This window comes from Cibotium barometz, chromosome 27, assembly GCF_041138505.1.
Source record: "Cibotium barometz isolate CiBa-2024 chromosome 27, ASM4113850v1, whole genome shotgun sequence".
Classification (NCBI taxonomy): Eukaryota; Viridiplantae; Streptophyta; class Polypodiopsida; order Cyatheales; family Cibotiaceae; genus Cibotium; species Cibotium barometz.
Window position 1 is genome coordinate 11,053,013 of NC_141072.1, and position 144,179 is coordinate 11,197,191.

Below are 144,179 nucleotides of genomic sequence, written 5' to 3' on the forward strand. Positions count from 1 at the left end.
AGCACTCCAAAATGCATTTTCATAATCTTCAGATTGCTTTAAACACTATACAATTCTACATTGCTCTTATTTAACATAGGTCTTTGCCTACATGATGGTTCTTTTGTGCCACGATCGTTTGACATTCTGGCCACAAGTTTCGAGCTCATTTGGTGGGTATTTTCAATGCTAGATTCACAAGCTTGTGAGCTTTCCCTCGGATTGGAGTTTTCATTTCGACTTCAAAGCTACTATTACACCGGCTTTAGGAGCCCATGATGTGTACCATGCCTATCCATTTGATCCTTAAGGATAACCAGCTAGCCATTTAATCCAGATTGTTATGGAGCCATTGTCTTGGAGCCTACATGCGTCGGATTTCCTTTTGGATCGAGGTGGGAGCATAGTTAGCCTCATCATCGATATTGGTTCTCTGCATTTTCCATTTGACCCAGGAGGTTGGAGAGCCATTACCTTGGATTTTGCTTGGCTCGGATTTCCTTTCGCTCCAGGTGATTGCATCCTTAGTCTTGTCTTCAACAGCATACCACCTTCCTTCATCACATGCGACTCTTTTTTATGTGATTTCGCGAGTCATGCAACTTTGGTGTCGACATCGCATGACTCATGTTTTTGGCATCCATTTGCTTCGACATCGACACCCAGTTATGGTCGACTTTTGGCTCTTTGTATATAGCCTATTATCATTATACATGTTTTGTTTATGCCCGTCCACCCTTTAATTTTGAGAAAATCGTTGGAGGGGATGGTTTAACAAAAAGGATTATAGGATGTGCATGCACATGGGAGATGCACCTAGGCACATGAAACTCAGGGACATTTACACGTGTTAGGGCATGTGGGCCTTGGGACTATAAAAGACACCAAACCTATTGTACCTTTTGTGACCTTTTGATCATTTGATATATACTTTCTTGGAGCTCATGCTTCTATGGCTGGGAGTTGACTCATGATCCCTTGTGTGGATTAACATAGGGCTTTTCATGTATATGGCTTAGATCCATTCCCAAATCTCAGCTTGGCTTTGTTGCTATATATGCACATGGTGTTGACCTAAGTACCACATCAAACAAACAACCTTGATTGTAGATATTACGTCTTGGCATTTATGAGGTATTTTATTGAGGAGAAACTAATGAATAAGAGCCCTAAGAAATGGGTAATGTTATACTCTTGTTTCTTTAACTTGTATTGTCATGTTCTTTGGAAGCATAATTTTCTAACTCTCTTTTGTCTTTGCATAGCTTTTGAAGTGTTGGTTTACTCAAGAAGACATTTTGAAGATCAAGAAAGATCTCAACCGTTTTGCAAAGAGAATTGACAACATAATGACCTTTTGTGGAGAATATTCGCTTTTTATTTTCATGTATACCAAATGTCTATTATGGCAAATTTCTTGTGTGTTGTTTGTCTCTCTTGCATATCGTATGTCTCTCTTTGCGCTTATATGTCTAACTTTGGTCTTATTTATATGGGGCTAGTTTTATTTAAGAAAACTATAAGAATGACACTAGATTCAAGCATAAAAACTATAAAGTTGAATCACTACAAAAACAAAACCAAGGCTCCATTCAAACTTGCATATTGGATATTGACAAGTCCAAGATTTTTCAATGGAGGGACAGCTTTGAATTATGATATTAATAAGACAACATGGACTAATAAAATAAACTCAGATTGAAATTGTAAACTTGGCTGATCCAAGTTTAATTTCACCATTTGAGAGTTAGGAATGGAGCAACCTCTTCAAAGTAAACTAGAGTGTGATAGTAAACTCAAATTTACCTTGGTCCAAGTTTACAATTAAAGACCATGGAAATGGAATTGCCTCTAGAAGGCAATGTAGATTCGTAATGTGAAATCAAATTTAAAGACCATGGCGTGAAATAGTTTCTAGTCAGCAAAGTAAATCCCAACTATGAAGGGAAACAAACACTATCATCGTTAACGACCATGGGAATGGACCTGTGACAGTAAACTCGAACTGTGGTGGTCTGAGTTTTTCGAGAGTCCGAGATTACTATCACCTTTAAAGACCATGGAAATAGAATAGCCTCTCGTCAGCAAAGTAAATCCAAATTGCAAAAGTAAACTTAAACCATTCAAATTTACTTTCAAAGCCTGCATTTACTATCACAGTTAAAGACCATGGGAATGGAATATCACAATTAAAGACCTTGGGAATGGAATAGTCTTGGAACTGCCATAGTAAACTCAGCCTGTGAAGTAACTCGGATCACTGGAGTTTACTTTCACAGTCCAAGTTTTGAGTAGACTTTCACACTCCAAGTTTACTATCACATGAGGTCCAAGGCTTGGCAATTGATTGTACAGTAAGGTAGCTCATATGACTACGGTTGTGACTACATCACACGAGGTACATATGGTCCTATGTCTCATTCTAATGCTACCTAGCGTGCACACAAGAATAACTTGTACAGTGTTGAGCAACATTAATCCGTTAGTGTTTCATAATATTAATGGATCTCATGAGATGTGCTGTTTCGTGTCTTTGTTCGGTGTTTATTTATTTACACACCTTGTTATTCTTAGAAGAAGCGTGAACGCCAGACGCTTATCAACCAAAAAAAAAAACTTTTCACAAATTGTATGGAGCTCCTACAAAGAGGCATCCCTTCTAGCTCAGCATTCAATTCGTTTTATGTAACTACAAGTACTGAAGATTGCTTACATGACATCGATTTGCAGACATACATATCTTGGCCCAACATTAAAATTTTTTCACTTTTTTCTAAAACATGCTCTGTTAGTTATTATACAATTACTTTATATGAAGTATTGTACTATTTGGAGATATTATCATTGTGACTGGTACGTGAAAAGTAATTCTTTCAGACGGTACACTAATTTCTACTTCATATGCTAACTGTTACAATCACCTGGATGGCTATTAATCCCTACAACAAGATTCTACAAGAAGCTGCATGAATTCAAAGGCACAGCCTTCAACTCCAAATGCCGCCATGTATTGAGTTCAGTGAATTATGAAACCATGAGGCAAGCATTCGATAAAGCCTCGAAAAATGCAGCCCGTAGTCATACCTTAATCCCGTGTTCAAGGGCGCTACAATCCTTTATAGATATACCTGCCCACCAGAAAGTTGTCAAAAGTCTTGATAGTGGCAGGCAAGCTCACCTGAGTTTTCCTTGCTTCTTATATCTGAAAAGGCCCTAAGAGTAGACAGGTCTTCTGCTTCCAGAGCCCTGTACTTTGGCAGTCCAAGCATTGAAGCTGGAATGCAAACACAAATTAAGAGGGTGCCTTGTTTGTACCGGACGTATTATCATTACAGAAGGGGGCAGCCCCCTACCAGCAGTCATGGGCAAGACCAGCCACAAATCCAAAGCATCCATGTATCGCAACGGCATTTTAATTCAGTCAATCTGAAGCTTACTTTTTAAAAAAATGCTGTATAAACAATGGGCATCGGTGCTCGCAGTGGTAATATCCAAGAGGCCGGCCGCTCTGCATGCATCTGTATCTTTTGCACCCCACCCATAGATTATCAAGAATATATTTCATGAACGTGCCCAGTGTTATCTATTATCAAATCAAGGTAGTATAAAGACAACCCTAACACCTAGCTTGATTAGCTGGGGTTTAGCTTCAATGCTTTCCCTATAGAATCGTCATGGTTCCCTTCTGTTGATAAAATAGACGGTGCATGTGCTGTTGTACAATTAAAACTATTTGGAAGACCGGAAGTGTTGAGGGGGAGTTCTTTTGAGCTTGTCTCATTCTTGTACTCTTCAATTGCACTCCTTGCAGCAAGCTTCTCATCTGAAGAATCTAATCCCCTGCGCCTCGACTCAGAAGGTATGTCACCTTTGCAATATCTAAGCCATAGCTTTCTGTAAGCTCCCTCCAGTTTTTGAACAAAATCGTTACCATTGCAAAGGTGAGACTTAAGCATGCATTCTCGAAGACTCGTTCTTGTATTAGCCAGCATGGGTATATCAGATGCAAGATCTAGTGCTTTGCTCACATATTCATCTTCGGTTCTAGCAATCAGCTTCTCCAACCCTATCAAAAAGTCATCAACCCTTAGATCATTGAGACATGGGATGGGAAAAGATCATGTGTTATGAAATTCACCCATACTCGACCAGAGACATTGATGCATTACCAACTTGATGCAGAAGTGTCACTCCGACATTGTTGGCATGAACTGACCCTGCCATTGTAACACACGGTACTCCCATGTACAAAGATTCACATGTTGTTGTTGTGCCAGCATATGGGAACGTGTCCAAGCTGCATGGAGTTTCTCACCAAAAATTCAAAGGGATAAGCAAAAGCACAAAATAGAAGATGGAAAAAAGAACAAAACCAGAGACAGCACCAAAAACCTTCACTGTACATACAGCCACTTGGAAAAAGACAAACTTTTAAAAGTTTGACTATGACGATATGGTCCCCAAGGCATCAGCTTACCCCTCATCATGTGGAGGTCCTGGGTCCAAATCTTGGGGACCACCACTCCCCCTTTGTAGAGGGGGTTTATATGCCCTGTTGTGTGTATCATTTAGGTGGGCATGATGACCACCATAAACATATAACCATATAAAGGACATTGGCACGCACTCCATATAAAGGACATTGGTTGCTATTTCAACACTGGCCAACATTTACTCTCTTGCACTACATCTCACAAACACTTGTAAGACACACTCTCTCACCCCCATACCACTATCACCAGACTGTGAGCTGTTCTCACCTAGCACACTTCACTCCACGAGTAAGCTAGTTGATTAGAAAATATCAGCCATCTTTATTGCACTAACCTTGAGTCCCAAGGGGCACGCACACACACACTCTACTATCACATAGTGTGACTTGTTCTCACATAGCGCACCTCCATAAGGAATTAGTTAAATGATAAATAAAAGGCAGTCAATCATCTTTGTTGCACTAACCTAACGTCCATCAGGGAGTACGCCTGCATGTGGTCATGATTCAAAAGAATCAATGGTAGAAGATCAACTCGAAGCGGTTCCACCCCAAGATCCTCTAACTTTGCAAGAAAGGTCTCCCTCACACTTTCACAACAAAATGGTTTACATTTCACTATCAACCTTGAGGTTGGAATAGCACAAAGTATTCTTGCCCAGACACGAAGAACCCGAGAAGTAATCTGCCAGAAGACGCCAGCTAGCATCATTTGGAGAAAATCAGAGATGTTTGTGTGCAGTTATCAAAGTGCAAACATCAGATAAGGATCATATCAGAATGTTTAGAACCTTGGCAAGATTGTTAAAACTCCCAAATGTAATGAATCCATTGATGAGAGCCGGTGCCTGCACCACTGGTCCTGCTTCTGGTGATGGTGTATAGCAGAGAAAACAGTCTGGTAGCCTGACAAGCTCTTCAACATGTCTGCACTTCAATGTCAAAGAAGGAACAGTTTCCAATCACCTCCTCATAGAGGATTAGACCTCCTAAACTTCTATCAAATTAGCCTAAACTGCTATCAAATTCAAATTACCTTTGTCTTGTCATTGGAGGATCAGCCAGCGCATCTGTGAAACGGTAGTCTATGGTTGGAAGCCCAGTTGTGTTTGGATAGCCAATCCAAGTAGCCTGTGAAGAATCACCCAAGCTCAAAAATAAATGCCACGCTCATTCTTCATTGACTGAGACAAACTCTCAACAGTATCAGGGTTGCAGGGGACCTGAACAGGTGCAGGATGGCATGCTAATACACCAAGTTTATTATTTGCTGTGTGTCCTGTCAATTCAATTAAAATGTCGACTTGATCTTCTCTCACAAGGTTGGCTACAACTTTCTCGTCGATTCCGTAAATGTCTCTCCAAGCACCACCTTTTTTTATGACTGTATCCTTTAACCGCAACGTTTTTGCATCAGCCTGGCACCATCAGAGTATACAAGCCACTGGATAAGACCTACGTCTCATGCCATCTGGAGGCTACTGTAGGCATATGCTCACTTATGGTAGTGCTATGTGTGAACAGGGCTTAACCAAGGGCACTTTTTGGGCTTAACCAAGGCACTTTTTCCCATGTGGTTTTTCCCCTTGGACATCAAGTGTGAAAGGACACTCTTAACATATAATATTTTGTACTTCTATATTATATGGATGTGGCACACATGCACGGGTTGACTTGCATTTTGTGGATACCACACTTTTGGCTCTCTCTCTCTCTCTCTCTCTCTCTCTCTCTCTCTCATTTCTGTGTGTGAGCTTCTCTACCCTGCACCTAACCCTAATGTGCAGGTTTGTGTGTGTGAGTGTGTGAGTCCAACACCCAACAGCTACAGTAGACTGAGTCTCTTATTAGCACATATACATGCACCTACATACCCCAGTTCACAATATTTCCAACAAAACAAGATGGCATTTATCATACCTTCACAACTGCAGAATACACCACTACTCTGTAGTTTGAGTAGTTATGGTACACAAGTGGTGCCTCCACAAAGTAGGAAACAGAGTGTGTAAAGTAGTCTGGTGAAATATAGCCAATTACTAAAGAACGATCAGGTTCCTTTTTGTTGTTCCATGTTGTGAACTCTGGGTAAAGATGGCTAAACTGTTTACCCCAATCCCTGTAAGATTTCACAACGAAGAGTTAATTCTACCACCAAATTTGTTTTCACCTTCAACCAAGAGAACTGACAGCAGTTGATATCACATCCAATGGTTTCCCTCAAAAGAGCAATGCAGTCAAATCCATGGTAATATGATGCGCTTTAATTTTATGTAGCAATCAAGCAAGTGCTGGACTTCATTAAGGTGAACTAAGGGTCTTTACTACAGACATGACTCCTGTTCGATAGAAGGGGAGATCTTAACCACCCATCACACATGGGCAGGGTATCCCCCTGTCCAACCCCTGTGGGCAGGAAGATGTCTGTAAAGGCCCTAATGATTGATTCAATCAGTAAAGACATCAAAAGCCCTTAATACTATCAAACCCGCCATGCATGGCCCAAACTACATGCTACAGTAAGCCTCCTTGTGGTGTCAGCATTTCAAGATCAATTCCATACATGAGTACATACACGAACATATGTCAACCTTTCTATCTCAAGAGCATACATGGATGCATGTCCACTAAAGAAGGCCAGCATTGAAATGCAATGAACTTATCAGTTTTGAAATGCAATGAAATTACAGTAAGCCTCCTTGTGGTGTCAGCTTTTCAAGATCAATTCCATACATTGAGCACATACACGAACGTATGTCCACCTTTAAAACCAAGTAGAGGACAGTGACAACCTGTGGGCATTAAACAGCAAGTCATCCTCACCCTCATAAATATAGTTCATAGCCAGCAGACGGTTCTGCAAATAGATTCATAATGCTTCAAAAACTCATCTTACTGTTTTGATCTTAACAGAAACTCATCTTATTATTAACGAGCATCATGAACTAAGATATCAGACCTGACCGGCATTGCGTGAGTCGGGGTCGATTTGAAGGCATTGCTCGTAGGCTTCTATGGCAAGAGAAATGTTGCCAGCATCTCTATGCAAAACACCTGTCCAACAAAGCATTTGCCGTCAAAAACTAATCAAGATTAGCAGAAAAGGAGAGCTGTGCCAAACACAGAGCAAGGCTGACGCATGGACAAGCCCATCACTTCACCAGCATTCAAGTTTATAATATACCTCAAACAAAACCCAATACAATTGAAAAGACTTGAGGGTAGTATCAATTAAATGCCCTAAAATGTCATATGTGTGATAGCTAATCCTCTGAAGGCTGATGAAGAGCTCACCTAAATTGTTGTAAGCCTCAGCATAAGAAGGATTTGCCATTATAGCCTCCTGAATCATGCTAGCAGCAGCATCCATCTTACCCTGCATGCAGATTTCAAAAAGATGACCTTTTGAAGTGATTATTAACACTTGTTAGGAACGGACTTGCAAGAAGCCACGGTATATTCAAAACACACCTGGACCGTATAAACCACCCCAAGGTTATTGAGTGACTGAGAGAAGTTTGGCTTGATGGTTAAAGCCATCTGCAAATCAACCAAGTACTTCACGCTTTCAGATGTCCCATCTCTCTGGCCTTTGCATTAAATAGCACTAAGTACCAAATTTAAGCCACGTGGAATAACAAGTGATGTACAATCAACTAGTGCACAATCCATGAGACCAAACCCTGTACGTTCCTAAACATAGGGCTCTCTCTCTCTCACACACACACACCAAGAAGGAGAAGATCAAGGTTTTGCAACAATCCAAGGCACTCCAAGGCACCAAGCTGTGGCTAGCAGACGAGCTTACACCTATGCAGCTCAAAAACAAAAGTGCAGAACTTGCTAAAATTCGAGAAGCCCGCCAAGCTGGAAAGTGGGCTGTCTACCACGAAGGAAGAGCAATAATTGAAGACTTCTGGAAGCCTAAACCCCACTAACTAGCTCTCTCCTACGTACCCCAGGCATTCATATTACACATGGTAGTTGATCCTCAGCTTTTTATTTTTATTTTCAATGTTCGCGCTTATGCACACTTGCGCCTAAGTGCACCCCGAAGTGGATTGTAATGATTGTGATGTCATGTCTTTTGGTCAAGGCATTCCGCCATAGTCACAAGGGATGGAGGGGACGGACCCTTGGAATGGGGGGACGCCATCTCAAGAACACTGTGGAACGGGGACGGACGGACGTCCCCAGCTGGGCGTCCCTCACAAGGGACGGCATTCCGAGGAAAGATCCAGGAGGGGACGCTTGTGGGGGACGGCTGCATGGGAACGCCGCAGGTCACTGTTTGGGCAATGGTCACATTTTTTACCTTTTTTTTGGCCGTTTGGGAGGGGCTTTTCATGGGCCTTTAGCCTTGGCCCATAGGCCTTGAGCCTTTGAGGCTTTGGGCCTTGGCCTCTCTCTTGCCTCCCTCCCTATAAGAAGACACACACACACACACACACTCTCTCCCTCAAGCAGCAAGCCTCAAGGGCCAAGGTCTCAAGTTTCAAGCTCTCACACAAGTAAGCTGTAGCCTCTCAAGACACACTCTCTCTCCCTCACACACACACACACTATTAATGTTTGAACTTTGCTTTCAGGTGAATGTCGACAAGTTCAAGTTGACAGTGGACACTCTTAAGAGTGTCCACAAGGAGCGAGATCCAGATGAGGAAGCCATATATGCCGATTTCTATAGGGAGCTAGAGGAGATTGATAGTTGTGTTTCTCGTACTGGTAGAGGTCGCGCAACTAGAAGTGGCACTCGAGTAGGAGACTGCGATGGACTCTCCGGCGCCCTACTTCAACCCCAGTGGCTACACATGTGAGGCGTGACTCCAGCTCAACTTCGAGGAGCACTTTAGCACCTATTGTTAAAGAAGACGATAGTCCTATTGCAGGCGTCAGAGAGCCCGAGTACGATAACAAGGACAATGTCCTTAGCAAGGGCAATTTTGGGTTGGCCTCTAATGATGGGAGTACCTCTAGCAAGGACATTCCTTCCCCTAGTGATTTCTCTAAGGAGGAGAACCAGAGTCTAGAGTCTAGACTCTGGACATTTTTGTACTTAGTGTTGTGACTAGTCACAACACACTTTTTTGTATTTCCTATTGTAAGTCGTGGACCACGACTCTTATTTATGGCACGTTCAGTGTTCATTGTTCATGACTCTTGAGTTTTTGTACTGGTGTTTTAACTTTTTTCAAGTTTATGACAAATTACAACTTCTCTGGACTTTGCATCTCTAAATGTGTAGAAATATCTTTTTTTCATGTGTTTTTTAAGTGGATCGTACCTCAATCAAACTTATTTTTCAAAATTTAAAAGTCCCGTACCGGCACCATTTTTTCGTACCTTCATTTCGTACCTGACAACTATGGTCATGTCTGACATCTATACCGAATGGGATTAGTCCCTCAAAACATATCCTGTGAGCCATTTTTGAAGTCTCTACTGAATTCAGCCAATGGTTGTGCTGAATTTTCAGCAAATACTACAACTATACTTTCAAAAATGCTCTCGGTGTGGGGATTGTAGAGATAGTATCCTTTGCTGCCACTGTTATAGCCCACAAATATGTATTTTACAGCCTTCTCATCCAATTTGCCTCGTAACTACGGAGGCACATGTTCATGTGCAAGGCATCCAAATGACCTGAGGTATTCAACCTTAGATTTTCAATCATACCAAGCCTCAATGGTTTGTAAGGCTTTTGTAGGGCACCTGTTCAAAACATGTGTGGTGTGCACATGATTGCCTCCATCCAAAACTTGCCTCGCCCACCGACTCGCTTCCATCTTCGCCTCCTCCCATCCCCGCTCCTGTTTCGGCAGCGGCTCCCTCTCCAACCCCCCTCGCCCCCCCCTCCTTCCCGGGAGGCCCTGGCAGTCCCCTGGCGCTCACCTGCAGTCCGGAGGGCGCTCAGCACCGACCTCGCTCGAGCACCGCAGAGGAGACCTACCATGCCGATTCGGGCTTCACGGATATCATCTATCCGCAGTCGGCTGAGTCGCCTCGGCATTAGACAGCGCTCGGAGGCTTTTGATTACGCCTTCACACGGCTTTTTGGAGCAGAGGACCCCCATGAGCCAGCACCCATCCGAGTTCATGTAGTGATACCTCCGGCCCGCGGGGAGGAGGCACTTGATTCAGCGGTGGCCTTCTCGTTCCCTCTATGTGGCCCTTGCGACCAGGAGTGGACTCTAGAGCTCGCTCTTAGCACTTTTAAGACTCAGGCAGTTGAGTTTTCTCATCATGTGAGCGATCTAGAGGTGACAGATGTGATAGGCCGACTATGGGAGTTGGCTCATTTTTTCTTGGATCCCGGGAGTGTGGATGCCTCAGGGATTCGGCATTTGGTCGTTCGCATAGTGGCAGACCTTGCACGCGACCCTGGATATGTATGTATACACGAGGTTGCTCTGTCAGAGCGGGAGGCAGTCGCCATGGGCCACAGCCACTAGCGCCTGATCCGTGATTCTTGCAGTACACCGGGTGGGCAGATTCGCAGCCGCTCGGATGAGGACTACTCTCCATCCAAACCGCTTGCGAAGGCCCGCCGTACGGCTGAGACAGCCTCCACCTCAGCAGGTCATCCATGAGGATCATCTCATGGAATGTACAGGGCCTTGGCGGAGCACATTTTATACGCTATCGTGGTTGCTTGAGGCAGGAGCTTCAGAGATGCCTGGTTGGTGGCAGCATTGATATTTTGATGATGCAGGAGCATCACTTGGGTGAGAGCACGATCCGGAGATATGGTTCGGTGATGCCTGGTAGATGGGGCACCTTTTGGTCTGCAGGGTTTGGTCCTTTGGATGGACAGGGAGGAGTATGCATGGTCATAGCAGATGTATGGCGGCAGGCCATTATGGATCGAGGGATCATTGTGCCTGGTAGAGCACAGTATGTCATTCTGAGGATGCATGATGAGCTATTGGGCGTGCTCAACGTCTATGCGCCCAATCATGCTAGTGCCAGAGCAGAGTTTTGGACCCAAGTTACGCATGCATTGCCAGAGGCCGCACATTGGTGTGTCGGGGGAGACTTCAACATGCTTGAGGACCCGGCCGATAGGGTGGGAGGCAGTCATGTTACAGTGCACGGCACGGAGCTTGCAGCTTGGGATCGGTTTTGCATGTCACTGAGGATCACTGATGCATGGCCGCATGGGGCCTTCTCCCGCTCTCAGGACAGTCTTAGTTTCTCTCAGCTGAGCCAGGCACGCCAGGAGGTTAGAGAGGCAGAGGAGCAGAGACATGAGTTTTACTATCGTCGCCAGGCCTCTCAGTGGACGCAGCTTGGTGATAGAATGACTGGGGAGTTTTTTGAGATCACTGGACCTCGCCATGCTCGAGCAGGAGTCCGTCAGCTTGGTAGACTGGATGGATCGGTCGCTACTGAGCCCGAGGAGATCAGAGCCATTGCCACTGCATTCTATAGAGACCTGCTTTCAGCAGAGCCAGCCACTGAGGATCGAGATGCTTGCAGACAGACTGTGTGGGCCCATGTGCAGAGGAGGGTCACAGATCGTATGCGTACAGTTCTTGGTGCGCCTCTTTCAGAGATTGAGCTTGCCGAGGCCTTGAGGGTCCTGCCGCGACATAGTGGCCCAGGGGAGGACGGACTGTCGCCGGCCTTTTTTATGCGCTATTGGGACCTTTTGGGGCCAGGCCCCCGCAGGGGCTTTCAGTATGTTTTGGACACTAGGGTGATGCCACAGAGCTTTTCAGAGGGCTTGATCTTTCTTATCCCCAAGGGGGAGGGAGTATCAGATGATATTCGGCATTGGAGGCCTATTACGATCCTCAATACTGTCTACAAGGTCTTAGCAAAGGCCTTGAGTTTGAGGATCCAGCCCTTCCTGGGGGAGTTGATTCATGCTACCCAGACAGGATTCGTCAAGGAGCGCAGTATCCTTGACAACATCTTTACTTTCTGGGAGGCGACAGCCCGAGCTAGATTTCTTGGCGAGGACTTGGTCGTGATGCTTCTCGATTTTGAGAAGGCATACGATAGAGTTGATTGGGGTTTCTTAGAGGGCACTATGCTTCGCCTAGGCTTTGAGCCAGGATGGATCAGAGGGGTGGCGGCTCTGTATTCCACAGCTCGTAGCCAGGTTTTGATTGCAGGAGGACGGGGGCCGAGTTTTGAGCTGACCAGATCAGTCCGTCTCAGGGGTGTCCCCTCGCCCCTTTTCTTTTTCTCTTCTTTGTGGAGGCTATGAGCATGTATTTGACAGCAGAGGAGGTTGGTTTGAGAGAACTCCAGCTCCCAGTCCGGGGGAAGGACCTGCTCGATGCTGAGTTTGCAGACGACACGGGCTTATTTTTGCATGGCCAAGAGGCCAATCTTCTTCGGGCAGAGCAGTCGCTCCAGGTTTTTAGTGCAGCTTCGGGAGCATTGATCAATTGGCGCAAGACAGTGGCCTTTTGGATCAGTAGTGCTCCCACTCCGGCATGGAGCCCGGACCCCGGTTTTAGATGGATTCCTCCTGGCACAACAGTGCGGTATTTGGGATGCCAGATTGGACTAGATTTGTCACCTGAGCAGCAGATTGCCCCGCTTCTTCTGAGCATTCGGAAGAAGCTTTTGTATTGGAGTACAGCTCGACTATCCTTGGCTGGGAGGGTGGTGGTGGCAAATCAGGTGCTGTTAGCGACCATGTGGTACATTACGTCTTGCTGGATCTTCTCGAGCTCTTGCATCAACCAGGTACAGAGGCTGATCAGGAACTTTCTTTGGTCTGGGCGGGACGGTCAGCCAGCCCGGGCAAAGGTTGCATGGGCAGTTATTACACTTCCGCTGGCTCAGGGAGGCTTGGGCATTATAGATCCAGTCGATCAAAGTAGAGCCTTATTGGGGAAGCTTATTGTTCGGGGGCTGCTTCCAGGCGCTGAGCCTTGGAAAGAGCTTCTCTTGCAACGGCTGCAGGCTCGGGCTCCCCCAGCAGGGGGTACCTGGGCACCAGAGATTCGCTGGATCTTCATAGAGATGAGGACAGGCCTCAGTAGAGGAAGGGAGGACAAATTTGCTTTGAGCATCCTGAGAGCTTGGGAGCTGCTGAGACCGGGGCTCTCTCAGCGACCTCCTTCTTGTGTTGAGGAGCGGGCCAGACAGTCGCTCATCTGGAGCCCAGCGGTTCGCACAGAGCAGGGTCATATGCTGGGTTCTCGGCCTCGTCTAGCCTGGGGACCGTTAGTGGCAGGCCCAGCACGTAGTTTTGGAGACTGGCAGGCCTTCTGCAGTCTCCCAGAGGAGATCCAGGTGGAGAGGCTGAGTCACCTGAGAGGGGGGTTGATTATGAGGGATGATATTCAGGAGGCCCTCACAGAGGAGTGGTTCACGCCTTTCGAGCCAGTGACCCCACGGTGGATGGGAGCCTTTACACAGTTGGAGATCCTGATTGCTGTCAGAGCTTGCACTGAGGATGGCAGATGCCTCTACTATGAGATTCAGGATGAGGGCAGACTTCAGAGAGTGGAGATGGAGTCACCTTTGGTTGCAGAGTGCACCTTTCAGAGGATACGGGTTGTGGCCGCCGCTTCTCGGAAGTGGCATATTGACCCCGACCCTGCTGATGTGCTCCCGGATTGGCACATATGGGCATATGCAACGCGCCCCTTGGCCCGGCTACAGTGGGACCCTGGGGAGTACGAGTGGCATGATCCTTATGCATCCCTTGAGGCCACAGAGATCACCTTTTTCCAGTATACTGTTCGGCTGGGGCGGCATATTTTGACGGCAAGGAGGATGGTCTCTCCAGCTGCACAGCGGGGCATTGGCAGCTACAGGGACTCTCACAGGAGTTCCTGGAGGATTTTTGGGCTCGGCTCTAGGCTAGTCGACAGGCCCGCAGGATCTCGACTTTCCAGTGGTTGGTCGCCCACAGGGGCTCAGCAGTTGGCACCTGGCTTGTTCACAGCGGTCTTTCGGCGGCCTGCGTCCGATGCGGCCACCCTATGGAGACACAGAGACATTGCCTTTGGGATTGCCCTCAGGCGCAGCAGATTTGGCTACAGATGCTGCGTATTCTGGCCCCCCTCTCTCCAGAGGGTATGTTTACATGGGGTGCCGCTGCTTGGTCGACTTCGTCAGGGCCTGGGCTATGAGATGGAGCAGGACAGTCGGGCCATCGGATTCATTAGGGGCCAGCCTCGCCTGGTTCCGGCACCGGATTTCTCGTCCGCCAGCTGGACACAGGAGAGGGATTTATGATGGGAGCTCCTCAGTAGCCTCACCATCTGGTTCACTTGGAGGGCCCGGTGTTTCACGGCCTTTGAGGGGAGACTGGAGCCACCAGCAGACTGTACGGGGGATTTGGCAGGAGTTGATACACACCCTGCAAGGACAGTATGACCGCATCCGGGGCGGCTCGCATGAGGCGATCTTGCGGCGCCAGGCTTTTCACACCACCTAGCGCAGAGGCCCCTTCTACACCTTACACACGGGATCCCCCCGTTGGCATTACAGGCCACCTGTTTGGCTCCCCCCCCCCCCCCCCCCCCTATTGTATGATTTAGCCTTCAGTCCTCTGTACTGATGCTTGTATTTTGCAGCACCTAGGGAGAGTCTCCCAGACTGCCTTGCTGTATTCACTGCTCTGTTTCTCTCATGAGCAGGAGAGATCTTTTGTAGCCCTACGGGCGTTTTTTATTTAACTAACTAAAGGATCTTTTCTCGAAAAAAAAAAAACAACAAATTCTTCTTTATGCTTGGTAGATAGAGTACATCTGTAAAGCATATATATGAACCATCTGTGGTGGCGGTGAGCTTGATCTCACCAATCCTTTTGACGAGATAAAAAGAATTCAGAGTACATATGACCTTCTTTCCTTCTGAGGCAGCCCTCAAAGACTTGAACAAATTCCTCATAGAGGTAATATGTTAATATGTCTGGAGGCTCCACTGTCAAAATACCAAATGACCTGTTTCTCATTCACATTGAGAGACACATCCTCTTGTGATGCATCATAACTACAAACCAAAAAAAGTCCAATCATCCTGCACAAAATTAGCTGAATCATCAGCTTTGCTTGTAGAGCATTAGAAGAGTCCACTCCCAACCAGATTCCTTCTTCTTCTCTTTGGCATGTCTCTTCTTGCACTCAATGAAGAAGTGCCATAACTTTTTGCAATAATGACACTTGCCTTTCCTCTTGGGGTGATTTGCATCATTCTTTGCTTTGCTTGACCGCTGTCAAGAATCAGCCTTAGACTTATCCCTTTGCCTTGCCCTTGTCTTTGTCATTCACAGCAAAGGTCTTGGTCACTGTGCAGTCGGCCACGCATGATGGAAGATTTATTCTTCCTAGTCTGCTCCTCCTGTAATAACAAACCAACCAACTCCACAAACTGTAGAGGCTCTGGGTTACCCTTCCTAGTCTGCTCCTCCTGTAATAACAAACCCACCAACTCCACAAACTGTAGAGGCTCCGAGTTACCCTTCAAAGACAAAGTAAGAGAAGTGTGGAAATTCAAGTAGGATTCTAGTAGCGACTGCAATGTCCTAGATACAAGTTAATGACCTCATCAATATTAAGCAGCTTCTCCCGAAGCTCCTGGATCTTAATAAGATGATCGGCCATACTCTCACCTTCATGCATATCCAAGTTCTCAAGTTCTTTCTTGAGATATGCAACTCTCGCCTCATTCTTTGCCTGATACATAGTTTCTAGTACATCCCATGCATCCCTGCTGGGGCCACCCCGCTCACCCCTTTGATGTGCGGCAGGTGCAAACAAGTTAGCAACATCAGTGTAACGGGCATCATCACCGTTTACAAAACCCCACAAACCCTTGGCCACCAACAAATTTCTGACCATAAAACTCCCTAAATAGTAATTGCTCCCATCTAATTTGTCCTCTTGGGACAAAACACCAAATAAATCTGCTGCATTCTGTGCCATTTTACAAAATACACAAGTGTATGCAACCCAAATACGCACTAATGTGCACTGCCAAGCACAATGAGCACAAACTGCCACCAAATGCAGCAACCTCTACTTATCTTGCGCAAACCCATTGCAAGATTCCAAAGGAAAGAGTGGAAAAAGCCTCGATTTTGCACTTCCAAATGTATTTTTTGACATCGTGATAGTGTTGTGTGTGAATAGCCAATGCCGGGAAGCTCGAGAATCCCAAAATCAGAAAAGCCCCAAATTAATTTTATGTAGCAATTGCAAGTACAGCCAATACAGTCACACAAGCAGATAGTAAGGATCGACCATGTGCTTGTCACATGAGGTAGTATAGGCCAGCAAGTACAATCGCACAAGCAGATAGTAAGGATCGACCATGTGCATGTCACATGAGGACGTATAGGCCAGCCAGTACAATCGCACAAGCAGATAGTAAGAATCGACCGTGCGGATGTCGCACGAGAAAGTATGGAAAGGTATAGGACTCTGTGAGGATGTACGGACGGGTGCCAGTCACGTGTGTGTGCAAACTGTACGGCGGGCGATAGTGGTTGTACAGACAAGCAAAAAATTAAATGCTCAAGGCAGAGTTAACCCAAGGCTCTAATACCAAATGTTAGCATACAGGTGTTAGGGTTAGGGTTTGGACAGCAATAGAAGCTCTCTCTCTCTCTCTCTCTCTCTCTCTCTCACACACACACACAGGAAGCAAGCAAGAGAGAGCTAGAGTGGGAGAAGTTCTTGTGCATATATTCACACAACGACGATAAGAGACAAGTACAAGTGATAATAATAAAACCTAGTCTTCTAGGTGTCCTTTCACACCAAATGTCCAAGGGGAAAAACCCATAGGACAAAAGTTCCCCTGCAGGGAGTTAGTGCCTGTTCACATGCAGCACTACATATTAGCATATGCCTTTATCTTTCGCCATGAGCTTGATCATGTATATGACCACCACTTCTCTTGTCAAATCCCCACCGAGATCTATCACTACCTCTCACAAACATCACGGCCAACTCTCCTCTATCATCCATGTCTATAGAACACTTGTGCCTATGCGCTAGGCTTTTCAAGAGATAGGAAGAAAGTGTGGCGGAAAAACACATACAGAACACTCAAGAGTCCTAAACTACGGCTCTGTATTATATACAAGAAAGAAATAATACAACTGAAATTCAAGTGCAGGATGTGGCTGAAAATAAAGATGTCAAATCACAACCACATGACCTATTGTACATTCCTGGGTAGCACTTTGCCTACAGAGAAACGCTCTATGAAATCCAACACTGAAGAGTGTGGGAAAGAAGATAAAAGACTGGGAAGAAGTGTGAGAAAAAAGAAAAGAGTGTCAAAAGGAGTGTGAATGGACAAGGGAAAACCTGAAGGTTTAATGAAGTAGGCCCTCTTTTTTTTTAACTCAAAGAAATTTTAACTTCTTCTCCTCCTTCAAGCTGGTGGTGGCCAAGGCTAATGAGCTGAGAGTTCTCTTCTCCTCACGTCTGCTTCCTCTCATTGGCGGGGCCAGCTGTTAAATGAGCCGAGAGCTCGATTATGCTACTCCATGTTGTCGTGATGTGTTGAGCCTTAGGCCAAAAAAAGGCGATGAAGCTTTTTTTAGTTGAAGTTTGACGATTGTGTAACTAAGAACTTCATATCTACAAAAATGGCAGCCGCTTTGGGTATTGAGAAACAAGACATGGGTTCTCAAATTGAACCAAGGACTCCCTTTGTTGGTAAAGAAGTGCAAGTTACGCCAATCATTGGCAAGTTGCGCATACACATTCAAGATAGAGAAGAAGAGGTCGAAGTACGGTATGTGTTAAAAAAGCTTGTTGTTTTTTCTGTGCATGCTGCAGTTTTCAGTTTTGTATGTGTTTTTCCTTCATCAAAGAACCCCATGTTGATGGGAGATGGTAGGTTAAATTGGGTTGATTGCTTTTGCAAAGAAGAGGCCTTGTGTGCAGTCGCATAACTTGCAGGGAGAGAAAACAGAAAAAAGAAAAAAAAAAGCATGATGCTTTTCGTTTCTTTTCGTTGAACGAACGAGAGAGAGAGTGAGAGAGAGAGCGTGCGAATCGTTTGCTGTCCTGCTGGTTACGTGCGTTCGCCGGGTCTTGTTTGATGCTGCAGGCTATAGTGGGCGTAATGGTATGGGCGGCCAGGACCCGTAGGCTGGCAGGCGCCTAGACTTGCGTGGCCAGGCCTGCCAAGCCAGGCGGCCAGGCTAGCGCAGCCAGCCAGGCCTACGCAGGCCCCTCAGCCAGGCCTACGCAGCCTAGCGCAGGCGGCCCAAGCCAGGCCAGCGATGCAGGCGCCTAGGCCTACGTGGCTTTGTGGCCACGCCTACTCGGGCTGGCACAGGCGTAGGCTGGCGCAAAGGTATTGGCCGACGCAGCTGACAACAGCATCCGCCGACAGCATGAAAGCACCGGTGACGGCAGCAGCACGCCGATGGGCGAATCCAGGAGGTTGAAAAAAAAAAAACACAAGGAAAGCTCGTTTTTTTTTTTAGCTTTCGTTTTTTTTTTTAAAGTTTAAAATTTCAAAGTTTTAAAAAGACCTCCATGGTTCAAAAGGTTTCCAAGGTTTTATTTTTTTTAAGACTTTAGAATATATATATCCATATATATATATATATTAAAATATATATATATTTATTCAAGAAAAAAAAAACACAAAAAACACAAAAGCTAAAGTAAAAGCTAAGCATAGCTTTTCGAGATTTTTTGGCTTTTGGGAAACCTTTATAAACCCCCTCACGTGGGCTTCTTGCCACACCTCTCTCGAGTTCTCAAGTCTTCAAGCTCTCAAGCTCTCGAGTTCGCTCGCACTTTTGTTGTGCAAAGACCAAATTTTCTCTCCACGTACCCTCTTCACGATGTCGACCCAACAATCAGAGTTGGAGCCCCTCGTGGAACGCGAAGGCTTGCCGGCTACGGAAGGCACTGATGCCGATCTTTTTGACGAGTTTGTGTCAAAATCAGATTTCCAAGAGTTCAAAGTAGCTCTCGAAGCTTCTTCGACGGAACGTCAGGCACAAATCGCAGCCCAGATGCAGGCTTTGCAAAACTCCATCGCTCTCTTGACCACTACCCTCTCTACTTTCTCGGGAATGGATACCTTGGCTTCTGCTTTAGGCCCCAATATTACTCCGGAACCGTTCGGGGGCGAGCAAAAGCAGAGAACCAAGGAGATCGTGGACACTTGGCTACATAAGTGGCAAGTTCACTTTCAGTTTCATCCATATGATGATGGAAAGAAGATACAGTTAGCAGCAGGTTTCTTGTCCGGCAAAGCTTTGCTTTGGTGGAAGGAACTGAACCCAAAGCCAACGACTTGGGCACAATTCGAAGACATTTTCAAGAAAGAATTCCTCAAGAAAGAGGATGACTACGATGTTGTTGCCCGGTTTTCAGCTTTGACCATGACCTCGCAGCACCTCACTTATGAGGTCTACCTCCAGAAGTTTCGTGACTTGCAGATGAAGGCTACAAAGATGGATCCCACTACTCTTTTGGGGTTTTTCGTAGCTGGTTTACCCGACTCGTACCGATTACAGGTTAAAAATAACAAATGTAAAACATTGGACGAGGCCATTCATTCAGCTCGTATCTATGATGATACGATGGTCTCTTCCAAGTCAAAACCCGTTACCGAGCAGGGGAACAAGCATAAAAGAAAGTTCTCCGCACCTATGGCTAACACGACTGAAGGCAAGTCTTCGGACCAACCTTCGAAGAATTCAAGTTCGACACCAGCGAAGAAGAAACGACTCCTTAGAGCTTTGAAGCTCAAGAAGGAAGGACGTTGTTTTATCTGCGAAGAAAAAGGACATATGCGTAACGAGTGCCCAAAGAAAAAGGGTACCAAGTCAAACGCAGGACCCAAGCCAAAGACAGCTAACCAGTTGTCTTTGACAGGTACGTCAATTACTGTACTCTCGCCCTAGTACTTGTTCTGATTGTCTGTTCAATTCTAAGGTATTTGGCATACATGATCTTCTCCGAGTTTATGGAGAAGTGAATGGCCATAAAATTCACATTCTTTTAGACCCTGGCAGTTCGCATAACTTTGTTAACTACAAGCTTGTGCAGAAATTGAGTCTTGACACGACACTCAGCGACCATACCTATGAGGTACGTCTACCTGCGGGAAGACAAGTTTGGGATCGCAAGGTCGAGATGCTTTCAATCCAGATTCAGGACTACAAAGATACTCTGGAATGCTATGTCATGCATCTGGAAAATGTAGACTTGTTATTAGGGATTGAGTGGTTTAAGACTCTTGATGTCCAGATAGATTGGTCTAGTCATATTTTTTCTTTTCAGCATAGGGACACCAAGTATAGTATTTTAGGTGATTGTATCCATCCCTCTCAGGGACCTCTTGTAAATACAATTGATTTTGGAAATATAATGAATTCTTCTTTGTACACCGCTTTCCATTGTGTATTGATTCCACTTTCTTCTTTTCTCATCCCTTCCATGGATGTGAATGAATTAAGTGTGTTTGAAAGCAAAGAATTACAGAAGATACTTGATTCATTTCAAGATGTATTTCCTAAGGAATTGCCATCGGGTTTACCACCTGAACGGGCAGTAGATCATCGTATTGACTTGATCCCTGGTGCTCATCCTGTGAGTATTCCACCTTATAGGATGAGCCAAGCTGAGGAAGATGAGTTGGCTAAACAACTCGCAGATTATTTGAGGATGGGCCAGATCCGTCCAAGTAAATCACCTTGGGGTGCACCTGTGTTGCTTAGAAGAAAGAAGGACAATACTTGGAGAATGTGTATAGATTACAAAAGATTGAACAAGTTGACTATTAAGAACCGTTATCCTCTCCCTAGATCAGATGACCTAATTAACCGGTTAGCAGGAGCGAAATATTTCACGAAGATAGATTTACGTACTGGCTATCACCAGATACGTATTCATGAAAGGCATGTCGAAAGAACCGCCTTTCGGACTAGGTATGGTCATTACGAGTTTCTCGTATTACCTTTTGGGTTAACCAATGCTCCAGCCACTTTCCAGCAAATGATGAACGATCTTTTTCGTGAACATTTGGGAAAATTTGTGGTGGTGTTCCTGGATGATATTTTGATTTATAGTCGTACTCTTGAGGATCATGTCAGACACCTCACGATTGTCTTAGCTATTTTAAGACAGAATCGACTATATGCCAAGATGAGTAAATGTGAGTTCTTTATGACCGACATCATTTACTTGGGACACAAGATCACTAGAGATGGATTGAGCATTGACTATGACCGAGTTCAGAAGGTTTTGGACTGGCCTATACCGCGAACAGTGAAACAACTTCGTTCTTTTCTCGGTTTTGTTGTTTTTCTTAGGAAATCTGTACGGGAGTACTCTCAGCTCACACTACCGATGACCGACTTATTGAAAGGTCGTGGACGTAAGTCCAATCAGCCTATCACTTGGAATAACGATTTGGATATGGCCTTCAGACTTTTGAAAGATAAAGTCAAGGAAGCACCTATCTTAGCATTGCCTGATCCTAGTCGGCCTTATGTTCTTGAAACTGATGCCAGTGACTATGCTATCGGGGCTGCTTTATTTCAAGATGGTAGACCGGTTTCTTTTGAAAGTAAAAAGCTAGACGACACTCAATCTCGTTGGCCAACCCTTGAGAAGGAGCTTTATGCTGTGATTCATGCTCTCAAGGTTTGGAGACATTATTTATATGGCTCCAAGTTTGTGGTATTGACTGATCATCAGTCAATCAAGTATGTGTGTGATGCGGATGATTTGAGAGGCAGGAAAGCTCGTTGGGCAGAGTTAATGCAAGATTTTGATTTTGAGATCCGTTATCGGAAAGGGTCCATGAATAATATTGCAGATGCGCTTAGTCGGATTAGAGAGGTGAATACTTTGTCGTTCACCGAGATTTCTACTGACTTATTTCAGTCATTGAGAGGGCTTTGCAGGACTAATAGTTATTTTGGTCCATTTTGGCAGAAGATCCAGGACGGTGGGTATCTACCGTGTGCTATACGCATGCAAGACTAGTTTCGAGGCTTGGGGAAGCTTGGAAATAGGCAGGCTGATTGACGAGCTGAGTTAGGGATATACTAACGGGCGGGCACCCAAGTATGGACGGGCGGGCGGCCAAGTGTGGACGCCCGATGACCGGCCAAGAGCCTATAAAAGGGTGGCCAAGGTTAGTTATTGGACATAGAGAGTCTCGCGAGTTTGTGAGAGCTCTATGGTCTTGGAGTCTGGATCTAGTGCAGACGTGCACCTGCTTTGTGCAGCCGAGGCCGGCAGCGATCTCAAGGCCCGCGAGGGCAGCTTCGTGGCGGTATGGGACGTCGCGAGGAGGAGATTGGTCGGTACGTCAACCTAGTTAGCTCAGCTCGTGGCTTGGTGGGGACAGCCAAGATTGTGGGCTTGCCCACGGCTGTCATGGTTGGGAGGTGAGTCAGGCCTGCACCCCCTTGCTTGTTTGTTGTTCGTTTGTTTGCAGGATTCGAGTTCGAACCAAGATCGATCACGAGGGAAGATCCGTGGGGATTTGACACTAGGTCACATGGCAATTGGTCAAGCAAGTTTCAAGAGAAATTTCTCCATATTGGACGATATATGCACCCTACGCTCTCACAAAGGATGAGAGGGAGAGGGAGAGGGAGCACGAGACACGCCAGACTTCCCTCCATCTCACGGAGACGATGGTTGCCACCTTTACCAAAGCACGTATGGGACTCAGAGGTAGTTGAATGGTTTCATGCACATGGAGTACAGATGGATCATCTCCCAACATTTTAGTACAACCTAGACTCCCTGCACCTCGGCCTCTCATGACAGCACATCAACCAGATCATTCGGTTGGATCTACTTGGCCTACACATACACTTGACTTGGGTGTCATTATCAGAAATAGGGACGAAACGTGAGTTCTACAGAAAGCTCTTTTTTTGAAGTCACTGGGGATGGATTCTTTGAGATACCAAGGTACATGCAGATCCACATGTAACATGCTATGCACATCGCGATTGGTCAGCATCCTCCGACTGCCTCCAAAGTAGAGACTAGGAGAGCCAAGAACATCCCACAAGGAGCGGATATGCAGAGTATGTACCATAGGCAAGGTAGAGGACGAGACCCACTATATGTTCAAACTCCCAGCGTATTAAGAGATACAGGGGAGATTTCACTGCCTCTTCTAGGAGAGGGCACGGGTGATGCAAGAAGATGGTCTCGGGATGTACCTGATAGAGCACGGACAACATAGGGACAGACTATTGAGAGGACATGTTGAGAGACAAGGTCAGCCCATACAAGACGTTGCCCAGAGACGCATCACTGATTTCTTCATGGCACGTCAACCACCCATGCCGACACTGCCGCATCAACATCAGCTCATACCATCAATACAAAGGCCATATCCGCGTCCCAAGACAGAGGAGTCCTAAGTGGGCGGCCTACTCCATCCTACATGACAGGCACCCCCAACCTAGAGCACCAAGGATCTGCACCACACACAGACAGATCCATTAGATTATCTGACAAAGTGGCATGCCCTCACCATAGCCACATTTGCCATCATGAGGCTTATAGAGTCATGTTTCAGTTTTCAGTTTTCACATTCTTTGTACTATGCATTATATGAGCAGGTTTTTGGGCGAGTCAGATGTCCAGGAGGTATGTCCGAGACTATTGCTAGCACCATTGGTGTGAAGCAAGGATGCCCACTTTCCCATACGCTATTTGGGTTATACATTGATGAGGTGGCTGACTTCATTACACGGGGAGGCGGAGATGGAGTTGATTTAGCAGGTACCTCAGTACATATTATGCTCTATGCTGATGATATTGTATTAGTGTCTGAGTCCCCAGGTGGTCTACAGCAGCATCTACATGCACTCGATGATTTCTGCACACCGAGGGGTCTTACTGTGAACCTTGGGAAAACCAAGGTTATGGTCTTTCATACATCGAGAGAGGGCAGGAGTCAGCTGACATTCACTCTCGCAGGATGCCAGGTGGAGGTGGTGACATCATACGTGTACCTAGGGGTTACCTTCTCTGCAACAGCCACACGCTTCACCATGGGTTCAGCAGCCAGAGCTAGATTGACACGGGGATATGCAGCATTGGCTATGCTAGAGAGACAGTGCCACCAGGCGCATTTTCAGGAGCCCCGGACGAAGGGGTGGCTATTTGACACATTAGTCACACAGGCATTGATGTATGGAGCAGCAGTATGGGCGCCAGGCCTTGCTGCCCATTGGTGGACACAGATAGAGAGACCACAGGCCCTCATGATGGCACGCATGATACGCAGCAAACCGTCAGTACCTCATGACATTATCCGAGCAGAGTTTGCTGCGCCTCCTATGATGGTAGAAGCCATATTCCAGACTATATGCCTGCTAGACAGATTCAGAGAGATGCCACAGGACCGATTATCATACAGAGCTTTTCAGGCATCTAGCCAGTTGGCTGAGGCAGGAGACAGAGGATCATGGTATGCACGGGTCACACATTGGTTCTCACAGCATGGCCTAGACATGGATCATCTACCACCATTCCAGTATGACAAGGATGCACCACATATCCGTCTCTCTCATAGTGAGAGGAACAAAGTATTGAGACAGGATCTATGGCAGCTCTATACACAAGAGACATGTATATCGCCTACACAGCGTCTTCCACCGAAGATGCTATACTACAGAGATCACTTCATGAGTATCACTGATGATGGATTTATAGAGAGGCCTAGATACATGGAGGGCTTTTTACCACACGGCTCCCGAGTGGCTATTGGTCAGCTCAGAGTTTCATCACACCGATTGGAGATTGAGACTGGCAGAGCAGCACGGATCCCCCGAGAGGAGAGGGTATGCAGATTGTGCAGAGAGGAGGTGGAGAGTGAGGAGCATTATGTATGCAAATGCAGAGCATATACAGCCATCAGAGAGAGATATCCCATTTTATTCAGAGAGCCACATTCCCTACGCCAGATCTTTGAGGCAGCAGACCAGCGCATACTGGGGAGATACATTCTAGACATACAGCGCCACAGAGAGACATTATTACAAGCTCAGACAGCTCCAGAGGGGGGGCGACAGACACAGATTACTACATTTTTTCAGAGATCCATACCCCTCCCAGCCCCTACACGGCAGGGAATTACTCTCCAGAGAGCAGAGACACTTAGAGCCCGCAGGAGACAGAGGACACCTGGCTTTCGAACACCACGCCTATACCAGAGAGAGATGACAGAGATCAGAGCTCAGTTTCACAGAGAGGGTGCGGAGCGACTGGCTCGCTTCAGAGCACACCCAGGCATGTTCTTCAGGGAGCTGTGGACACCCCCTTCACTGATGTATACCATTTTATACCCCCAGTATGGTACAGGATGGAGCTAGCTAGGTTGCATATCATGATTGTATACTCCATGCATATAGCTTTGCATTCTCCTAGTAGCAGAGCTCCATCCCCTCCACACCCAGATTCAGCTTTTTTTATTCAGTACTTTTTCATTTTGTTGGGATGACAGAGGATACCCCATACAGGTACTCCGATTTGTCTCATAGGCCGAGTTCGGTCTTTTGGAAGACGTTAATAAAATCTTTCTCTCTCTCTCTCTCTCTCTCTCTCTCTCTCTCTCTCTCTCTCTCTCGTGTGTGTGTGTGTGTGTGTGTGTGTGAGAGAGAGAGAGAGAGAGAGAGAGAAATCGATTGATGCAAAACTACACTCGGTCACACCTGGTAGCATTCAACTGCCTTATCAAGGTTGTCTCTGTCCTTGTAAATGACTCCAAGGTTGTTGCATGCCTCTGCACAATGTGGATTGAAGTGTAGAGCGAGTTCATACATTACGATAGCCTGCAATCAAGAGCTCTACGCTTAAAACAAAGATGATACAGGTGATTGCATGCAACCATACCCAAGTCCACTAACTTTGAAATTTGTAGGTTACAAGCATGATAACCTTGTAAAAAGGGGGGCGATTGAAATCTCACCATGTCAAACTTGAGCATTTCTCCATAGGCAACCCCCAAGTTGTACAGAGAATCTGCATAGTGCCAGTTGTACAGAAGAGCTTTCTTGTAATAAGCGACCCCCTGATGTATATCTCCTTCAAGCTTTACCTGCATAGCATATGGCAAAGCCTGTCAAAACTAAGTGCGACATCCTTCCTGCCATAGATTGGACGGAGATTAGGGAAGAAAGGAGATGTTATGTACAATTTGATGTTATGTCCCCAAAAGACATAACAAGACTCCCAATACTGATCAGCTAGTGTAAAGTGGCCTTAAAGTTAAGGGCACCTGTGGTTATATAAGTGAGAATTAGGCACATTGATGGGCATTCCAAGATTATGAAGAACCTTGGAATCAGAATGCCGCTGTGTTCAGGTTCAAGCCTTACACCTAAACAGCGGGTCATGACGGCACAGGACTCCAGGGCTTAGATGAGTGGTCAGACACAGTGTTGGTCTGGCTTGCGCTCTGGAATGCACTAGAGAGCGGCTATGGCTAGATGGTAAGCTAGTGAGTCCGTCCAAGAAGGTCCATTGAGCTTATGTATATTTAAGATTTGCAAGACATATGGACCTATAAGTATGTTGGTCTATCTGGGTTTACTTTTTGAAGTATGGTGTTGCCTTTGGCCCTTGTTTGTAATTTGTTTTTCCTACAATGGGCATATGCAATATACTAAAATTACTTCCAAAAAAAAAGGACTAGCAAGATAAAACTGGTTCAGAGATCCTTCGTATGCAAGCTGAAAGCCCTAATCTTTCATATGAAGTTTCAAAAGATAAATTTGTTATTTCTAGACAGTGACAACAACAAGCAAACCACATAAAATAGGCAAAAAAAACTAAGCTTCATGCCAGAAGTTGAGATTTCATTGCAAAGCATACCTTAGTACCCAAGTCTGTGAGTGCTATGGCCATATTGTTCTTTGCAATCTCAAAGTTCGGAGAGACAGCCAAACACCTGCCCAAATATAAAACACTCTCACTTGGCCTGTCTACAAGAATCGTATCTTTTAAAAAATTAAGACCACAGCATAACCTCTTAGAGCAAGCAATACCTCTCATAGCAAGCAACAGCTGCATCCAAGTCTCCACGATTTTTGTAGATAACCCCCATGTTGCAATATGCTTCAGCATACATGGGCCTATGATGGGCTGCTTTCTCATAGCACTGGAGAGCTAGATCATACTGCATCATCTCCGAATAGACTACCCCTAGGTTGTAATAAGCAGGCTGCCACAAAAGAAAATTCCGTAGACAACATCACATATGCAAAATCTTCTCTGAAAAATCAGTTCAGAAGGAAAACAAGTGACACTTTTACGTTATGCTATGACTCATGGGAATTCAGATGACTTACAGCATATCCACCGTCTGCTTTCAAGGCTTCATAATATTTTTGAAGTCCTTCTTGAACATTTCCTGCCAGCTTCAGGCTTGTCCCCAAATCCGTTAAAGCCATTGCAAGGTTCTCGGAGGCTGGCTTATAGCCTGGATCAGCAAGTAAAGCCTTGTGGCAAGCCTGTGCCAACAAAAGTAGAGCTTGAAATCTGACAATACTGGTACTATTTTGATTGAATGTTGAAGTGTCAACTTGAGATCACAAACAACTAATGCAGCTATTTCTGCTTTTGAAAGTAAAGTACCGAACAGACTTTTAAAAGCTTCAAGGCTGCTAGACCTTAGACCTGTAGCAACATGGCCATACCTGGCCCTTTACATGTAAGGAGGCTGGCTGACCAGCAGCTGCTCCTCAGCTTGCCTTCCCACGAGGCATCAACCCTAAACCTAGTGCCCAGTAGTAATGCTGTAGTTCAGGGGCAGCCCATTAGTTCAACAATTTAATAAATCACTGATCCCTCCACTGCTCAACGCCTTCAACCAATTCCCAGCATTCATCCTCCTAAAATGGCAGAGAGTAATGGTTCATTGAAGGAGCATTGACAACAACATTGAGCAATCCATGTCCAACCAAGCCACCTGGCGGTTCTGGGCCAAAAGCATGTAATGCAGAGTTCTTTTCTGCTCTCATTGTGCATGCTTTTCTCAAACAAAGACAGTGCATCATTGTAACAACATGTGCTAACAGCGGACGACTTAAACGATGATTAATGCAAGCAAAAACACGGATTAATGCCAATCAAGACAGCAAACGCATATCAGACAAGACATGAGAGATCTAAACTACTTTATATTGGATATATACAATGATAAATGTAAATTTGAGACATAGCTCTGAATTGTTCATGCTATGCAAACCTAGCTGCATGCATAGCAAAAGGCTGCAGTACTGATTCACTTGTACTCTTGAGAAAACGCTCAAAGAACTCCAATCGGATGAACCAGATATCAGGCTGCTGCCTGGAAGATACACCTCTAGACTATCACTTCCGCCTCTGCTGCACCCAGCTCCGAGATCAGACTTCCAGCAGTTGCAGAGCTTCTTTCATGATAACTGCAAGGTGGGCACTTCTTGGAGGGTCTTCTTAGCAAGGCACAGCCAGCTCACTAGGAGTGGAGGAAGGGTTTACCAGTAGTTCAAATCAGCATCTTGTTCACATAGAGGGGTGGCAGCCGGCGAACTTAAGTGCTGCACAGGCAGAATTTGGCGCTGCAGGCGCAGGGAGACTACGGCACCTTAGAGGGCACTACATAGAGGCGGCTTACAGGTCACAATGCATCGACAAAAAGAGTGCTCTTGCAAATCATCAGGTATATTTTTGATACAGTGCATTTGGCGGGAGGCTCAGACACAGATGTGGGATCGTGTCAACGCCAGGGTCCGTTCGTTTATCTTTCTCAACTGCACACCACAGGTAATCAATCATGTAAAGCATATGACGCTGGCCAGAGGTATATGGCAGCATTTGGCCTCGCTTTACAACAGGGTATCGCCCATGAAGAGGATTTCCTTGGAAGTACAGATGCGGGTTATGAACCCTGCAAAGTCGTCGACGATGCGGGAGCATATTAACAAGCTGCAGGCTCTTCAGCAGGAAGTTCTTCAAGCTGGGAAGGAGATATCGTCAGAGGACATGGCCATCACGTTGCTGTCACACTTGCCCTCTTCGTACTCAGCATTTTACTCGTCTTTGATTACCAGTGGCAGGCTCAGCACCATCACGTGGGAGGAGCTTGTGCCCATGGTCCTGGACCAGGAGGAACGATTCACGAACCCTCCTCAGGGTGGAGGTTCGGAGGCCTTAACTGGCCAACGATCGAAAGGCCGTAACTCGGGCAAAGGGAAGGCTTCATCGGAGAAGTCTTCTGAGAAGAAGTCCGATGCTGACCGCGAGAAACTGAAGGCAGAGAGGACCTGTAATGATTGTGGCGAGAAAGGCCACTATTGGAGGCAGTGTCCCAAGCGGAAGACCGAGAAGGGTGAAGATTCCTCAGTAGCAATCATGAAGACTCCAGCTTTTGTGCACCTGGAGGTGGTGGACACCGATGTTTCATTTTCTTCAGGCAGGGAGGAGATTGGAGGACTCTCCGCAACGGATACTCGGGAGTGGATTCTCGATAGTGGTGCTTCCAGGCACATGACTCCTTCCCGTTCCGGCTTACAGGATCTCTACAGGGTTTCTGGTCACATACTTACTGGGGATACGTCCACTATCCCAGTTCACAGTGAGGGCAGGATGGAGATAGTTCCCGATGGCAGAGGGAGGAAGCATTCCTCCCAGGTGTTGTATGTTCCGGCACTTGGTTTTCATCTGTTGTTAGTGCATCAGGTTTGCAAGAGTGGCGTACGGGTGGAGTTTGATGAGCACTTTGTTGCTCTCCGGGACAAAGCAACAGGCCAAGTGGTTTGGGAACGTGGAGTGGAGAATGGAGTTTACAAGCTTTCAGCACTCTCTCTCCCAGGTCCTCAGGTTTGTGATGAGTGGCAGTCTGGTAATGGCCACTTAAGTGTGGATACGCTGCAGGTACAGGCTTTCCGGGACCAGATGGTGGATAGGTTGCCAGTAGATGGCAGCAGGTGGCAGGAACTTTCCAGTACTGATGTTGGTGGTTCTTGTGTTCGTGAGTCAGAGGAAACTCAACAGGTCACTTATGCTCTGATGTCTCGTCGTGTTCGGGACAAAGAACCTCCAGTAGATGAGGATGTTCTTTCCACGGGGACCTTTCGGAAAGCCAGGCAGAGGTGGTTGACAGGTTTCATCAGGTTTCCAGGACTTGTTTGTGCACCATAACAGGTGTTGATCCTTGTGAGCAGTGTGATGTCTCTGTGACTCAGAAGCTGTATGGTTCATTGATCTGGTTGATGGACACCAGATTGGACGGGGGCTTCCTGATGAGGCAGTTGAGCTCATGGTTGCGGATGACTCTTTGGGAGGCAGGATTGCGTTTCCTGTCGTTTCTGCGGCATGCGAAGGATCAGGGACTTTTGTACACAGGAGGGGGATTGTTGGATGGAGTCCGACTCCACGGTTGGAGTGACTTGGCTAGGGGAGGAGATCCGGACACGAGGAGATCTACTTCAGGCCCAGGAGCAGTTTTATGGAGCAGTAAGAAGCAGTCATCTTTTGCCTTGTCGAGCACAGAGGCAGAGTACCGGGCTGCTTGTGATGCTGCTTGTGAGGTCGTGAGGATGCAGAGGTTGCATTGCAGGTTTGGGCTTCCACTGGAGGAACCCATGGTCATCCAAAGGCACTTTGTTCATGAACAGATCGTTGCTAATGACATCTTGCTAGAGTTATGTTCGACGGAGGACAGTACGGTGGACCTCTTCACGAAGTCGCTCTCTCAGGATTTGCTCAGGCGGCACCCCAGCTCCCTGTTGTTGGTTTCACAGCCAGGAGCTGAGAGGGGGTGTTAGAAGTCATCTCCTGTCTAGATTTATACACTAGGGCCTTTGTTGTGGGTGTGCCCGCCCTTATGAGGTGTTTTATCATTTTTCCCCACTCTCCGTATTTTTTCCCTTATTTTTTCCATTTTTTTGTGGCTTGGGAGGCAGCCCATTTGCTGGCCGACTGCTGAACTGGTCCACGACTCCATGCCAGAGCTGGCCGACTGCTGATGATTTGGCCGACTGGATGTGATGCTGGTCGTGGAGTTTTCAGGGCCAGTCGGCTGCCTACAGCAGGCCGACTGCTGCTATGGGGGCATATAAATAGGCCCCCACCCCCATACCACTCATTGTACTGAATAAAAAAGCTGAATCTGGGTGTGTAGGGGATGGCAGAGGATACCCCATACATGTACTCCGATTTGTCTCATAGGCCGAGTTCGGTCTTTTGGAAGACGTTAATAAAATCTTTCTTTCTTTCTTTCTTTCTCTCTCTCTTATGCTGTAATTTTTCTGCATGCGTTTTTGCTCTCATGTTCCCAGATCTGGTCATCATCTCCGCTGCGTATTCTGACACAAGCAGCACAGGCGGAGTTTGGCGCTGCAAGCGCAGTCAGAGAGTACGGCACCTTATAGGTAGCTCATGGGCACTACATAGAGGTGGATTGCAGGTCATGGTGCATCGACAAAAAGAGTGCTCTTGTAAATCATCTGGTATATTTTTGATATAGTGCATTTGAGCTTTTGTACTAAAAGTTTAGTACTCTTGCCAGCACACAAATCCGTGTTGGAGATTCTTACTCTAGCACTTTTGTTTGCAGTGGAGCAATGGGCTATTTGCATCAATGATGAGCAGTGTGGCACAAGCACAGGATGTATTTGGAAATTGGTGTGCTAACCCAAGAGGATAAGTTGGGGAACCAACTACATTTTATGATTCATAATGTGTTGGTAGCCAAATGGCTTTGGGATATCGTGTCCGGTGATGACACACGCCCACCGACACTTCCGCTAGCTACACCTCAGAGAACAGCTGAACAAAGGGTTGCAGATGTACAATTTGCAGATCCTCCTTCCCCTACATAGGAGCAAAGGAGGTGGGATTCTCGTGATGCATAGGCTATGTCATTGATTGCCTTATCATTGAAAAGATCTATCATACCTCATATATGGTCATGTAGATCAACAAAACAAGCATGGGACACACTAGATAGCATGTATTGAACAAGGAATGAGGCACGGGTTGCCTATCTCAAGAGTTTACACACCTATCTCTCTGTGTTTCTTGTGATGTTTATTTTCTGCAGTCTACTTGCTCTTGTCTACCCAAGTTTGGTTATCATTTCCGCTACATATTCTGACATAATATCAGAGCCCTAGGCTCTAGGAGATCTTGGGCGTTTTTTCAGAGCAAGAGGGGGAGCAACAGGTTGCTGATTGGTGGACTGTTTCGGGCTGAACGAGAAGAGAAGGTGCAAGAGGAAGGCGGGCAAAGGTGCTGGACAGCCACTTGCAGATTTGCAGATTTTTTTTCCCACCCACCCACCCTTTCAGGTTACTCTCTGCGATGGCAGATTTACTAGAGATGGCTGAGAAGCACGTGAAGATTCCGACTCTCCCCACGTTCCCAGTGGATCGTCAATTGGACGGGTCCAATTACGGCATCTGGAAGCTCATGATGGAGTCAGTTCTGGAGTCATATGACCTTGCTGATTTTATTATCATCGGGGTGCCACGGCCGGAAGCTGAGGAAGGGGAGTTATTATCAACGAGAAAGGACCGAGAGGCACAGGCACACATGTGGGATCGTGTCAACGCCAGGGTCCGGTCATTTATTTTCCTCAATTGCACACCACAAGTGATCAATCATGTGAAGCACATGACGCTGGCGAGAGGCATATGGGAGCACTTGGCTTCTTTGTATAACAGGGTGTCACCCATGAAGAGGATATCCTTGGAAGTGCAGATGCGGGTTATGAACCCTGCAAAGTCTTCGACGATGCCGGAACACATCAACAAGCTGCAGGCCCTTCAGCAGGAAGTCCTACAAGCTGGGAAAGAGATATCATCCGAAGATATGGCCATCACGTTACTTTCCCACTTGCCTGGTCAGTATTCTGCTTTCTATTCCTCGTTGATCACGAGTGGCAGGCTCAGCACCATTACTTGGGAGGAGCTTGTGCCAATGGTCTTGGACCAGGAGGAACGTTTCACGAACCCTCCTCACGGCGGAGGTTCGGAGGCCTTAACTGGCCAACGGTCGAAAGGCCGTAATACCAACAAGGGCAAAGGGAAGGCTTCACCGGAGAAGTCTTCTGAGAAGAAGCCTGATCCAGAACGAGAGAAGCTGAAGGCCGAAAGATCTTGTAATGATTGTGGCGAGAAAGGCCACTACTAGAGGAAGTGCCCTAAGCGGACAGGGAAGAGTGCTGATTCCTCAACCTCAGCTGCGAAGACTCCGGCATTTGTGCACTTAGAGATGGTGGACTCCGATGCTTCATCATCTTCGAACGAGGACGCAGTTGGCTTCACCGTGAAGGATACCCGGGAATGGATTCTCGATAGTGGTGCTTCTAGGCACATGACTCCATCTCGTGACTTCTTTCTGGATCTGAAACGGCAGTCAGGTCGTATCTTTAATGGCGATAACTCCACTATTCCGATACATAGTGAGGGCCGGATGGAGATTATTCCCGACGGCAAGGGGGGCAAGCATGCTTCCCGTGTTCTTTATGTCCCTGCTCTAGGTTTTCATCTTCTGTCAGTGCATGAGGTATGCAAGACTGGGTTTCGGGTGGAATTTGAGGAGCATTCAGTTGCTCTAAGGGACCGTGAGACAGGCAAAGTTGTTTGGGAAGGCGGTGTGGAGAATGGCATCTACAAACTCTCTGCACTCTCCTCACTGACAGGCTCTCAGGTCGGAGATTTGTGGCACTTTCGTTTTGGCCACTTAAATGTGGATGCTTTGTGGCGCGCCTTCCGGGACCAGATGGTGGTTGGCTTGCCAGATGTTGGTAGTAGGCAAGGACGCTGCAGTTCTTGCATACGTGGTAAGCAGCACAGGGAATCCTTTCCGAAGCAGGCTTCCAGGCGGGCTTCGAAACCATTGGAGTTGATTCACACTGACTTGTGTGGACCACAGCAGATTCCATCCTTGGGAGGATCTCTCTACTTCATGCTGCTTGTTGATGATTGTACCAGATTCACGTGGATCTACTTTCTTTCCCAGAAGGACCAGGCTTTTGCTCGGTTCAAGGATTGGCACGTGATGGTGGAGAAAGAGTCTGGATATCAAGTTAAGACTCTCAAGGCTGATAAAGGAGGTGAATTCTCCTCGACTGTATTTTTTAGGTTTTGTGCAGACCATGGCATCAAAAGGGAATTGGCCAATACTGGATCGCCTTCGGAGAATGGAGTTGTTGAACGTAAGAACAGGACTGTGGTGGAGATGGCGAGGACCATGCGGAGCATCATGATCTTCCTCGTCCACTTTGAGGTGAGGCTATGGCAACCGCTATCCATACCATTAACCGCTCTCCGACGACTTCTGTACCCCATATGACTCCATTTGAGGCATATTTTGGCAGGAAACCCGATGTCTCGCACTTCCGTGTCTTTGGGAGTGACGCGTATGTACATGTTCCGAAGAAGCAGAGGGGGAAGCTTGACTCCAAGTCTCGCAAGCTGGTATTTGTGGGGTATAACTCTCTTTCCAAGGGATACAGGTTGTATGATCCAGAGAGGAACGAGATTGTTGTCAGCCGGGATGTGGTCTTTCACGAGCATGTTCCAGCATCCATTGTCGAGGGGCCGCCACTTCTTGGAGATCCAAAGGAGTCTGATGATGATTCCCAGTCTATCACTCCAGTTGATCCACCTCAGTCATCACAAGAGGTTGAGCCCGCAGCTGGAGTTGAGCCCCCGCGATCACAGGAGGCCCCACGATCTGTTCGAGTACCTAGGTGGTTGTTAGACACCCTTCGGGAGTCGGGTGTCACGGAGCTACCCTCCAAGTGGACCACAGAGGACGGCCCTCATAGATCACATCGAGTCCGAGATAAAAGCAACACGGCGGAGCTTCTTCAGGTGAACTATGCTTTGATGTCTCGTATCATGCGCGACAAAGAGCCCACTTCCGTAAAGGAAGCCCTTTCACGGGATACTTGGAGGAAAGCCATGCAGGTGGAACTTGATGCCATCGAGAAGAACAACACTTGGGAGTTGGTACCGAGGCCGTCAAAGCGGTCAGTCATTGGTGTCAAATGGGTCTTTAAGACCAAATACGCGTCTGATGGGTCGGTGGACAAACACAAAGCCAGGCTTGTGGCTAAAGGTTATGCTCAGCGGCCAGGCATCGACTACGAGGATACCTTTGCACCGACAGCGCGGATGACCACGATTCGGACCGTTCTTGCCCTTGCTTCTTCTCAGAGATGGCTCGTGTACCAAATGGATGTAAAATCTGCGTTCCTTAATGGTGACCTGCAGGAGGAGGTGTACATTGAGCAGTCTCCACGCTTTATTGTTCCAAGATCGGAAGGGATGGTTTACAGGTTACGTAAGGCCTTGTATGGTCTTAAGCAGGCTCCCAGGGCTTGGAATCAGAAGATTGATTCCTTCTTTATTCAGACTGGATTTCAGAGATCGGTTGCAGATCCGAACCTGTATCTCTTTCGGGAACGCGGCATGGTCACACTTATCATCCTTTATGTGGATGATCTCATTCTCACCGGCGGTCATGTGGAGCACATTGGAGCGACGAAGGCTGCCTTGTCAAAGGAGTTTGAGATGACCGACTTAGGCTTACTCCACTTCTTCTTGGGATTGGAGATCTGGTAGACCCAGAGGGGGTTTTTCGTCTCTCAGTAGCGATATGTTCATGAGTTGCTTGAGGCCTTTGGGATGGAGAACTGCAAGCCTATTACTTCGCCGATGGACCCGAACACAAAGTTAACCGTTACAGATCCTTGTGAGCCAGTTGATGCCTCGCAGTACCGGAAGTTGGTTGGTTCATTGATCTGGTTGCTGAACACCAGATTGGACTTGAGCTTCTCTGTGGGGCTGTTGAGCTCTTTTATGCAGACGCCATTGAAGACTCATTGGGACGCAGGATTGCGGATCTTGCGGTATCTGCAGAGTATGAAGGATCTGGGACTCTTTTACACAGGAGGGAATGGAGTCAAGCTCCAAGGTTGGAGTGACTCAGATTGGGGAGGAGATCCAGACACGAGGAGATGTACTTCAGGATACAGTTTTACCCTCGGCTCAGGAGCAGTTTCTTGGAGCAGCAAGAGGCAGCCAACTATTGCCCTTTCTTCGACAGAGGCAGAGTATCGGGCTGCTTGTGGTGCTACTTGTGAGGTTGTATGGCTGCGGAGGCTGCTAGGCGAGATTGGGTTTCCACAGAGGGAGCCCACAGTCATCCAGTGCGATAACCAGAGTTGTATAGCTATTGCTCGGAACCCGGTTTTCCATGCCCGGACCAAGCATATAGAGATACAGTATCACTTTGTACGTGAGAAGATCTTGGCTGGTGACATCTTGCTACTTTATTGTTCGACGGAGAACAATGCGGCGGACCTCTTCACGAAGTCTCTACCTCAGGCTACGCTCAGGCGGCACTCCAGCTCCCTTGGGTTGGTTTCACAGCTAGGAGCTGAGAGGGGGTGTTAGAAGTCATCTCCTGTCTATTTGTATACACCAAGGCCTTTGTTGTGGGTGTGCCCGCCCTTATGAGGTGTTTTATCATTTTTCCACACTCCCCGTATTTTTTCCCTATTTTTTCCCATTTTTCCTAGTGGTAGGAGGGCTGCCAGATGATGCCAGGAGCACCCCAGTGCTGGCCGACTGGATGTTCATCAGTCGTGGACTTCAGGGCTGCTGGCCGACTGGTTTTGATCAATCGTGGGCATCTGTATGCTGGCCGACTGCATTTATGCAGTCGTGGGATTTTTTCTCCAGTCGTGGGCACTCTTACTGCTGGCCGACTGCCCTCTATGGGATGTATATATAGCCCCTCAGCCCCCACCACTTTCTCATTCAGTTTTTCCGGGATCTTGTGTATAGAGAAGAGTTTACACACCTATCTCTCTGTGTTTCTTGTGATGTTTATTTTCTGCAGTCTACTTGCTCTTGTCTACCCAAGTTTGGTTATCATTTCCACTGCATATTCTGACACCATTGTACCTGTTGTACCAACCACTATACTTGCCAGCCCAAGTTATTGCTTTACCGGCTCAATGGAGAGCTGAACCAGCGGTCCAGCTCTATTGCTTGAAGACCCATGGTTTTTGGGGAAGAATCAATACCCACACGGAGGTATATGGATTATATTGTTGGCTTGGCATTTCTAGAGCCTGTGTACCAGCTGAATTTTATGGTTGCCTCGTGTTGGGCTGTGTTATGGCATTTGTATATGGATAATCCGGCATCTCCCGTAAGGAGTATAAGGTCCTCAAAGTTCTGCCTCCAAGAAGTTCAGATGTGAACTAAGCTGATCACGGGCACTTTTTACCCTGGGCTGGCATGGGTTTTTTCCCCATGAGAACACACCCTTAGTGTGTTATCAGCCACGTCAACCCTAGTGCTAGGGCTACTAGAGTTGTACTCAACTCACTCATTATCTTATTTTGAGTACATTCTAGCTATTGTCATCGCTCTATCACTCTTTGAGCTCGTGTGCATGTTTTGTTTGTGAGTCTATGCAGAGCATCTTCTTTCACATCCAACATCGGTATCAAAGGCTTGTTGTTCTATTGTCACTCTTGCTAATCTTCATCTCATTGGTGCCGCCGCTCGTTCTGGATAAAATCTTACTCTGTGCACTTTCAATTAGATCTAGGGTTTTGCTTCTTTTGTACATTGGCCTTATTTTTGTTAATACTACCATACATTCAAGGCTCAACCTTGCACTAGCTCTTCACTCAGCTTTCAACAGAGGTTTTCAGTTGGTTCTACTCTTGTTGCGGCTCTTCAATCATTCAGCTTTCTTTTGACATTGGACTTCTGCGTTCATCAACTTTGAACTATCCGCCTCTCAACATTCCTCTGTTAGAAGTCATCTCCTGTCTTAATCAGACACCAGGGCCTCTGTTGTGGGTGTGCTCGCCCTGTATAGGTGTTTTATCATTTTTCCTCGCTCCCCGTATTTTTTTCCCATTTTTCCTTGGAGTGGGTGGATGCCACATGCTGGCAAGAGCCTCTGATGCTGACCGACTTGATCATCAGAGGAGGTCGTGGTGTTTTTCTGCTGGCCGACTGGCTTTGCCCAGTCGTGGAGGGCTGGTGGCACTTCATGCGCTAGCCGACTGCATCGATGGGGCCATATAAATAGGCCCCATGATCCCCACTTTGTACTCATTCAGTTTTTCTCGGGATCTTGTGTATAGAGAAGAGTTTACACGCCTATCTCTCTGTCTTTCTTGTGCTGTCTATTTTCTGCACTTTACTTGCTCTTGTGGTCTCAAGTTTGGTTATCATTTCCGCTGCGTATTTTGACATGGTATCAGAGCCCTAGGCTCTTGATAGATCTTGGGAGTTTTCTGAGCAAGAGGGGGATAGTTAAGTTGCTGATTGGTGGACTGTTTTGGACTATTCGGGAAGAGAAGTTGCAAGAGGAAGGCGGGCTAAGGTGCTGGACAGCCACTTGCAGGTTTAGTTTAGTTTTTTTTTCCCCCTCACCCACCCACCCTTTTTCAGTTACATCCCTGCGATGGCAGATTTGTTAGAGATGGCTGAGAAGCACGTGAAGATCCCGACTCTCCCCATGTTCCCAGTGGACCGTCAGTTGGACGGGAACAATTACGGCATCTGGAAGGTTATGATGGAGTCTGTGCTGGAGTCGTATGACCTTGCTGATTTCATCGACATCGGGGTTCCACGGCCGGAAGCAGAGGAAGGGGAGTTACTGTCGATGAAGAAGGACCGAGAGGCACAGGCACAGATGTGGGATCGTGTCAACGCCACGGTCCGGTCATTTATTTTCCTCAATTGCACACCACAAGTGATCAATCACGTAAAGCACATGACGCTGGCCAAAGGCATATGGCAGCACTTGGCTTCTCTTTATAACAGGGTATCACCCATGAAGAGGATCTCCTTGGAAGTGCAGATGCGGGTTATGAACCCTGCAAAGTCATCGACGATGCGGCAGCACATTAACAAGCAGTAGGAAGTCCTCCAGGCTGGGAAGGAGATATCATCTGAAGACATGGCCATTACTTTGCTGTCCCACTTGCCTGCTCAGTATTCTGCTTTCTACTCCTCTTTGATTTACGAGTGGCAGGCTCAACACCATTACCTGGTAGAAGCTTGTGCCAATGGTCTTGGACCAGGAGGAACGTTTCAGGAACCCTCCTCACAGCGGAGGTTCGGAGGCCTTAACTGGCCAACGGTCGAAAGGCCGGAATAACAACAAGGGCAAAGGGAAGGCTTCACCGGAGAAGTCTTCTAAGAAGAAGCCCAACTCAGAACGCGAGAAGCTAAAGGCCGAACGATCCTGCAATGATTGTGGCGAGAAAGGCCACTATTGGAGAAAGTGTCCTAAGCGGACTGGGAAGAGTGCTGATTCTTCAGCCTCAGCTGCAAAGACTCCTGCATTTGTGCACTTAGAGGTGATGGACTCCGATGCTTCATCGTCTTCGAGCGAGGAGGCAGTTGGCTTCACCGCGAAGGATACCCGGGAGTGGATTCTTGACAGTGGTGCTTCCAGGCACATGACTCCATCCCGTTGAGCATCGGGGCAACAGCCCTCTGTGCTCCTCTCCACCCCTCAGGTATTGCAGTACCCTTGTCAACAGAGCTTGCACCACTTGCACCACTCGGGACGGCAACCCTCTCAGCTCCTCACTACCACTCACGTATTGCAGCATCCTCGTCACCAGAGCCTGCACCACTCGGCCCTCGGGACAACCCTCCTCTCTGCTCTTCATCACCCCTCAGGTACCACAACACCCTTGTCACTAGAGCCTGCACCACTTCACCTTCCGCTGCCCACTACCACCTCGGAGTGCCTCTGCATCCACCGATGCAAGCCTTCGACACCGAACACCTCTCAAAGTGCCTTTGCCTCACATCGCGCGAGCCTTCGTCACCGACCGTGCTTCAGCTCCAACATCGTCTTTACTTGTGCACCGGTCTTCTTCTTCACAAAGTCTCCTCACATCAGAGGACCTCTTGTACATATTCACTCACTGTCCCCAACTCTTGTGTTAGCATCTCCAACATTCACTGTATGGCTGTAAAGCATTGGAAGCATGCATTTCATTGTCCCCAGCTCTTGTGTTAGCATCTCCAACATTCACTGTTGTGACCGCTCCCAACAGGAGACCTACATATCGGAAGACAATATACACATATTTAGAACACTTAACTTGACTGATATTAAACAATGGAAACAACATCAGCAACAAAAATACCGGAAATACTGAAAATACAAATGGCACCAGCACTGGGGCCGGAAGGGCCCCCCCCCCCCCCCCCCCCCATTTGCATCACCATATGCAAGTAGATCAACATCACCAAGTGTACACAAGCGAGGAGCAGCAAGACTAAAACTGAATTTGTATGGGCAGCAGGTACAATTGATGTTAGGCAGCAGGTACTGTACAGTCAGCAAGTACAATGGGTACTACTGGTACAGTCAGTACAGCAGATCCAGTAGACGGGTACTGCTGGTACAGGTCTATGCAGCCCTGCAGGCAGGTACAGATGCAGGTACAACAGGCGGGTGCTGCCCTGCAGACAAGTACAGCTGCAAGTACAATAGAGGCAGCAGGTTCAGTTGGCAGGTACAATAGGGCAGCCGGTTCAGTTTGCAGGTACAATAGGGCAGCCAGTTCAGTTTGCAAGTGCTGTAGGTACCATAGGGGCAGCCGGCGTGTACCAAGGAGGAGGAAGAGAACCAGGCGATCAAAGCAAGAGGGCAGCCAGCAGGCAATGGAGAGAAGAGAACCCACCAACCACACACGTGGGAAATTACTAAAGATGTTCCATTCAAAGCCTTTTTTCAACGGTTATAAAACCTTAAAATCAATTTAATACTTTGGGCACCCTCAAAAGCAAATGTCCAGCCCCTTTTTAAAATGGGTGTGAACACATTACCTTATAAATATTAAGGTTTACCATTGTCACGTGCATCCCGCACTTGGATGCCACGTAGACATTTCTGTACAGAAGGTGCAGGACCTGGGATGGTGAACTGGTCCCATGTGAGCCCAGTCCGGGACGAGTCAGCCAGGGATCCATCTCAGTCGTCCGAGGTCAGGTGTGCATTGTCCTGCACATGAGTCCAAGGTCAAGTGTGCACTGTCCTGCACATGAAACAGTGCCAGTCCGCGCTGTGAGTCTCCCTCTGGAATGATGTCAGATGTTCTGTGTATCTAGTTTGCAACCGGATGCCAGACTTCTGTGGGCATGTAGGTTTGCATATAGAGATGGGGCCAGCCCATAGGGCTACCCCAGTGCGAAGATTTGCACCCTTAGTGTGGGCATGGAGGAGATGTAGAACCACCCCCAAGGGGCCAGGAGGGCCCAGGCTGTGCCCACCAGCTATGGCATGGGCTGGAAGGGCTGTCGGCCAGCCCTAGTGCTTCTGGACAGGCAGCCGACAGGGCTAAAAACCCTACCCAGCAGGTCGGCCAGGTGTAGGGGGGCAGTCCCACACCCATGCACAGGGCTGCCCAGCAGCCTGGCACTGTCCCAGCAGGCATGCGCAGAGTGGCCAGCAGCTTGCATAATGTGAAAGCATTTTATTGCTAAAGACCTAGTCGTGAGGCTTTTATAAAGCTGGCCGACTGGATGATAAGGGGAGTATAAATACTCCAGCCAAGAAACAATGAAGGCATCTCATAATTCACCAAGTGCTCAAGCAAACAAGGGCCAGGACAGCCAAGAAGTTGCTAACGCAAAGGGGTGAAGGACTGAAGGTCAAGGGCAGGATATTCCAGCCAAGAAAAGGTCAAGTTTTCTGTATTTGTTTTCAGATTTACATCATTCTAATAAAGCAAATACACCATCCGTGGTGGGGGCCCTACAGAGGGTAATTGGGACCCAATACTGTGTCCTCTCCATCTCCCCCTTCTCTCTCTATTTTTCTGCACATCTCCTTTCAGTTTGTGCGTTAATTCCGTCGCGAAAAGAGTGCTGATTTCTGAGTTTTGAAGTACCGATCCTTCTCCGAAGCTTCCGCATATTACAGTGGTATCAGAGCTCACTTCAAGGACAAAGATTCAGCAAAGAAAACCAGAAAATTTTTTCGCTCGTGTGGTTTGTTTTTAGACGCCGGTGGACTACCCCTTTCGGAGTGACTCCTGTCCCTCGAAGGACGGTTGGTTTTTAGCCTCCGGAAGTCTCCCACACAGATAGTGGATGGTCAGATTGCATTCCGGAAAGGAATTGCATTTTCCCGCTATGGCGAGTTTCGGCGACGAGAGAGAACCAGAACCATGGGACCAGAGTGCACCAGGCAGCCCAGCTAGGGCACCCGGCTTGAGTGTCACAGACATGTTCCAGCAGATGATGCGAGCAATCGCAGACCAGACAACCAAGTTGGATGAGCAGAAGGCGCGGATTTTGGCTCTGGAGGAGCGTTTTCGCTCTCCAGCGTCGCGTTTTCCATCTCCTCCTCCCTCTCCTTCCGTATCCCAGATATCGGATCCTCATCACAGGGACCCTCTCGCGGGGTCACAGCCGCAGCCAAGCTCCTTGCTTGAGATGCAGATGCGTGCATTGGAGATTCGACAACGAGAAGACGACGCCATGCGACGAGTGGAACACGAGCGTTACCTCAGAGCTTTGGACGCCAGATTGACACCGGCGGCGCCCTCGAATCATTTTCCCGAGAAAATGAATTTCAGTAAGTATAATGGTAAACTCGATCCCACTACTCTTTATTCATGGTTACATCAATTTGAAGCTTAGCCGCAGTTAGGAAAACAGATACTAACAAAGTGATCTTAGCTAGTTGGTACTTGGAAGGTGAGGCCATTCCTTGGTGGACTCAGTGGGCTCATGCCCACACCAAAGCAGGTATGGCAGCTTATGTGTGGGACGAGTTCGTCCGCGACCTTAAGCAACGGTTTCTACCGCCCCACTACCTTGAGCGACTCGAAGACGAGTTCAGGGGAGCGCGTCAGAATGCGCAACCAGTCCTTCAGTTTGCCAATAAAATTTCGACCTTGTGTCTACAATTAGGCTTATCTGATTCGGACAAGAAAGGGCAATTTTTGTATGGCCTAGACACGCAAATCCAATGGGAGGTGCGTATGTTTAGGCCAGCCACCTTTGAGGACGCACTCTCGCTTGCGCAGAGTGCAGAAATGAAACACAATGGTGGCAAGCCCAAGACTTCCCAGCCGGCTTCTCCCAAGGCTAACGCCTCGGGGGGCAAAAGCCAGAACCAGACAGGGTCTTCCCCAGGACAGAGCCCGGGAGCCTCTGGCTCCAAGAACTCGAACAATGCGTCTAAGTTTACTCCAGACCAGAAAGCGGAGGCAGGCAAGACAGGTGGTAAGTTGAGTGCTGAGGAGCTTTCTCAGTACAAGAAGGAGGGTAGATGTTTCTTTTGTCACACAAAAGGACATACTTCTTGGGATTGTCCGAAGAAGCCTCCAAAGGCCGCCGCCGCCTCCACAGCTTCCGTGGTGAGCACGGCTCCCACACAGACCCCAGCGGCTATCCCTAGTTCTTCAACCCCCGGTGCTTCAGTTGGAGCAATTATTAGCCGGGAGCTCGAAGATAAGCAGAAGGGCGCCCATGACCAGGAGTATGAGCGCAACGAATTGCTCACGTCCTTTGGCTACATAGGTGGCCAGAGAGTCGTCTTGTTTGACAGCGGCAACACGGAGGATGTGGTCACAGAACAGGCCGCTAGGCGTGCCCAGTTCGAGCTGATTCCAGTGGACAAACAGGTTGAGGGTTTTAGCACAGGTATGACAACGAGCGTCAAGTATGAAGCTCTAGGTGCTAAGTTAGTGATTCAGGGCATAGAGTTTGTGCGTGACTTTATGGTTGCCCCTCTTGTAGGAGGGGCAGACATAATTTTGGGTATCCAGTGGTTTCACAAGTTTCTTCCTGATGTCAAGTGGGACAAGCACACGTTCCAGATCGATCGGAATGTGTCAAACACCCCGGTGACCATTAAGTGTGAGCCAGGTATTCCAAACTCTCCGCTCATAAGCGAGCAGTCAGGAAAGGCGCACAATGTGCGATGATTTACATCCAGACAGCCCAGACGGTGGCCAGTGCTTCCGAGAAGTACTCGGTTCTCCATGAAAAGTTCCAGAAGATTTTTCTTCGGGACAGTCTCTGTAACTTGGTTGAACACAATGCTAATCAATACACTTAAATACACTAAGATTTGAAGGACACTTGCTCAAATACAAGAAGTAAATTGCTGAATTGACAAGAGGCACACAATGAGCCGGAACGGCCGACCCCTCCCTTGAGTAAATTGTATTACTATTGGAGAAATTCAATACATAGCTTCACGGGCATCCATTGCCAAATCCTCCATGCCAATGCATATGAAATTCAGCATTTAGAAAACAATGGTATGTCGATGTAGATCACCAAGGAGCTGCCTTGATGCCCGGCCCGACTTCAGTGCCCATATTCTCTACCATTGGCTCTATGTTCTACCAAGCAAGGTAGCAACATCTTCAAGAGCACATAGGACAAGAGAAATACTACACAGGGCGGCTAAACAAGGAGTCCTGCCCTTCTACTGAGTAAGTAATGACAACACATTGTCCAATTAGCTTACCAGTCTTCATAGAAGTTGTTGCAAGCGGAAGCCTTCGCGTTGGAAGCTTTAGAAGTGTTGATATCTTCGATTTGCCGCAATCCTTCGCGACAAAAGTCTTCAAGAGGATGAAGGGAACCTTGGGAAAGCTTCCCCTATGGTTCAACTTGAGAAAGGAAGGCTGAAATTAGGGTTTTCAGCAAAAAGACCAGAAATTACAGCAAAAATGAGAGCTGTTTTGCTGAATTTCAGTCATTGGGAGTGAGTAGGAGAGTGATTAGCACTTGGAAACACTCTTGGAAGCTTGGAAAACACCCTAGCAAGTTGGGTATGGCTATGGAAAGCTTGGAAATGGAGAGAAATGGTGGAAAAACAGAGTTTTCAGCCTCCAAAAATCCTCATGAAGAGAAAACACGAATTTCTCTTAATAAGTAAGTGAATTGGGGTCCAATCAGGTGAAGGGACATGGGGAGATGCCCATTTATGAGTAAAAAGGGAGGATCAGGTCCTGGACATTGAGTCTTGTCCGCCTCGGGACTTCAGTGAGTGTGAACTTGGAAGCGGTCATAATTTATAAGTGACTTTTGGGCGCCCAAACTTTAATGAAATGGGAACGCACTCACTTATAAATATTGGCTAAGTCCTAAGGGCTATTTGAGCCTAGATTGGGTAATACTTACCACCTGTTCACATGCCACACAACCATGTCAGCAGACAGTTTCACACGCACGGTTCACGGGCGGGCGTCCCCTAGCCCGGAACTACACATAGGTCATGCAGGCATGAAAACAGCATGCAATTTCATTTGCAGGCAAGCACATAAAGATGCTATGCAATGCAGCATTGGCATGAGCAATTCCCGTTCATGAAACCATATAAGACCAGGCGTTTCCAGGCAAGTATATGCGATACCAGACCCAGTGGAAAGCCAATCCTCCAGGCGTTTCCGGGCATGTACACAAAGGCACAAGTCCCAGCGGAAAGCCAAGTCCTCCAGGCGTTTCCGGGCATGTACACAAAGGCACAAGTCCCAGCGGAAAGCCAAGTCCTCCAGATATTCCGGGCATGATAACATCAAGTCCCAGCGGAATATCATATCCAACTATACAGCATGACACGTGTCAATCACCTGCATAGGCATATTCCATAAGCCATGGACACCAATCCAATATGTACATAGTGTGAAAGCAAGAGTGAACCATTTGGGTGGCCAAATGGTGACATTCCCCCCCGCTTCTAAACAGTTGTCCGCAACTGAAATGCATCCAAATATGTCTGAAGCACATGCGGGCAATCTTTGAAGAACTCTTCATCTACCCATTTAGCATCAATGGGAAGATAGTTCTTAAACTTCACAAGGTAACGCCTCACAACTTTGCCTGCAGCAAGCTTGCGTTCCTTGTGATACACAATCTGCTCTGGCTGCAAGATCTCTTCAAGCTCATCCACTTCTGGTGGATCCTCAATGACCATTTCACTGGGCTCCGGCCCTACATACTTGCGAAGGAGACTCACATGAAAAGCATTGTGTATGTGCCAATGACTAGGTAATGCCAATCTGAAAGCCACTTCATTGATCTTCTCGATCACTCGAAAAGGTCCATAGTACCTGGTTGCAAGCTTAGGATATGCACCCTCTTTGCCAGGCCTCTTTGCAAGTCTTGCTTTCTCAAATTTCAGCAATACCCAATCATTCTCTTTAACATCCAATTGCCTTCTATGCTTGTCGGCAGCCTTTTTATGCTTGTCTTGTGACCTTGCAATGGCTGTCCGCACTTGAGCAAAAGCAATATCCAAGTCTCTTACATACTCATCAGCTGCAAATATCTCATCCTTTGTGCGAAGGATGGGTGGCAAAACCACCTTACCATAAACAATCTCAAACGGGGCCTTTCCCGTAGATGCATGCACCGTGTTGTTGTATGCAAATTCCACAAGCGGTAAGTACTTCTCCCAAGAAGACTTCTGATCCGCCACATAACATTTCAAGAGATCCAACACGGCTGAATTTGCAGCCTCACTTTGCCCATCCGTTTGAGGGTGATAAGCTGATGAGAAGTCCAATTTGGTGTCCATATTATCAAATAATGCCCGCCAAAAGAGACTTGTAGTCCTGGGATCTCTATCCCCCACAATGGACTTCGGCATTCCATGATGTTTGAACACTTGTGCAAGATATATTTTAACCATATGCTCAGCTTTGATGGTCTTTTTGACCGGCAAGAAATGAGCTTGCTTGCTAAACCTGTCCACAATTGTCCAAATTGCATCATTACCCTGTTGGGTACGTGGCAAGTCCATAATGAAATCCATTGTAATACTTTCCCATGGCTGCGTGGGAATAGGCAATGGCTGAAGCAAACCTGGTGCCTTTTGCCTGTCAAATTTGACCTTTTGACAGGTGATACATGCACGTACATGTGCCTCTATGTCCTTCCGCATACCTGGCCAAAAGAAATACCGCTCAATCATGTGCGTAGTAGGCATTATGCCTCTATGACCAGCATATGGAGGAGCATGGCACTCATCCAAAACCTTTTGCCTCATGTCAGACACTACACATAGGCAATTATCTTTCATGAGATAACCCTCTTTGATCACATATGAGGCATGTGCATGACCAGCCATCAAATCAGCCCAAATAGTGGCAAAATCAGCATCCGTATGATACAAATCACGCATGGTAGACAAGTCCCCATGAGAGGCAACCGAGATAGCTGCTACATACGGCTTTCGTGACAATGCATCGGCCACTACATTCTTCTTTCCCGGGGTGTGCAAGATCTGAAAATGAAACATAGAGAGGAAATTGGCCATCCTCATATGCTTCTCTGACAATTTAGTTTGAGTAAGAAAATATCTCAAACTCTGGTGATCTGTCTTCACAGTGAAATCAGCCCCAAGAAGGTAATGTTTCCATATAGTAAGTGCATGAATTACAGCCAAGAGCTCTTTCTCATAAATGCCAAGAGATAGCTCTGCATCATGCAATCTACGACTCTCATAAGCCACGGCATGTCCCTCTTGATTAAGGACAGCCCCTATGCAATTTCCAGATGCATCACATTCCACACAAAAAGGCTTTTGCAAATCCGGAACGATCAACACTGGACCATGAGTAGTTGCATCTTTCAATGCGAGGAATGCATCTCTCTCTACATTAGTCCATTTGAACACGGCCTTCTTCTTTGTCAAATCATGCAAAGGAGAAGCAATCCATGCAAAGTGCCGAATGAACCTGCGGTAGTAAGAGCATAATCCAAGAAAACTGCGGATCTCATGCACTGAACTCAATTCGGGCCAATTCCGAATTGCATCAATCTTTGCAGGATCCATCCGCACTCCATCTTTGGACACAATATGCCCAAGATAATGTATCTCTGACAAGAAGAACTCACTCTTCTTTGCATTTATGAAGAGTTTATGCTTATGGAGCTCTTCAAAAACAATAGCCAAATGAGCTTTATGCTCTTCTTCGGTCTTCGAGAAGACTAGTATGTCATCAAAGAAGACACCTGTAAATTTCCTGTACCCACGGAATATGCGATCCATCATTCTATTGAATGTAGTGCTTTACCCAATCCCACTTCATTGTTATCTCATTCAATGCATTGGGAGGCAAGAATTGAGCATAGAACCTCTCCTTGAACTCTTCCCATGATCTAACAGGATTCGGTGAGAGCTTCTCCGTGAGCCACCAATGGGCAGCAGTGCCTTTCATGAACATGCTTACATGCCGGATCATGGATTTCTGAGTGAAATCCTCATCACTGAAAGCAATATCAAACTGGGCAATAAAAGCAAGTGCCTTTGATGCATCATACTCTCCATGATATGTGTCAAACTTCACAGATTTGTCTCCGGCTTTGAAGTCACGAGACTTTGATGCATGTGTGTGCATCTCAACATGTTTTCCCCCATGTTTGTCCATTGGGACAACTCCTGTGACTGGCATCATTTTTGGACCAAAAGGTGATGCATAAGGCATAGATACATGTGCCCTGTAAGCATGAGGCATGGCTGGCCCCTCAACATGCATTGATACATTTTCAGCCATAGCTTCTCCCTCACGAGCACACTCGAAGGCATGAGTGGCATGAGAGATACGCGGAATACCTGCACCAACAGAAAATTGCAGCCCATAATGCATGTGTTGTGCATGTACATTTTCAGCCGGCAATGGCATTTGACATACATTTTGACCACTGCCATAAACATTGTATCCTTCACGGGCTACATGAGATATTCCTGCATGGCGTGAAGTCACTGATTGTTCCTCTCCCATAGCATGGAGATTCATCCTCTTAGACATAACTTCTTGTTCAGGCACTTGTGGGGATTCCAAGACATGTGGGATGGTTGCCTTTTCTGCATAGGCATCCTCGGTACGAGCCAAGTATGCACGTGCTGCATCCCTTGGTTGCATGTGCAACTCTTGAGCAATCATTGCCATTGCATGATCCATATAAGATTCAGCTTTCTTGGTCTTCAAACGGTCATGTACCAATGGATCCTCGCGGCGATAGAGATTCAATTCTTCTTGTTGTGCTTGGAGAAGAGCCTGCATACGAGTAAGTTCAGTCCTCAAGACTATCGACTCTTCTTCTTGCATCTTCTCTTTGCCACGAGATGGCTGTCCCACATATTCATGTTCCCTATTGTGCACCACATGAGTTTGCTCATCCTGTAAAGCATTGGAGGCATGCATTTCATTGTCCCTGCCTCTTGTATTAGCATCTCCAACATTCATTGTATGGCTGTCCATAATGTTCTAAGTGTAGAGATAGCTAGTGTTCACGGTGATCGTCTCTCACGATAGAAGTGAAAGAGAACCGTACGCTCTGATACCAATGTAACTTGGTTGAACACAATGCTAATCAATACACTTAAATACACTAAGATTTGAAGGACACTTGCTCAAATACAAGAAGTAAATTGCTGAATTGACAAGAGGCACACAATGAGCCGGAACGGCCGACCCCTCCCTTGAGTAAATTGTATTACTATTGGAGAAATTCAATACATAGCTTCACGGGCATCCATTGCCAAATCCTCCATGCCAATGCATATGAAATTCAGCATTTAGAAAACAATGGTATGTCGATGTAGATCACCAAGGAGCTGCCTTGATGCCCGGCCCGACTTCAGTGCCCATATTCTCTACCATTGGCTCTATGTTCTACCAAGCAAGGTAGCAACATCTTCAAGAGCACATAGGACAAGAGAAATACTACACAGGGCGGCTAAACAAGGAGTCCTGCCCTTCTACTGAGTAAGTAATGACAACACATTGTCCAATTAGCTTACCAGTCTTCATAGAAGTTGTTGCAAGCGGAAGCCTTCGCGTTGGAAGCTTTAGAAGTGTTGATATCTTCGATTTGCCGCAATCCTTCGCGACAAAAGTCTTCAAGAGGATGAAGGGAACCTTGGGAAAGCTTCCCCTATGGTTCAACTTGAGAAAGGAAGGCTGAAATTAGGGTTTTCAGCAAAAAGACCAGAAATTACAGCAAAAATGAGAGCTGTTTTGCTGAATTTCAGTCATTGGGAGTGAGTAGGAGAGTGATTAGCACTTGGAAACACTCTTGGAAGCTTGGAAAACACCCTAGCAAGTTGGGTATGGCTATGGAGAGCTTGGAAATGGAGAGAAATGGTGGAAAAACAGAGTTTTCAGCCTCCAAAAATCCTCATGAAGAGAAAACACGAATTTCTCTTAATAAGTAAGTGAATTGGGGTCCAATCAGGTGAAGGGACATGGGGAGATGCCCATTTATGAGTAAAAAGGGAGGATCAGGTCCTGGACATTGAGTCTTGTCCGCCTCGGGACTTCAGTGAGTGTGAACTTGGAAGCGGTCATAATTTATAAGTGACTTTTGGGCGCCCAAACTTTAATGAAATGGGAACGCACTCACTTATAAATATTGGCTAAGTCCTAAGGGCTATTTGAGCCTAGATTGGGTAATACTTACCACCTGTTCACATGCCACACAACCATGTCAGCAGACAGTTTCACACGCACGGTTCACGGGCGGGCGTCCCCTAGCCCGGAACTACACATAGGTCATGCAGGCATGAAAACAGCATGCAATTTCATTTGCAGGCAAGCACATAAAGATGCTATGCAATGCAGCATTGGCATGAGCAATTCCCGTTCATGAAACCATATAAGACCAGGCGTTTCCAGGCAAGTATATGCGATACCAGACCCAGTGGAAAGCCAATCCTCCAGGCGTTTCCGGGCATGTACACAAAGGCACAAGTCCCAGCGGAAAGCCAAGTCCTCCAGGCGTTTCCGGGCATGTACACAAAGGCACAAGTCCCAGCGGAAAGCCAAGTCCTCCAGATATTCCGGGCATGATAACATCAAGTCCCAGCGGAATATCATATCCAACTATACAGCATGACACGTGTCAATCACCTGCATAGGCATATTCCATAAGCCATGGACACCAATCCAATATGTACATAGTGTGAAAGCAAGAGTGAACCATTTGGGTGGCCAAATGGTGACAGTCTCCCTCCCCAGCTCCCCCCGTCCAGACCGGAGGATCACAAGATTGACCTCCTCCCAGGCTCGGAACCCCCAAGCAAGTTTCCGTATCGCCTTTCTAAGGCAATGGAATCGGAGTTGGACCACCAACTCCAAGAATTGTTGCAAGCTGGCTTCATCCGCCCCAGCGTGTCGCCATTTGCAGCACCGATCTTGTTTGTCAAGAAGAAAGATGGATCTTCTCGGTTGTGTGTTGATTATCGTGCACTCAACAAGCTGACTATCAAGAGCAGATTCCCGATGCCTCGAATTGACTATATTCTCGAGAGGCTGAATGGAGCTAAGGTGTTCTCCAAACTGGATTTAAAGAGTGGGTACCACCAGGTACGGATTGTAGAGGGGGACATCCCCAAGACAGCCTTCCGTACAGAACGGGCCCACTATGAATTTGTGGTTATGCCATTTGGATTGACGAACGCCCCAGCTACATTTAACCGCATGATGATGCGTATTTTCCGGGAGTTGATTGGAGAGTGTGTGTTCATATTTCTGGACGACATACTCATATTTTCAGCTACAGTTGAGCAGCATGACATTGATGTGGAGAAAGTCCTTAAGTTGCTGGAAAGCAACGAGCTCTATGTCGATGAAAAGAAGTCAGAATTTTATCTGTTCCAAGTACATTACTTGGGATATATAATTAGTGCTGAAGGCATTCGACTTGATCCGGCTAAAGTGGCCGAGATTGTTAACTGGGAAGTACCTCAGACCGCTTATGACATTAGATCATTTGTGGGTATATGCCAGGCATATTCCACCCACATTGACAAGTTTTCTGATCTCTCGGCAGACCTCACCGATCTGCTAAAGGAAGTGAAAACAAGAAGGCAAAAGATTCGAATGACTCCACGAGCGTTGGAGGCATTCCAGAACCTCAAGGTGGCTTTATCAGAAGCGCCTTGTTTAGCCCTTGCCTCGTGGGACGAACCATTTCAAGTGATCACCGATGCGAGTAACATCGCAATTGGAGGTGTATTGCAACAAAATGGTCATCTGGTAGCTTACATGTCTCGTAAGTTACTGCCCGCCGAAAAGAACTACTCGGTCTATGATCGTGAACTCCTAGCAGTTATACAGGCCTTGAAACATTGGAAACATTTCCTATATGGCCGTGACTTTGAGGTTCGCACTGACCATCAGGCATTGCGCTGGATTCAGACGATGCCAAGTGCACAATGGAGTGATCGACAACACCGCTGGAGTCAGATATTCCAACAGTTCGGTGGTATGATTGAGTACCTTCCAGGAAAGGCCAATCCAGTGGCCGATGCTTTGAGCAAGAAGGGACAAGTATCTGCGATTCAGACCACTAGACTTGACCTTGATGGTACAAGACTAGAAGACATGAAGCACACGTACGCGGATTCCGAGGAATTCGGTACACAGTGGGAACAGGCATTGGATGCCACAGGACCATGCCATTTTCTGATACGCGATGGTTGGCTTTTCTACAAAGGCCGACTATGTGTCATGAAATCATTCCGGGCAGCTCTTCTCCATGATGCCCATGACGCCATTACAGGTGGTCATAGGGGCATGAATTCAACTCTGGAGAAATTAGAACGGCAATACTATTGGCCAAAGATGAGGCGTGATGTGTTTACATATGTACAACGCTGTGACATTTGTCAAAAGGTGAAAGCTCCTCGTGGAAAGAAGATAGGGTTGTTACAGCCTTTGCCAATTCCTGAGGGTCCTTTCCAGGACATTTCGATGGACTTTGTCACAAATCTGCCTCCCAGTCCGAGTAAGCGTAATACGCAGTGTTTAACTATTGTTGATAGGTTCAGCAAATTTGTTATGCTTATTCCTTGCAGGGCCAATGTGACCGCCGAGGATGTTGCCCAACTATTCATTCGGCATTGGTACCCGATTGGCCGGATTCCTAGAACCATAGTGTCAGACCGAGATGCCAAGTTTACCAGTCATTTTTGGAGGGCATTGTTTGATAATTTTGGTAGTAAGTTGAATTTTTCCAGTGCATTCCACCCACAGACAGATGGCCAGACAGAGATATACAACCAGTTGGCCTTTGATGTGTTGAAGTGTTATGTCCACGATCAGCAAGGTAAGTGGGAATCGTTTTTGCCTTTAGTTCAAGCTGTTTTGAATGACTCTTTTTCTTCAGCTATTGGCAGGACTCCATATGAGGCAGCGTTTGGAAGGCCTTTCCAGTCGTTGTTAACCAGCACTTCGTCTTCAGTACCGGAGGCGAACAGAGTAACGGAGTCTTACCAGGAGATCCTAGAGTCCGTTAAAGACAGATTGGCTAAAGCGCAAGAGGCCTACACTCGACAGGCCAATAAAGACCGAAGGGACATGAAGTTTTCGGAAGGGGATTGGGTGTATCTTCGGATTATGAAGCAAAGATTGAAGCAGGTGGGCAAGCGATGCCCAAAGTTGTCTTTCAGGAGCTTCGGACCATTTCCCATCCAGAAAAAGATTAATGAGGTGTCTATGCAGTTAAAGCTACCTCCGAGTTGGACTATGCACGATGTATTTCATGTCAGTTGGTTAAAGCCATATGCAGGTCCACCCCCTTCAGAGGTCAAAGACGAAGCGGAACCAGACATTATTGATGAAGCAGAAGTAATGGTTCCAGAACAGATCCTTCTGCACCGTTTCAAGCATGGCTCAGGCCGAAGACTACGACAGTTCCTCACGAAGTTTCAAGACCGAGGAACTCATGAACTCGACAAAGAATTTTTCGAAGACTATCCGGCATTATTGACGGATTATTTGGAGGCTATGCAGCTTCCGTCAAGTTAAGCAGAAGGGGATGTCACGTGCATCCCGCACTTGGATGCCACATTTCTATACAGAAGGTGCAGGACCTGGGATGGTGAACTGGTCCCATGTGAGCCCAGTCCGGGACGAGTCAGCCAGGGATCCATCTCAGTCGTCCGAGGTCAGGTGTGCATTGTCCTGCACATGAGTCCAAGGTCAGGTGTGCACTGTCCTGCACATGAAACAGTGCCAGTCCGCGCTGTGAGTCTCCCTCTGGAATGATGTCAGATGTTCTGTGTATCTAGTTTGCAACCGGATGCCAGACTTCTGTGGGCATGTAGGTTTGCATATAGAGATGGGGCCAGCCCATAGGGCTACCCCAGTGCGAAGATTTGCACCCTTAGTGTGGGCATGGAGGAGATGTAGAACCACCCCCAAGGGGCCAGGAGGGCCCAGGCTGTGCCCACCAGCTATGGCATGGGCTGGAAGGGCTGTCGGCCAGCCCTAGTGCTTCTGGACAGGCAGCCGACAGGGCTAAAAACCCTACCCAGCAGGTCGGCCAGGTGTAGGGGGGCAGTCCCACACCCATGCACAGGGCTGCCCAGCAGCCTGGCACTGTCCCAGCAGGCATGCGCAGAGTGGCCAGCAGCTTGCATAATGTGAAAGCATTTTATTGCTAAAGACCTAGTCGTGAGGCTTTTATAAAGCTGGCCGACTGGATGATAAGGGGAGTATAAATACTCCAGCCAAGAAACAATGAAGGCATCTCATAATTCACCAAGTGCTCAAGCAAACAAGGGCCAGGACAGCCAAGAAGTTGCTAACGCAAAGGGGTAAAGGACTGAAGGTCAAGGGCAGGATATTCCAGCCAAGAAAAGGTCAAGTTTTCTGTATTTGTTTTCAGATTTACATCATTCTAATAAAGCAAATACACCATCCGTGGTGGGGGCCCTACAGAGGGTAATTGGAACCCAATACTGTGTCCTCTCCATCTCCCCCTTCTCTCTCTATTTTTTTGCACATCTCCTTTCAGTTTGTGCGTTAATTCCGTCGCGAAAAGAGTGCTGATTTCTGAGTTTTGAAGTACCGATCCTTCTCCGAAGCTTCCGCATATTACAACCATAGTTTATGGATTTTACCTTTTAAAAGGGCCAAAATGAAAATACTTACCACCTGTTCACACACCACACCGTCGAGTCAGCAAACAGCACTCCACGATACACTTGGGGCATCCCCGTCCAGTGTACTAGCACGGCATAACAGGCAGACACACGCAAACAAGTCATGCAAAAACAAATTTATACATGCAGGCATAAATGCATGTGCACATATAATGGTCGAAATCTCCCTTTCATGAAACTTGTACAAGAAGTTCCTGTCGGGCACAAGACCGGCGTGACAGAAATATAAAGATATGTCCTAGTCTTCCTATGGAGTGACAATCCCATAGGTAAGACGCCATCCTGGCCATACACGGGTGGCACCCACAGGCTCCCATCCATACAACACGAAGCAGGTCACACACGGGTGGCACGAAATTGGTTCCCGTCCATGTGACGCAGCACTGATCACACGGGTGGCACTAATCTGACTCCCGTCCATGTGACACCAAAAGACTGGCCCTTTCACATGGGACACTGGCCTGGCCCCATGTGAACATGGCACAAATCTGGCCACTCTATTGAGTGACAGTCCCATAGAAGTGGCTCCATAAATGGAGATGGACCAAATGGTGACATCCCCCGGGCTTCTAAACAGTTGTCCTCAACTGAAAAGCCTCAAGATATGCCTACAAAAGCTGAGGGTAGTCAACAAAATAATCCTCATCTACCCACTTTGCATCAATTGGCAAATAATTTTTAAATTTCACAAGGTATCTCCTGGAAAGCTTCCCATGTGGTAACTTTCTCTCCTTGTGAAATACAATCTGCTCTGGCTAAAGGATCTCCTCAAGCTCATCAACTTCTGGCGGATCTTCTGTGACAGGCTCCTCTGGATCTGGCCCCACATACTTCCGCAAAAGACTCACATGAAAAGCATTGTGAATCTTCGAATGGCTGGGTAAAGCAAGCCTGAAGGACACTTCATTGATCTTGTCAACCACTTTGAAGGGTCCATAATATCGAGTAGAAATCTTTGGATATGATCCCTCTCGTCCTGGCCTCTTCCGAAGCCTAGCTTTCTCAAATTTCAGCAATACCCAATCACCTTCCTTGACTTGCATGTCCCTTCTATGCTTGTCAGCAATCCTTTTATACTTGTCTTGTGACCTTGCAATGGTTGTCCGCACCTGAGCAAAGGCTACATCCAAGTCACGCACATACTCATCAGCTACAAAAATCTCATCTTTTGTACGAAGGATGGGTGGCAAGACCACTCTGCCATAAATAATCTCAAGCGGGGCCTTTCCTGTGGAGGCATGAACTTTGTTGTTGTAAGCAAACTCTACAAGTGGAAGATACTTCTCCCACGCAGTCTTTTGCTCTACCACATAACACTACAACAAATCCAACATGGCTAAATTTGCACCTTCACTTTGGCCATCCGTTTGGGGGTGATAAGCTAATGAAAACTCTGATGATCTGTCTTGACTACAAATTCAGCCCCAAGAAGATAATGTTTCCATATCTTTAACGCATGAATAACAGCCAAGAGCTCTTTTTCATAGATGTCCATATGAAGCTCAGCATCATGCAATTGACGGCTCTCATATGTAACTCCATGACCTTCTTGATTTAGGACAGCCCCTATACAATTCCCACATGCATCACATTCCACCGTAAATGGCTTTTGCATGTCGGAAACAATCAAGACACGTCCACATATGTTAGCATTCTTGAGTTGCAAAAAGGCATCTTGTTACTTTGAGGTCCATTTAAAAGTGGCTTTCTTCTTCATGAGATCATGTAAAGGCGTGGCAATCATAGCAAACTGCCTTATGAATCGCCTGTAATATGAACATAACTGCAGAAAGCTACGTACCTCATGTACATTTTGCAACTCTGGCTAATTTCAAATGGTTTCAATCTTGGCAGGATCCATTCTTACACCATCCTTGGACACAATGTGGCCCAAATAGTGTATCTCTGAAAGAAAGAACTCACTTTTCTTGGCATTAATGAAGAGTTTATGCTTCCGCAACTCTTCAAACACTATAGCCAAATGAATCCTATGCTCTTGCTCATTCTTGGAGAAAACCAAGATGTCATCAAAGAATACACCTGTGAATTTTCAATGGGGTCAGAATATCCTGTCCATCATACGATTGAATGTGGCTGGGACATTGGTGAGACCAAAAGGCATCACCAAAAACTCATACAATCCAAAAGCTGTCTTGAATGCAGTTTTGTGGACATCCTCTGGCACCACTCGTATCTGGTGATAACCACTCTTCAAATCAATACAGCTGAAACAAGCCGAGCCATCAAGCTTATCCAAAATGTCATCAATGCGCGGAATTGGAAATCTATTCTTGATGGTGAGCTTATTTAGAGCTCTATAATCCACACATGTGGAATGACCCATCTTTCTTTTGTACCAGAAGCACCGGAGAGCAAAAAGGTGAGGAGCGTGGCTGAACCAAACCTTTCTCCAAGAGCTCATTAACCTGCTTCATAATCTCTTCTTGTTGTGCGAGACTCACACGATATGCAGGTTTGTTAGGTGGAGAACTACCTGGCACAAGATTTATGCGATGATCCTTGGGCCTTTGAGGAGGTAGTTCACCTGGCAATGCATCAGCAAAATAATCTTTGTATACATGAAGAAAATTCAGCCTATCCTGAGTCAAAACATCCACATTTTCATGACTTGGTTCAATGTTGTCACGAACAAAAACCAAGTACGCAGAAAGACTCTTTTTCATTGCTTTATTAGTCTGGATGTGAGATACAATTGGGATAGAATCCCCTTCCTTGTCAGCATCAATAACATGCATAAAGGAAATTTTGTTTGTCTTGTACTCTTTGCGGGGCACAAGCCTATGATGCCATGGCTTGCCAAGCAATACATCACATCCATTAAGTGGGGCAACCAAGAAATACTCATGATCAAGATATCCCTGAATATGTATGCGCAACTTCCCAATAAGTGAGGTAACATGTGTTAGAAGTCATCTCCTGTCTATATTTATACACCAGGGCCTCTGTTGTGGGTGTGCCCGCCCTTTATAAGGTGTTTTATCATTTTTCCTCACTCCCCGTATTTTTCCCTATTTTTTCCCATTTTTTCCAGTGGTGGGGAGGGATGCCAGAGGTAGCAGGAGCACTTCAGGGCTGGCCGACTGTCCCGTCTGCAGTCCTGTGGCTGGCCGAATACCCACACATCATTCGTGGGCTTCTGGACTGCTGGCCGACTGGATGTATGCAGTCGTGGAGCTTTTTGTTGCAGGCCGACTGCTCATACAGTCGTGGAGCCCCTTTAGTGCTGGCCGACTGCTCTCATAGGGGCATATAAATAGGCCCCATGCCCCCACCACTTCCTCATTCAGTTTTCTGCGGGATCTTGTGTATAGAGAAGAGTTTACACACCTATCTCTCTATGTTTCTTGTGCTGTCTATTTTCTGCATTCTACTTGCTCTTGTCTACCCAAGTTTGGTTATCATTTCAGCAGCATATTCTGACATGGTATCAGAGCCCTAGGCTCGAGATAGATCTTGGGAGTTTTTCTGAGCAAGAGGGGGAGCGTTAGGTTGCTGATTGGTGGACTGTTTTGGACTGTATGGGAAGAGAAGGTGCAAGAGAAAGGCGGGCCAAAGGGGCTGGACAGCCACTTGTAGGTTTTACAAATTTTTTTTTCCCACTCCCCACCCTTTCAGGTTACTTCCCCGCGATGGCAGATTTACTAGAGATGGCTGAGAAATACGTGAAGATTCCGACTCTCCCCACGTTCCCAGTGGATCGTCAGTTGGACGGGTCCAATTACGGCATCTGGAAGGTCACGATGGAGTCGGTGCTGGAGTCATATGACCTTGCTGATTTTATCATCATTGGAGTTCCACGGCCGGAAGCAGAGGAAGGGGAGTTACTGTCGACGAGGAAGGACCGCGAGGCACAGGCACACATGTGGGATCGTGTCAACGCCAGGGTCCGGTTATTTATTTTCCTCAACTGCACACCACAAGTGATCAATCATGTGAAGCACATGACGCTTGGCGAGAGGCATATGGGAGCACTTGGCTTCTTTGTATAACACGGTATCACCCATGAAACGGATCTCCTTGGAAGTGCAGATGCGGGTTATGAACCCTGCAAAGTCTTCGACGATGCGGGAACACAATAACAAGCTGCAGGCCCTTCAGCAGGAAGTCCTACAAGCTGGGAAAGAGATATCATCTGAAGACATGGCCATCACTTTGCTGTCCCACTTGCCTGCTCAGTATTCTGCTTTCTATTCCTCGTTGATTACGAGTGGCAGGCTCAGCACCATTACCTGGGAGGAGCTTGTGCCAATGGTCTTGGACCAGGAGGAACGTTTTACGAACCCTCCTCACAGCGGAGGTTCGGAGGCCTTAACTGGCCAACGGTCGAAAGGCCAGAATAACAATAAGGGCAAAGGAAAGGCTTCACCGGAGAAGTTTTCTGAGAAGAAGCCTGATTCAGAACGAGAGAAACTGAAGGCCGAAAGATCTTGTAATGATTGTGGCGAGAAAGGCCACTACTGGAGGAAGTGTTCTAAGCGGACAGGGAAGAGTGCTGATTCATCAGCCTCAGCTGCGAAGACTCCGGCATTTGTGCACTTAGAGATGGTGGACTCCGATGCTTCATCATCTTCCAGCGAGGAGGCAGCTGGCTTCACCGCGAAGGATACCCGGGAATGGATTCTCGACGGTGGTGCTTCCAGGCACATGACTCCATCCCGTGACTTCTTTCTAGATCTGAAACAGCAATCAGGTCGCATCTTTATTGGCGACAACTCCACTATTCCGATACATAGTGAGGGCCGGATGGAGATTATTCCCAACGGCAAGGGGAGCAAGCATGCTTCCCGTGTTCTTTATGTCCCTGCTCTAGGTTTTCATCTTCTGTCAGTGCATAAAGTATGCAAGACTGGCTTTCGGGTGGAATTTGAGGAGCATTCAGTTGCTCTAAGGGACCGTGAGACAGGCAAAGTTGTTTGGGAAGGCGGTGTGGAGAATGGTATCTACAAGCTCTCTGCACTCTCCTCATTGACAGGTTCTCACGTCGGAGATTTGTGGCACTTTCGTTTTGGCCACTTAAATGTGGATGCATTGAGGCGAGCTTTCCGAGACCAGATAGTGGTTGGCTTGCCACATGTTGGTAGTAGGCAAGGGCGCTGCAGTTCTTGCATACGTGGTAAGCAGCACAGGGAATCCTTTCCGAAGCAGGCTTCCAGGCGGGCTTCGAAACCACTGGAGTTGATTCACACTGACTTGTGTGGACCTCAGCAGACACCATCTTTGGGAGGATCTCTTTACTTTATGCTGCTTGTTGATGATTGTACCAGATTCACGTGGGTCTACTTTCTTTCCCAGAAGGACCAAGCTTTTGCTCGAATCAAGGATTGGCACGTGATGGTGGAGAAAGAGTCTGGATTTCAGGTCAAGACTCTCAGGGCTGATAAAGGAGGTGAATTCTCCTCGACTGTATTTCTCAGATTTTGTGCAGATCATGGCATAAAAAGAGAACTGGCCAATACTGGATCGCCTTCGGAGAATGGAGTTGTCGAACGTAAGAACAAGACTGTGGTGGAGATGGCGAGGACCATGCTGAAGCATCGTGATCTTCCTCGTCCACTTTGGTGAGAGACTGTGGCAACGGCTGTCCATACCCTCAACCGATCTCCGACGACTTCAGTACCCCATATGACTCCATTTGAGGCATACTTTGGCAGGAAACCTGATGTCTCGCACTTCCGTGTCTTTGGGAGTGACGCGTATGTACATATTCCGAAGAAGCAGAGAGGGAAGCTTGACTCCACGTCAAGCAAGCTTGTATTTGTGGGGTATAACTCTCTTTCCAAGGGATACAGGTTGTATGATCCAGACAGGAACAAGATTGTTGTCAACCGGGATGTGGTCTTTGACAAGCATGTTCCAATATCCACTGTCAAGGAGCCGCCACTTCTTGGAGATCCAGAGGAGTCTGATGATGATTCCCAGACCATCATTTCAGTTAATCAACCTCAGTCAACACCAGTGTGTGGAAACATAGGGCTCGTCGTAATTTAGAAGTGAGTTTTGGCCGTCCAAAACTTAATGAAGTGCTCAATGTGTACACACTCACTTATAAATTAATGCTAATTCCTAAGACTACGTTTATAACCAATACTTACCACCTGTCACATGCCACATAACCATATCAACAGATAGTTTCACATGCACGGTTCACGGGCAGGGATCCCCTTACCCAGGGGCCAGGACTACACATAACCATATCAACAGATAGTTTCACATGCACGGTTCACGGGCAAGCATCCCCTTACCCAGGACTACACATTGGTCAGGCAAGCATGAAAACACTCACAATAGCCAAACTTAGCCTAAACCCCAAGGCTGAGCTACATCTCTGAGCAAGTCCAAAGTCCCTCACACCTTCAGAAACAGAAAAGAACAATGGCAAAACAAAGCCTTTACCTTTCACATGCAGCATCCAACTAGCCAGAGCAAATGAAAGCAGCATCCTTAATGTCGAAGGTGACAACTGCACTCCTAGCATGCATCCTCCAATCTTGATCTAGTAAGATCATAGTATGACTATGCAAACATTAAGCAACCATCGCTCACATGCCAAAAGAGAAAAGGTAAGCTAACATGGATAGAATTTCTGGAAAAGATTAATCCATTCAGTTTGGTAGACCGCTTAGGGGGTACCAAAAATGGTTCTTCTCCCCAAAGCAAGTCTCTCTCTCTCTCTCTCTCTCTCTCTCTCTCTCTCACACACACACACACACACACACACCTGAGTACCCTCGTTTTTTCCACAAGGGGTAGCAAAAAAGTTTTCTTCAAGGATAGCCGTACTCACACGCCCCAGGACCACATGAGGGTACCAAAGTCAAACTTCTCACCACAGAAGAAGATAACGATACTCGTTAAAATGCACATGAGCACATCTGCATGAGTAGAAGTAAGTAAAGGCAGAATCCACGTACCTCAGCTGCTTCGAGCAAATGCCCTTCCTCTCTGTACAGTATCCCACAGTGAGTGAAGGCGCAGGCATTCTTGGGATCCAGTGTCAAGGCATCGGCAAAGCTTTCGAAGGCCTGTCTAGCAAACCCTTGCATTTGGAGGCAGATGCCTTTCCCAACATGAGCTTCCACACTTCGGGGCTCTACCTCTAGTACGCTCTCGTAAAGAGTGAGGGCATCGGCGAACTTCTTGCGCGATCGCAGAATTTCCGCATAGGAGAGGCCATCCTTTACACCTATCCGGTAAGGCGCCGCTGCTCGAGTGGTGCTTGCCGGAGAAAAGCTGCCGTTGACAATTAGCGCCGGAGAGCTCCGGCGCTTCAACCTCTGATTATCTCCGGTGCTCTCCCTCTCCCTCAACCCCTGAGACTGACCTAACTGCGACTCTGGCCATGCCATCACAGGCCCCTCGCTGCTGCCCTTCATTGCAAAATTCCACTCGCCGGCAGGCCTCCCTGATGGTTCGGAAGGGGTTCCCCCCTCCCCCCGCCTCGCACTTAACTCACGTGGTCGATGCTAACCTACCAAAATAGTTATTTCATAGTAAAATGGTGCTGTAAAGCACTTACGTGTTTGTGTCTATGCATAGAACACAAACACAACATGCACATCCACCTAGAATACACATATACATAGCATATGCATGCACAATTATGAAAGCAAGATACACATATACATAGCATATGCATGCACAATTATGAAAGCAAGATATTTATCAAATATAAGTATGAACTCAACATACACACGCTCTCTTTATCTCTCACAAAAACATGAACTTGTCAACAACATTTTTCTAACAAAAATAATGATAAAGAGCATCTTCTTCAAACTAAGCTCATGATGAGATCTTTGCCTTATAAACAAACAAAAGAGCTAAATAGTCAATGTTCTTAACTCAATCTAATTGCCAATAGCATAATGTCACTTTTGAGAGCACTCCATTTTGGGCAATACATACATACTTCAAGGCTAAACAAATAAAAAATAAAAAATCAATAGTCCAAAAAATAAAAGAGGTAAATAGTCAATGGCTTAAGCCATAAAAGTATCAATCTAACTACGAGAAGCATAATCTAGTTTGCATTTTCAAGAGCACTCAACTAAGGGCAATGCATCACATCCAACAATATAAGATGGTGATGCATCTCCATCACATTCGGCAAGTAATGTAGACATCTTTTTCTTTCTTTTAAAAAACTTTTTTTGGACCTACACACAAACACATAAGTATTAATAAAAAGACATAACAGAAACATTAAGGAACAAACATGATGATTAACCTTGCCACCCATAAATAAAAGAAGACTTTGTTAAAGGTGCAGCAAAAGCATTATATAAAACGTATAACAAAACCCAAAACTTGTGTGTGAACTATGTCAAATACAATCATATGGAATCAAGTACCCCTCAAAAGAGGTAACACACGTCTCGTAGTCATTAACAGTCCCAAAAACGAACTCCTTTCTAAATAAGTAGACACCATACTCAACCTCAAGAGAAACGACCCCATATAGTTAAATGGCTTCATCAATGACTTTCACCATAAATGTATCAACCAATGGTAAAATCCTAAAATAAAATAGAAAACGATGAACATATATAACAAAACGTATAAACATTCAAATAATCACATGATTTATATATAGTTTGCCTACCCATCTTTATGGCCCCATCGATATCTGTGTGAGGTAAAGGTGCGCACCAAAGTGGGGGCTTTGTAGAAAACCAAGTTATATAATGCATGTTTCGAAAGCAATTTTAGCTTTGAATAAATAGAAAAAGTAAATACAAAAATATTAACTTAGAAAAAGTTATACCCCCCCGATCGTACCTGCCCACCATCGTTGCCCCCTATTCACCTTCGCCCCGCCATCGTTGCCTCCCTCCCTTTGTTATCGTCGCCCCCTGCCTTTCGCTCTACTTTGCCATCCCTTGTTCCCCCCTGCGCCGCCCCTCATCCTCTGCCTTTGCCCTCCCCCCTGTCGCCTTTGGTGCCTTCCCCTCTGGCTAGCCACCATCGACTTGATAGATTCTATGTGGATAAGTGGGCTTGCAGTCTCGCAGGGGCATGATTAATATCTTGGCAGGCACTACCTTCTCCGATCATGCTCCGGTTATTTTGTCCTTCGAGGACCCCTAGAGACAGGATGAGCACTAGGATTTTGGATAGCCTCATATATGACTCCAAGATATGCAGCAGGATAGAGCAGATATGGGAGGGGCCGGATTTTCTCTCATGTTCTATCGTCGCAAGCACCTTGGATACAGGACTTTGTGAGATTAGCAGGTTACTACAAGAGGCAACAATAGCAGATTGGCAGGAGAGGAGTCAGGGTCTTGCTTCTCTCTAGCAACTTCGAGAGAGTTCCAAAGATAGCCTATAGATCGAGAGTCAACTAGCTGCCACTTGTACAGAGCTCAGATCCATAGAGGAGAGGTGGGTGGAGTACCGATACCATGCCAGAGCTTCCTTCTGGACCTAGGCAAGAGATAGGGTCACTAGGGATTTCTTTGAGATTATCGGCCCCCACAAGTGCAGGGGGTCGATATTCGCCCACACAGGCTACGAGGCCAGGATGGAGCTATCATTTCTGACCCCCCATGTGAGAGCCATTGCCACATATTTTTTCAAATCTATTCTCACGGGTGCCCTATTATCCTCTCTTCGTTAATAGATAAACAATAGATATAAATAATTTCATGTATTAAAAGAACTATTAAATATTAACCTTCAACTCTCGCTCCACCATATCCAAAGTGAATATGATGTCATACGTGTTCTTGTCCCTAAAACAAAACCAAAATTTTTGAATTACATACATAAAAGAAAGGACAAAGGATCACAGGCCCTCACATGGAGGCCCCTTTTGGCATACAACCTTCTTCTTTTACCACATGATAGGGGGAGCTAGCATGCCTAATAGAATAGATACATAGGCATACAAAAAGGCGCACATAAAAAATTAAAATGCCTTATATAGTAGTTGAGTATCATTTACACTATTATATGTTTTTCATATTCTCATTTATTTTCCTAATAATAAAGTTATCTTATCTCCTTAAATAAATCTAATCTATTCTTAAAAAATGATACAAAAAATAATGGCACATACTCTAAAAAGGCAACAAATTACTTATGGGCTATTCTTGTTGCCAGATACAAAACTTTATTATACAACATTTTGTAATATAAACCATTTATGGAGTACTCACATTAGGCTCACAAACATTATCTTGAAGGAATACCTTGACAAAATTCAGTGATTGTACATATGAGAAAGCAACATACAATTTTCAATGACTAAACATCGGTGTTTCCAAGTATAGTCCTAAAAGTGACATCGTTTGGTCTTGTGATTTGTTTTTGTCATGCCAAATACAAGTCAGATAGGGAACTCTATTCGTCTCATAACAAATGGAAGCTACAATGTACTTGGAATAAAAGTTATCCTCGGAATGGACACCCTGTCTCCAATATTAGTGCAAGTAATAATTTTTACCTCTAGCTCCTTTTTGTGGAACTCCTTGCATATTAATCAAGATCCATTGCACAATCCCTTTTGGCAATTTAGATTATGTAATTCCCTTTCAAGGATTTAGATTGCACAATAAATTATTGGAGAATTCCTTTTCAACACCAGCACCCAGTCCCGTCGATGAGCTAGATACCAACCACCAATATCAAGGCTATTTAGATTCTTGTTGTATACAAAAAAGAACCTTCACCAGTGTCATATCTTTATTGCCTTGTCCACTCATTAGCGAATGATTGCTAGGTGTCCAACTTACCGATGCAGTGTAGAGTTTGGCCTATATCGCCTTTGGGGGATAGACAAATTGTACCTAGGGTCGGCAGCGTGACTGTGGATCTTGTCTCATGGAGACCTATCATGGTAGCACTGATCCATCACATCAGGATATCCTAGATATCATGGCTAATGTTGATGGATATGTTATTGAGGATATGCCAGAGGATTTTGAGATCCCCGTAGAGATGGATTTATCACCCAAGGAGAAGGTACAAAAGTATGATGGGGCTGCATCGAGGAGTTTATTTTACAGGCCCGACATGCTGCTTTACGCACCTTAGTTGGAGCAGGGAGTTTGGTGGACTAAGGTCTTGAGGCACGTATGAGGTCGGTGGAACCCATCGGTAGCACTGATCCATCGGTAGGCTATCCTAGATATCATGGCTGATGATGGATATGTTGCTGAGGATATGCTAGAGGATTTTGAGATTCCCGTAGAGATGGATTTATCACCCGAGGAGAAGGCAAAGAGAGTACGATGGGTCCACATCGAGGAGTTTATTTTACAGGCCTAGTAGGCTACTTTTGTGCACCCCAATTTGGAGGAGGGAGTTTGGTGGACCGAGGTCTTAAGCCATGTATAAGGTTGGTGGAGCAGTCTACATGTGGTCGTTTTGCTGCTCGGGTGTACGCTGACCTCTGCTTATGGGAGATAAGGTATGAGCATAGAGGTGATGTGATTGATTGACCACCCAGGAGCTTAGTGATGTAGCTGGTGCCACACGTGGTGACTCCTCAACCATAGTAGAGGGTCTACATGTGGTCGTTTTGCTGCTCGGGTGTATGCTGACCTTTGCTTATGGGAGATAAGGTATGAGCATAGAGGTGATGTGATTGATTGACCACCCAGGAGCTTAGGGATGTAGCTGGTGCCACACGTGGTGACTCCTCAACCATGGTAGAGGGTCTTACTTGTAAAGTTTCACCCTCATTGGATGCCATACGAGCGTGATGTCCCACCCAAATCTGCTATTTTTTGCATAGGGGACCCATTGGGAACTATGCAAAAAATAGCAGGTGACTACACACCGTCCCATCCATCTAGCATCCGATGGTGGTGAAACTTTGCGAGTGGAGGGATAGCAGCTCCATGGACCCACTCGCAAAGTTTTACCTCCATTGGATGCCATACGAGCGTGATGTCCCACCCAAACCCGCTATTTTTTGCATATGGGACCCATTGGGCACTATGCAGAAAATAGCGGCAGGTGACTACACACCGTCCCGCCCATCTGGTGTCCGATGGTGGTGAAACTTTGCAAGTGGAGGGGCAGTAGCCCCATGGACCCACTTGCAAAGTTTCACCCCCATCGAACGCCATACAATCATGACGTCCCACCCAAATCCGCTATTTTTTACATAGGGGACAGGACCCCTTGGGCACTATGCAAAAAATAGTGGGTGGCAACACACTGTCCCGCCCATCCAGTGTACGATGGTGGTCAAACTTTGCAAGTGGAGGGGTAGCTACCCCATGGACCCACTTGTAAATTTTCACCCCATCGGATGCTATACGAGCGTGATGTATTTTTTGCATATTACCCCTTGGGCACTATGCAAAAAATAGTTGCATAGTGCCCAAGGACCCACTTTGTAAATTTTCACCCCCATCGGACGCTATACGAGCGTGACATATTTTTTGCATATTATCCCTTGGGCACTATGCAAAAAATAGTTGCAGGTGACTACACACCGTCTCGCTCATTCGGCATTCGATGGTGGTGAAACTTTACAAGTGGAGGGGCACTAGCCCCATGGACCCACTTGCAAAGTTTCACCCCATCGGACACCATACGATCGTGACGTCCCACCCAAATCCGTTATTTTTTACATAGGGGACCCCTTGGGCACTATGCAAAAATACGATTAGCAGCTCTATGGACCCACTCGCAAAGTGTCACCCCTATCAGATGCCATACGAGCGTGATGTCCCACCCAAACCCGCTTATTTTTGCATAGGGGACCCCTTGGGCACTTTGCAAAAAATAGCGAGTGGCAACACACCGTCCTGTCCATCCAATGTCCGATGGTGGTGAAACTTTGCGAGTGGAGGGGTAGCAGTCCCATGGACCCACTCGCAACGTTTTACCCCCATCGAACACCATACGAGTGATGTCCCACCCAAACCTGCTATTTTTTACAAAGGGGATCCCTTTGGCACTACACAAAAAATAGCGGGTGGCAACACACCGTCCCGCCCATCCGACGATGGTGGTAAAACTTTGCGAGTGGAGGGGTATCAGCCCCATGGACCCACTTATAAAGTTTTTTCCCCATCAAATGCTATACGAGTGTGATGTCGCACCCAAACCCGCTAATTTTTACATAGGGGACCCCTTGGGCAATATGTAAAAAATAGTGGGTGGCAACACACCATCCCACCCATCCAGCGTCTGATGGTGGTGAAACTTTGCGAGTGGAGGGGTAGCAGCCCCATGGACCCACTCACAAAGTTTCTCTCCTATCGGATGCCATATGAGTGTGACGTCCCACCCAACACCGCTATTTTTTGCATAGGGGACCCCTTGGGCACTATGCAAAAAATAACAAAGTTTCACCCCCGTTGGATGCCATACAAGCATGATATCCCACCCAAACCTGCTATTTTTTGCATAGGGGACCCCTTGGGCATTATGCAAAAAATAGTGCAAGGGGTCCCCTATGCAAAAAATAGTGGCAACACACCGTCCCACCCATCCAGCATCAAATGGTGGTGAAACTTTGCGAGTGGAGGGGTAGCAGCCCCATGGACCCACTTGCAAAGTTTCACCTGCATCATCAGACACCATACGAGCGTGATGTCCCACCCAAACTTGCTATTTTTTTACATAGGGGACCCCTTGGGCACTATGCAAAAAATAGCGGGTGTGCTAACACACACCGGCTCGCCTATCCAGCATCCGATGGTGGTGAAACTTTACAAGCGGAGAGGTAGCAGCCCCATGGACCCACTCGCAAAGTCTTACCCCCATTGGATGCCATACGGGTGTGATGTCCCACCCAGTCGCGTCGCATAGTTTGACCCCCAACCCATTAACAAAAAGATATAAAATATATGGGCACAAATGAAAAGCCAACTCATAATATATATGGGTAGAAGATACAAACTGAGAGAAAGATACAAAATGAAGGGCAATGATATAACAAATAAGAGGGAGGAGGCTCCAATATCAATCTGCAGACTCTCTAGCTCTAATCTCCAAGATGCTCACATGCTCATGATGGGCTAAGGACCACTGTGGGGGGGGTCCCTTCTTGCTATTAACTTGTTAAAGCATGAGTTTCACAGCAAGAACTAGATGAGAGTATATAATTGCTTCCTTGCTCCACTTATAATGCACAAACTCAATGCTGCCCTTGCGCATCTAACCCAGTGCATAGTAGTGACCTGCAACTATCATGTTGTGGGCATCAAATGAGAATCCATAATCATCAGTCACATCACACTCAAGGGTGCACTTGGGCCCAAAGCATCTCAGAATGTAGTAGTCCATATCCTCCTCATTGCCCTCCTCGGCAATGACTGCAAAAACATCACCCAGTATTAAAATATATGTCAAAACAATCATGATTTGCCCCCTCATGTAGTTTGAGAGGATCAAAAGTGGTGGGGGGTAATGCTCCTCGCTCTGGCCTCAACACTTGCTTTGCAAAACCAAGGATCAACCCACTCTCCCATTTCGCACAATGAGTAGTCACCATCAATGCAGGGCCCACAAAAGCATGAACAACACCGTGTGAAGATGGTGGGGTCATCATAGGATAAGCTCCTAATGGAGTGTAGCCTAAGTGTGCCATCCACTGAGGCATAATCTAGATGCCATCCACTGAGGCATAATCTAGAGAAGCACCATCAAGGACACTACTGTCAACACACCAAAAGAATCTCCTGATGACAATCATGGCATCTCGCTGAGGGATGGAAGAGGAAGCACTAGTGGTCAAATGCGCATTGCACCAATTCACTACTTGTTGTGTATCTTGAAAGTGTTCATCATCACGACAGTGCTGCTGGTGTGATGTCTGAGGGTGCGTTTGACACGTGCACCCGTACCATCGTGCTTCTTTCCATTCCCTATCTCGAAGAATCTCCGAATCACCTTTTAGCCAATCATGCGATGCCAAGAATATAGCCAATAAAACTGATGAGCACTCTTGAACTGTGCCTCACATCCATCAGACCATATCCATCGCCCTATCCATATGACTCCATGCTCTCACAAAAAGTCACCATGATGATGGAAGCAATGCTGCACAAAGTGGGCGCTGTGAGAGCGATCATCACTAATGTAAAGTGTGATACTCTTTAATGATGACTCGCTCCTCTAGGGTGCTCACCACCTAGTAAAGCAGACAAGAATGGAAATTGTTAGATTCATAGACAACAACAATATAAAATATCTTGAAGACCTTAAATTGAAAATGAGGCAATATTTCATGCAATACCTGCTCATAAAAGTAGTACTCTGCCTGAATCTCCAGTTGTGGTGCGAATGTGTAATTCTCTGCGAAGTCAACCACAGAGACAACTACACCAATAGGAAACTATTGTTGAAGGGTGGCACAAAACTGATGGTCCTACCACTTGGCAGCACAGTGAGCATGATGTATGTAGGATTAGACGAAAGCTGTAAATGTGCTCCATGAACTTGCCACGTGCCGATTGGTGCTCCACTAGTTGTAATCTCCTCGACTTCCCATGTGTCACATACTCATCCTATCGCCACATCACCACCTCGTCCATCGAGGAATCCTCCTCGCACAAGTGAAGCATGGCCAAGCTGCTGCACGAGGTACAAGTCCCTATGACACAAGCCATCTGATGGTAGACGATATCCTTCGCCCACCCACACGGGCATAATAGCGAGTGAATAAAATCCCTTGGGCTATAAGGCACCACCCCTGATGTCCATACAAGCCACAAAAGACAGCACACAAAAGCTAAAATCCAACGTGGTACATACAAAGACATGTGTCACGCTGCCTCGAGTAGCGCACAAACCAAGGCTTGCAAGCCTCAAATGAACGATGTAGCTGATGGTGATCTCAGGGTGTGTAGACATGAACTCAAAGTATAACTTTGTCTGTGTCATCTCAAGAAAGCAAGTCCCATGCACTATGTACTCCCCACTACGAACCCTATGTCACAATGCCTTCTTGTACTCTAGTGATGCATGACAATGCTTCTCCCAAAACCTCTCCATCATCGCTCTCATCTCGGGGTCCAATACGACCACTACTAGCCCATAGAGTACCCTCAATCCCACTGTCCAAGCTCTGTCTCCTCACAAACCCTGCATGAAGTGCTCGACAACAAATTTGAAGTATGTGAGAAGTGGTGCGATTCGTACCTGGTAGGACACTGTTGGAAACAAACACTGTAAGGGCATGTCTTGTAGCCAATCCATATGGATGCATCTTACAGATATGGATTGAATGAGTTGTAGGACTGTCTCAAGCCTAGTAGCACACCAGCATCAGCCTCCTCGAATGTGGGCTGCAAATCGCTGAAGCGGCGATACATTATGCCATATGCGAGTGCCATAATAGCATATCTAGCACACTAGAATGTGATGCCACATCGAGCCAAACAAAGTACTTGTTGAAGATAGAATTGGCACAATTTTGTGCACTATACTTGGAAAGGGATTTCTCATGAGAAGATACCTCATGAGCAACACCGAAGGGTGGAGTGGCAAGCACATGGTCGATAGTGTCATCAGAATTGCCGAAGTGAGGAGTGCCGGTAGGAAGGGCATGTGCACCACATCGAGGAGTGATAAGCTCGTAGGTGTCACCCAAGAGAGGTGAGGCAAACTCCACGGCCATGCCCGAGGGTGGAGTGGCACTGGGCAAAGGAGTGGCAGGCTCATGGGAGACGCCCGACACAGGAGTAGCAAGCTCGGATGGTACACCTAAAGATGGAGAGGCTCCCAATGGAGAGGCTCCCAATGGAGGAGTGGCTAGCTCATGGTGGGCAACACCCAAGAGAGAAGAGCTAAACTCAGAGGACGTGCCAAAAAGTGGAGAGGCATCAAAGATAGGAGTGTCCACCTCATGGGCGGCACCTGAGGGTGGAGTGACAACTGCATGGGCAACGTGTAAGGGAGGAGTGGCAAAGGGCTCAAAATAGTGTGGAGAAAGAATAATGGGAGAATGAGGAGGAGAAGGAGGAGAAGGAGGTGGAGTGGGGTCAGGGGAAAGACACAGAGAAGAATGGGTGGGAGGGAGGAGATGCTGCCCCATCAATCAAACCTGCCGTGCGTTGCAATGCTCAAGCCCTTGCTTTACGCTCACAATCTCCTCTTCTCCTATCTTTCATGCGAACCCTTGCTTGCTCCTTATGAATAAGGTGGATCGAGGGATCTCGTTGCCTATTACTTTTTATACTCCTAAGACTTTGTGAATCCATGCTAAGATGTAAGAAAAAAGAGAGTAAGAATAAAATTGAAGATAATTAAGATTAAAGTAATACTAGAACATGATTAAAATATGCTTGGAATGGAGTTATCTCCAAAGTTGGTGAAGCTCTAAAAATGAGAGTAAGATTCCTCCTCAGCCTGAATAACAAATAAGCCTCTACTTCAATCCCTTGTAATCATTTTATATTTCTAAATACAAGAAAATATTATTTTTCCTTGTTTGTCCTAGTGAGATAAAAAGTTCTAGAGAGTGGTAAATAAATATTGGGATATTTTTGGATAAATACATTCTACAAATATCAAAAAAATATTTCCTTGAACCAGAAAATCAAAATAGATTTTCCAAGGTGCAATTGGAATTAATCAAAAATGATTTAGTAGACCTTAGTCTAAGAGTCAAGATTTTCTGAAAATTTTGGATTAAGGTTCCTATGGACTAATAAGATTAATCCAAGTGTTGGGATAAGATAAATCCAAAGAATAAAAGAAAATACCCAAAAATGAGTAAATGCCCACATAAGATGAAGAGTTGACTAAGTACTAGATTTATTAGTTAAAAACTATGAAGTATTAATAAAAAAATGAGATATTTTAGAGTAATCATTCATTTTTGACACATTGGTAAGGAGAAGGGGGACCTTCAAGGAGGTTCCTATTTTACATGTGTGGATGAGTTTTAAACTAAAAAATAATATGATATTTTTATCTCTCCTCTCTCCTAGCTCAAACCAAATAAAAAAGGGAGCCAAACTGGTCCAAAACCTGTCCAAATTCAGCCAAACTGAAGCTGGAAAATTCTAGAACTCAGTTGGACTCAGGTAGTGGCCTCCCTCACCTATAAAAAGACCCTCATTCTTTTGTATTCTCATCTGTGAACTAAACTATGTCGGTATTAGTCTAAGATAAGCTTATTTTCTATTATCCTCTAAAAATCCTCTACAAATTGAAGAGATTGGAGCTTCTTTCTCTCTTCAATCTTCCTTGAAGACTTCATCAACATACCAAACCAATTGATTGGTTGGGGGCCTCTACTTTGATCAAAGAATCAAGCAATCTAGGAGGTAAAATGTGGTTTATGGTCTTTTTTCTTTAATCTCCAAATATTTCTCTCTTCTCAACCCCTCTCAAGCTTGAGAAGCATTCAATTGAATGGATTTTTAATACAATTGAAGTTCTTTAATGAATGGTAGTGATAAAACACATAAATTTTCATTTATGCTTATATTATATTATTTTTTAAAAGCATTTCTCTCTCTTCCCCAAAGAATGGTCATTCCTATAACCTATTCTATATTCAAATGAAGCAATTCTCTAATCTAAAAGTAATTTCTATGCTTGTCAAATTAGAGGCCAAATAAGTGGCTTTTTAATGCTTTTATGCTATTTAATTTATGGAAAAATTAAGAATCAAGTCCATAATTGGATATTGATCCAATTAATGGTTATTCTAATCATAGGGATATTACTAAACTTTATGCTTTCAAATTATTGAGATTTATCAGTAATAGCAGCGGAGCTATGGTAAAATTTTTAAAAAATAAACACATAAAGCATATTCATTCATAATATGAAAAGAGGACTTCCTACCATATTCTAGGATTAATCATCCTAGATTAATTGAATGATTCTCATTATAATCATGAAAAATTTGATTTTTATGTTTGTGCATAAATAGTCAATTAGGAAAAAGAGGAATTTCTAGTAATCCATTTTTATGTTTAAAGAGTAATCCCCATGACAATGGAAATCCAGGTATTCCAATAAAGTAAGAGAAAAATTGTGATGCTAAAACAATGTATATTTTATTTAAAATTAAAGAAGGGTTTGATTTAAATTTATCTTTTTGTATAGATAAGTTTAAATGATGAAAGAGGAATTTCCACCATATTGGAATTCAAATATTTAAATGAGGAAAGTGTAATTCCTAGTGTAAAGGAATTAATGGAGATTTTTTATTTAAATTTTAAGAGAAAATTTAGTTAAATTTATCTTTTTACATAGATAAGTTAAAATGATGAAAGAGGATTTCCCACCATATTGGAATTCAAATATTTAAATGAGGAAAGTGTAATTCCTAGTGTAAAGGAATTAATGGAGATTTTTATTTAAATTTTAAGAGAAAATTTAATTAAATTTATCTTCTTGTATAGATAAGTTTAAATGATGAAAGAGGAATTCCCACCATATTGGAATTCAAATATTTAAATGAGAAAAGTGAAATTTTTAGCTTAATGGAATTAATAGATATTTTTGAGTAAATTTTAAGAAGAATTATAGATAGATTTAATTTATGGTAAAAGAGAAATTCCCATGATAATTGGATTGCACTCATTAAATGCAAAAAAGAGGGATTTTAAGTTTATTCAAAAAATAGGTATTGGTATTTAGTTAAAAGAAGAAATTTTATGATAATTAAGAAAAGAGAGATTTGAATTAAATCTTAGTGTCAAAAGATGAACTTCTACCATAATTCTACCTAATGAATTAAGGTCGAGAAATTATGTGGCATAAAGAATATCTTTGGATATTTTAATTGGTAAAATCACTAAATGTATATTTACCTAAAACTAGATGTTTATCTGAAGGGAATCCTTGTAGAACTAAACCGAATGAATTTGGTTAGACTACGAGAGGGACGAACAGTAAACCTACTTGTCCATCTCTCGATTTGAATCAAGTAAAAACTTCGTGTGACCAATTCTAGTTTCTAATCACAAAGAATAGACTACCGAAACTAAACTAGTTTTTTCTGACCGGACTCACCAAGAATCTAGTTGGACAATCGGACTAAATGATGGGTAGATTACCCTGATGAGAGATCAAGGATCCTCATTATGAAACTAGGAATTATGGAAAAAGGGTTTTTGGAACCAATCTTAAATTGGAATTTTACTTGCATTGGAATTTTACTTGTATTGGAACCTTTGTTTTTTTAAATTCAAAGGACTGTTTTACGCCAGAATGCTGGAGGAAGCATTTGGCTAATGTTTTTCTAAGAGGAGATTTGTTTTGGAATAGCTAGCGAGGAGACGTCAAGGGACGGGACGTCGCTCTCGCAGCAAAGCCTGCTGAGGTCTTGACCAGCCTCGGTATGATTAAAATAGTGCGCTTTCCGGTACAATGGTTGAGGACTGACGAAGCAGTCCCTGAGTGAAGTGCTAGGACACCTAAGCAGGATCCTAGAGGGTTATGACCAGGCGATGCACGGGCTCGCAGTTGCTAGGACACCCATGCGTACGCGAGGAAGATTTCAGATGGACTAAAAGGAAAGATTTTTGGGAACCAAATTTTGATACTGGATCTCGTTGGGGGCTGAACAACTGGTCTTCAACGGAGAGTCTAGAGGATATTATTGTAATACAATGGACTCGAAATTTTGGAAAATGATGATCAGAAATATTATGGTTTTAATTGAAGGATTGTTTCAAAGCCAGTCGAATCTGTTATAAATGGAAATTTCATATTAGGTGTGTACGTGGTATCCCTACCTTAATTTTTGCATGAATCGCAGGCTAGGGGGCCTGGGGAACTCTTTTCCTCAGTACCCGGGCAAAAACCAATCAAATCTTTGTAAAGGAATCCCACCAATACAGTGGTCGGGTGGTTCGCTAACCCATGGGCCGGATGGGGTTAGGTTGCATCGAAGGATTCCTGAGAAACAATTAGATACGATTAGTTACGTTAATTAGTCTAAATCCCGAGAAGACCTTGTTTTGTGGGAGGGGATCAGCGGCGGCTGTGCCTTGTAAATGAGGAAAAAAGCGATGATTCCATGGACCAAGTGCAAGTCTCTTCTTGATTTGACTATATGACTTCACGTTTGGTCAGATCAGTTTAACTAGTTAAGACTTTGACTCGTTAGAGTAATTCCCCCATTAGAAGATTTTTCCCATGGCCGAATCGCCCGTGCCTTCCGAGCGAGGGGAGTCTTCCGGGCCCGGTTCTCGGAGGGACCGCCCGGGCTAGCCTCTCGTCCCCGGACATCCGCGGGCGAGGCCCCGAGTGTGGATCCTTGCCCTACGACACGGGAGGCCGTGACGTCGCTTCCGCCACCACCGGGCAGGTGCACCACGGAGGAGGCAGGGACCCCACAGCTGGTATCAGAGCTTTGTTGAAAGCTAATAAGGATAAACGAATTCTTATTAGAAATTGATAATAAAAAACTTCGAAAAAGCATTTTTCATAATGTATTTTCATTCCGCAAGTCTCATTAATAAAGGAATTTTAATCAAAGAAATTATTTTTTTAGATGGAAGTTCCATACTTATTTAGTATTCCCGACCTCACCCAGTCATCACAAGACATGACTGCGTTCGCCTTCGAACATCTCATCTCTTCCACTGCAACTCGAACAAGCCAAGTCAGACTCACACGCCATTTCGAGGATTTACATTTTCCTGACCCAGTGGAGAGATGATAGCATAAGTGGTTTGCAGGAGGGCAGTATTTCCATGCCTCTTGTGACCCGGCATGCAATGTTGAGGTAGAACCTCTCATTGGCCATGATTCTGATAAAGTTGAAAGTGGTACATGGTGTCATTCTGTATCATTCAACACCTCGAAATTTCAGACTTTCATGCCAAATCTACAGACTCCTTAGTCACTTTATTCCTAAGGAGAAGATAATAGCTCCCTTGGCACAGTAAGTGAACGTTTATATCAGGGCATGGCTATGGCCTAGTATCGCTGTCTTATGCGTCTCCCGTGAGGAGATTTTGATTTCTAGAGTCGAGTTGCTCTATGTACATATTGCAACTTTTATATAAATAAAGAAATGTTTTCTGGAGAAAAATTCTATGTTGTATAAGTGATTGTTTATGGGGACGAACTGATAAAGAAAAATCTATTTTATTGGACATATATCATAGATCTCCAATAAGATCATTTATCTTGTTTAAGAAATTGTTTTCCAAATCCCTTAAGTCTTAGGATCTCGTGGATGTTATCAAAATAAAAATTTAATAATATATCATTTTTTGCAGAATCATGAGACGAGGAAACCGTGGCCATCAGCCAGACCCTCTCTCTGAAGATGATGAGCTTGACCCCAGGAACTCTGGCTCTCTCCATAATGCAAAGGGAAGAGCTTTGAAGTGAGAACAAATGCTTCGGATATCAGTCGTCAAGAATGAATGAACCCTTGGACACACTGGTCAAGAATGAACCCTTGGACACACTGGTCAAGAATGTCAAGCCAGTGTCCATGGCAGAAGCTGTCAGAATGGCGAAAGACTTTGCCAAAGCTGTCATCATGAAAGTCCCGCCAAAGCCAGCTCCCTCATCCTTTAAAAGATTTCAGACACCGAGAAGTTCTTCCAACTTTCCACCTCCAAAGAGACACCAAGGTCCTAACTAGAATGTGGAGATGGGAAGCTTCAGAAATGAAGGAAGACGTTTCCTTTGAAGTACATTCTCAGGAACTTTGGCTCTCTCCAGAATGCAAAGGGAAGAGCTTCGAAGCGAGAACAAATGCTTCGGATGTAAGGGATTCGGGCACCAGCTCTCAAGGATTGCCCATCTACTTCGGTGGGCCAAGGAAGCCAGGGTCCTAGAGTTCAGAGACCAACTCCTTCATTTCAGTCCAATCAGGGTCCCCCGCGCACCAGAATCAGGGTAACCCAAGAAGAGTGCTAGCTCATCTTGCAGTCTCCATGCAAAGTAGTCTCTAAACTCCTAGAATTGGAATAACCAAAGAGAGAGAGTTCCACCTCAGACTGCAGCAGCCAGAGCAGTCACCATAGCTGAGAAAGTAGAGGAAGAGAAAGGACAGATCTATGCAGCAATAGAGCATCAGGGGAATAACTGTCAATTGTTAGTCCTCCAGACTCCAGCAGAGTACCAGGGTAAGCAATTCAAGCTTTTGATTGATTCAGGCAGTACTCATTCTTTTATTTTCCCAGGATGTTTGCGTAAATTAGTCCTAAATCAAAAATCAGGGAAACCTATGCAAGTGGAATTAGCCAGTGGGAAGATTCTTTTCACTCACCTTGAGGCTGACCTTATTCAGTTTAGCCTAGATGGAAACGTAAAACAGAGTGCCAGTTCCACAATCCTACCCCTGGGAATATATGATGGAATCCTTGGAATGGATTGGCTCCAAAAGAATTAGGCTGACATTCATTGTCATCACAAGGGAACCATCTCTTTCCTTGACCTTCACGGGAGTAAAGTTCAAGGAATTGGAATTTCGGAATCCCTAGTGCTATAATTAGTCAAGGCTTTTAAATTATTAAAAGGGCTCAGAAAGAAGGAAGATGTGTATGTCATTAAAATGAATCCAGTAGACATAAAATGCAAGGCTAAAGAACTAAAGTGTTTGAGTATGCAGATGTGTTTCTTGACGAGCTGACTGAGATGCCTCCATCTCGTGAAGTAGATCATGAGATCGAATTAACCCCCGGAGCTTAGCCAGTAGCCCAGCATGCATACAAAATGGCAGTTCCCTGAAGCCATAGAACTTAAGGAAGAGTTAAGACAACTGCAGTGTCTTACCTTGGGGTGCGTCCGTTCTCTTTCAAAAGAAGAAAGAGGAACGTTAAGACTTTGTATTGACTACAGAGGACTGAATCAATTAACAATTAAGAATAAGTATCCTATTCCTAGGATTGATGAACTTCTGGATCGGTTAATGGGACCCAAATGTTCACAAAGATAGATCTCAAATCCGGGTACTACCAGATCAGAATCAAGGAGCAGGACATCCCAAAGACAACATTCAATACTCGCTATGGGCATTATGAGTTCATAGTCATGCCGTTTGGATTGACTAATGCCCCGGTGACATTCAATCGTCTTATGCAAGATATTCTCAGAGAATACTTAGATGATTTTGTTCTTGTCTTCTTTGATGATATCTTGGTATACTCAAAGAATGCTGCAGACCATGAAGATCATGTGCGCAAGGTCCTGGAAATCCTAAGAAAACACCAACTCTTTGCAAAGAAGAGCAAATGTTCTTTCTCTGTTGACTAGGTAGAATACTCGGGATTCATAGTGTCAAAGGATGGGATTTCTCCTGACCCCACAAAGATCCAAGCAGTCGTAGAATGGCCAGAACCCAAGTAAGTAAAGGAAGTCCGAGGATTCCTAGGGTTAACCAGATGGTATAGGATCCTGACCCCGCAAAGATCCAAGCAGTCGTAGAATGTTCTTTCTCTGTTGACTAGGTAGAATACTCGGGATTCATAGTGTCAAAGGATGGGATTTCTCCTGACCCCACAAAGATCCAAGCAGTCGTAGAATGGCCAGAACCCAAGTAAGTAAAGGAAGTCTGAGGATTCCTAGGGTTAACCAGATGGTATAGGATCCTGACCCCACAAAGATCCAAGCAGTCGTAGAATGGCCAGAACCCAAGTAAGTAAAGGAAGTCCGAGGATTCATAGGGTTAATCGAATGGTATAGGATCTTTATACCTAGGTATGCTCAGATAGCATCCCCCTTAACTAACCTTCTCAAGAAGAGTACACTTTTTCAATGGACTGCAATGTGTCAGAGTGCCTTTGACAAGCTAAAGACAGCCTTAGTAACCAACCTTTTCCTTAAATTGCCAGATTTTACCACACCCTTTGAGGTAGTTACTGATGCCAGTGGGTTTGCCTTAGGCGGTGCTCTGATGCAGGAAGGTCATGCAGCGGCCTATGAATCCAGAAAACTTAGAACACATGAGAGAAATTATGCCATCCATGACTTGGAGTTACTTTCATCAGTAGTGTATGCTCTGAAGTTGTGGAGACATTACCAAACCCTTTTAGGTAGTTACTGATGCTAGTGGGTTTGCCTTAGGCAGTGCTCTGATGCAGGAAGGTCATACAGTGGCCTATGAATCCAAAAAACTCAGAACACATGAGAGAAATTATGCCATCCATGACTTGGAGTTACTCTCAGTAGTGTATGCTCTGAAGTTGTGGAGACATTATCTTTTGGAATAAAGGTTCACCTTGATGACAAGTCATCAAAGTCTGAAGTGGATCTTCACCCAAAGGGATCTCAACATGTGAAAAAGGAGATGGATGCAAACCCTATAGGAATTTGATTTTGAAATAAAGTATCGGCCGGGGAAAGAAAATGTGGTTGCAGATGTGCTCAGCAGAAAAGCCTCCTTACTTGCAATAACAGTTGTGTCGAATCCATTGATCAATGAAGCAAAGGAGAAAATTTTGTAGGACAAATTCTTTGCCCCTATTGCTACCCTTTTGATGCAGGAAAGCAAGACTCCTCAGGAAATAATTTGAGTTCTTGGATACAAACTGGATGAAGGTTGCATGTATTATAATAATCAGCTATGTATCGCCAATGATGAGGGAATAAAGGGAAGAATTATGAGAGAAGCCCATAATAGCTTGATAGCTGGACATCGAGGGTTTATAAAAACCTATATGTTTGTGAAGAAAAGCGTCTTCTGGCCAGGACTCAAAAAGGATGTACTTGATCATGTGCGGAAATGCTTCATGTGCCAAAGAGTCAAGGCGGCAGAGAGAGTCAAGATGCCAGGGAAACTGCAGTCTCTAGACATTCCACAGCAGATGAAGTGGGAATGCATCAGTATGGACTTTGTCACTGGATTATCTTCAGTGCAATCAGGTTACAACTCCATTTTTATGGTAGTTGAAAGGCTAACCAAAGTTGCCCATCTGATTCGAGTGAAAGAAAAATACTCTGCAGTGGATGTTGCCAAAGTTTTCCTTAAGGAGATCTGCAGATTGCATGGTTTACCCAGGAGGATAGTAAGTGACAGAGATCCCAAATTCACATCGAAATTCTAGACTGCGTTCTTTGAAGCAGTAGGAACTTTCTTGGATCTCAGCATAGCCTATCACCCCAAAACTGATGGCCAGACAGAAAGGGTGAATCAGGTAATAGAAGATATCCTTCGGTCATGCTGTTGGCAGGGAACCCAAGAAGTGGTTAAGTCATTTGGTCGAATTTGCTTACAATGCTTCTTATCATCCGAGCATTGGGATGAGTCCTTTCAAAGCTTTGTATGGACAAGATTGCCTTACACTGTTGACTTGGTCTGACCCATTGATCAGAGTCGAAATGTCCAGACAAATGCTTGATGACATGGACCAGGAGATACAATCAATCCGTAAAGATATAAAGGCAACCCAAGATAGACAAAAGCATTATGCAGATAAAAAGAGGTGAGAGAGAGAGAGTTTGAAGAGTCAGATATGGTCTTCATTTGAGTACGACCAAAAAGAAGTTCCTTATCCCTTCGGAAAGCACAAGAAGCTCTCTCGCAGAGACTGTGGGCCTTATACTGTCATAAAGAAAGTGGGCGATCTAGCCTACAAACTTCTTCTGCCTCCCCATCTCAAGGTACATGATGTATTCCATGTCAGATTTCTTAAGAAATATGTACCTAGCCCGAGTCACATGCTTGATGATGAACAATTGATCCTCAAGGCTAGATGGTACTCCAACCTGAGGAAATCCTTGACGTTCGGGAGAAGATTCTTAGGAGTAGAGTCCTCAGAGAATTCCTAGTAAAGTGGAAGTTCTTCCCTCTAGAAGACGCCACCTGGGAGAGAAAGAAGAAGAGTTGGCGAAGGATTACCCCCACTTTGCGAGATGATGAGGACACCTTACGTTTTTCAAGTGAGAGAGGATGTAAGATTCCTCCTCAGTAGCTTGATTAACAAATAAGCCTCTACTTCAATCCCTTGTAATCATTCTATGTTTCTGAATATAAGAAAATATTATTTTTCCTTGTTTGGCTTAGTGAGATAAAAATTTCTAGAGAGTGGTAAATCAATATTGAGATATTTTTGGATAAATAAATTTTATAAATATCAAAAAAATGTTTTCCTAAAGCAGAAAATCAAAATAGATTTTCCAAGGTGCAATTGGAATTAATTAAAATGATTTAGAAGACCTTAGCCTAAGGGTCAAGATTTTTTGAAAATTTTGGATTAAGGTTCCTATGGATCAATAAGAGTAATCCAAGTGTTGGGATAAGATAAATCCAAAGAATAAAAGAAAATACCCCAAAATGAGTAAATGCTCACAGAAGATGAAGAGTTGACAAAGTACTATATTTATTAGTTAAAAACTATGAAGTATTAATTAAAAAATGAGATATTTTCGAGTAATCATTCATTTTTGACACATTGGTAAGGAGAAGGGGGCCCTTCAAGGAGGCGGCTATTTCACATGTGTGGATGAGTTTTAAACTAAAAAATAATAGGATATTTTTATCTCTCCTCTCTCCTAGATCAAACCAAATCAAAAAGGGAGCCAAACTGGTCTAAAACTTGTCCAAATTCAGCCAAACTGAAGTTGGAAAATTCTAGAACTCAGTTGGACTCAGTTAGTGGCCTCCCTCACCTATAAATAGACCCTCATTCTTTTGTATTCTCATCTGTGAACTAAACTATGTCGGTATTACTCTAAGATAAGCTTATTTTCTATTATCCTCTAAAAATCCTGTACAAATTGAAGAGATTGGAGCTTCTCTCTCTCTTAAATCTTCCTTGGAGACTTCATCAACATACCAAACCAATTGATTGGTTGGGGGCCTCTACTTTGATCAAAGAATCAAGCAATCTAGGAGGTAAAATGTGGTTTATGGTCTTTTTTCTTTAATCTCCAAATAATTCTCTCTTCTCAACCCCTCTCAAGCTTGAGAAGCATTCAATTGAATGGCTTTTTAATACAATTGAAGTTCTTTAATGAATGGTAGTGATGATAAAACATGTAAATTTTCATTTATGCTTAAATTATAATGTTTTTTAAAAGCATTTCTCTCTCCCCCCCAAAGAATGGTCATTCCTATGACCTATTCTATATTCAAATGAAGCTTCTCATGAAGCAATTCTCTAATCTAAAAGTAATTTCTATGCTTGTCAAATTAGAGGCCAAATAAGTGGCTTTTTAATGCTTTTATGCTATTTAATTTATGGAAAAATTAAGAATCAAGTCCATAATTGGATATTGATCCAATCAATGGTTATTCTAATCATAGGGATATTACTAAACTTTATGCTTTCAAATTATTGAGATTTATCAGTAATAGCAGCGGAGCTATGGTAAAATTTTTAAAAAATAAACACATAAAGCATTTTCATTCATAATATGAAAAGAGGACTTCCTACCATATTCTAGGATTAATCATCCTAGATTAATTCAATGATTCTCATTATAATCATGGAAAAATTAATTTTTATGTTTATGCATAAATAGTTAATTAGGAAAAAGAGAAATTTCTAGCAATCCATTTTTATGTTTAAAGAGTAATCCCCATGACAATGGAAATCCAGGTATTCCAATAAAGTAAGAGAAAAATTATGATGCTAAAATAATGTATATTTTATTTAAAAATTAAAGAAGGATTTTAGTTAAATTTATCTTTTTGTATAGATAAGTTTAAATGATGAAAGAGGAATTCCCACCATATTGGAATTCAAATATTTAAATGAGGAAAGTGTAATTCCTAGTGTAAAGGAATTAATGGAGATTTTTATTTAAATTTTAAGAGAAAATTTAGTTAAATTTATGTTTTTGCATAGATAAGTTTAAATGATGAAAGAGGAATTCCCACCATATTGGAATTCAAATATTTAAATGAGGAAAGTATAATTCCTAGTGTAAAGGAATTAATGGAGATGTTTATTTAAGTTTTAAGAGAAAATTTAGTTAAATTTATCTTCTTATATAGATAAGTTTAAATGATGAAAAAAGGAATTCCCACCATATTGGAATTCAAATATTTAAATGAGAAAAGTGAAATTTTTAGCTTAATGAAATTCATGGATATTTTTATGTAAATTTTAAGAAGAATTATAGATAGATTTAATTTATGGTAAAAGAGGAATTCCCATGATAATTGGATTGCACACATTAAATGCAAAAAAGAGGGATTTTAAGTTTATTAAAAAAAAAGGTATTGGTATTTAGTTAAAAGAAGAAATTTTATGATAATTAAGAAAAGAGGGATTTGAATTAAATCTTAGTGTCAAAAGATGAATTTCCACCATAATTCTACCTAATGAATTAAGGTCGAGAGATTATGGGGCATAAAGAATATCTTTGGATATTTTAATTAGTAAAATCAGTAAATATATATTTACCTAAAACTAGATGTTTATCTAAAGGGAATCCTTGTAGAACTAAACCGAATGAATTTTGTTAGACTACGAGAGGGACGGACAGTAAACCTACTTGTCCATCTCTCGATCTGAATCAAGTAAAAACTTCGTGTGACCAATTTCAGTTTCTAATCACAAAGAATAGACTACCGGAACTAAACTAGTTTTTCCTGACCGAACTCACCAAGAATCTAGTTGGACAATCGGACTGAATGATGGGTAGATTACCCTGATGAGAGATTAAGGATCCTCATTATAAAACTGGGAATTATGGAAAAAGGGTTTTTGGAACCAATCTTAAATTGAAATTTTACTTGCATTAGAACCTCTGTTTTTTTAAATTCAAAGGACTGTTTTACGCCAAAATGCTGGAGGAAGCATTTGGCTAATGTTTTTCTAAGAGAAGGTTTGTTGGAACAGATGGTGGGAAGATGCCAAGGGACGTCACTCGTAGCAAAGCCTATCGAGGTGTTGACCAACCTCGGTACGGTTAAAATGGTGTGCTTCTAGTATGATAGGTGAGGATCGAAAAAGCGGTTCTTAAGTGAAGTGCTAGGACACCTAAGGAGGATCCTAGAGGGTTCTGACCAGGCGATGCATGGGCTCGTGGTTGCTAGACACCCATGTGTATGCGAGGAAGATTTCGGATGGACTAAAAGGAAAGATTATTGGGAACCAAATTTTGATACTGGATCTCGTTGGTTGGCCAGCTCGTCTTCAACGGAGAGTCCAAAGGATATTATTGTAATACAATGGACTCGAAATTTTGGAAAATGATAATCAGAAATATTATGATTTTTATTGAAGGATTTTTTCAAAGCCAGTCGAATCTGTTATAAATGGCAATTTCATATTGGGTGTGTACGTGGTATGCCTACCTTAATTTTTGCATAAATCGTCGGCTAGGGGGCCTAGGGAACTCTTTTCCTTGGTACCCGGGCAAAAACACAACCAAATCTTTATAAAAGAATTTGTAACGTACCCATCTTCACTAATAAAGAAATGTCCATGTAATTATGAGTTTTTATGGTATAAATATCAATGATTTTATTATTTGAGTCATTTCTACTTAGAATCTTCAAATTCTAAGCCCAAATTTGGAATTTGCGCGCGATTTTACCCTAATATAGGATTTTACAGCATCCAAAACGGACACCGGATCAAGCCTATACGCTAATTTTAATCATTTTAGTTAAAAAACGGCGACCTTTAAACCTTAATAAATGCACGACCGCACGTCTGATTGACGAACGGTCTGAACCCCTGCGACCAGGAGAACCTCCCGGACAAAAAAAATTTTCGCCCCCCGGGGCGGTCCGGCACGCAAATCGAGGCGGCGCCCCAAATTTGGGTACCCCGCCCCAAAATTTGGTCCGTACACACTTACTAGGGCGCCCATACAATGGCCGCCCAAGAACCAAGGGACGGCCGCCCACTGTATGGTCCACGCGCACCCTTAGGTGGACACCCAGACCGGATAAGGTACATGCGTACCACTCCTTTCACAGACAACCGACACCGTACCTTTCCCGTAGACCCATGCAGGCCACTGATCCATAGCCTTTGAAGGTACACCGTCCTTTCGTCCCTGCTTTGCGCAGCGCCCGTACCCTCACCCCTCAGCTATATAAACCCCCGGGGTGCTCCTCAGTCGGCACGCACTTTTGTGTAGCGAATGCCCTGTTGTGCCGCCGTCCGTACCGCCGTAGCGTACTTGCTGCAAGTACAGCCGCCCTTGCAGCCACCCTTCTCACACCCCCTCATTTGGCTCTCTTCAGATAAGCCAATTTTCCTCCATCCTCCTCTTGCCATGGACCAGTGTCCTTAACTCTTCTCCCCCCCCCCCCCCCCCCGTGTGAATAGACTTACAGAGAGGCTTGCAGCAACCCCTCCCAGCCCTCTCCACGTTTTTGCCTTTGGCCTTAAGGACATCTCACAATCCCCCCCCCCCCCATTTGCGTAGACTTTAGTAAGGGATTTTTGGCTCAAGCGAGGGTTCGTGCGCCATATTCTTTTGCTCATACGGTGAGAAAACGAGCTCGGAATTCAGATCCGACTGAAGCGTTTCGATCGCAGCAGCGAGCTCTATAAGGCGACGCCTAAGATGGCCTCATCCCGGAGACGGCAAAATATTGCCTCAAGAGGCGCACGTAACAACGAGATGGAGGGAGATGCGCCCAATGCGGCTCCAGTCCTCCCTTTTCAAGTCCCTCAAGGAAACGGTGGCCAGGTTAGCTTGGTTAATTTTCAAAAGAAGAGAATTTTCCTTAAATTAGTATTAATGAATGGTGTCTTTTTCTTTTAAAATGAGGACATAAAAGTTATATAAAATTACGAATTATGTGATGTTGTTTTCGATAAATTGCGTTGAAATTGCTATCTTCATGAATTGTGAATGCTATACTTAGAAAATTGCATTGAAGTTGTTATCTTTGGAATTCAAGATTTCTTTTGGCTTCAACGCTAACTCCGTTCCGTGCTTGTGTAGCCGGGCGGCGTCATTAGCAAAGCCCGGGAATGGCCCAAGGTATCCCTCATACCTTTGGGAGAATAAGGATCGCCGATTGAGGCGAGAGATTATGAGGCTGCCTAGTTCTGAGGGCCCAGGCTAGTGCGGTAAATAAGCCCACCCTAGTGCGCAGACATCCCTCTGAGGGGCGGGAGGATCAAGCGATGGAGCCTGAGAGGGCGACAGGCCGGCTTGAGTCCTCGCCAGCGACCGACGATGAGGTGTATGGTCCCGTAGGGTTTTGCCCAGCATGTAGAGGCTGGAAGGCCGAATTCTAGATCATCGACAGAATAAGAATAAGAGAGCCGGATTGGCTTGTATGGAAATGGATTCATGTATAAACTTTTTATATAATTGCATCTTGTCTTTGGTATGATTGTATTGTGTAAGAAGGCTGTTATAACGAACCTTGTGAAGAAGGGCTCTAATTAAGGAATATGCTTATTTATGTCAAACAGTGTGGTAGTATTAATTAGAAAACAAATTGATGTGTGAGTAGGGTGGAAAGTGGGAGGATGGAATGCCCTGACGGCACCATCCTACGGATGGGTGGACCCGATTAGTCGGGTAGCTTTCCAATAGATTAAGTGAAAGCCCTACGTTAGATAGTTAGGTTCTTGGGCAACTCTATTCTAGAAAACTAGGTCAGCGGCTGTGCCTTGCATAAGATGAGGAAAAAAGCGGTCTCTAGACATCAAGTCTAGTAGTTGCCCAATTTTTGATCAATTGCCCTATGGGTGATTTGATGTTTAGGAAATCACGCTCCCCCTGCGGGATAGAGCTAGGTCATACCTATGAATCGTACCCTTGAATCTCTACAGGGTCAAGGTGTCGATGAATAGGAAATTTTTCCCAAGATAAGACTTAGCGGACTATCTTAAGTGTTTCTCCCATTTTTAAAGGGAGGAACCTTACAATTGGTATCAGAGCAAGTTTGGCTCCTAGGAATTGCAGTTTAAGGACTGTTTTGTAATAAATGTTTTACCTAACATAATGCTAATTAGTAAAGACATCCTACTAAAACAAATAAATTAAATCGATGTTTGAATGATTGTAGGAAGAGGAAGATGCCTACTCCAAATTTCTAGTTTTCCAATGCATCTTCGAGACTGCTAGTCACTCCTCGAATTTCGAGTTCCGCGACACCATGGTGCAGATATTAGAGAAGATATCCCTTCCTCATTTCTCTCGTATTCAGAGAGGATGGGGTAGAGATTTCTGGAGTCGTGGGCCGAGATACTTCATCATCCGAGCAGATCAGATTGGGAACCTTACCACCGACCTTAAGCGGATTCGTTGGATTGAGAACCTGAAGATGATCCGCTTATTTTGGTTCGTCGGTACCCCCAGGGCCGACACCTCGGTGACTATAGATGGGGTTCGCATACCTCAGGATCGTTGGGTGTATGACAAAGTGATGCAGGTCTTACCTGCTGATAGAGTAGCAGTGTTGGGACCTACCCCAATCCAGAGTTTACCACCCTTACCATCAGTTTTTAGAGTCTTAGAAACTACAGCGGAACCCCCATATTTCACATATGTGGACCGCTCTACCCTTATGTCATAGTGAAGCCTAGGAATTTCCCTTGATGTCAAATAAGACTAATTACATTAGTCTCAGATCTTTGTAATAAAACTTGTCCTTGTAAATATTTGGAAATAAAATAATTTCAATGGTTTTGCTCTCCAAAAATTAAGCGTTGTGCAAATATGAATCTTGTAATCTTAAAAATTGTTTTTACGATGATGGCCAGGATGACCACCCTCCACTTCCCAATGCCCTTTATACCGATACCCAGGAGAAGAAGCTCCTGCTCAAGCAAATGCAACCTCCCTCCTTTAAAGGAGAAGGTTCAAAGGTTGAGAAGGATGCTGAAGTCTGGATTGAGGCGATGGACGATTATTTCTCTGCTGCTGCCGGTACTGGAGTAGCAAATCAGTCTATGCTCGCACGGTTTCGCCTCACTGGAGATGCTAAACTCTGGTGGAAACAGTGGTGCCGTGACAAGGAAGTCACCGAGCATTCTCAAACGTGGGAAGACATCAAGCAGGCAGTGAAGGAAAGATATCTTCCTCCATCCCATGAATCCATAAAGATGAATGAGTTCTTTAGTCTTAGACAGTGCAGCTTAACTCTTGAGGACTACTATTCCAAATTCATTACCCTTCGGAAGTATGCCCCAACTATGACTACTTCCCAGCAAGTGGCTCGTTTCTGCCAAGGGCTAAATGAACCCCTAGATTCCCGCCTTGAAGCAATGAGGCCAAGCACATTACAGGATGCTCTCATACGAGCTAAGCCCCTTGTGAAAGAAATGAAGGCTAACAAACCGAAGAATCAAAAGAGATCTTACCCTGAGGCAAACCCTAGAGATCAACCCTACAAGAAACCTCAACAGAATTTTCCCTACTACAACAGAGGGCGACAAGGCAACTCTTTTGCCCCCCGCTCGTATGCTGCTTCTTCCAGAGAAGGCCCTCTGTGTTTTGAGTGCAATGAGCTGGGACACTTTAGAGCCAACTGTCCCAAGATGGCAACATCATTTCCCCAAGGTAACAGAGGAAATCAAGGCCGTGGAACCCCTACCCACCAAGGTGCAAGAGGCAGTGGTCGTGGCAGAGGCCGCGGAGGAACAGTTGCTAGAACTGCCTGTGTTATAAGTGAAGAACCAACCTTGGAAGAGGCTGAAGAAGAGCGCGCCACCGTCCATGCGGCAGTAGAACACCAAGGTCCGAATAAACAATTTGGTGTAATCCAAGCCCCCGCCAACTCATCACGGTAAGCCATTTCAGCTTTTGATTGATTGTGGCAGTACCCATTCATTCCTTTCTCCTAGGTGCTTGCAAAAATTAAACTTGAGTCAAAAATCAGCTAGAAAAATGATTGTAGAGTTAGCCAGTGGGAAAGAAGTAGTATCTCGCCACTCTATAGGAAACCTTGATTTTGAGCTGGGTAATGAGCAAACTCATGGTCACTTTAGAGTCTTGCCACTAGGAATTTATGATGGAATCCTTGGGATGGATTGGTTAATTGCAAACAAAGCTAGCATTCATTGTAACCAGGGGAGTATCACTTTTGAAAATGAGCATGGCCAAGTAATATCTGTTCAGGGAATCACAGGAAAACCTAAGTCTAGGGTAGTCAAGGCAAAACATCTTCTCAAGGGGACACGTAAGGGTCAGCAAGTTTTCTTAGTCAAACTCAACAAAGTCATTGAACCTAGTATGGAGACAGAACCCTCTTGGCTCCAAGAATTCTCTGACATCTTCCCTGACGAGCTTACAGGGTTACCGCCTCCTCGAGAAGTCGACCATGAAATCGAGGTGATCCCTGGAGCTCAACCCGTCTCAAAAACTCCCTATAAAATGTCCCTTCCTGTAGCCATTGAACTTAAGGAGCAACTTTCCCAACTCATTGAACAAGGATTTGTACGCCCCAGTAGCTCTCCGTGGGGAGCACCTGTTCTTTTCCAAAAAAAGGATGGGACTCTCCGCCTCTGCATAGATTATCGAGGGCTAAATCAAGTCACTGTCAAGAATAAGTATCCTATCCCTCGCATCGATGAACTTCTTGACAGGCTTCATGGGGCCAAAGTCTTCTCAAAAATAGATTTGAGGTCTGGTTACTATCAGATCAAAGTCAAGGAAGCAGATATACCCAAAACAGCCTTTAATACCCGTTATGGCCACTATGAGTTTACTGTAATGTCATTCGGGTTAACCAATGCTCCTGCAACCTTCAACCGCCTAATGCAAGATATATTCCGCCCGTACTTGGATGAGTTTGTGCTTGTTTTCTTTGATGACATCCTAATCTACTCCAAATCAATGGAAGAGCATGAGGAGCATGTGCGTAGAGTTCTGCAATTGCTGCGTAGACACAAACTCTATGCCAAGAAGAGCAAATGTACCTTCTTTACTCATCGAATTGAGTATCTTGGATTCATCGTCTCCAAAGACGGCATCTCAGTAGACCCCGCCAAGGTCAAGGATATTCTAGAATGGCCACCCCCTAAATTAGTTCATGAAGTTCGTGGGTTCTTGGGAATCACGGGTTGGTATAGGATTTTTATCAAAGATTATGCCTTGGTAGCTGCACCCTTGACAGATCTTCTTAAGAAGGATTGCAAAATAGTGTGGCTGCCAATCCATCAAAACAGCTTTGATCAGCTGAAAATCATTATTACTTCTGCCCCAGTCTTAAAGCTTCCTGATTTCTCCAAGGAATTTGAAGTGGTTACCGATGCTAGTAGTCTAGCACTTGGTGGTGTCTTAGGCCAAGAAGGAAGACCAGTCGCTTATACTTCCCGCAAGCTGAAGCAATATGAAGCAAACTATGCCACCCATGATTTGGAACTCTTAGCAGTTGTTCATTGCCTCAAATTATGGAGACATTATCTCTTGGGAGGCAAATTCCAGCTTGTAACTGACCACAAAAGTCTAAAGTGGATCTTCACCCAGCCTAACCTCAACATGCGGCAAAGGAGATGGATTGAAATTCTACAAGAATATGATTTCGACATCAAATTCCGCCCTGGGAAAGATAATGTGGTAGCTGATGCACTTAGCCGCAAATCTTTCTAGAATGCAATTTCAATGCCAAATAATCCCATACTGGTCAAGGTGGAAGAAGTCTCATCTCATGACCCAGATTATCAGAGGATGATAAAGTTAGTAGAAGAAGGGGGACATTCGGAGAAAGAGAAGAATCTAATCAAGGGATACTCCACTCATGAAGGAAGCCTCTACTTCAATCACAGGCTATGTATCCCTAAGGATCCTGCTTTAAAGAAACTAATCCTCCATGAAGCTCATGATAGCCCTGCTGCAGGACACCCAGGTTATGCAAAAACATTAAATGCAGTAAGAAGGAGCTTTCATTGGGCAGGCTTGAAAAATGATGTGCTTCGGTACTTGAAACAGTGTCTCTCATGCCAAAGGATCAAGGCTGAAAGGGTCAAGATGCCTGGAAAGCTTCAACCCTTAGATATTCCCCAAATGAAGTGGGAGTGCATTAGTATGGATTTTGTCACAAGTCTCCCCACTGTTCAAGGAGGATATGACTCCATTCTAGTAGTAGTGAACTTACTTACCAAAGTAGCTCACCTTATACCAGCAAAAAAGACCTTCAAAGCTTCTGATGTTGCTCGAATATTCATCAAGGAAGTCCTCAAACTTCATGGTCTCCCAAAAAGGATAGTAAGTGATCGGGATTCTGACTTCACCTCAAAATTCTGGCAGTCTCTATTTCAAGCTCTGGGGACTCAACTTTGCTTTAGCACAGCTTATCATCCAGAGACCGCCGATGGCCAGACTGAGAGAGTCAATCAAGTAATTGAAGACATTCTCAGAGCATACTGTGGACGGGAACCCAGAAGGTGGATTCAATACCTTCCTCTGGTAGAATTTGCCTACAATGCGTCTTATCATCAAAGCATAGGAATGTCACCATTCAAAGCACTCTATGGGCAAGAATGCTTGTCTCCTCTAAATTTATCTGATCCGACCATAAGAGTTGAGGCATCCAGGAAAATGCTCGAAGAGATGGAGGAACAAACCAAGGTTATCCAAAAGGATATTAAAGCTGCCCAAGATCTACAAAAGCATTATGCTGACAACAAGAGGTCTGAAAGGATCTTCAAGGAAGGAGACAAAGTTCTTCTACGAGTGCGACCTAAACGAAGTTCTCTATCACTTGGGAAATATAAGAAGCTCAGCCCTAGGTATTGTGGTCCTTATACAGTTATCAAGTGTCTAGGTAAAAGTGCCTATAAACTCCCAGCCCATATCAAAGTCCATAATGTATTTCATGTAAGTTTGTTAAAGCCATATGTCCCCAGTCTCGATCATATTCTTGATGATGAACAAGTTGTAATCCCTACTCAAGGAGTCCTTGAATTACAGCCCAGTAGCATCATAGATTCTAGGGAAAGGCAACTCCGAAATAGAACTCTTATAGAACATCTAGTTCAGTGGAAAGATTACCCTGAAGAGGATGCAACTTGGGAAGATGAAGCTACACTCTTAAAGGATTATCCCCAATTCATGACGAGATGAGGACATCTCGATTTCTTTAAGGGGGGAAGGATGTAACATACCCATCTTCACTAATAAAGAAATGTCCATGTAATTATGAGTTTTTATGGTATAAATATCAATGATTTTATTATTTGAGTCATTTCTACTTAGAATCTTCAAATTCTAAGCCCAAATTTGGAATCTGCGCGCGATTTTACCCTAATATAGGATTTTACAGCATCCAAAACGGACACCGGATCAAGCCTATACGCTAATTTTAATCATTTTAGTTAAAAAACGGCGACCTTTAAACCTTAATAAATGCACGACCGCACGTCCGATTGACGAACGCTCTGAACCCCTGCGACCAGGAGAACCTCTCGGACAAAAAAAATTTTCGGCCCCCACGGCGGTCCGGCACGCAAATCGAGGCGGGCACCCCAAATTTGGGTACCCTGCCCCAAAATTTGGTCCGTACACACTTACTAGGGCGCCCATACAATGGCCGCCCAAGAACCAAGGGACGGCCGCCCACTGTATGGTCCACGCGCACCCTTAGGTGGACACCCAGACCGGATAAGGTACATGCGTACCACTCCTTTCACAGACAACCGACACCGTACCTTTCCCGTAGACCCATGCAGGCCACTGATCCATAGCCTTTGAAGGTACACCGTCCTTTCGTCCCTGCTTTGCGCAGCGCCCGTACCCTCACCCCTCAGCTATATAAACCCCCGGGGTGCTCCTCAGTCGGCACGCACTTCTGTGTAGCGAATGCCCTGTTGTGCCGCCGTCCGTACCGCCGTAGCGTACTTGCTGCAAGTACAGCCGCCCTTGCAGCCACCCTTCTCACACCCCCTCATTTGGCTCTCTTCAGATAAGCCAATTTTCCTCCATCCTCCTCTTGCCATGGACCAGTGTCCTTAACTCTTCTCCCCCCCCCGTGTGAATAGACTTACAGAGAGGCTTGCAGCAACCCCTCCCAGCCCTCTCCACGTTTTTGCCTTTGGCCTTAAGGACATCTCACAATTCCCCCCTCCCATTTGCGTAGACTTTAGTAAGGGATTTTTGGCTCAAGCGAGGGTTCGTGCGCCATATTCTTTTGCTCATACGGTGAGCAAATGAGCTCGGAATTCAGATCCGACTGAAGCGTTTCGATCGCAGCAGCGAGCTCTACAAGGCGATGCCTAAGATGGCCTCATCCCAGAGACGGTAAAATATTGCCTCAAGAGGCGCACGTAACAACGAGATGGAGGGAGATGCGCCCAATGCGGCTCCAGTCCTCCCTTTTCAAGTCCCTCAAGGAAACGGTGGCCAGGTTAGCTTGGTTAATTTTCAAAAGAAGAGAATTTTCCTTAAATTAGTATTAATGAATGGTGTCTTTTTCTTTTCAAACGAGGACATAAAAGTTATATAAAATTACGAATTATGTGATGTTGTTTTCGATAAATTGCGTTGAAATTGCTATCTTCATGAATTGTGAATGCTATACTTAGAAAATTGCATTGAAGTTGTTATCTTTGGAATTCAAGATTTCTTTTGGCTTCAACGCTAACTCCGTTCCGTGCTTGTGTAGCCGGGCGGCGTCATTAGCAAAGCCCGGGAATGGCCCAAGGTATCCCTCATACCTTTGGGAGAATAAGGATCGCCGATTGAGGCGAGAGATTATGAGGCTGCCTAGTTCTGAGGGCCCAGGCTAGTGCGGTAAATAAGCCCACCCTAGTGCGCAGACATCCCTCTGAGGGGCGGGAGGATCGAGCGATGGAGCCTGAGAGGGCGACAGGCCGGCTTGAGTCCTCGCCAGCGGCCGACGATGAGGTGTATGGTCCCGTAGGGTTTTGCCCAGCATGTAGAGGCTGGAAGGCCGAATTCTAGATCATCGGCAGAATAAGAATAAGAGAGCCGGATTGGCTTGTATGGAAATGGATTCATGTATAAACTTTTTATATAATTGCATCTTGTCTTTGGTATGATTGTATTGTGTAAGAAGGCTGTTATAACGAACCTTGTGAAGAAGGGCCCTAATTAAGGAATATGCTTATTTATGTCAAACAGTGTGGTAGTATTAATTAGAAAACAAATTGATGCGTGAGTAGGGTGGAAAGTGGGAGGATGGAATGCCCTGACGGCACCATCCTACGGATGGGTGGACCCGATTAGTCGGGTAGCTTTCCAATAGATTAAGTGAAAGCCCTACGTTAGATAGTTAGGTTCTTGGGCAACTCTATTCTAGAAAACTAGGTCAGCGGCTGTGCCTTGCATAAGATGAGGAAAAAAGCATTGTCTCTAGACATCAAGTCTAGTAGTTGCCCAATTTTTGATCAATTGCCCTATGGGTGATTTGATGTTTAGGAAATCACGCTCCCCCTGCGGGATAGAGCTAGGTCATACCTATGAATCGTATCCTTGAATCTCTACAGGGTCAAGGTGTCGATGAATAGGAAATTTTTCCCAAGATAAGACTTAGCGGACTATCTTAAGTGTTTCTCCCATTTTTAAAGGGAGGAACCTTACAGAATTCCACCAAAACAGTGGTCGGATGGTTCGCTAACCCATGGCGGGATGGGGTTAGGCTGCATCAGAGGATTCTTAAGAAACAACTAGATACGATTAGTTACGTTAATTAGTCTAAATCTTGAGAAGACCTTGTTCTGTGGGAGGGGATCAGTGGGCTGTGCCTCGTAAATGAGAAAAAAAGCGGTGATTCCATGGACCAAGTGCAGCAGCCAGAGCAGTCACCATAGTTGAGAAAGTAGAGGAAGAGAAAGGACAGATCTATGCAGCAATAGAGCATCAAGGGAATAACCGTCAATTCTCAGTCCTCTAGGCTCGAGCAGAGTACCAGGGTAAGCAATTCAAGCTTTTGATTGATTCAGGTAGTACTCATTCTTTTATTTTCCCAGGATGTCTGCGTAAATTAGTCCTAAATCAAAAATTAGGGAAACCTATGCAAGTGGAATTAGCCAGTGGGAAGATTCTTTTCACTCACCTTGAAACTGACCTTATTCAGTTTAACCTAGATGGGAACATAACAGAGTGCCAGTTCCCAGAGTCCTAGCCCTGGGAATATAAGATGGAATCCTTGGAATGGATTGGCTCCAAAAGAATCGTCACAAAGGAACCATCTCTTTCTTTGACCTTCACGGGAGTAAAGTTCAAGGAATTGGAATTTCCGGATCCCCAATGCTACAATTAGTCAAGGCTTTCAAATTATTAAAAGGGCTCAGAAAGAAGCAAGCTGTGTATGTCGTTAAAATGAATCCAGTAGACATAAAATGCAAGGCTAAAGAACCAAAGTGGTTAAGTGAGTATGCAAATGTGTTTCCTGAAGAGCTGACTGAGATGCCTCCATCTCATGATGTAGATCATGAGATCGAATTAACCCCTGGAGCTCAGCCAGTAGCCTAGTGTGCATACAAAATGCCAGAATGGGTGGAAGCTATGGAAGAATATTTTGACATCATAGGCTACAATGAGTGGATTAAAATGGCTCTTGCCAGGCTGAAAATAGTGGAAACAACTAGGGTGGCATGGAGGAACCATTGTGACACCAACCGCCTGGACAGGAATACTCAGTCTTGGGAACGACCTATTTGAGGAAGAGATTTTGTCCCCCTTGATTTTTAGAAACCAAAATGAATGAATTCTTAGAGCTAAAGCAGGGGAGCAAATCCATCGAGGAATATCACCAGGCCTTCGCTCTTCTACTCAAATATTCACCACCTCTAGATGAAGAGCAACCATGGCGAGGTTCATTCGGAGAATGAACGAACCCTTGGACACACTGGTCAAGAATGTCAACAAGCCAGTGTCCATGGGAGAAGCTGTAAGAATGGCGAAAGACTTTGCCAAAGCCTTCATCGTGAAAGTCCCGCCAAAGCCAGCTCCCTCATCCTTTAAAATAATTCAGACACTTAGAAGTTCTTCCAACTTTTCGTCTCCAAAGAGACACCAAGGTCCTAACCAGAATGTGGAGATGGTAAGCTTCAGAAATGAAGGAAGACCTTTCCCCCAAAGTACATTCTCAGGAACTCCGACTCTCTCCAGAATGCAAAGGGAAGAGCTTCGAAGTGAGAACAAATGCTTCGGATGTCAGGGATTTGGGCACCAGCTCTCAAGGATTGCCCATCTCCTTCGGTGGACCAAGGAAGCCAGGGTCCTAGAGTTCAGAGACCGACTCCTTCATTTCAGTCCACAATCAGGGTCCCCTGCGCGCCAGAATCAGGGTAACCCAAGAAGAGTGCGAGCTCAGCTTGTAGTCTACATGCAAAGCAGTCTCTGAACTCCCTCCCAGAATTGGATTAACCAAAGAGAGACAGTTCCACCTCAGATTGCAGCAGCCAGAGCAGTCACCATAGCTGAGGAAGTAAAGGAAGAGAAAGGACAGATCTATGCAACAATAGAGCATCAGGGGAATAACCGTCAATTCTCAGTCCTCCAGATTCCAGCAGAGTACTAGGGTAAGCAATTCAAGCTTTTGATTGATTCAGGCAGTACTCATTCTTTTATTTCCCTAGGATGTCTGCGTAAATTAGTCCTAAATCAAAAATCAGGGAAACCTATGCAAGTGGAATTAGCCAGTGGGAAGATTCTTTTCACTCACCTTGAGACTGACCTTATTCAGTTTAGCCTAGATGGGAACGTAACAGAGTGTCAGTTCCCAGAGTCATATCCCTGGGAATATATGATGGAATCCTTGGCATAGATTGGCTCCAAAAGAATCAGGCTGACATTCATTGTCACAAAGGAACCATCTCTTTCTTTGACCTTCACGGGAGTAAAGTTCAAGGAATTGGAATTTCCGGATCCCCAGTGCTACAATTAGTCAAGGCTTCCAAATTATTAAAAGGGCTCAGAAAGAAGCAAGCTATGTATGTCGTTAAAATGAATCCAGGAGACATAAAATGCAAGGCTAAAGAACCATAGTGGTTAAGTGAGTATACAGATGTGTTTCCTAAAGAGCTGGACTGAGATGCCTCCATCTCATGAAGTAGATCATGAGATCGAATTAACCCCCGGAGCTCAACCAGTAGCCCAGCATGGATACAAAATGCAAGTTTCTTGAAGCCATAGAACTTAAGGAAGAGTTAAGACAATTGTTAGAATAGACCCAGTGTCTCACCTTGGGGTGCGTCCGTTCTCTTTCAAAAGAAGAAAGAGGAATGTTAAGACTCTGTATTGACTACAGAGGACTGAATCAATTAACAATTAAGAATAAGTATCCTATTCCTAGGATTGATGAACTTCTGGATCGGTTAATGGGACCCAAATGTTCACAAAGATAGATCTCAAATCCGGGTACTACCAGATCAGAATCAAGGAGCAAGACATCCCAAAGACAACATTCAAGACTCGCTATGGGCATTATGAGTTCACAGTCATGCCGTTTGGATTGACTAATGCCCCGGTGACATTCAATCGTCTTATATGCAAGATATTCTTAGAGAATACTTAGATGATTTTGTTCTTGTCTTCTTTGATGATATCTTGGTATACTCAAAGAATGCTGCAGACCATGAAGATCATGTGGGCAAGGTCCTCGAAATCCTAAGGAAACACCAACTCTTTGCAAAGAAGAGAAAATGTTCTTTCTCTATTGACCAGGTGGAATACTTGGGATTCATAGTGTCAAAGGATAGGAATTCTCTTGACCCCACAAAGGATAGGAATTCTCTTGACCCCACAAAGATCCAAGCAGTTGTAGAATGGCCAAAACCCAAGTTAGTAAAGGAAGTCAGAGGATTCTTAGGGTTAATCGGATGGTATAAGATCTTTATACCTAGGTATGCTCAGATAGCATCCCCCTTAACTAACCTTCTCAAGAGTACACTTTTTCAGTGGACTACAATGTGTGAGAGTGCCTTTGACAAGCTAAAGATAGCCTTAGTAACCAACCCTGTCCTTAAATTGCCAGATTTTACCAAACCCTTTGAGGTAGGTATTACTGATGCTAGTGGGTTTGCCTTAGGCAGTGCTTTGATGCAGGAAGGTCATGCAGTGGCCTATGAATCCAGAAAATTGAGAACACATGAGAGAAATTATGCCATCCATGACTTGGAGTTACTCTCAGTAGTGTATGCTCTGAAGTTGTGGAGACATTATCTTTTGGGACAAAGGTTCACCTTGATGAGACAGATCATCAAAGTCTGAAGTGGATCTTCACCCAAAGGGATCTCAACATGCGTCAAAGGAGATGGATGCAAACCCTGTAGGAATTTGATTTTGAAATAAAGTATCGATCGAGAAAGAAAATGTGGTTGCAGATGCGCTCAATAGAAAAGCCTCCTTGCTTGCAATAACAATGGTGTCAAATCCATTGATCAATGAAGCAAAGGAGAAAATCTTACAGGACAAATTCTTTGCCCCTAATTGCTACCCTTCTGATGCAGGAAAGCAAGACTCCTCAGGAAATAAGTTGAGTTCTTGGATACAAATTGGATGAAGGATGTATGTATTACAATAATCGGCTATGTATCCCCAATGATGAGGGAATAAAGGGAAGAATTATGAGAGAAGCCCACAATAGCTTGATAGCTGGACATCCAGGGTTTATAAAAACCTATATGTCTGTGAAGAAAAGCTTCTTCTGGCCAGGACTCAAAAAGGATGTACTTGATCATGTGCGGAAATGCTTGATGTGCCAAAGAGTCAAGGCGGCAAGATTCAAGATGCCAGGGAAATTGCAGCCTCTAGATGAAGTGGGAATGCATCAGTATGGACTTTATCACTAGATTACCTTCAGTGCAATCAGGTTACAACTCCATTTTTGTGGTAGTTGACAGGCTAACCAAAGCTGCCCATCTGATTCCAGTGAAAGAAACATACTTTGCAGTGGATGTTGCCAGAGTTTTCCTTAAGGAGATCTTCAGATTGCATGGTTTACCCAGGAGGATAGTAAGTGACAGAGATCCCAAATTCACATCAAAATTTTGGACTACGTTCTTTGAAGCAATAGGAACTTTCTTGTTCTCAGCACAGCCTATCACCCCCCAAAACTGATGGCCAGACAGAAAGGGTGAATCAAGTAATAGAAGAATCCTTCGGTCATGGTGCGGCGGCAGCAGGGAACCCAGGAAGTTGTTAAGTCATCTGCATCTGGTCGAATTTGCTTACAATGCTTCTTATCATCCGAGCATTGGGATGAGTCCTTTCAAAGCTTTGTATGGACAAGATTGCCTTACACCGTTGACTTGGTCTGACCCATTGATCAGAGTCGAAATATCTAGACAAATGCTTGATGTCATGGACCAGTAGATGCAATCAATCTGTAAAGATATAATGGCAACCCAAGACAGACAAAAGCATTATGCAGATAAAAAGAGGAGAGAGAGAGAGTTTGAAGAGTCAGAGATATGGTCTTCATTCGAGTACGAGCAAAAAGAAGTTCCTTATCCCTTAGGGAAGTATAAGAAGCTCTCTCCCAGATACTGTGGGCCTTATGCTGTCATAAAGAAAGTGGGCAATCTAGCCTATAAACTTCTTTTGCATCTCAAGGTACATGATGTATTCCATGTCAGTTTTCTTAAGAAATATGTACCTAGCCCGAGTCACATGCTTGATGAATGAACAATTGATCTCTCTGACTCAAGGCCAGATGGTACTCCAACCTGAGGAAATTCTTGATATTTGGGAGGAGATTCTCAGGAGCAGAGTCCTCAAAGAATTCCTATAGTAAAGTGGAAGTTCTTCCGTCTAGAAGACGCCACCTGCAAGAAAGAAGAAGAGTTGGCGAAGGATTACCCCCACTTTGCGAGATGATGAGGACATCTCACGTTTTTCAAGTGGGAGAGGATGTAAGATTCCTCCTCAGCTTGAATAACAAATAAGCCTCTACTTCAATCCCTTGTAATCATTCTATGTTTCTAAATACAAGAAAATATTATTTTTCCTTGTTTGGCCTAGTGAGATAAAAATTTATAGAGAGTGGTAAATCAATATTGGGATATTTTTGGATAAATAAATTCTATAAATATAAAAAAAATATTCCTTAAAGCTGAAAATCAAAATAGATTTTCCAAGGTGCAATTGGAATTAATTAAAAATGATTTAGAAGACCTTAGCCTAAGGGTCAAGTTTTTCTAAAAATTTTGGAATAAGGTTCCTATGGACCAATAAGATTAATCCAAGTGTTGGGATAAGATAAATCCAAAGAATAAAGAAAATACCAAAAAATGAGTAAATGCCCACATAAGATGAAGAGTTGACTAAGTACTAGATTTATTATTTAAAAACTATGGAGTATTAATAAAAAAATGAGTAATTTTAGAGTAATCATTCATTTTTGACACATTGGTAAGGAAAAGGGGGTCCTTCAAGGAGGCACCTACTTCACATGTGTGGATGAGTTTTAAACTAAAAAATAATAGGATATTTTTATCTCTCCTCTCTCCTAGATCAAACCAAATAAAAAAGGGAGCTAAACTAGTCCAAAACTTGTCCAAATTCAGCCAAACTCAAGCTGGAAAATTCTAGAACTCAGTTGGACTCAGTTAGTGGCCTCCCTCACCTATAAATAGACCCTCATTCTTTTGTATTCTCATCTGTGAACTAAACTATGTCGGTATTACTCTAAGATAAGCATTTTCTATTATCCTCTAAAAATCCTCTACAAATTGAAGAGATTGGAGCTTCTCTCTGTCTTCAGTCTTCCTTGGAGACTTTATCAACATACCAAACCAATTGATTGGTTGGGGGCCTCTACTTTGATCAAAGAATCAAGCAATCTACGAGGTAAAATGTGGTTTATGGTCTTTTTTCTTTAATCTCCAAATGTTTCTCTCTTCTCAACCCCTCTCAAGCTTGAGAAGCATTCAATTGAATGGCTTTTTAATAAAATTGAAGTTCTTTAATGAATGGTAGTGATAAAACACATAAATTTCCATTTATGCTTAAATTATAATGTTTTTTTAAAGCATTGAACTCTCTCTCCCCCAAAGAATGGTCATTCCCATGACCTATTCTATATTCAAATGAAGCTTCTCATGAAGCAATTCTCTAATCTAAAAGTAATTTCTATGCTTGTCAAATTAAAGGCCAAATAAGTGGCTTTTTAATGCTTTTATGCTATTTAATACATGGAAAAATTAAGAATCAAGTCCATAATTGGATATTGATCCAATTAATGGTTATTCTAATCATAGGGATATTACTAAACTTTATGCTTTCAAATTATTGAGATTTATCAGTAATAGCAACGGAGCTATGGTAAAATTTTTGAAAAATTAACACATAAATCATTTTCATTCATAATATGAAAAGAGAACTTCCTACCATATTCTAGGATTAATCATCCTAGATTAATTGAATGATTCTCATTTATAATCATGGAAAAATTAATTTTTATGTTTATGCATAAATAGTTAATTAGAAAAAAGAGGAATTTCTAGTAATCCATTTTTATGTTTAAAGAGTAATCCCCATGACAATGAAAATCCAGGTATTCCAATAAAGTAAGAGAAAAATTGTAATGCTAAAACAATGTATATTTTATTTAAAAATTAAAGAAGGGTTTGATTTAAATTTATCTTTTTGTATAGATAAGTTTAAATGATGAAAGAGGAATTCCCACCATATTGGAATTCAAATATTTAAATGAGGAAAGTGTAATTCCTAGTGTAAAGGAATTAATGGAGATTTTTTATTTAAATTTTAAGAGAAAATTTAGTTAAATTTATGTTTTTGCATAGATAAGTTTAAATGATGAAAGAGGAATTCTCACCATATTGGAATTCAAATTTTAAATTTATCTTCTTGTATAGATAAGTTTAAATGATGAAAGAGAAATTCCCACCATATTGGAATTCAAATATTTAAATGAGAAAAGTGGAATTTTTAGCTTAATGGAGTTAATGGATATTTTTATGTAAATTTTAAGAAGAATTATAGATAGATTTCATTTATGGTAAAAAAGGAATTCCCATGATAATTGGATTGCACTCATTAAATGCAAAAAAGAGAGATTTTAAGTTTATTCAAAAAAATAGGTATTGGTATTTAGTTAAAAGAAGAAATTTTATGATATTTAAGAAAAGAGGGATTTGAATTAAATCTTACTGTCAAAAGATGAATTTCCACCATAATTCCACCTAATGAATTAAGGTCGAGAAATTGTGTGGCATAAAGAATATCTTTGGATATTTTAATTGGTAAAATCACTAAATGTATATTTACCCAAAACTAGATGTTTATCATTAGAAGGGAATCCTTGTAGAACTAAACCGAATGAATTTGGTTAGACGACGAGAGGGACGGAAAGTAAACCTACTTGTCCATCTCTCGATCTGAATCAAGTGTAAAAACTTCGTGACCAATTCGAGTTTCTAATCCTCACAAAGAATAGACTACTGGAACTAAACTAGTTTTTCCTGACCAAACTCACCAAGAATCTAGTTGGACAATCGGACTGAATGATGGGTAGATTACCCTGATGAGAGATCAAGGATTCTCATAATGAAACTGGAAATTATGGAAAAAGGGTTTTTGGAACCAATCTTAAATTAGAATTTTACTTGCATTGGAACCTCTGTTTTTTTAAATTCAAAGGACTATTTTACGCCAGATTGCTGGAGGAAGCATTTGGCTAATGTTTTTCTAAGAGGAGGTTCATTGAACAGCTGGCGGGGAGACGTCAAGGGATGTCACTCACAGCAAAGCCTGTCGAGGTCTTGACCAGCCTCGGTACGGTTAAAATGGTGCGCTTCTATTACGATGGGTGAGAACCGAAAAAACGGTCCCCCTGAGTGAAGTGCTAGGAAACCTAAGGAGGATCCTAGAGGGATATGACCAGGTGATGCACAGGCTCGCGGTTGCTAGGACACCCATGCGTACACGAGGAAGATTTCGGATGGACTAAAAGGAAAGATTTTCGGGAACCAAATTTTGATACTAGATCTCGTTGGTTGGCCAGCTGGTCTTCAACGGAGAGTCCAGAGGATATTATTGTAATATAATGGACTCAAAATTTTGGAAAATGATGATAAAAAATATTATGATTTTTATTGAAGGATTGTTTCAAAGCCAGTCGAATCTGTTATAAATGGTAATTTCATATTGGGTGTGTACGTGGTATGCCTACCTTAATTTTTGCATAAATCACCGGCTAGGGGGCCTGGGGAACTCTTTTCCTCGGTACCCAGGCAAAAACACAACCAAATCTTTATAAAGGAATCCCACTAATACAGTGGTCGAGTGGTTCGCTAACCCATGGGAGGGATGGGGTTAGGCTGCATCGGAGGATTCCTGAGAAATAACTAGATACGATTAGTTACGTTAATTAGTCTAAATCCCGAGAAGACCTTGTTTTGTGGGAGGGGATCAGCGGGCTATGCCTCGTAAATGAGGAAAAAAGCGGTGATTCCATGGACCAAGTGCAAGTCTCTTCTTGATCTGACTATATGACTTCGGGCTCGGTCATATCAGTTTAACTAGTTAAGACTTTGACTCGTTATAGTAATTCCCCCGTTTAGAAGATATTTCCCATGGCGGAATCGCCCGTGCCTTCTAGGCGAGGGGAGTCTTCCGGGCCCGGTCTCGGAGGGATTGCCTGGGCTAGCCTCTCGTCCCAGACATCCGCGGGTGAGGCTTTGAGTGTGGATCCCTGCCTTGCGCGGGAGGCCGATGCCACTTCCGCCCACTGGTAGGTGCACCGCGGAGGGGGCAGGGACCCCAAAGTTGGTATCAAAGCTTTGTTGAAAGCTAATAAGGATAAACGAATTCTTATCAGAAATTGATAATAAAAAACTCAGAAAAAGCATTTTTCATAATGTATTTTCATTCCGCAAGTCTCGTTAATAAAGAATTTTTAATCAAAGAAATTATTTTTTTAGATGGAAGTTCCATACTTATTTAGTATTCCCGACCTCACCCAATCACAAGACATGACTGCATTCGCCTTTGAACATTCTCATCTCCTCCTCCAAGCTGAGTCAGACTCGCACGGCATTTTGAGGATTTATATTTTCTTGACCCAACGGAGAGACGACAGCATAAGTGGTTTGCAGGGTAGTTCTTACGACCGGCATGCAATGCTGAGGTGGCAGAACCTTGCATTGGACATGATTCTGATAAAGCTAAAAGTGGTACATGGTGTCATTCTATATCATTCAACGCCTCGGAATTTCAGACTTTCATGCCAAATCTACAAACTCCTTAGTCGCTTTATTTCTAAGGAGAAGATAATAGCTCCCTTGGCAGTAAGTGAACGTTTGTATTAGGGCATGGCTATGGCCCAGTACCGCCCTCTTATGCGTCTCCCGAGGAGATTTTGATTTCAAGAGCCGAGCTGCTTTATGTACATATTACAACTTTTATATAAATAAAGAAATGTTTTCTGGAGAAAAATTCCCTATTGTATAAGTGATTGTTTATGGGGATGAACTGATAAAGAAAAATCTGTTATCGAAAATATGACATAGATCTCCAATAAGATCATTTATCTTGTTTAAGAAATTGTTTTCCGAATCCCTTAAGTCTTAGGATCTCGTGGATGTTATCAAAATAAAAATTTAATAATAAATCGTTTTTGGCACAATCATGAGACGAGGAAACCGTGGACCCTCTCTCTGAAGATGATGAGCTTGACCTCGGCGTTCGCAATGCTCTTCATAGAACTTAGCCACAAGACCCTTCAACGGAGAAGGGGAGAACCTGGGCAAGGGTGTGGAGAAAGGGGTGGAAGCTATGGAAGAATATTTTGACATCATAGGCTACAATGAGTGGAGCAAAATGGCTCTTGCCAAGCTGAAAATAGTGGAAACAACTAGGGTGGCATGGAGGAACCATTGTGACACCAACCACCTGGTGGACAGGAATACTCAGTCCTGGAACGACCTTAAAAGCTACTTGAGGAAGAGATTTTGTCCACTTGGGTTTTTAGAAACCAAAATGAACGAATTCTTAGAGCTAAAGCAGGGGAGCAAATCCATCAAGGAATATCACTAGGCCTTCGCTCGTCTACTCAAATATTCACCACCTCTAGATGAAGAGCAACTCATGGCCAGGTTCATTTGGGGAGACTCTGGCTCTCTCCAGAATGCAAATGGAAGAGCTTTGAAGCGAGAACAAATGCTTCGGATGTCACGGATTTGGGCACCAGCTCTCAAGGATTTCCCATCTCCTTCGGTGGGCCAAGGAAGTAAGGGTCCCAGAGTTCAGAGACCGACTCCTTCATTGCAGTCCAATCAGGGTCCCCCCGTCAGGGTAACCCAAGAAGAGTGCCAGCTCATCAGCTTGCAGTCTCTATGCAAAGCAGTCTCCAAACTCCCTCCCAGAATTGGAATAACCAAAGAGAGAGAGTTCCACCTCAGACTTACTACAGCATAGCCAGAGCAGTCACCATAGCTGAGGAAGTACAGGAAGAGAAAGGACAGATCTATGTAGCAATAGAGCATCAGGGGAATAACCATCAATTATTAGTCCTCCAGACTCCAGCAGAGTACCAGGGTAAGCAATTCAAGCTTTTGATTGATTCAGGCAGTACTCATTCTTTTATTTCCCTAGGATGTCTGCGTAAATTAGTCCTAAATCAAAAATCAGGGAAGCCTATGCAAGTGGAATTAGCCAGTGGGAAGATTCTTTTCACTCACCTTGAGACTGACCTTATTCAATTTAGCCTAGATGGGAACGTAACAGAGTGCCAATTCCCAGAGTCCTACCCCTCGGAATTTATGATGGAATCCTTGGAATGGATTGGCTCCAAAAGAATCAGGGTGACATTCACTATCACAAAGGAACCATCTCTTTCTTTGACCTTCACGGGAGTAAAGTTCAAGGAATTGGAATTTCCAGATCCCCAGTGCTACAATTAGTCAAGGCTTCCAAATTATTAAAAGGGCTCAGAAAGAAGCAAGTTGTGTACCCCACAAAGATCATGCAGTGGCCTATGAATCTAGAAAACTTAGAACACATGAGAGAAATTATGCCATCCATGACTTGATGTTACTCTCAGTAGTGTATGCTTTGAAGTTGTGGAGACATTATCTTTTGGGACAAAGGTTTACCTTGATGACAGATCATCAAAGTATGAAGTGGATCTTCACCCAAAAGGATCTCAACATGCGTCAAAGGAGATGGATGCTAACCCTGCAGGAATTTGATTTTGAAATAAAGTATTGGTCAGGGAAAGAAAATGTGGTTGCAGATGCGCTCAGCAGAAAAGCCTCCTCCTTGCTTGCAATAACAGTGGTGTCAAATCCATTCATCAATGAAGCAAAGGAGAAAATCTTACAGGACAAATTCTTTGCCCCTATTGCTACCCTTTTGATGCAGGAAAGCAAGACTCCTCAGGAAATAAGTCGAGTTCTTGGATATAAACTGGATGAAGGGTGCATGTATTATAATAATCAACTGTATCCCCAACGATGAGGGAATAAAGGGAAGAATTCTGAGAGAAACCCACGATAGCTTGATAGCTAGACATCCAGGGTTTATAAAAACCTATATGTTTGTGAAGAAAAGCTTCTTCTAGCTAGGACTCAAAAAGGATGTACTTGATCATGTGCGAAAATGTTTGATGTGCCAAAGAGTCAAGGTGGTAGAGAGAGTCAAGATGCTAGGGAAAGTGCAGCCTCTAGACATTCAGCAGATGAAGTGGGAATGCATCAGTATGGACTTTGTCATTGGATTACCTTCAGTGCAATCAGGTTACAACTCCATTTTTGTGGTAGTTGACAAGCTAACCAAAGTTGCCCATTTGATTCCAGTGAAAGAAAAATAGTCAGCACTGGATGTTGCCAGAGTTTTCCTTAATGAGATCTTCAGATTTCATGGTTTACCCAAGAGAATAGTAAGTGACAGAGATCCCAAATTCACATCAAAATTCTGGACTACGTTCTTTGACGCAGTAGGAACTTTCTTGGATCTCAGCATAGCCTATCACCTCGAAACTGATGGCCAGACAGAAAGGGCGAATTAGGTAATAGAAGATATCCTTTGGTCATGCTGCGGGGCAGGGAACCCAGAAAGTGGTTAAGTCATCTGCATTTGGTCGAATCTACTTACAATGCTTCTTATCATCTGAGCAGTGGGATGAGTCCTTTCAAAGCTCTGTATGGACAAGATTGCCTTACATTGTTGACTTTTGTCTGACCCAGTGATTAGAGTCAAAATGTCCAAACAAATGCTTGATGACATGGACCAGCAAATGCAATCAATCCATAAAGATATAAAGGTAGCCCAAGACAGACAAAAGCATTATGCAGATAAAAAGAGGTCAGAGAGAGAGTTTGAAGAGTCAAATATGGTCTTCATTCGAGCACGACCAAAAAGAAGTTCCTTATCCCTTCGGGAAGTACAAGAAGCTCTATCACAGATACTGTGGGCCTTATGCTGTCATAAAGAAAGTGGGCGATCTAGCCTACAAACTTCTTTTGCCTCCCCATCTCAAGGTACATGATGTATTCCATGTCAGTTTTCTTAAGAAATATGTACCAAGGCCCGAGTCACATGCTTGATGATGATGAACAATTGATCTCTCCGACTCAAGGCCAGATGGTACTCCAACCTGAGGAAATCTTTGACATTCAGGAGAAAATTCTCAGCGGCAGAGTCCTCAGAGAATTCCTAGTAAAGTGGAAGTTCTTCCCTCTAGAAGATGCCACTTGGGAGAAAGAAGAAGAGTTGGCAAAGGATTACCCCTAGTTTGTGAGATAATGAGGACATCTCGCGTTTTTCAAGTGGGAGAGGATGTAAGATTCCTCCTTAGCTTGATTAACAAGCTTGATTAACAAATAATCCTCTACTCCAATCCCTTGTAATCATTCTATGTTTCTGAATACGAGAAAATATTATTTTTCCTTGTTTGGCCTAGTGAGATAAAAATTTCTAGAGAGTGGTAAATCAATAATGGGATATTTTTGGATAAATAAATTCTACAAATATCAAAAAATGTATCCTTGAAGCAAAAAATCAAAATAGATTTTCCAAGATGCAATTGGAATTAATAAAAAATGATTTAGACCTTAGCCTAAGGATCAATATTTTCTAAAAAATTTGGATTAAGGTTCCTATGGACCAATAAGATTAATCCAAGTGTTGGGATAAGATAAATCTAAAGAATAAAAGAAAATACCCAAAAATGAGTAAATGCCCACATAAGATGAAGAGTTGACTAAGTACTAGATTTATTAGTTAAAAACTATGAAGTATTAATTAAAAAATGAGATATTTTGAAGTAATCATTTATTTTTGACACATTGGTAAGGAGAAGGGGACCCTTCAAGGAGGCACCTATTTCACATGTGTGGATGAGTTTTAAACTCAAAAAAATAGGATATTTTTTATCTTTTCTCTCTCCTAGATCAAACCAAATAAAAAAGGGAGCCAAACTGGTCCAAAACTTGTCCAAATTTAGCCAAACTGAAGCTGGAAAATTCTAGAACTCAGTTGGACTCAGTTAGTGGCCTCCCTCACCTATAAATAGACCCTCATTCTTTTGTATTCTCATCTGTGAACTAAACTATGCCGATATTACTCTAAGATAAGCTTATTTTCTATTATCCTCTAAAAATCCTCTACAAATTGAAGAGATTGGAGCTTCTCTCTCTCTTCAGTCTTCCTTGGAGACTTCATCAACATACCAAACAAATTGATTGGTTGGGGGCCTCTACTTTGATCAAAGAATCAAGCAATCTAGGAGGTAAAATGTGGTTTATGGTCTTTTTTCTTTAATCTCAAAATGTTTCTCTCTTCTCAACCCCTCTCAAGCTTGAGAAGCATTCAATTGAATGGCTTTTTAATACAATTGAAGTTCTTTAATGAATGGTAGTGATAAAACACATAAATTTCCATTTATGCTTAAATTATAATGTTTTTTTAAAGCATTTCTCTCTCTCCTCCAAAGAATGATCATTCCTATGAGCTATTCTATATTCAAATGAAGCTTCTCATGAAGCAATTCTCTAATCTAAAAGTAATTTCTATGCTTGTCAAATTAGAGGCCAAATAAGTGGCTTTTTAATGCTTTTATGCTATTTAATTTATGAAAAAATTAAGAATCAAGTCCATAATTGGATATTGATCCAATAAATGGTTATTCTAATCATACAGATATTACTAAACTTTATGCTTTCAAATTATTGAGATTTATCCAGTAATAGCAGTGGAGCTATGGCAAAATTTCTGAAAAATTAACACATAAATTATTTTCATTCATAATATGAAAAGAGGACTTCCTATCATATTCTAGGATTAATCATCCTAGATTAATTGAATGATTCTCATTATAATCATGGAAAAATTAATTTTTATGTTTATGCATAAATAGTTAATTAGAAAAAAGAGAAATTTCTAGTAATCCATTTTTATGTGAAAAGTGAGAAAAGTGAATTTTTTAGCTTAATGGATTTCATGGATATTTTTATGCAAATTTTAAGAAGAATTATAGATAGATTTAGTTTTTATGCACTCATTAAATGCGAAAAAGAGGGATTTTAAGTTTATTCAAAAAATAGGTATTGGTATTTAGTTAAAAGAAGAAATTTTATGATAATTAATAAAAGAGGGATTTGAATTAAATCTTAGTGTCAAAAGATGAATTTCCACCATAATTCTACCTAATGAATTAAGGTCGAGAAATTATGTGGCATAAAGAATATCTTTGGATATTTTAATTGGTAAAATCACTAAATGTGTATTTACCCAAAACTAGATGTTTATCTGAAGGGAATCCTTGTAGAACTAAACCGAATGAATTTGGTTAGGGGATTTCTAATTTTTGAGCAAAACCATCTGAGCATTTGAGCAAATTGGATCAGAATGTAGTTTTTTTGTGTCAAAGTTTATGAAAACAATCCAAGTGTATGGACCCCTTTTGTGAATAAAGGGGTCATATTGCTTAAGAAAAGAAATGGATATCCTCATTTCTGACTAAACAAGTTTTCTGACTCTTGAAGTTCATGAAATGAGGCCATGATTATGAAACCGTTTTGTAAATGAAGGGTCCATATTGCTCAATTAAAGAAACAATAAAAGAAGTGGTTATCCTTGTAAACTAATAAACCACAACAACTAGTTTTGTGATTGTAAAATCATCCTACAAGGCTTCCCATCATGAAGGTGTGCAATCTGCAAAAAGTATTATTATAAGAGTCCTTTCAAATTTTGTTCAACATCATGAAGGTGTGCAATCTGCAAAAACCAGGCCTTGAGGCATGCAAGATAATGCTGTGAAGATCTCTTTTGTAGCTTGGTGACCAAAAATATTATCTTTTCTATCCATATAAGTTAATATGTAAATAATATAGCCCAATTTTAAGTCAAATACACTCACAATATTTTCTATTTTGCTATTTGTTGTATTTTCCAATACATGCTCACATTATTTCAAATAAGTTTTCCACCTATGCAAATGAAAATGAAGACATGATTTATCACATAGAAGACATGTTCAAACTTTTGTGATGTAAAATCATCCTTCAAAATGTCCTACCACAATTATCAAGTGGAGAATAATTAGCACACTATCCTTGTGGTTCAAATTACTCATGGAAAAAAGGATTTCTTATATCCAATCCAAGGTACAAAAGGAAATGTAACAAATATAGCCAAATTTTAAGTCAATATTTTACACTCATAGTTTGGTATTTTGCTACTACTAGATGTGTTGAGTTCATGTTATTTCAAATAAGTTTCCTACAAAGCGTCTTGCCACAATTATCAACAAGTAGAGAAACAAACCAAAAATTTAAACAAGGAGAAATGCAAAAGGCCCCAAAAACATTGTTCTTGTGGTTCAAAATCTTCATGGAAACAAGGATTATTATAGATATCTTTTCATTTTGTATTCAACATCATGAAGGTTCAGTCTTCAAAAAAATACCATTTTTGTGCTTCAAAATTCTTATGGAAAAAGGATTATTATAATAGCCCTTCCATTTTTTGTTGACCATCATGAAAGTACAGTCTCCAAAAACTAAACCTGAAGGCATGCGGGACAATGCCTGGAATATCTCTTTTTTACTCAAGGTGGCTTGGTGAACAAACATATTATTTCTGCTATCCAATCCAAGGTATGAAAGGAAGATGTAATAAATATGTTTGCATGGAATATAGGCATCCAATTTGCGGGATCGTCCAATGAAGTCTTCACAATTGCAAGAAGGAAATGGAGAAATGTCAATCTTGTATTCAATACCTTTTTGCATTGATCCTTCTGTAGAAACAATGAACTCAGCATGCTCCATGGCCTTCACGACTGTTGCGTCCTTAACAATGCATTTCATGACCAATGACCTCTGAATTCTATCTTCCATTTCTTTGGAGATTTTGTTTTGCCATCTGATTGCTTTGCCATCTCGACGCCGAGGTCGATCTTCATGCAATACTATTGTTTCATCATGGGCTTGAATTGGTGAAGCACAACTTGCACCCACCATCGGAGTTGACACTCCTAATATGACAAACCCTGAGCTTGTCAACCTGGCAATCTCTGCACTTGTCAAGGATGTTCCTGATTGAACCTTCCACCTTCCTGGTGATGGTCCTGGAATACCTGTAATGCTAGTTGATGGCTTCCACGTGTGGGTTACATCATTTCCACAAAACCAAATCATTTGGGAGCGCACTCCAATTGGTGTTTGAATCCTCCCAAAGAATGATGGTGCAACAACTCCACGTCGATTTTCACGATCCTTTATATTGACAAGCTTGTTACATTTTCCTCCTTGTCCAAGCCAAGCCTGGCAACGGACTTGGCTTGTTATAGGAACTCTTCGTAATGCCCAATTTGCATCATGCACTTCATATTCTTGTACACTCTTGGAATCATCATCCTCAAAACTCTCTGTTGCAAATTTAGTACTAGATTTTGAAGACATGGAGTATCTTTTCTTATTTGCATAACTGTACTCAGGGCGGTGACTATCATCCTCACATATATTTGAAGGCATTGACTTTGGCCTTTTCCTTCGCACAGTCTTGTCATCTCCATCATTAAAACATACTTCAGATGCAACACCCATTTCCTTTGCAACATCACTTGTTAGATCAACAACTGTTTTGGCACTAATGTCAATCCGAGATTTTAAAGATCTTTTTTTTAAGGTCTCCAGACTCGGCCCACTTCCGATAAACTGGCCCTTCAAAAAAGATGTGTATCTAGCGCTTTGTAAAATTGCATTTGAGAGGTCACTAATAGAGGCATTGTAGAGACCAACATATTTGACATGGTTCAATCCAGCCCTCCAACTACCATGAATAGACTCTGCTAGATTTGTTCGAGGTATCAAGTACTTCTCGTTATCTGACATACTCTGCAGAGATATTGTAATGGCAAAATTACATTATTAACATGACAAAAAAAATTCAAGAGAAATACAAAACCAACCTCTATAATGTAGTGGCCCCAATGGGAAATCCTAGCATGCCACCATGCAAACCAAGTTTCAAGCCGTGGCAAGTCTGAGTCACTTGCATGGCCTGCATTCCACCATGCCCTTAGGCTTCTCATTTCGACTTCTGCAGCTTGCTCTGTAGAGGCATCCTTCCAGCGTCTACATCGGATTTTAAATTCCTCTTGGCTGCCAACTTTTATACATGCCTTTGCATGGGAATGAAGACTTTGCTCCCAATGGAAAAGGCAAGAACGCTCTTTCCCTTCCATTATATTGTCAGGGCCACCATTGAAAGTGGCACGTACAGCTCTCCAGTTGGCTTGGGCCTCATCTGCCATGAACCCTTTGAATTCAGCATTGTCAAACCCTTCTGAAACCATTACTTTGTTGAGAGTATCCCAAAATAGAATTTGTGCGTCAGTATCTTCCACCTTGAAGTCACAAGTTGCAATTGTTTGCAACTCTTGGATAAAAGGATTATACACATGGCAAGCCATGGTAGTCCAATCTTTCATTCGCTTCACAAAGTCAAACAACACCCAACAATGACCCAGTTCTCCTCCAGGTCTCATTTTATTTACCAAATCAACCCCTGAACCAGAACCTTGGGTAGACATTTTAAATACATGACACCTGCTGAATGAACTATGTTGCAATTGTCCAGGAAACACTACACTTTGGAAATAATTATATCTACAATGTCTTTTCAAGTATAAAATTCCATCTAGCCCATCTGACACAGGTCGAGAGTCACGTCGACTCTCCTCAATCCATCTTGATAATCTACACAGACATAAAGTTGATCAATATTCATTGTGATAACATAATTTAATAAACCAATGCAATAACAAATGTTATGGTAATTACCTTCTTTTGTCAAGCAAAGGTTCACATTGTTTTAGCAAATCTTGTAGCTCAACATCCGACATCTTAATCCCATCTTGCACATTTTTAGACAATAAAGTTTCCAGAATAATGTCTTGGACAATTATATTTTGTATCCCTTTAGGGCATACAGCACCACCAGCCCTCACCATTTCAGAAACTTTGGTTTTAATGGCATCCTTTGTTCTTCTAGTCAAACCATCTCCAACGGGATGATTATGATGGCCATGGTGTATGACTGCATGAGTAAGATTCACACCATCTCTACATTCTGGCATGCAGAGTAACATTTCACAGTAACATCTCTCCAAGCAAATTGGTGGACGACCACAATGTATACATGATAAGGAGCCATATGATTCAATTGACACATTTGCTGGGGCCACTCTAATCAATCTCCCATCCCATTGTGTCTCATTCTCTATCCCAATTCTTTCTTTATAACCACAAGTTGCATTTATACAACGGAGGTGACCTCTACATTCCTTTCTACGAACCACACCAAGAAATACTATATTTGTTGTAACAGGATCACTCCAAACATGACCATCAAATTTTGACTCCGTACCTTTTGTGCGATGTTTCATTGAAGTAGCTGGTAGCTCAAAGAAAACATCACCATCATAAGTAGAAGGCAACTCATCCACAGTGACGCGCATTCCAACCTTCTCATAGGCCTCACGCAATCTGTTCTTTATAGGTAGTTGCATAATAATCTCAATGACACTATGTTGTTTGTCATTCTCAATGTTGCTAGCTGAATCATGTTTCCTTGCCTCATCATTTTTGTTGCAAACAGAGTAGAAATCTTTTTTGTTTTCGTGCACTAGAGTCTTCTGAAGTTCATTGTCATCAAGCTTGAATCTTTTTCCCTTCACGGTGAAAATATCACCAAACTGCGCATCAAGGTGAAACATTTTGTATCCATCGTCATGGACTTCGTATTGCAGCTCCATTGTCAAATCAGACCCATTATCACCAAAGTGCTGATGGACAGATATGGACCCAAGTGTGAATTGAAAATGGCTAGCAAGCACCATCTCTGACAACACTCCTCTACCTATGGAAGTGCGAACAAACATATGCAAAGATCTATCCTCATTCTGAATTGTGACAGATTCCATAAGAACGGAATGGTTGAGCTGTGCAACTTAATGAGATGAAGTCCAAAGGGTGAGATCAAGAGGAGAGTGTTCGTTTCAAGAACTCATTTTAAACAAGAGTCTGCCGCAAGAAAAAATGCTCACAAATGCTTTGCACACACTGCCCATTGTTTATACTCACAACTTTGTAAGATAGGTCTTGTGAAAGTCGGCACAAGTGTGACAATGGTACTGAACCATGATGTAAATTTTAGCCATCATTTGTTAACAACAATACTATAATACCATGGACTCTTAGACCTTTTAATCCCCAACCTTTCTTTGACACGTATGGGAGTTACTGCAAGCCATTCTCGCTAGCAATGACATTTCATTATTGCTACATAAAGTTGATAGATAGATATAAATTATAACTGTGGCGAACAAGAAATGGTTGGTTAGCACATCTCTAACCTTTTGAATATAAATTATAGGGGTCTATTGGACTCTATCTTTCATCAATTATTAATGAAAGGTAGAGGCCAATAGACACCTTTCGTCGACGAAAGGGGTCTATGGGCCTCTATCTTTCATGAACCATTAATTAAATATAGAGGTTAATAAACCCCTTTCGTTGGCCTCTATATTTAATTATTCTCTCCAATAGGGGTCTATCATTAATTGAATATTAATCAAAAAATATTTAATTGTATGTCGACCTCACACAGTAAAATTATCAACCTCACAATTATGAGAAATTATCAACCTCACACAGTAATGATGTTTAATTAAATGATCACTCATCATTACTGCATTCTCATTAGCAATCGAATTCGTATGATAATCATTATAAGTCATGGTTCCTATTAACATCATAGTTTGGTAGCATAGATTGTAATTAAAGCTAATAGACCCCTTTCGTCGACGAAAGGGGTCTATTGGCCATTCATTTTCATGATAGCCCTTGGATGAATTATGGATTGGATCGGCCATCGCCGCCCTCACCCTCGTGATGACTCGCGACCCACTTTTCCCGCGCCCTCGTGTCTCTCTGTACTCTAGGCTCTCATGAAAATAAATGGCCAATAGACCCGTTTCGTCGACGAAAGGGGTCTATTGGCCTTTAAATTTTCTTAAGGGCTCATGAAAATGAAAAGCCAAAATACCCCTTTCGTCGACGAAAGGGGTATATTGGCCTTTAAATTTTCTTAAGGGCTCATGAAAATGAAAAGCCAAAATACCCCTTTCGTCGACGAAAGGGGTATTTTGGCCTTTCATTTTCATGAGGAAAAAGGAGCCCCAAATTTGAAAAAAAAACATTTGTCTTAATTCTCCTCATTAGTCTCTTAAACACCAACCATAAATGCCATAACTTCACCAACCATAAATGCCATAACTTGAACTGATATCCCTATGAAAAATCGACTTTAAACTTCAAACAACCATTTTGTTTTTTCCATTTTGTTTTTTTGCATGAGAAATCATGAGAAAATCATGAGAATCTTACACAAATAACAAGAAGACGGTATCCTTTAATTTTGGCATCGTTTGGGGGTGGCCCACCTTTTTCCTCATGCAAATGAAAGGCCAAAATACCCCTTTCGTCGACGAAAGGGGTATTTTGGCCTTTCATTTTCTTTAATTTTAAAATACCCTTTTCATTTTCTTAAAAAAATTAAAGAAAATGAAATGAAAGGCCAAAATATTTTGGCCTTTCATTTTCTTTAATTTTAAAATACCCTTTCATTTTCTTAAAAAAAATTAAAGAAAATGAAATGAAAGGCCAAAATATTTTGGCCTTTCATTTTCTTTAATTTTAAAATACCCTTTCATTTTCTTAAAAAAAATTAAAGAAAATGAAAGGCCAAAATACCCCTTTCGTCGACGAAAGGGGTATTTTGGCCTTTCATTTTCTTTAATTTTAAAATACCCTTAAAAAAATTAAAGAAAATGAAAGGCCAAAATACCCCTTTCGTCGACGAAAGGGGTATTTTGGCCTTTCATTTTCTTTAATTTTAAAATACCCTTTCATTTTCTTAACTAAATTAAAGAAAATGAAAGGCCATTTTGGCCTTTCATTTTCTTTAATTTTAAAATACCCTTTCATTTTCTTAAAAAAATTAAAGAAAATGAAAGGCCAAAATACCCCTTTCGTCGACGAAAGGGGTATTGTGGCCTTTTGTTTTCAATCTTCAACGCCGCTCTGCCTCCCTCGCCCTCGCCCTCACCCTCGCCCGCTGTATACATATTGCTCTGCCTCCCTCGACGTCAACTGCCTCCCTCGCCCTTGCTCTGCCTCCGCATTAGAGAGCGTGTAGACGAGCGTGTAGACGAGCCTAGGTCGTCGCCGACTCCCGTTGTGGGAGATTGACGCGCCGACCAGGTTAAGCCAACGTCACCCAAGCAAAGGCCTACAAGCAATGCATCTCTAGCATGGGTGTTGTTGGGCAGAACAAGCAGCGCATCTGTAACGCTAATAGTACTGTGCAGAAAGAAAAAAGAAAGGCAAAGTGCAGCAAAAGCTCCTACAGCAGATAGAAGGCCTGTGAGCAACAAGGACGGGCTCCTAGGTTGCAGATAGAAGGCTTCGTAGTAGTAAGGCAACACATCACCATCGTGAGCAATAGTGTGCACAGGGAAGCATCATCAGAAGGTGGCCAGCAGAAGTGAGAAAGAATGAGAAGTTGCGGCTTAGCAGAGGAAGAGCGCCACAGTAGTTAGAGCACAAGCTACAAAAGAACCTCGCTCGCCCTCGCCCTCGCCCTTGCTCTGCCTCCCTCGACGTCAACCTGGACGGCGTCTCTTACACCTGTGGAAGGCGCGCTGCTGCTCTCCACTCTCGGACTCCATCATTCCGGCGCTCAAGCAAGAGGCTCCTCCGCGTGTCGGAAGCCGCCACCGCCTCTGCCATCGCTGTCCTCAGTAAATGATAAGGTTAGTGCTTTATTTACAATGTTTTTATTTACAATGTTTTCAGTAAATATTTTTTGACCTTTTTCTTAGAAGCACCGCCTCTGCCATCGCTGTCCTCAGTAAATGATAAGGCTAGTGCTTTATTTACAATGTTTTTATTTACAATGTTTTCAGTAAATGTTTTTTGACCTTTTTCTTAGAAGTATACTACGCAGAAGAATTGGGTGTGTGTGACGAGCTCAGCAAAACATTTCCTATATAGCCTCTCCCCTAAAAATCCATAATGCATAACATTAAACCCAAAATACTAATGATGACCCAAGTTGTATGGTGGTGGTGTGTGACTCTTCCTCTCTGATGCCCTGCAGTAGCAAAACCATGGGAAAAGCAGACCATTAGAATAATGCCTTGAGAACACCTAGCAATCCGAAATTCCACCAAGAGCAAGATTTTAAATACATCCCCAAAATAAATAAATTTGGTCTCTACATGTAATTAGCCATTTACATATATAACTACTATGTGTGTTCTTTGGCGTGGTATGTAGATCTTCCAAAAACCTTGATGTAACATTAGACAACAAGAGTCCTTAAATTTAGGACACAAAGAACTATCCATCCTTCTTGAAGTAAGATACCCCCCCTTTTATGTTGATTCTCTCCATAATTATTAGGGCCTCAAGTATGTGTAATACTTTGTTTGGTTTTGGTAAATTGGTGATCCAGGCATTTCTCCATCTTCACTCACTACTCCTAAATGGTTGGCCATGGTTTCCACAAAAACTCCATCCAAAAGTCCGACAAGTCAAAACCCAAACTTGTCGCCCTTCCTTGTGAATAGAGAGTAGGGACACTTTAGTTGAAGTCTCTATCTTGCTAAGAACCAAATTGAGTCTCCATTTGGAGTTCCAAGTCTCAGGCTTTTCTATTGGCCCATTTGAGCTTTACATGGTGGCCTCCCCATTATTTAGTGGAGAGCTATTTTTGGTGCAGACCCTAGATGCCCGGTAGCTTGTAAGATAGTACAACATTGCATATGGGGGTGTAGATCTCCTCAAAGGATTTTGGGCTTAGCATATATAAGTAGATTGAGGAGAGATACCATACATGTTACTTAGGGTGCTTGAGACGAGGAGGATATACATGAGTTTTGTCCAAAACAAGAAGCCACAACTCATATCTATGAACATGTAAGCATATCAAAAGTTTAGTGATCTTTCATCTCTTAGATTTACAAGTATGATTGTACGCTTTTAAGGTTAATAACTTGTTCTTGTATGCTTAATAACTTTTTCTTGTATGCTTTTGTTGTCCAGCTAGTCTCCTCAAGCCCCATCATCTCGTCAAGTGCAACTTCAATTAGCAGCATCACGATCAAGCTTCAGGTATTTTCTATTTTGAAGCCTCTTGGGGTTTCTTTGCATGCTACTGAAGTAATGCTGGGATTTAATTGACCTTGTAAGTCTATTCTATGCCATGTGATGACTTCTTTTTTTAAATGCATCTTTGTCACATTGGCAGGATGGTAAAATTAAGAACTTCTGAGAGGAGGGGGAGAGGTGGAAGAGGAGAACGAGGAGGCAAGAGAGGTGGAAGGACAAGTAGCAAGAGAAGTTTGCAAGTGGAATCTACACCAAATTTAGAGATTCAAAAAGAGGTTGAAATTGAAGTTGAAGAGGATAAGGAGATGGAAGACTTTGAAGACACTACTATAATTGTGGAGGAATCTTCTAAGAAGAGAAAGAAAGAGGATAAACAACTAGATGAGGAGTTTGAGCAAGAGTTTCCTGCTGCACTTGATATTGGCCAAGGGAAGGATGTTATTGAATCTCTTGCAATCAATCCTGGAAAGATTGCTCCCTTGATCCCATTATGTCGTTGTGTTGTAAACACAAGAGTGAGAGGCCTACGAACTGATATGGATAGCCTAAAGCAAGCTCTAGAGGCAGAAAAATATATTCAACAGAAAGGAATGTTTATTTTATCTACAACACTTTCGGATGGTGTTTCACAAGAGGTGACAGATGAAATTGAACAATCATGGGATTCTTGTTGGAGGGATGTAAATGCAGAATTTGAGGCACAGATTATTGATGATGCTGATTGGTCATTTTTGTCTCGAAAGATGTTTTTTGTGTGGGAGGGGAATCACCGTACTGTTGCATGGATGTCTCTAATTGAGGAGAAATTCAAGACATCAAAGGCATGGCATATTCGAGTTTTAGCAAGTCTTATTACTCCAGAGAAAGAAACAGAAATGAAGCTAATAGCTGCTCTTCAAAGGTTCAATCTGTAAGTGCGAGTTCTTACTTATATGTGTTACCTTTTTTCGAGCTTTTAAGGGTTTTGTGAACAATTCTTAATATGTTTGAAGCTATGTATTTTTTATTTTTCAGCCTTAATGAAACAGCAATTATTAAAACAAATCTCAAGGATTATTTGTTCAACACGAAGACAATGTGTTCATGTGATGAGAATGAGTACTTATCACTTTTTTCTGAGGAAGAAAAAAGGACACTTGAAAAGCATAGGGCAAATGAAAGCAGTAAAGGATCAAGTACTTGGTATCCTTTGACATCTCTGATGCTAGGGAGAATGGTATTTGCAGTAAGTTTCATACCATTTGTCATGGATGTCTTTTAAATTAGAACTAACTAATTCATTGTACTCATTCATCTCTTTGGAATATATTTTAGCCACTATACAAGCAAGATTATGAGGCAAAGCTAAAGGAACTTCAGCCAAATTTGAGTGTTGCTGATATGGAGAAATCACTTAAAAGTATTCGAAAGGATGTGAATCTCAAGTATGGTCGAAAAATGATCAAGGTATGGTTAATTTAATGATTCTTAACATAAAGTTGACTCTTTAAAGTGTTCAAGTGTTTTTTGAGATTGGTCATATGATCTTTGTTTACAAAATGATCAAGGTATGGGATATGCATGTATTGTATGATTAAAAAATACAGTTGAGTGTGACGATTGCATGTACTGTTTATATGTAGATTCTGTCTATTGTCAAACCAACAAATGGTGAAGATTGGTTTAATATCTTGTGGAGCCTCCCATTTGATGATAAATCATCCATTGTCACATTGGAAAAGTTGTATAACATCTCCATTGCAAAAGTCTCAAAGGAGACACAACTAGCAACCCTCAGAATCTTAGGGTCAGATTCAAATTTGAGAACAAGTTATGGGATGCCAAAAGCTGATAGAGAATTCATAAAGTGGATGGCGAAAGAGGCATGGATGGATCAGTTGCTTTGTGAATCTGAGAGGTTACTCTCTCAGGTCTTGGTTGCTAGTCAACAAGCTAGCTTTGTGCTTCCTCAAGATCCTACGTTGAGAGAGTATTTTGGGGAAATACAAGCAATGAACAGACTTGAACTTTATGAAGATTTAAAGGATTCAATGACTGTTGCTACAGCTGCAACAGGACAAATGGAGATGACGAGGGCATCTCGACGATTGGTGTTTAGGTAAGCAATACATGTTTTTTCCTTTTCAATTAAAAATCCATCCTTAAGTATTTCGCTTCTGTACTAAGACTCTTATTGTATGCAGATTCTTGCAATCCTTAAAAGCTGTTGGTAAGATTGAAAAATTATTGCCCATATGTCGAGTATGGACAAAAATTCAGGACTTAAAATTCTGTATGTACTCTCCAAACATGATAGAAAAAGAAGGGAAGCAAGTGCTCTCTGAGTGGGAGAGAAAGAACTGCCCGTGGTGGCTCGATATGAAAAAAGGATGTTGCATCGAGGAGGAGGCAGAGCTGTACGCACAACATAAAAAGGGAGAGATGGGTTCATCAAGCTCAAATTCAGTCCATGAGGATGATGCAGTCATTGAGGTTCAAAAAACACTTGAGAAGATGACTAAAAAGGACAAAGATTCAAGTATGGAACTAAAGAAGGGTGGTAGGCCACCAAAAAATCCTGGTACTAATAATGGTAAGTTCTCTTGATCTTTTTTCAGGCTATTATTTGTTTGTGTAACATATGTTGTTATCACTTTGTGTCTTTACATATGTGGTGTGGGTACAGATGTGCAGGTACTGCAGTCTACACCCATTCTGAAAGGATGTAAATGGAAAGATAGGTTTGTCCGCTTTTTGTACATTCCATTGACCTCTCTAACTTTGAATCAGAGTGGCACATGTGATGCTTCACATTGCAAGGTTTGGTGCTATGATTATGTCGAGTTTGGGAAGCAATTGTCTGTCTCAAACTTCACACAAGCCTATATAGACATGAAGGAATACTTTGTGGGTCTTGGAGGTGAAAGAAAAACAAGAAATGGTAAGAGTGTTGCTTGGGCTGCAGATTTTGTCATTATTGATCTGCCTACACAGCTAGAAGCTCTTGGAGTAGAGGATTCCACATCTCCATCTTGGAATTTATTAACAAAGGACCATGTACGCTACTCCTTGCTAGTAGCGGCCACAGTTGTTTCAGATTCTGGCTGGATCCTAGTTATGTGTGCTCCTCATGTTCTTCATTTGGTTGAGCGTTATGCTAGGATCAGTAGATTGGAGTTTGCATGTCGAATGTACATGCAATGCTTAGATGCATATTGCACAATCAAAGTTGGTGGTATTGATCATAAGGTGAGACAATTGTCATACAATGACCTGTTGAAAGAATTTATGCTCTCGTATAATGAAATGGCTTGTACTAAGTATATGTTTAATTATTTTCTTATCTTTAGGTGGATGTTGTGGTTTTATGCCTTCTTCATCGGGCTGGTATGTCTTGTGTTTGTAATCCTGGAAATGCTTCCGTGATTGGTACCAAATTGGGAATTGCTTTTGGAAGTAGTTTGTTTCATCATTATTTACCAACAAGTGAGCAGACTATAAAACATGGAGAGAGTATTCCATGGAGAGGTGCATTGGAGAAGGCTCCATGCATGATGTTGTACTTCTTGGAGTTCTTGTGTCCAATTTCTGGACATGTGGTGGACTTAGGTGCTGGGACTGGTTCTATGCAAAAAGCATGCGTGCATTCTGGGAGAGCATGCTTATCTATTGAGAATGATCCTAACATTTGCAATTCTATATTGCAACCATTTTTGGATGGACAGAAAGGAAAGGGAAATGTGTTAAGCAACTATGGGACTCTAAATGATTCCGAAGATGTGGAAATGGTTGTTAATCTTCCAGACGACTAGTAAGTATGTTACTCTCGTGTTTAATCTTTTTAAACTTATTTGTTGGTTGGAGAATATTATTATCAATGAGGCATTGATATTGATTAATCTATTTTAGCTTTTTGCCTTCTTATGCAGGTGCTATGGCTGAGGTGATGTGTAATGACATTGCATTCAATGCTCCCATCAAAGAGAGAAGGCATCGTCGCAATATCTATGTGGATGACATTAGTAAAGAAGATTGAGTCTAGTGATTTGACATGAGTTTTTCCTTTCAAGCATTGAGTCTAGTGATTTGACATGAGTATTTCCCTTCAAGCAATTCATTTTGCTTGTGATGCCCTAGTATTGAACATGCATAACTTTTGTGGTGTCTTACACCTATTTCATTTGCTAGAGATGTAGTAATCATATTGAAGAACTATTAGTACATCATGTGAGTACCCACCATGAATATTAATCTCAATATCGCATATTCAATTTTGAGCATGTTGGTTTCATAAAACTTTTTCTATTTGCTAGAGATGTGATAATCATGTCATATCTTAATTAAGGTTTGCATGTCAAAACTATGAGTTGTGTACAAATGATCATCATGGTGAATTGAATCTTGAAGTATCTCCTTGCAACTAGTAAATGTTTCGGCATAGATGCATGCAAATTTGCACCCTAAATTCTTCACCATGTGACTTGCAATCATTTCATCATCACTATCTATCATGGTAGTATGAATGATGGATGATGTAGGTGGAGGGTGTTGAAATGAAGTAGACATGAAAAGTAGTTTTGTGAATAAAGGGATCTTATAAGCCCTAAATACTATTGGAAAGAAATGTAATTAAATGTATATAGCCTCTTTGTAGGGTAGTTTTATGAGTAAAGGGTGTGTGATGTTAGCGGCATCTTTGTGGGGTAGAAATGTATATAGTATCTTCTTGGGGTAGTTTTATGACTAAATGGTGTGTGATGTTATGATAAAATTGTCTACGAAATCACAATATAGGCCATGCTCAGAAAAATGTGCTCAGACCAAGACGCTCAGAGAAAAGACACACCCATTTGGTTAGACTACGAGAGGGATGGACAGTAAACCTACTTGTCCATCTCTTGATCTGAATCAAGTAAAAACTTCATGACCAATTCTAGTTTCTAATCACAAAGAATAGACTACTGGAACTAAACTAATTTTTCCTGACCGAACTCACCAAGAATCTAGTTGGACAATCGGACTGAATGATGGATAGATTACCTTGACGAGAGATCAAGGATCCTCATTATGAAATTGGGACTTACGGAAAAAGGGTTTTTGGAACCAATCTTAAATTAGAATTTTACTTGCATTGGAACCTATGTTTTTTTGAATTCAAAGGACTGTTTTATGCTAGAATGCTGGAGGAAGCATTTGGCTAATGTTTTTCTAAGAGAAGGTTCGTTTTTGGAACAGCTGGTGGAGAGACGTCAAGGGACGTCGCTCGCAGCAAAGCCTGCCGAGGTCTTGTGACCAGCCTCGGTACGGTTAAAATGGTGCGCTTCCGGTACGATGGGCGAGGACCGACGAAGCGATCCCTAAGTGAAGTGCTAGGACACGTAAGGAGGATCCTAGAGGGTTCTGACCAGGCGATGCACGGGCGTGCGGTTGCTAGGACATCCATACGTATGCGAGGAAGATTTCGGATGGACTAAAAGGAACGATTATTGGGAACCAAATTTTGATACTAGATCTCGTTGGTTGGCCAGCTGGTCTTCAACGGAGAGTCCAGAGGATATTATTGTAATACAATGGACTCGGAATTTTGGAAAATGATGATAAAAAATATTATGACTTTTATTCAAGGATTGTTTCAAAGCCAGTCGAATCTGTTATTAATGGCAATTTCATATTGGGTGTGTACGTGGTATGCCTACCTTAATTTTTGCATGAATCATCGGCTATGGGCCTGGGGAACTCTTTTCCTCGGTACCCGGGAAAAAACACAACCAAATCTTTATAAAGGAATCCCACCAATACAGTGGTCGACGGGTGGTTGGCTAACCATGGGCCGGATAGGCTACATTGGAGGATTCCTGAGAAACAACTAGATACGATTAGCTATGTTAATTAGTCTAAATCCCAAGAAGACCTTGTTTTGTGGGAGGGGATCAGCGGGCTGTGCCTCGTAAAAATGAGGAAAAAAGCAGTGATTCCATGGACCAAGTGCAAGTCTCTTCTTGATCTGACTATATGACTTCAGGTTCGGTCAGATTAGTTTAACTAGTTAAGACTTTGACTCGTTAGAGTAATTCCCTAGGTTAGAAGATATTTCCCATGGCGGAATCGCCCATGCCTTCCAGGCGAGGGGGGTCTTCCGGGCCCGGTCTCGGAGGGACTGCCTGGGCTAGCCTCTCATCTCGGACATCCGCGGGCAGGCGGCGAGGCCCTGAGTGTGGATCCCCGCCTTGCACGGGAGGTCAACGCCGCTTTCGCTGCTACCCACAGGTGCATCGTGGAGGGGGCAGGGACCCCACAGTTGGTATTAGAGCTTTGTTAAAAGCTAATAAGGATAAATGAATTCTTATAAGAAATTGATAGTAAAAAACTCAGAAAAAGCATTTTTCATAATGTATTTTCATTCTGCAAGTCTCATTAATAAAGAATTTTAATTAAAGAAATTATTTTTTTAGATGGAAGTTCCATACTTATTTAGTATTCTCAACCTCACCCAGTCACAAGACATGACTGCATTCACCTTCGAACATCTCATCTCTTCCGCTGCAACTCGAACAAGTCAGACTCGCACGGCATTTTGAGGATTTATATTTTCCTGACCCAGCGGAGAGACGACAACATAAGTGGTTTGCAGGGCAATATGTCCATGCCTCTTGCGACCGATGTGTAATTATGAGGTGGCAGAACCTCTCATTGGCCATGATTCTGATAAAGCTGAAAGTGGTACATGGTGTCATTCTATATCATTCAATGCCTAAGAATTTTAGACTTTCATGCCAAATCTATAGACTCCTTAGTCGCTTTATTCCTAATTAGAAGATAATAGCTCCCTTGGGAGTAAGTGAATGTTTGTATCAGGGCACGGCTATGGCCCAGTACCGCCGTCTTATGCGTCTCCCGAGGAGATTTTGATTTCTGAAGCCGAGCTGCTCTATGTACATATTGCAACTTTTATATAAATAAAGAAATATTTTTTGGAGAAAAATTCCCTGTTGTATAAGTGATTGTTTATGGATGAATTGATAAAGAAAAATTTGTTACCAGACATATGTCATAGATCTCCAATAAGATCATTTATCTTGTTTAAGAAATTGTTTTTCGAATCCCTTAAGTCTTAGGATCTCGTGGATGTTATCAAAATAAAAATTTAATAATATATCATTTTTGGCAGAATCATGAGATGAGGAAATCATGGACCCTCTCTCTGAAGATGATGAGCTTGACCTCGACGTTCGCAAGGCTCTTCATAGAACTCAACCAAAGGAGAAGGGGAGAACCTGGGCAAGGCTGTGGAGAAATGGGTGGAAGCTATCAGAGAATATTTTGACATCATAGGCTACAATGAGTGGAGCAAAATGGCTCTTGCCAGGCTGAAAATAGTGGAAACAACTAGAGTGGCATGGAGGAACCATTGTGATACCAACCACCTGGATAGGAATACTCAATCTTGGAACGACCTTAAAACCTATTTGAGGAAGAGATTTTGTCCCCCTGGGTTTTTGGAAACCAAAATGAACGAATTCTTAGAGCTAAAGCAGGGGAGCAAATCCATCAAGGAATATCACCAGGCCTTCGCACTTCTACTCAAATATTCACCACCTCTAGATGAAGAGAAACTCATGGCCAGGTCCATTCGGGGAACGAACGAACCCTTGGACACACTGGTCAAGAATGTCAAGCCAGTGTCCATGGCAGAAGCTGTCAGAATGGCAAAAGACTTTGCCAAAGCCTTCATTGTGAAAGTCCCACTTGCCAAAGCCAGCTCCCTCATCCTTTAAAAGATTTCAGACACCGGAAAGTTCTTCCAACTTTCCGCCTCCAAAGAGACACCAAGGTCCTAACCAGAATGTGGAGATGTAAAGCTTCAAAAATGAAGGAAAACCTTTCCCCCGAAGTACATTCTCAGGAACTCCGGCTCTCTCTAGAATGCAAAGGGAAGAGCTTTGAAGCGAGAACAAATGCTTTGAATGTCAGGGATTTTGGCACCAGCTCAAGGATTTCCCATCTCCTTCGATGGGCCAAGGAAGCCAGGGTCCCAGAGGTCAGAGACCGACTCCTTCATTTCAGTCCAATCAGGGTCCCCCGTGCCAGAATCAGGGTAACCCAAGAAGAGTGCAGCTTGCAGTCTCCATGCAAAGCAGTCTCCAAACTCCCTCCCAGAATTGGAAAAACCAAAGAGAGAGAGTCCCACCTCAGACTGCAGCAGCCAGAGCAGTCACCATAGCTGAGGAAGTAGAGGAAGAGAAAGGACAGATCTATGCAGCAATAGAGCATCAAGAGAATAACCATCAAATCTCAGTCCTCCAGACTCTAGCAGAGTACCAGGGTAAGCAATTCAAGCTTTTGATTGATTCAGATAGTACTCATTCTTTTATTTCCTTAGGATGTCTGCATAAATTATTCCTAAATAAAAAATCAGGAAAACCTATGCAAGTGGAATTAGCCAGAGGAATTAGAGAAACCTATGCAAGTGGAATTAGCCAGTGGGAAGATTCTTTTCACTCACCTTGAGACTGACCTTATTTAGTTTAGCCTAGATGGGAATGTAACAGAGTGCCAGTTCCAGACTCCTACCCCTGGGAATATATGATGGAATCCTTGGAATGGATTGGCTCCAAAAGAATCCTAAGGAAACACCAACTCTTTGCAAAGAAGAGCAAATGTTCTTTCTCTATTGACCATGTGGAATACTTGGGATTCATAGTGTTAAAGGATGGGATTTCTTCTGTCCCCACAAAGATCCAAGCAGTCATAGAATGGCCAGAACCCAAGTTAGTAAAGGAAGTCAGAGGATTCCTAGGGTTAACCGGATGGTATAGAATATTTATACCTAGGTATGCTCAGATAGCATCCCCCTTAACTAACCTTCTCAAGAAGAGTACACTTTTTCAGTGGACTACAATGTGTGAGAGTGCCTTTAACAAGCTAAAGACAGCCTTAGTAACCAACCCTGTCCTTAAATTGCCAGATTTTACCAAACCCTTTGAGGTAGTTATTGATGCCAGTGAGTTTGCCTTAGGCGGTGCTCTGATGCAGGAAGGTCATGTAGTGGCCCATGAATCCAGAAAACTCAGAACACATGAGAGAAATTATGCCATCCATGACTTGGAGTTACTCTCAGTAGTGTATGCTCTGAAGTTGTGGAGACATTATCTTTTGGGACAAAGGTTCACCTTGATGAGAAAATTCAAGGTGAAGATCCACTTCATACTTTGACAGATCATCAAAGTCTGAAGTGGATCTTCACCCAAAGGGATCTCAACATGCGTCAAAGGAGATGGATGCAAACCCTGCAGGAATTTGATTTTGAAATAAAGTATCGGCCAGGGAAAGAATGTGGTTGCAGATGCGCTCAGTAGAAAAGCCTCCTTGCTTGCAATAACAGTGGTGTCAAATCCAATGATCAATGAAGCAAAGGAAAAAATTTTACAGGACAAATTCTTTGCCCCTATTGCTACCCTTCTGATGTAGGAAAGCAAGACTCCTCAGGAGATAAGTCGAGTTCTTGTATACAAACTGGATGAAGGATGCATGTATTATAATAATCGGCTATGTATCCCCAATGATAAGGGAATAATCGGCTACGTATCCCCAATGATGAGGGAATAAAGGGAAGAATTCTGAGAGAACCCCATGATAGCTTGATAGCTGGACATCCAGGGTTTATAGAAACCTATATGTCTGTGAAGAAAAGCTTCTTTTGGCCAGGACTCAAAAAGGATGTACTTGATCATGTGCGGAAATGCTTGATGTGCCAAAGAGTCAAGGCGGCAGAGAGAGTCAAGATGCCAGGGAAACTGCAGCCTCTAGACATTCCACAAATAAGGTGGGAATGCAGCAGTATGGACTTTGTCACTAGATTACCTTCAGTGCAATCAGGTTACAACTCCATTTTTGTGGTAGTTAACAAGCTAACCAAAGTTGCCCATCTGATTCCAGTGAAAGAAACATACTCTGCAGTGGATGTTGCCAGAGTTTTCCTTAAGGAGATCTTTAGATTGCATGGTTTACATAGGAGGATAGTAAGTGACAGAGATTCCAAATTCACATCGAAATTCTGGACTGCGTTCTTTGAAGCAGTAGGAACTTTCTTGGCTATCACCCTGAAACTCATGGCCAGACAGAAAGGGTGAATCAGGTAATAGAAGATATCCTCGGTCATGCTACAACAGGGAACCCAGGAAGTGGTTAAGTCATTTGCATCTGGTCGAATTTGCTTACAATGCTTCTTATCATCGGAGCATTGGGATGAGTCCTTTCAAAGCTTTGTAGTGTTGGGAAAAGTATAATAAGTGATAATGCAAGCTTAATGAGAGCATGGAGTGATGAAAGAGCTATGGAGGTTCAAGATAAGACATGGTGGTCACATGAACAAAAGAGTAATTAATTAGCACTTAATCAAAGATTAAGAGAGCATAATGACAGCACAATAAGGAGCATCACATAGCATATAAATTCGTGTTTTTCTCATTAGGAAGGCCACCATTTTATAGCCAAAGTGTACATGCTTGAATGACATCATTGCTTACATCTCATCAAGAGCATCCAAGGCCATCTCCCCCCACATGGCTCCCTAGAATATAGCCTCCAGGGAATCTTCTGAAACTCGCCTACTTCAAGTGGGGTATGACCCTTTCATTCACCTGGATTGTCTTCATATTACATGGTCCTTTTACATTTTATTGTGTGCTCTAACCTTAGACCATGACATTGATCATAAATTCCAACATATTCCAACACCCTCCCTTGATCATGGCATGGTATATTGCCCTCCCTTGATCCAAACATTACATGAAAGAAAAAGCTTAACTCATAAGGAGTATAGCTCTACAGTACATAAAAGAAATTAGCATCGCTCATCATAGGGAGCATAGTTTCTACATTGCAAAAAGAAAATGACATGACATGAAAACATTCCTACATGAAAACATTCCTCTCCCATACCCCATCATCATCATAGCATCATCATCATCATATCCATGGGCATCATCATCATCTGTCATCATTTGTTGGTCATGGAGACCCAACTCCCCATCAATCCCCCCTTGAGGGCTACATGGCCTACTGAGAGATATTGTGGGCATCATAACAACACATAACCTACATCATCGGTGGTTAGAGGTGTCCATACATAAACATTTGGGTAAGAGAGGGCATAAACATTGTTGGCTTTAGAAAGCCCATTCTGCATCTACCTCTGCATCAAAGGAGGTAGTAACATTGTTGCATGCTTGAATTGCTTCTTCAGAATCATTCGAAATGTTTGCCATATTTGCCTGGTTGGTGTAACATTTGTCGGCGAGGTGACCTGGCTTTCCACATTTGGTGCATATTCGCTTTGGCTTGTCTTTGTGGTAGCAATTCTTGGCAAGATGTCCTGTCCTTCCACAATGTGTACATTGGTGGAGTGATTTGCCAGTTTGCTTTTGAACAAGGTATGCCTGGTTTGAGACAAGATCAATGGCTCTACCTTTCAGCTTCTTCTCTTCCTCCAAGAGAACACTCTCTATTCCCTCCAAAGTGGGATCCTGCATGTACTTTAAGGTCGGCATGAGTGTATCATACTCGGATGGCATTGACTTTAGGAGGATGGCTATGGCATCACTCTCCTTGACTGGTTCATTGATGGCTTCGAGCTGGGCCATCAAGCTCTTCATGGTGTTGATGTGAGATGCAAGTGTCTCATCAATCTTGTACTCTAGACTGTAAAAGTCTACTTTGAGACTGATTTTGCTGTGGAGGCCTTGAGCACCAAAAGATTTATCCAGTGAATTCCAAGCAATTTGTGAAGATGTTCCATTACCAATGTAATGTATATAACTATCTTCAACTCCAAGGGCAATGAGAGCTAATGCTTTCTCATCCTTGGTTTGCCAAGAGATTTCTCCTTCTCGTGTGGCAGGTTTAGGTATAGTGCCATTGACTATGCCCCAAACTCCTTCTTTCATTAGTAAAAATCTCATTTTGACTTGCCAAGTGTGGAAGTCACGACCGTTGAATTTCTTGATGAAAGAGGATGAAATGTAAGTTGACTCCATGATTGGAACTGAACAATGCAATAGATTAAAAGCTAGAATCCCCCTTCACCATATAAATGCATGAAATTACTCAAGAATTCCCCAAACCCATAAGACTTTGCATAGTGATAATAACTGGGCCTAGACTTGATCCTAGGTTTTCTAGTTTTGCTTTTGGGTTTCAATGATTTCTTGATATAATCTTCATTAGATGATTCAGCATCCAAATGCATGACTACAAAGAGATATTCAACTCAATATGCATATTAGAATGTCATCTCAATAGATAATTATATGATGATTAGTGGAGATGATTAATTCAAAGAGGAAAAACTGCCCCCAAAAATAGAGTGAGCTTTGAGCAATTGAATGAGTCTCTTCCCAAGTGAGAAACATACAATGCTTTAAACCAAGTGAAAACCAAGGTATTGGCTCTAAGCTTAGCACTCAAACATGCCAAGATGTTGCTCCAATCTCTGTAAATCTGCTCTGCAACATAGCATGTACTGTCACACTGATAAATTAGTTCAAACAGCAGCTACAGTGGACCATTGCTCATGAAAATCAATACGTGGGAGCTTCATAGCATCAATGTTATGCTCACAAGAGGAATTAGCAAACCATTCATTGTACAGCTCCAATTTGATGAATTTCGCAGCGCAGAGGCGGGCTGCTGCTGCAGAGCAAAATTCACCGCGTGTACTTCGTGGGAGCTCAAATGGAGCTAGGTGTAGAATGCGCCGGCTGTTAGCTCTCTTTTGAATCAAAAAGCTTGAGATTTGATGTAGTATAGAGCTCATATGAAGCAAAAGACCAGCAGAGCAGGGGGGTGCAGTGAAGCTTTAATGGAAAGCTTGAAAAAATGAAAAACTAATCAATGTGGTTAACTACTATGCCTAGGGATAATCATGGCTCTGATACCATGTTGGGAAAAGTATAATAAGTGATAATGCAAGCTTAATGAGAGCATGGAGTGATGAAAGAGCTATGGAGGTTCAAGATAAGACATGGTGGTCACATGAACAAAAGAGTAATTAATTAGCACTTAATCAAAGATTAAGAGAGCATAATGACAGCACAATAAGGAGCATCACATAGCATATAAATTCGTGTTTTTCTCATTAGGAAGGCCACCATTTTATAGCCAAAGTGTACATGCTTGAATGACATCATTGCTTACATCTCATCAAGAGCATCCAAGGCCATCTCCCCCCACATGGCTCCCTAGAATATAGCCTCCAGGGAATCTTCTGAAACTCGCCTACTTCAAGTGGGGTTTGACCCTTTCATTCACCTGGATTCTCTTCATATTACATGGTCCTTTTACATTTTATTGTGTGCTCTAACCTTAGACCATGACATTGATCATAAATTCCAACATATTCCAACATGTAGGACAAGATTGCCTTACACCGTTGACTTGAACTAAACTATGCCAGTATTACTCTAAGATAAGCTTATTTTCTATTATCCTCTAAAAATCCTCTACAAATTGAAGAGATTGGAGCTTCTCTCTCTCTTCAATCTTCCTTGGAGACTTCATCAACATACCAAACCAATTGATTGGTTGGGGGCCTCTACTTTGATCAAAGAATCAAGCAATCTAGGAGGTAAAATGTGGTTTATGGTTTTTTTTCTTTAATCTCCAAATGTTTCTCTCTTCTCAACCCCTCTCAAGCTTGAGAAGCATTCAATTGAATGGCTTTTTAATACAATTGAAGTTCTTTAATGAATGGTAGTGATAAAACACATAAATTTCCATTTATGCTTAAATTATAATGTTTTTTTAAAGCATTTCTCTCTCTCCCCCAAAGAATGGTCATTCCCATGACCTATTCTATATTCAAATGAAGCTTCTCATGAAGCAATTCTCTAATCTAAAAGTAATTTCTATGCTTGTCAAATTAGAGGCCAAATAAGTGGCTTTTTAATGCTTTTATGCTATTTAATACATGGAAAAATTAAGAATCAAGTCCATAATTGGATATTGATCCAATTAATGGTTATTCTAATCATAGGGATATTACTAAACTTTATGCTTTCAAATTATTGAGATTTATCAGTAATAGCAGCAGAGCTATGGTAAAATTTTTGAAAAATTAACACATAAATAATTTTCATTCATAGTATGAAAAGAGGACTTCCTACCATATTCTAGGATAAATCATCCTAGATTAATTGAATGATTCTCATTATAATCATGGAAAAATTAATTTTTATATTTATGCATAAATAGTTAATTAGAAAAAAGAGAAATTTCTAGTAATTCATTTTTATGTTAAAACAGTAATCCCCATCACAATGGAAATTCAGGTATTCCAATAAAGTAAGAGAAAAATTGTGATGCTAAAATAATTTATATTTTATTTAAAAATTAAAGAAGGATGTTAGTTAAATTTATCTTTTTGTATAGATAAGTTTAAATGATGGAAGAGGAATTCCCACCATATTGGAATTCAAATATTTAAATGAGGAAAGTGTAATTCTTAGTGTAAAGGAATTAATGGAGATTTTTATTTAAATTTTAAAAGAAAATTTAGTTAAATTTTTCTTTTTACATAGATAAGTTTAAATGATGAAAGAGGAATTTCCACCATATTGGAATTCAAATATTTAAATGAGGAAAGTGCAATTCCTGGTGTAAAGGAATTAGTGGAGATTTTTATTTAAATTTTAAGAGAAAATTTAGTTAAATTTATCTTCTTGTATAGATAAGTTTAAATGATGAAAGAGGAATTCCCACCATATTGGAATTCAAATATTTAAATGAGAAAAGTGGAATTTTTAGCTTAATGGATTTAATGGATATTTTTATGTAAATTTTAAGAAGAATTATAGATAGATTTAATTTACGGTTAAAATGGTACGCTTCTATTATGATGGGCGAGGACTAAAAAAGCGATCCGTGAGTGAAGTGCTAGCACACCTAAGGAGAATCCTAGAGGGTTTTGACCAAGCGATGCACGGGCTTGCGGTTGCTAGGACACCCATGCGTACGCGAGGAAGATTTTGGATTGACTAAAAGAAAAGATTTTTGGGAACCAAATTTTGATACTGGATCTCGTTGGTTGGCCAGTTGGTCTTCAATGAAGAGTCTAGAGGATATTATTGTAATACAATGGACTCGAAATTTTGGAAAATGATGATCAGAAATATTATGATTTTTATTGAAGGATTGCCAATCGAATCTATTATAAATGGCAATTTCATATTGGGTGTGTACGTGGTATGCCTACCTTAATTTTTGCATAAATCACCAGCTAGGGGACTTGGGGAACTCTTTTCCTCGGTACCCGGGCAAAAACACAACCAAATCTTTATAAAGGAATCCCACCAATACAGTGATCGGGTGGTTCGCTAGGCTGCATTGAAGTATTTCTGAGAAACAACTAGATACGATTAGTTACATTAATTAGTACTCTTTTCCTCGGTACCCGGGCAAAAACACAACCAAATCTTTATAAGGGAATCCCACCAATACAGTGGTCGGGTGGTTCGCTAACCCATGGGCCGGATGGGGTTAGAGGCTGCATCAGAGGAATCCTGAGAAACAACTAGATACGATTAGCTACATTAATTAGTCTAAATCCCGAGAAGACCTTGTTCTGTGTGAGGGGATTAATGGCTATGCCTCGTACATGAGAAAAAAAGCGGTGATTCCATGGACCAAGTGCAAGTCTCTTCTTGATCTGACTATATGACTTCAGGTTTGGTTAGATCAGTTTAACTAGTTAAGACTTTGACTCGTTAGAGTAATTCCCCCGTAAGAAGATTTTTCTGACTATATGACTATATGACTATATGACTTCAGGTTTGGTTAGATCAGTTTAACTAGTTAAGACTTTGACTCGTTAGAGTAATTCCCCCGTAAGAAGATTTTTCCCATGGCGGAATCGCCCGTGCCTTCCATGCGAGGGGAGTCTTCCGGGCCGTTGGAGGGACCGCCTGGGCTAGCCTCTCGTCCCGGACATCCACAAGCGAGGCCCCGAGTGTGGTTTCCCGGTTTGCGTGGGAGGCTGATGCCGCTTCCACCGTGTGGCGGCAGGTGCACCGCGGAGGGGGCAGGGACCCCACAATTGGTATCAGAGCTTTGTTGAAAGCTAATAAGGATAGACGAATTCTTATCAGAAATTGATAATAAAAAACTCAAGAAAAGCATTTTTCATAATGTATTTTCATTCCGCAAGTCTCATTAATAAAGAATTTTTAATCAAAGAAATTATTTTTTTAGATGGAAGTTCCATACTTATTTAGTATTCTTGACCTCACCGATCACAAGACATGACTGCGTTCGCCTTCGAACATCTCATCTCTTCCGTTGCAACTCGAACAAGCCAAGTCAGACTTGCGCGACATTTTGAGCATTTATATTTTTCTGACCCAGCGGAGAGATGACAGCATAAGTGGTTTGCAGGGCAGTATGTCCATGCCTCTTGCAACCGGCGTGCAATGCTGAGGTGGTAGAACCTCTCATTGGCCCCATGATTCTGATAAAGCTGAAAGTGGTATATGGTGTCATTCTATATCATTCAACGCCTCGGAATTTCAGACTTTCATGCCAAATCTACAGACTCCTTAGTTGCTTTATTCCTAAGGAGAAGATAATAGCTCCCTTGGGTAAGTGAACATTTGTATCAGGGCATGGCTATGGCCCAGTACTGCTGTCTTATGCGTCTCCCGAGGAGATTTTGATTTCTGGAGCCGAGCTGCTTTATGTACATATTGCAACTTTTATATAAATAAAGAAATGTTTTTTGGAGAAAAATTCCCTGTTGTATAAGTGATTGTTTATGGATGAACTAATAAAGAAAAATCTGTTACTGGACATATGTCATAGATCTCCAATAAGATCATTTATCTTGTTTAAGAAATTGTTTTCCGAATCCCTTAAGTCTTAGGATCTCGTGGATGTTATCAAATTTTTTTTAATAATATATCATTTTTGGTAGAATCATGAGACGAGGAAATCATGGACCCTCTCTCTGAAGATGATGAGCTTGACCCCGACATTCGCAAGGCTCTTCATAGAACTCAACCAGGACCCTTCAAAGGAGAAGGGGCGAACCTGGGCAAGGCTGTGGAGAAACGGGTGGAAGCTATGGAAGAATATTTTGACATCACAGGCTACAATGAGTGGAGCAAAATGGCTCTTGCCAGGCTGAAAATAGTGAAAACAACTAGGGTGGCATGGAGGAACCATTGTGACACCAACTGCCTGGACAGGAATACTCAGTCCTGGAATGACCTTAAAACCTATTTAAGGAAGAGATTTTGTACCCCTAGGTTTTTAAAAACCAAAATGAATGAATTCTTAGAGCTAAAGTAGGGGAGCAAATCCATCGAGGAATATCACCAGGCCTTTGCTCTTCTACTCACATATTCACCACCTCTAGATGAAGAGCAACTCATGGCAAGGTCTATTCGGGGAATGAACGAACCCTTGGACACACTGGTCAAGAATGTCAAGCCAGTGTCCATTGGCAGAAGCTGTCAGAATGGCAAAAGACTTTGCCAAAGCCTTCATTGTGAAAGTCCCACTTGCCAAAGCCAGCTCCCTCATCCTTTAAAAGATTTCAGACACCGAGAAGTTCTTGCAACTTTCCACCTCCAAAAAGACACCAAGGTCCTAACCAGAATGTGGAGATGTAAAGCTTCAAAAATGAAGGAAAACCTTTTCCCCGAAGTACATTCTCAGGAACTCCGGCTCTCTCTAGAATGCAAAGGGAAGAGCTTTGAAGCGAGAACAAATGCTTTGAATGTCAGGGATTTCGGCACCAGCTCAAGGATTGCCCATCTCCTTCGGTGGGCCAAGGAAGCCAGGGTCCCAGAGTTCAGAGACCGACTCCTTCATTTCAGTCCAATCAGGGTCCCCCGTGCCAGAATCAGGGTAACCCAAGAAGAGTGCAGCTTGCAGTCTCCATGCAAAGCAGTCTCCGAACTCCCTCCCAGAATTGGAAAAACCAAAGAGAGAGAGTCCCACCTCAGACTGCAGCAGCAGCCAGAGCAGTCACCATAACTGCGGAAGTAGAGGAAGAGAAAGGACAGATCTATGCAGCAATAGAGCATCAAGGGAATAACCGTCAATTCTCAGTCCTCCAGACTCTAGCAGAGTACCAGGGTAAGCAATTCAAGCTTTTGATTGATTCAGATAGTACTCATTCTTTTATTTCCTTAGGATGTCTGCGTAAATTATTCCTAAATAAAAAATCAGGGAAACCTATGCAAGTGGAATTAGCCAGTGGAATTAGGGAAACCTATGCAAGTGGAATTAGCCAGTGGGAAGATTCTTTTTACTCACCTTGAGACTGACCTTATTTAGTTTAGCCTAGATGGGAATGTAACAGAGTGCCAGTTCCAGACTCCTACCCCTGGGAATATATGATGGAATCCTTGGAATGGATTGGCTCCAAAAGAATCCTAAGGAAACACCAACTCTTTGCAAAGAAGAGCAAATGTTCTTTCTCTGTTGACCATGTGGAATACTTGGGATTCATAGTGTTAAAGGATGGAATTTCTTCTGTCCCCACAAAGATCCAAGCAGTCATAGAATGGCCAGAACCCAAGTTAGTAAAGGAAGTCAGAGGATTCCTAGGGTTAACCGGATGGTATAGAATATTTATACCTAGGTATGCTTAGATAGCATTCCCCTTAACTAACCTTCTCAAGAAGAGTACACTTTTTCAGTGGACTACAATGTGTGAGAGTGCCTTTAACAAGCTAAAGATAGCCTTAGTAACTAACCCTGTCCTTAAATTGCCAGATTTTACCAAACCCTTTGAGGTAGTTATTGATGCCAGTGAGTTTGCCTTAGGCGGTGCTCTGATGCACGAAGGTCATGCAGTGGCCTACGAATCCAGAAAACTCAGAACACATGAGAGAAATTATGCCATCCATGACTTGGAGTTACTCTCAGTAGTGTATGCTCTGAAGTTGTGGAGACATTATCTTTTGGGACAAAGGTTCACCTTGATGAGAAAATTCAAGGTGAAGATCCACTTCATACTTTGACAGATCATCAAAGTCTGAAGTGGATCTTCACCCAAAGGGATCTCAACATGCGTCAAAGGAGATGGATGCAAACCCTGCAGGAATTTGATTTTGAAATAAAGTATCGGTCGAGGAAAGAAAATGTGGTTGCAGATGCGCTCAGTAGAAAAGCCTCCTTGCTTGCAATAACAGTGGTGTCAAATCCAATGATCAATGAAGCAAAGGAAAAAATTTTACAAGACAAATTCTTTGCCCCTATTGCTACCCTTCTGATGCAGGAAAGCAAGACTCCTCAGGAGATAAGTCGAGTTCTTGTATACAAACTGGATGAAGGATGCATGTATTATAATAATCGACTATGTATCCCCAGTGATAAGGGAATAATCGGCTATGTATCCCCAATGATGAGGGAATAAAGGGAAGAATTCTGAGAGAACCCCATGATAGCTTGATAGCTGGACATCCAGGGTTTATAAAAACCTATATGTCTGTGAAGAAAAGCTTCTTTTGGCCAGGACTCAAAAAGGATGTACTTGATCATGTGCGGAAATGCTTGATGTGCCAAAGAGTCAAGGCGGCAGAGAGAGTCAAGATGCCAGGGAAACTGCAGCCTCTAGACATTCCACAAATAAGGTGGGAATGCATCAGTATGGACTTTGTCACTAGATTACCTTCAGTGCAATCAGGTTACAACTCCATTTTTGTGGTAGTTGACAGGCTAACCAAAGTTGCCCATCTGATTCCAGTGAAAGAAACATACTCTGCAGTGGATGTTGCCAGAGTTTTCCTTAAGGAGATCTTTAGATTGCATGGTTTACATAGGAGGGTAGTAAGTGACAGAGATTCCAAATTCACATCGAAATTCTGGACTGCGTTCTTTGAAGCAGTAGGAACTTTCTTGGCTATCACCCTGAAACTCATGGCCAGACAGAAAGGGTGAATCAGGTAATAGAAGATATCCTCGGTCATGCTACGACAGGGAACCCAGGAAGTGGTTAAGTCATTTGCATCTGGTCGAGTTTGCTTACAATGCTTCTTATCATCGGAGCATTGGGATGAGTCCTTTCAAAGCTTTGTAGGACAAGATTGCCTTAAACCGTTGACTTGAACTAAACTATGCCGGTATTACTCTAAGAGAAGCTTATTTTCTATTATCCTCTAAAAATCCTCTACAAATTGAAGAGATTGGAGCTTCTCTCTCTCTTCAATCTTCCTTGGAGACTTCATCAACATACCAAACCAATTGATTGGTTTGGGGGCCTCTACTTTGATCAAAGAATCAAGCAATCTAGGAGGTAAAATGTGGTTTATGGTCTTTTTTCTTTAATCTCCAAATGTTTCTCTCTTCAACTATCATGGGCTTCTCTCAGAATTCTTCCCTTTATTCCCTCATCATTGGGAATACATAGCCGATTATTATAATACATGCATCCTTCATCCAATTTGTATCCAAGAACTCGACTTATTTCCTGAGGAGTCTTGCTTTCCTGCATTAGAAGGATAGCAATAGGGGCAAAGAATTTGTCCTGCAAGATTTTCTCCTTTGCTTCATTGATCAATGGATTTGATACCACTGTTATTGCAAGCAAGGAGGCTTTTTGGCTGAGTGCATCTGCAACCACATTTTCTTTCCCCGACTGATACTTTATTTCAAAATCAAATTCTTGTAGGGTTAGCATCCATCTCCTTTGACGTATGTTGAGATCCCTTTGGATGAAGATCTACTTCAGACTTTGATGATCTGTCATCAAGGTGAACCTTTGTCCCAAAAGATAATGTCTCCACAACTTCAGAGCATACACTACTGAATGTAACTCCAAGTCATGTATAGCATAATTTCTCTCATGTGTTTTGAGTTTTTTGGATTCATAGGCCACTGCATGACCTTCCTGCATCAGAGCACCACCTAAGGCAAACCCACTGGCATCAGTAACTACCTCAAAGGGTTTGGTAAAATCTGGCAATTTAATGATAGGGTTGGTTGTACTAAGGCTCTTTAGCTTGTCAAAGGCACTCTGACACATTGCAATCCACTGAAAAAGTGTACTCTTCTTGAGAAGGCTAGTTAAGGGGGATGCTATCTGAGCATACCTAGGTATAAAGATCCTATACCATCCGGTTAACCCTAGGAATCTTCTAACTTCCTTTACTGACTTGGGTTTTGGCCATTCTACAACTGCTTGGATCTTTGTGGGGTCAGGAGAAATCCCATCCTTTGACACTATGAATCCCAAGTATTCCACCTGGTCAACAGAGAAAGAACATTTGCTCTTCTTTGCAAAGAGTTGGTGTTTCCTTAGGATTTCCAGGACCTTGCGCACATGATCTTCATGGTCTGCAGCATTCTTTGAGTATACCAAGATATCATCAAAGAAGACAAGAACAAAATCGTCTAAGTATTCTCTGAGAATATCTTGCATAAGACGATTGAATGTCACCGTGGGATTAGTCAATCCAAACAGCATGACTGTGAACTCATAATGCCCATAGCGAGTATTGAATGCTATCTTTGGGATGTTCTCCTCCTTGATTCTCATCTGGTAGTACCCAGATTTCAGATCTATCTTTGTGAACATTTGGGTCCTATTAACCGACCCAAAAGTTCATCAATCCTAGGAATAGGATACTTATTCTTAATTGTTAATTGATTCAGTCCTCTATAGTCTCAATACAGAGTCTTAACGTTCCATCTTTCTTATTTTGAAAGAGAACGGGCGCAGAGTTCGGTTAGGAAAAACTAGTTTAGTTCCGGTAGTCTATTATTTGTGAGATTAGAAACTGGAATTGGTCACGAAGTTTTTACTTGATTCAGATCGAGAGATGGATAAGTAGGTTTACTGTTCGTCCCTCTCGTAGTCTAACCAAATTCATTGGGTTTAGTTTTACAAGGATTCCCTTCAGATAAACATATAGTTTTGGGTAAATATACATTTAGTGATTTTACCAATTAAAATATCCAAAGATATTCTTTATGCCACATAATTTCTCGACCTTAATTCATTAGGTAGAATCATGGTGAAAATTCATCTTTTGACACTAAGATTTAATTCAAATCCCTCGTTTCTTAAATATCATAAAATTTCTTCTTTTAACTAAATACCAATATCTAATTTTTTTAACAAACTTAAAATCCCTCTTTTTTGCATTTAATGAGTGCAATCCAATTATCATGGAAATTCCTCGTTTACCACAAATCAAATCTATCTATAATTCTTCTTAAAATTTACATAAAAATATCCATTAAATCCATTAAGCTAAAAATTCCACTTTTCTCATTTAAATATTTGAATTCCAATATGGTGGAAATTCCTCTTTCATCATTGAAACTTATCTATACAAGAAGATAAATTTAACTAAATTTTCTCTTAAAAATAAAAATCTCCATTAATTCCTTTACACTAGGAATTACACTTTCCTTATTTAAATATTTGAATTCCAATATGGTGGGAAGTCCTCTTTCATCATTTAAACTTATGTATGCAAAAAGATAAATTTAACTACATTTTCTCTTAAAATTTATATAAAAAATCTCCATTAATTCCGTTACACTAGGAATTACACTTTCCTCTTTTAAATATTTGAATTCCAATATGGTGGGAATTCCTCTTTCATCATTTAAACTTATCTATACAAAAATATAAATTTAACTAAAATCCTTCTTTAATTTTTAAATAAAATATACATTATTTTAGCATCATAATTTTTGTCTTACTTTATCGGAATACCTGGATGTCCATTGTCATGGGGGGATTACTCTTTTAACATAAAAATAGATTACTAGAAATTCCTCTTTTTCCTAATGAACTATTAATGCATAAACATAAAAATTAATTTTTCCATGATTATAACGAGAATCATTCAATTAATCTAGAATGATTAATCCTAGAATATGGTAGGAAGTCCTCTTTTCATATTATGAATGAAAATGATTTATGTGTTAATTTTTCAGAAATTTTGTCCGCTGCTATTACTAATAAATCTTAATAATTTGAAAGAATAAAGTTTAGTAATATCCCTATGATTAGAATAACCATTAATTGGATCAATATCCAATTATGAACTTGATTCTTAATTTTTCCATAAATTAAATCACACAAAAGCATTAAAAAGCCACTTATTTGGCCTCTAATTTGACAAGCATAGAAATTACTTTTAGATTAGAGAATTGCTTCATGAGAAGCTTCATTTGAATATAGAATAGGTCATAGGAATGACCATTCTTTGGGGGGGAGAGAGAAATGCTTTAAAAAAATATTATAATTTAAGAAAAAATGAAAATTTATGTGTTTTATCACTACCATTCATTAAAGAACTTCAATTGTATTAAAAAGCCATTCAATTGAATGCTTCTCAAGCTTGAGAGGGATTGAGAAGAGAGAAATATTTGGAGATTAAAGAAAAAAGACCATAAACCACATTTTACCTCCTAGATTGCTTGATTCTTTGATCAAAGTAGAGGCCCCAAACCAATCAATTGGTTTGGTATATTGATGAAGTCTCCAAGGAAGATTGAAGAGAGAGAGAAGCTCCAATCTCTTCAATTTGTAGAGGATTTTTAGAGGATAATAGAAAATAAGCTTATCTTAGAGTAATACCGGCATAGTTTAGTTCAAAGATGAGAATACAAAAGAATGAGGGTCTATTTATAGGTGAGGGAGGCCACTAACTGAGTCCAACTGAGGGAGGATTTTTAGAGGATAATAGAAAATAAGCTTATCTTAGAGTAATACCGGCATAGTTTAGCTCAAAGATGAGAATACAAAAGAATGAGGGTCTATTTATAGGTGAGGGAGGCCACTAACTGAGTCCAACTGAGTTCTAAAATTTTCTAGCTTCAGTTTGGCTGAATTTGGACAAGTTTTGGACCACTTTGGCTCCCTTTTTTATTTGGTTTGATCTAGGAGAGAGGAGAGATAAAAATATCCTATTATTTTTTAGTTTAAAACTCATCCATACATGTGAAATAGACACCTCCTTGAAGGGCCCCCTTCTCCTTACCAATGTGTCAAAAATGAATGATTACTCCAAAATATCTCATTTTTTATAATACTTCATAGTTTTTAACTAATAAATCTAGTACTTAGTCAACTCTTCATCTTATGTGGGCATTTACTTATTTTTGGGTATTTTCTTTTATTCTTTGGATTTATCTTATTCCAACACTTGGATTAATCTTATTGGTCCATAGGAACCTTAATCCAAAATTTTCAAAAAATCTTGACCCTTAGGCTAAGGTCTTCTAAATCATTTTTATTTATTTCCAATTGCACCTTGGAAAATCTATTTTGATTTTTTCCTTCAAGGAACATTTTTGATATTTATAAAATTTATTTATCCAAAAATATCACAATATTAATTTACCACTCTCTAGAAATTTTTATCTCACTAGGCCAAACAAAGAAAAATAATATTTTCT

At 43.0% G+C, this 144,179-nt stretch overlaps 2 protein-coding genes across 5 annotated transcripts; one reads left to right on the plus strand and one right to left on the minus strand.

The window, feature by feature from the left end:
- Window positions 1-2,720: 2,720 nt before the first annotated feature.
- LOC147623078 (putative UDP-N-acetylglucosamine--peptide N-acetylglucosaminyltransferase SPINDLY) lies at window positions 2,721-62,960 on the minus strand. 4 transcript variants are annotated; one of them, XM_086821128.1, is made up of 18 exons: window positions 62,316-62,455; window positions 28,107-28,205; window positions 27,759-27,920; window positions 27,456-27,631; window positions 27,283-27,358; window positions 26,378-26,506; window positions 26,121-26,240; window positions 7,943-8,011; window positions 7,766-7,847; window positions 7,431-7,525; window positions 7,264-7,328; window positions 6,392-6,590; window positions 5,695-5,889; window positions 5,508-5,602; window positions 5,263-5,398; window positions 4,939-5,156; window positions 4,149-4,276; window positions 2,721-4,045 (listed from the first exon to the last, which is right to left on the minus strand). In XM_086821128.1, the coding sequence occupies exons 3-18, from the start codon at window positions 27,858-27,860 to the stop codon at window positions 3,612-3,614; spliced, it is 2,319 nt and encodes a 772-aa protein (XP_086677254.1). In that variant the 5' UTR covers window positions 27,861-27,920; window positions 28,107-28,205; window positions 62,316-62,455; the 3' UTR covers window positions 2,721-3,611. The 4 variants fall into 4 exon arrangements, 3 of the variants coding, with proteins under 3 accessions (XP_086677254.1, XP_086677253.1, XP_086677256.1); XM_086821127.1 differs by lacking the exon at window positions 28,107-28,205 and having other exon boundaries at window positions 62,316-62,960; XM_086821130.1 differs by lacking the exons at window positions 28,107-28,205; window positions 62,316-62,455 and adding an exon at window positions 61,798-61,869.
- Window positions 62,961-119,721: 56,761 nt separating this feature from the next.
- On the plus strand, window positions 119,722-123,574 carry LOC147623079 (uncharacterized). The gene is made up of 10 exons (XM_086821728.1): window positions 119,722-119,786; window positions 119,923-120,693; window positions 120,798-121,008; window positions 121,098-121,229; window positions 121,406-121,881; window positions 121,967-121,992; window positions 122,080-122,355; window positions 122,449-122,456; window positions 122,553-123,011; window positions 123,488-123,574. The coding sequence occupies exons 2-10, from the start codon at window positions 119,924-119,926 to the stop codon at window positions 123,572-123,574; spliced, it is 2,445 nt and encodes an 814-aa protein (XP_086677854.1). The 5' UTR covers window positions 119,722-119,786; window position 119,923.
- Window positions 123,575-144,179: the final 20,605 nt, after the last annotated feature.

Bases quoted from the DNA above. Each gene is read 5' to 3' on its own strand.
- LOC147623079 (XM_086821728.1), top strand. From the start codon at position 119,924: ATGGTAAAATTAAGAACTTCTGAGAGGAGGGGGAGAGGTGGAAGAGGA. The intron at 121,009-121,097 runs GTAAGTTTCATA...AATATATTTTAG, and splicing joins TAGGGAGAATGGTATTTGCA to CCACTATACAAGCAAGATTA. The intron at 123,012-123,487 runs GTGAGACAATTG...TTGGATGGACAG, and splicing joins TTGGTGGTATTGATCATAAG to AAAGGAAAGGGAAATGTGTT.
- LOC147623078 (XM_086821127.1), bottom strand. From the start codon at position 62,777: ATGAAGGGCAGCAGCGAGGGGCCTGTGATGGCATGGCCAGAGTCGCAG. The intron at 26,507-27,282 runs GTATGCTTTGCA...TATGCTATGCAG, and splicing joins TCACAGACTTGGGTACTAAG to GTAAAGCTTGAAGGAGATAT. The intron at 7,329-7,430 runs GTCTGATATCTT...ATCTATTTGCAG, and splicing joins ACTCACGCAATGCCGGTCAG to AACCGTCTGCTGGCTATGAA.